Source organism: Rhineura floridana, chromosome 1, assembly GCF_030035675.1.
Source record: "Rhineura floridana isolate rRhiFlo1 chromosome 1, rRhiFlo1.hap2, whole genome shotgun sequence".
In the NCBI taxonomy this organism is placed as follows: domain Eukaryota; kingdom Metazoa; phylum Chordata; class Lepidosauria; order Squamata; family Rhineuridae; genus Rhineura; species Rhineura floridana.
Window position 1 is genome coordinate 209,630,946 of NC_084480.1, and position 144,179 is coordinate 209,775,124.

The window sequence follows — 144,179 nt, forward strand, 5'->3', positions numbered from 1 at the left end:
TCAAAGAGCACCACAGATTCTCAATGGGATTGAGATCAGGACTTGGACTGGGCCACTGTAGGACATTCACCTTTTTGTTCTTGAGCCACTCCAGTGTTGCTTTGGCCTTGTGCTTGGGATCATTGTCCTGCTGAAAAGTGAATTTCCTCTCAAGCTTGTTTAGTGGACTGAAGCAGGTTCTCTTGCAGGATTTCCCTGTATTTTGCTCCATTCATTCTTCCTTTAATGTTAACAAGAGGCCCAAACCCTTCTGATGAGAAGCATCCCCACAGCATGATTCTGCCACCACCATACTCCACTGTAGGGATGGTGCGTCTTGAGGCATGGGCAGTGTTAGGTTTGAGCCACACATAGTACTTTGAGTTTTGGCCAAAAAGCTCTATCTTGGTCTCATCTGACCACAAAACCTTTCCCACATTGCAGCTGGGGCACTCTCTCTCTTTCTGGCACTCCAAATGTGCTTTCAGATGGTACTGTTTGAGTAATGGCTTCTTTCTTGCCCCCTCCCATACAGGCCAGTGTTATGCAGAGCTCTTTATATGGTTGACTGATGCACCATTACTCCACTCCCAGCCACTAAACTCTGTAGCTCCTTTAAAGTGATTGATGGCCTGTCTGTGGCTTGTCACGAGTCTCTTTATTGTTCAAGGACTGCGTTTTGAGGGACGGCCTTTTCTTTGCAGTCCCTGGGTGGTGTGATGCAGCTTCCACTTCCTGATTATTGATCCAACTGTGCTCACTGGGACATCCAAACACTTGGATATTCTTTGGTACCCTTTTCCTAATCTATGCATTTGTATTACATTATCTCTCACTTCTGTAGAATGCTCTTTGGTCTTCACGTTCCTTCAGATCCACAGCCTGACCAATGATCCTTCAACAGTGGGGTTTTTATCCTGACAATGTAACAACATTAATGGTTCACAGGTGGAGGCCAATGGTAAGGTAATTGTACTTCGATAGGGCAGTTTCTTTCATCTGTGTAAACTGGGAGTTTCCACAGCACAGAGGTTGCCTACTTATGCAAGTAACACGTTTCAGTTTTTTATGTTTCTTACAAACATTTCCCAACATAAAACCAATGTCACCTTATAATAACTGATTTTGAGTTTAAGTGTTTCAAAATAAAATATCATACAGAACAAAATTACAATGTACCAATTGTAATTCAGTAACATGACAGCATTGGTCAGGGGTCTGATACTTTTGCAAGGCAATGTAGCTGCATGCAACATCAAGCAAGTGTAGTACCCAGAAATGTGAGCCAAAAAGTCTTTAAGCAGGAAGTCACTAGGAAGCCTTGAACTTCTACATCTACAGGACTACTGCTGACCTGCTTTACAGGATTGTTTTCAAGATAACTGGGTAAGTCTACATGAATCTTTAAACACATCAATGGCAATGGATCCCGACTTATGGCGACCCTGTGAATAGGAATTTCATGGTAAGCGGTATTCAGAGGGGGTTTACCATGGCCTCCCTCTGAGGCTAGTCCTCCCCAGCTGGCTAGGGCCTGCTCAGCTTGCCACAGCTGCACAAGCCAGCCCCTTTCTTGTCCGCAACTGCCAGCTGGGGGTCAACTGGGCTTCTTGGGACTATGCAGCTTGCCCACGGCTGCACAGGTGGCAGGGCACGTAACCCCTGAGCCACTCACTGTGGGGATGATCTTTAGCTGGCCTTTGACACCTAGGAGACATGAGCGGGGATTTGAACTCACAGACTCTGGACTCCCAGCCAGGCTCTCCTCCCCACTGTGCTATACCAACCGTGTTTAAACACATCAAGCATCCTAAAAAAAAAAAAATTCTAAGCCTCTACTTTATTAAAACTTACATGGACCAGATATTTTCCCAGTAAGATCTGTAGAAATCAAAATAAAAAACTCTGTTGGCAAACAGAAAAGCAATGGATTCCAGAGGCATAGCTGTTAGGCTACAATCCAATACATACTTACCTGGGAGTAAGTCCCACTGAACCCAATGGAGTTTACTTCTGAGTAGACAAGTATTGGATTGCAGCCTCCCTCTGTTCTAACAGAGGTGATAGACCTGTGGTTCATTAAAACCAGTTGTACCCTGAACTCTTGGAGACAAAACTCTGCACCTCCAGCAATTAAAAGAAATAGTTACAGGCCAAGTATATAGAACTATCACAGAAAAGCTGCTTTCAGCAGTAACAATCCAAATTTCAATTATTCTGGGGGTTAAACACTACTCTTGTATAGTATTTTTCTAACATAGCATATAAACATGTCACAATTTCACTTACTGTGCATATAAGCTTTTCCTATACCACTTTGGGTAGCCTTTTGAGTGGCCTTGCTCAGTTTGCATTATTTCATAGAATCATAGAATAGTAGAGTTGGAAGGGGCCTACAAGGCCATGGAGTCCAAGCCCCTGCTCAGTGCAGGAATCCAAATCAAAGCATTCCTGACAGGTGGCTGTCCAGATCTTCTGCATCTCCAAGTGGGGGTGGGAGAAACCCCAGGCTGAAACCCCAGAAAGTCACCGCCAGTAAGTGTAGACAATACTGAACTAGATGGACTGATAATCTGACTTGCTATAAGGCATCTACCTGTATTCCTATTTTTTTTTAGAAAAACCAAAACTGGAGATACTAGGGACTGCACCTGGGACCTGTTTGGTATTTTAAAAATATAAATTCATCTGAGTTCAAGTTCTTTATTTATGAAGTTTTACTGGAGTATAAAAGGGTTTCTATCACTGACTATGACTTCAGAAGCTACTTTTAATATAAGAAACTATCCTACAAATATTTTTTAAAGGAGCAAGGTAAAGATGCTGAATTGCTCCTCTTCCTCAAGTGCAGTTATGTATTTATCGCAATGCCTAGCTGAGAGGTTAGCTTTATATGCAATAGTTTTCATCTTCAACAATTTAAAGGTTAAGTTTATGAAATCAAGGTTGTACTCTTTCACCGCAACCTAAATGTAACCAGTATAGTAACAGAACATTCCAATTCTACACCAATACGTTATTGGAAAAAATTCAGCTACACCAAGTTAACAGGCATGATTTTCACAGCAATGCTGAACAGGATAAAGATGTAGATATGCTTCAGTTGCAGCAGAAATCAAGTCATCACATATTCCGACAACTAATTACAGCACCTTTTGCCTGGATAGGTACGATTGCTGAAGTTCCAAAAATGAGTTTTGCACTTCTGCCAAGAAATCCCATTCCGGTGTTTCTCAACTGGTGTGCCTCCAGATGTTGTTGGTCCACAATTCCCATCTTTCCTGACCATTGGCAATGCTGGCTGAGGCTCATGGGAGTTGTGGTCCAACAACATCTGGAGGCACACCGGTTGAGAAACACTACATTAACCTATCATTTCAAATTAGATGCTAATGGCAACAGCTAGATGGCAGTTTAACATAGAGGCCCATAGCTGAATAAACTATTAGATTTATATCCCGCCCTTCCTCCCAGTAGGAGCCGAGTGGCAAGTAGGAGCTACAGGAAACTACAAGAAAGGTTGATCTGCCTCATAACACTAAGTTCACAATGTCATTGGCATCAGAATTACTGTAGATAATATATTCTACTCCAGTGTGGTGGCACATCTTTGCCAACCAAAGTGGAATTTTAATTATCAGTACACCAGATTATTGGTTATTTTAATGTAATTTATTATAGCTCCACAGCACTCAGGCCACTAGGACAAAGCATGCTAGATATGCTCTCAAACAGCAGTAAAGTACTTCATATCTGAACTGACAATTTGATGGGGAGTCTGGTAACGTAGCCAGTACAGAAATGAAATATTTTACTGTTTAAACTAATGTCTGAGCACATCAATGTTAACATACCTGTTAGAATAACCACTGAAAACTGCCTATTTGTGAGGTATCAGCCAACATAGTCCCAGCAATTTCTTCTAACTCTGCATATGTTCCTAGTACTCTTAAGCAGGAGGAGCTGTCATCTTCTCCACAAAACTGAAATGCTTAGAGGAATCCAATTCCTTGACCAGTGTTTTGAAAATGTTTGACAATATGTACAAAGACTCCATGTTAGAATGTAGTTGTGGTTTGATCTGCCATACAGATATTAAAATACTAGTTTATTGCTGCTTCCGCATCTGTTAAACATGAGGTTTTAAAAAAAGTGTGAAACAAAATAGGCCAGACTTCATTTTCATTCCTGCAGAAATGTTTTAATAATGTACTTTTGACATGGCTGCAAGTCTCAAGGTATTTCAGCTTGTGTTCCCTCAGAATTTTGTTTTATTCTCTTCAACTCATGCCTTTTCCTTCAAAGAACAGATGAAGTAGACTTTTGCCTGGAGGTATCACTTTATTCAGTGAAGGTTCACAGAGTTCTTCCCCACACCTGAAAAATCCCTATAAATAGAAAACCAGCACATTAAGAAAAAGGTTAGACTAGAACCCTCTCAACTTGCTTTTCTATGTGCACTTTTTTTGGAGCATTCCATCATGTGAGATTCACCAGCTGTCTGAAGTGACATAATCCAGACACTGCTACCACCTTACAGGAATAGAGGAAGCTGCCTTATACTGAGCCAGACCATGGGTCTAAGTTAACTAGTTCAGTATCATCAAACCTGACTGGCAGCAGCACTTGAGGAAGAAGTCTCTCCTGGCCCGACCTGAAGATGCCAGGGATTGAACCCGAGACCTTCTGCATGCAAGACAAATGCTCTACCACTGAGCTATGGCCTTTACCTGTCTGAGAATTACACCTTATTAGCTATAAAATGTTTGGTAGCTACACTCATAAGCTAAAGTAATGTGGAAAGCACTGAAAATTGCAATCCTCATTTTATACTAGGTTCTAGAGAGGAAGGCAGGGGCTATTGTGGCAATCAAATGAGGCAAGTTAGAACCTCAACTGTTAGAAGGTTAAAAAACTATTGCCTTTCAATTCTGTATGACCCAGTTCATAAGTAATGCTAAGGCAGGGAAGGTGACAACTGAATAAGAAAGTGGTAGAACACAGTAACAAGGATTATATATGAGCAGCATCCAAGATCAATATCCAGGGGAAGTAAAAGTGCAGGATTCAAGCTACACAGTAGGGCCCCACTCATATGGCAGGTTATGTTTCAGGCCCCCGCTGAAAGGTGGGGCCCTACTGTATTCCAGCCACCGCGCTCCAGCTGACAGCGATCAGCTGTCACACACAATCTCCCCACGCTCCAGCTGATTGCCCCACTGGCGCCACGGTATTAGCAGAACGCTGAAAAGCGGGGCCCTACTGTAATAGTTTTTGGGCTTTAAATACATGCACACAAGTTTAGGCAAGAGGGCAAATTCTGAGTCAGTAAGAAATTGTACGGTTGTCTAATGTATCTGATCTGCCAGGCAGTGGGATGATTATACTTAAAGGTGTTAACGTGGAAAGAAGTTACTGGCTTTGTGTGTGATGTGTGGCTCATTCACTGAATGGATGGAAACTAACACAAGCAGATCTGAGTAACACAAGGCTTACTTGGACAGAACATAACATCTAAATGTTTTTCAGAGTTCTAACAGCATTCCCATTTGCTGTAGGAGAATAATGTACAAAATGGAAATGAAGCTTCCCAAGGTTTCAATCCTACAGGTGTTATACCACATCAATCTCTTGTGTATGAAGGAAAATGCAGATTAAGTCAAATACTATTTCGAGTGAGACAGTGTAAGTAATAAGCACAATAAGTATGATAAAATATTAGTCATGAGCCCCAAGCTGAGATGCAAAGAAGACTTTAGTGTATAGCTAGTAATCGTCAGCTATTCCTTCACCCTGCTCCACAAGTTCAGAAAGATTAAGCACACCCTAAATGTTAAGTCTTCTCCCAATAACCAGTTTGCTGAATATTGCCAGCATGAATAATCCTAAGTAACAAGAATGCTTACTTCAAATGTTTTAAAATTTTAATAAAACCTTTAAACATATTTGAGCCACGTTAAATGCATATTTGAGTATACCATATGAATTACTAATGTACAGAAATTAAAATATAATGGTTTTCCTGATCAAAACTCCATTTACTAAACTGAGAGTGGAGCAAAATTATACTGTCAAATATAAACACTGAACATTAACAAGCTATCCTTTCCACAAAGACTATTTCACTGACAGGGTATGCTAAAACCTGACAGCACAGGCTTTTTCTTTTTTAAAAAAGTTCTTCAAACTTAAGTGGTAAGATGACTTGCAAATATTCTAATGACTCTGGCTCAGATATGCATCCCAGGAGATCAAGCTATAAATACTTTCTGATGCAAGCAAGGAGAAAAGAAAATGACAGATGAACTTTACATATTTTCTTCAGAGTAGGAAAGCGGCCTTTGAAGGTATAACTAATATATTGTTTCCAGTCTTCCCTTCTGCTTTCAGATGCTGCATTTTAGGCTACCGCAGGTTGTACATTATCAACAATTGCAAGTTAAGTCAAGGAGATCAGCATTAAATAGCATTAAATTATGAAATCAACATACTTTGCTTATTATCAAGTCAAGCCTATTGGATAATAATGGAATTGATCATAGTTGGGATTTACTTTCAAGTGAAATACAGAGCTGAATTCCATATCCAAATAAATAAGACAACAGTAGAGTTCAAAAAGGGAAAAAGGCACCACAACACTAAAAAAAACTTAATTTATGTTTTTACTGTTATTTTAGAACTTATTCTTTTGTATACAATCAAATATGGAAACAGAACACAATTCTGCTGTACAGCTTGTAAGTTGTTGCCCAAAGACACCTGCATGAAAGTCAAACCTTGTATCCAGCTTTATCTAAGAAATTCAATGCATTTTTCTATCCATGACTGGGTTTCAAATAGTGGGAAATTCTACAATTATATTGGCCTGGTTTGCACAACACAGTAATCTAAACTATGTCTTACAGGATTGGGGGAATATGCAGGCTCCCAGAGAGGAGCCCACAGCTGCTATGCTGCGCTAAGTCAAGATCTGACAGCGTACCATCTGCACCTGGGCTCGTGGTTAAGCTCTTTCCTACCTAACTCGAGTTGTAGTCGAGAACAAACTTTGGCTACAGCTTGCAGTTAGTGAGAGTTTAACAACTAGCCTGAGTTCAGACAACATGCTATGCCAAACCTTGGCCTAGCTCAGCAGAGCACTGGAGTAAAAGATCCGAGAGGAGCTTCGCACTGGGAGCCTGCATGTTTCCCTGCAGTCTTGGTAAACCATAGTTTACTGTGACATGTGAATAAGTCTAATGATGAGGTACGGTTTGTAACCAACTGAAGTATCATTTCAAAGTTACCCAAGTGGCTATAATCACCAGATCTGTTGACCAAGTTAAATGACTACAAGTTATACAGATGTACAGTTATATTGCAATCAAAAAGAGAATGATAGATGCCAAAGTGATCACACAATCAATACTTCACAAGTGCAGCTGCTGTAAAAATCCCTTATTTGACACATATGCAAGAACATTTGGGATTTCAGACTCAGTGTGCGCTTTATGTCAAACAGCAGCAGCAATTTTGTAAAAAACACTATACTGCTAAAAGCAGTTACACCTGCTTGTGCCTTTAGAATACTAGCTACACAAAAATGCGACTCAGTGCTTCATGAGAGGTTCAACATGCGTACTAAAAAGGAGCTGCATACATGTAGCAAACAATGAGATCAATGACTCTGGGTAACAGATAGGAAAATGCATAAACACCTTCTTATACGACAGGATACAATCACAATAAGGTAGGAAATGTTATATTTGCATTTCTGACAAAAAAGTCAGAAACAAAAGGTGTGCAGATGACAGATCAGCATAATGAAGAGACTCTAAAGGCACATTTCAGATAGTACAATGATTCTTAATTAAGAGTTTCTTTAAAAGGAATGAGAAGTGCATTTTAGCAATGTTCTCTGAACACAACTAAATGCTTAGTCCAAATGTTTTTCATAGTACTCTCCTCAGTCGATATGGCTTCTCAGCACAACTCCCAATTCAAGCAAAAACAAAAGGGAGGGGTTGGATGGCTGGGTTAGTAAAGGCTGACTGTACTAGCAGCATTTATTCATCAGATCCTACTGATCTCTTCTGTGTCCTCTTGCGTGGCAACCGTCTTGGTGAAGCTTTGTCTGAAGGGAAAAAAAGAAAGTTACTCAATGTGATCAGTTAAGTGAAATCTGGGGGGGGGAGGGGGAAATTATTTTAGTTTACTTACTCAAAGAACTATAATTCAAGAGGCAGATTTGAAAAGCATCTTACATGCTTTCTTCGATTTTGTTCATGCAACTAATAGCCTATTATCTATTATGTTCCTAAAACAATGCAAGATAAAAACATTCAATCTCAGCTCTGTGATGGACAATGGGTGGCTTGAGCAAGGTGTTTTTGCTCAGTTTTAGTTTCCAAATGTAAAATAGCAATCGTGCACTAGCTTACAAAACTGTTCTAAGAATGAAGGAAACGTTATGTCCCATTTTTCCTTTGTGCTCAAAAGCAGCTAAATAAAAAATAATCTTCACATTCACAAGCCTGAGTTTTACTATAAATTGTATTAGTGGAAAGAATGCCAAGTATTAATCCAGTAAAATCCAAAAAAAGGTAGCCGTATCAGTCTTACAGCAAAAAAAAAAAAAAGACACTGGCACCTTAAACTAAGTATATGTTGGCAAAACCCACAACAAATATGTTGATCTTCAGTGATTTTTTAATTGTTTAGATTTCCAGAGCTGTTACAAGTAAATGGTTGATTAGTTGTGGGGGTTGAATTTCACACATCAATTTGAACTACTCGCTGGTCTCGAATGTCCCCTAAAGGTTGTCAATTCACAATGTTGCAGTGACAGAATTTCCCTGTGGGGTCTAACCCTATAACCTAGCACTCTTATGCCTTCTTTCAGCTCCCTAGCTCACAGTACTCGGCTATCCACTGATGTCTGACCCATTTGCACACCCCCTTCTGTATATATGCCCTGTGTTTTGCCCCAGCCCCACTTTCTCCTGGCTTTTTTCTTCAACTCCATGCATCTACCGTCCATTATTTTGTTATGGTTCTGGTTTTTCAGGCCTCTGCCCGTTTTGTACCATTTCCTCAAGCCAGCCTGTTGCTTGGCCACCCCTCCTTCTATCCCCTTCCCTCACCCCCACAGCAGGCAGCCCTTCCTCACCTTTAGTATAATGTTTTTTCAGATCCCCTTGTCCACCTAGCTCCTCCTTGTTTCAACTCCCAGCCTCCTCTATCCTTTTAAGTCCCATTCTCCACAGACTTTGGGTCAAGCTTCTCCTTCTCACTTGGCTACTTACTCTGCAACCTTTCTTCAGCATCTTTGTCTGAGCTCCCTGTCACCTAGCTTCCCTACTTCCTGGGACTTCTTCCCAGTATATAGCTTGTCCCCTGTGACTTTTTATTTTTTATTTCCCATTCATACTTGCAACTTCCCTGGCCCTCATAGAAGCTGGCCTGCTAACTCTTGAGCTTCTGGAGCAACTGAATACTGCAAACCACCACACCAGCCAGTATAAAAGGATTCACTGCCACAAGTACAGTACAAATATATTAGTTGCTATTTGCCCATTTATCAGTGAAAGCACCATGATCACAAAGTCCAAACAAGCAGTGATCTGACTGCATTTAAAAAGTCCTCTGATAGTTCAATCATTATTTTCTAGTCAAACTGTTTTACATCAAAAGTAAGTATCCTCTGCTATGGAACAGATGATGTGACAATTAACATTTTCTATCATGCATTTCAAAAATTGTTATGTCTGATATTCCAAAGAAGCTAGCCAAGAAATTGAGAAATTAGACATGTGAAGCAGATCACATCTCAGATCTTTTGCCTCATCAATAACAAGTGCAGATACCTCTAGGCCAACATCTCTTTGAAATTAAACTCCTGAGTGAATCAATGTATACATACAAGAAGAAAGGACAAGTCTTGCAGCAAGACAGGTATTTCTCTGGGAATACAGGTATTTCTGCCTTAAGGTTCTCATTTGTAGAACTCAAAAATAAGATTGGAGGATAAATAAGTTTACAGACCTAACATCGTGAAATGCAATTAATATTTGTAGCAAAAATGCCAAACGCATGGAACTGAAGGACAGCATCAAGGCACAACTATAACTCATATCTGTTTTTTTCCAGGAGAAGCACGACACCTCCAAGTTCTTGCTGTTTGCCCATTTCCTTTGTCTACACAATTGTTGGCTTAAAAACCAACAAAATCTGGACACATATTTCTGTAAGCCTACTCAGAAGCCCCTTTGAACTCAGTGGGATTTATGCCTGGGTATGTGTGTACAGAGTTGTAGTCAGAGTCAGGCTATTTAAATCTAATGATTGAGACTTAAGCAGCGTACCTATACACAGAGTTTCAGTGAAAGGGAACTTGTAAAGTACGCATCAGGCATCATGTAAGGAATTAATTAGTTAAACATGGTGCTTATTCTTTTGCCGCTTCCATCTACAATCTCAGGCAAAAACAATTATTGCAAGTATAATGAATTTGCTCCTTTCCATACATTTTAATACTGCCAAGTGGGCCTCAGACATTACCCTTCCACTGAGCACTTTGGCTCATAACTGGGCACAAACCTTTCTGCTTCCCTTTGCTCTTCTGAGCCTTTGCTGGTATAGCACAGTGGGGAGGAGAGCCTGGCTGGGAATCCAGAGTCTGAGTTCAAATCCCCGCTCGTGTCTCCTGGGTGTCAAGGGCCAGCTAAAGATCACCCCCACAGTGAGTGGCTCAGGGGTTACGTGCCCTGCCACCTGTGCAGCCGTGGACAAGCTGCATAGTCCCAAGGAGCCCAGTTGTCCCCCAGCTGGCAGTTGCGGACAAGGAAGGGGCTGGCTTGTGCAGCTGTGGCAAGCTGAGCAGGCCCTAGCCAGGTGGGGAGTACTAGCCTTAGATGGTAAACCCCCTCTGAATACCGCTTACCATGAAATCCCTATTCATAGGGTAGCCATAAGTCGGGATCGACTTGAAGGCAGTCCATGTCCATGTTGTCCTTCTGATTTCTTGGTGCTCCCCTGCTCCAATATTTATGACTCTGCCTTAGATCGGATTTCAAATCTTAGGTAAACCAATTAAACCTAACCAGTAATGGATGAATGGGAAGGTAGCAAGCACTTAGTATTTCTGCCTCTCTTCAAAACACAGCCATCTTGCACACAGTACAATGATCAGTCCATACAAATGGCATACTACAATAGATAGAATGGGCTTTGAAGGCTGAACATTTAATAAGGATTTTTAGGTGACTGAGCCATGTTTACAGGACAATTAAGTTTGTCTCTGAACATCAAATTTCCCAAGCTGTGTATCAGCTAATCTATCAAGTGGGATTAAATCTGGCCTTCTCTTACATCGTAGATATAATGGTGAAATCCTCAAAATTTTGCTGTTGTATTACCACCACATGCGGTTATTTGACATGTACCAACCACACAGGAATGGGTTCAGTGTAGAAGAACTAATTAGTGCAGTTATACATTTCAGAATCCTCATCCCAATAAAGTGTCTCACCTCTTCTACTTTGCACTGAAGCCACAGGAAAAGCAAAACAGAAGAGACAGTAAAGATGTTAGAAAAGTCCAGAAGCATTTAAAAGATCTAATGACATATTTAGATTTATGTTTTAAAATCAGAAACCATCAAAACTAAGGACCCTTTTCTAGAGTTCCACAGCTCCCTCAACTCCCAACCCAACAAAAATCCAGTACAGTACACAGACATCCCTTGTCAGAGAATTAGTTTTCTCTTCACCTAATGAAATATGTAGATTCAGCAAGTACACTTTTAATTAGTACAACACTCAAAACACTTCACTGTATCCAACACAACGTTGTATCATCCATCAGTGCAAGGATTTCTGCTTGTGCAATAGGCGTATCCCTGACTGTCTGCCCCAGATCTGTTCCTACGGGTTCCTCCAACCCTCTGGAACAAATCTGGGGAGAGCACAGGATGTGTGCGGGAGAAGGAGAGGGGGGGAAGTCCCATTGCACTAGTGGTAATCTTCACACCGACTGGTGAATAGTGGTAATCTTCTCTCCCACTATTGATTTCTTCAAATTCATATGTTGTCTCTATTTTAGGTGGAGACTCTGTGAAGTTTAAATCAATACATAGTAATAGAAGAACTATCTCTGGAAATAATTTCAAGTGAATCTGGCAGAGTGAAGAGAAACTACCATTAAATCAATCTAGTGACAAATGTTTAGAACGCAAATTTGGAAGAAGATTTTCACATTACAACTTCCCCTTTTCTAAACAGGTAGAGACAGGCATAGCCAACAGGGTGCCCTTTAGAAGTTGTGGACCACAACTCTCATTATCCCTGACCACTAGCCATGCTGACTGAGGCTGATGGGAGTTGGAGTCAAAACATTTGGAGGGTATAATGCTGGCTACCCCTGCTATGAGATATTCATTAATGGACTAACAATCCATGGTAGTCTTGATACTTACTGATTTGATTTAAAGTTTCTTGAGGAATCCAACTCATATCAACATCATTCTGATTTGATGTCCCCATCTCTACTTTCTGAACTGGTCTTTTTCTCTGGAGACATTAGAAACAAGGTTTAATAAGGGAAAGGGGCAATGTTTTCATCATCATCAAGGAACTAACTACCACGAACACCAGAATACTAAATTAGAAACTAATTCCAAGGTAAATAAAACTGATATTATATCCATCCAATGTTCCAAAACATTAACCAAGTATGAACATAGGGCTGTCCTAGCTGAAAATGCAGTTTTATAACAGCTAATTCCTTTAAAATAAATCTTGTCATCTTTTTTTAAAGTGTTACAAATGCTTATAGTAAGAAAAAGTAATTTTTAACTGGTTGCTGCTTTCAAGTTCCTGAATTCAGTTGAAGCCAATCACCTTGTAATATGCTTTTACAATCAAAACAGCATTTAACTTTACACACAAACTTGCTGAATTACCCAAAGCTTTAGCAGTACAGTAGGGCCCCACTCATACAGCGGGTTATGTTCTGGACCCCCGCCAAAAAGCAAAACTCATTGAATAGAATGGTGCGCAATGCCCAAAAACCGCCGTAAAAGAGGAACAAGTGCCGTATGAGTGGGGCTTTAATCTAACTCCATCTAATTGAGACCGCCGCATTAGCGAAGCGCCGTAAAGCGGGGCCCTACTGTAGTTCCAAAACATGGTGGCACAGTGATCAGTAGTTCCTTATATTAGACAATATATCTTAGATTATTTAAAGATAAAAAACCTAACTTGTGATAAATTTCAACACAACACTGACAATTTCAACTTAATTGGTTGCATCAGTATTGTCAAGAATGCCTGATTTCTAAAATGGCTTTGAGGCAAAAGAATTGTGGGGGAAGACATCTTGTCTGAGATGGGGCCTCTGAGAGGCATGGGTTTGCAGTTTTCACAGCTGAAGCTTGTTAATTATGCTGCAAGCAAGAACACTTGCTTATCAGTGGAGACTGGTACATCAAGGCCGCCTGGCCTGGGAATGTTCGGAAGTACGTGAACATTGGGCGCGAAAACTCCAGAAATATTTCATCAGTGGAAAGCCCCAACTGGCTAATTAATTCCTGGCTGCTGCTGGGCATTTCCCCATAAGAATAGGATTCAGACTGTAGCTCTATGTTCCCCACTGTTCCCTATGGTTGCTGGTGCTACCTAGGTGGGGTTCCATCTTCCATCAGCTATCCAGGCTATACATCTCTGGGGAGGTGTGGAGCCATTAAGTTATTTTGCTGTTTACCTCTTTGTAAGTATAGATTAGGCTAGACAGTTTTGTTATTTTGTTTTGTGACTGTAACTCTGTATTTTACTTAGCCTTCAAGGGTGTGGGTTTTAAGGAACCATTGTGCTGCTGTAATTATGCACTTATATTTTATTTAATAAAGCTTCTTATTTACCAGGGTGTGTTCATTGCAGGGGAGATTTGGCTCTGAATCCAGTACCTTGGCCAATTAACCACGGACTACTGTATTTTTGGGTATTTTGCTTAAGGCTCCAAGACAAGGAGTGCACCTTTGGCTCTTGTCTGTTGGAATCCTTGGCAGGTCTATTTCTGGCATTCTGGGTTTCCCCTTGGCCCATAGTGGGTGACCAGATTAAGGGGTGGTGGCAGTCTACTTATCTTGCATGGTTGTGGTTTGTTTACTCAGCCCTGGTAAGGGAGGCACGGGTTGTGCCTTGCCAGGATCAACTGCTCTGGGTTTGGAAATTGAGTCCTGGGACTGAACCGGGAGTGGTTCATGACAAGTATTATGGTGATCCATCATCTTTTCGAGCAGTGTCTGAAGTTATATTCCTGTACTCAGGAGGTAAGCACAGTAGTAGGTTAAGCTAAGCCAAATATGAAAGTCTGAGTCATTTTGAATCAGGTACAGGCCTGACATGCGACTCTTGATGTCCTGCAAGAGTATCACTTGTATCTGAACTTTTCAGTGCAATTAAAAATGCATTTTAGCCTTTTTCACTTTTCACCATTAAGGCTAAGATTTGTTTATGTAGTTTTCTATTACAGTGACTCAACATCTGATTCCATTTTACAACAATGAATTTGTAAGAAAGTGTGCAGATGTGATCCATTGGAGTTACCTGCTAGTTGCAAAGAGAATAATCTTTTTATTAGAGAATGTTTTGATTATAAATCAATGTACAGGCAGTGAAGCAGCATATATATCATTCCTGTACAAGTCTGGTGCATGCAGAAAAAAAGAAAAAGTTTTGACAAGCAATGGCAGGAAGCAACATATAGTAAGGCATACAAGTCCTTTTAGGGAAGGTGGCAAGTCAAGATTAAAGTCTAATAAATGAATACTACTGTATGGAAAATATAAACAGGAAGTGGCCTACTGTCTCCAGTGCAAGTATAAATTACACTTGTATTGCAGTTGTATTGTAATTCTCTTTATGTAAAACTGCTTTGGGTTAAGGCAGGTGTGAGTAACCTTTGACCCTCCAGATGTTGCTGAAATACAACTCCCATCAGCCTTAAAAAGCCTGGCCAATAGCCAGGGATGATGGGAGTTGTAGTTCAGCAACATGAGGGGGGAGGCAGAGGTTCCCCACTCCTGGGTTAAGGCTTGTCTCAAGAAAAGCAGCATGCTAATGTATGACATGACCTTTCCCCCAAGTGTATACAGGTTTCAGGTTTCACAGTCACCAACCCATCCACATACTGGACAGAGCTAGTTTAATACAGAAGTCCTCAGACCACCCTCTGGGACCAGAGTAACATGGAGTGCATCTATAATCAGAAAACAGGCTGTGCAGAAACCATTACTTACCTTCCTGGATTCCAACAGCTGGTGCAGACCAACGACGACAAGCAGGCCAAGTCCACCAAGGAACATATACATAAAGATCCTTATTTAGAAAGAGGAAAAGGTTGTCTAGTAATCTTTTGTTTCTTTAATTAGAAACAAACTAAGAAAATAATCCCCGAAGATCTTTACTAGATTAAATAAACAGTTGGTGTCCCAAAAACAAGCATATAACCATCGCCCAATATTAACATATTTTGTAGCATACTCTGTTAAAGATTGATCCCCCATATAGAAAGAGCCAGATTATCCCAATAGGGGACACTAGTTTCATCTGAATAACTTTGGTGAGATAGCCAAGTGCTCATCTAGATTTAGGTAAGTGAAGAGAGTACAGATTTTACTTAAAGCTCTGCACCATGTAATGGTTCTCCAATGCTAAGAAGCAATGCCCCACTCCTGCAAGTTTTGGTGATAAAAAACACTAAGAACAGTCTAAACTATTGCTAAATCTTAAGTCTTGCTGGTAAAGGTCTGACTAATGAAGCTGTATGGGAAAAACAAAAAATACACCTACCTTTTCATAGCACTGCAAAGCAGCTATGAGATATTACTCTAAAATCAACAAAATTGATCATACTGTATAGACCTGCCCAGGTACTGAGATCTGCAGGGGATGCCCTGGGGGCCATTCTATCACCATGTGAAGTTTGTGGGGTGGTGGTGCTGGGGGGGGGCTTTTCTCACAAACTGTGCCTTGTCCTCTGAAGTGCGTCTGGCCTCATCACTATAGACATTTCAACGTGAGACCACGACACAGCTTTCTGCACAGTTCTTTGGGGGGTGGTAGATGATACATTATATAGTTGTACTGAACTCTAGCTAACCTGCCCTGAAGAACGGGCAGTAAGTGCCTATACAAAAAAAATTAGAAAATTTAAATTAATCTTACGTTTCACCATCTAATCCATCTTCCCTTTCAATAATTGTAACAGTTTGGTTGAAAACAGCATCTTGAAAGAAGTTCCCCTAAAATGAAACATACACTAACATTAAAGGCTGCCAAAGATATCAGATTAATGCCAGCAGGTGGCACTAATGTTAATACAGGCCTGCCTCTCAGCACTCTCCATTCTAGCCTATGATTTCCACTTATCTTGCAGATCACATCTAACAGCATGTTATAGGTCTAGATGTCTTGTAGGTCTCAGGTTGTCAATACCCATTTTGAAAGCTTTACTAGGAGAGAACATGATGTGAACACCAAATAAAAGAAGCAAACGAGTTTAATGAATACTGATTAAGAAAGAACTTTTGCCCTAGACCACTAAAGTGACATTTGGAGATTTATGAAGCTGGGTATGTGTTTGGAGAGAGAGGCAATATCATGAAGAAAAAGTCAACAAAAAAGCCCAATTCTGATTCAAGCAAAAAACGTGTCAGAACATATAAATACTGCAGTGTGGTAGCTATCACTGGGGGAAAGCCTTACAAAAGCAAAGACAGGATTTTAAAATACACTTTTTACAACCAAAATGCACCTTGCCCACAGGGTCACACCCATTCAGATCAGGCTTTAAGACATAAACCCCGGCCTTTAACGTCTCATTCCAAAACCACCTATCACAAACCTTAGAATAGCATCCTAGAATATTATCAATGATTTAGCTGTATCAGAACTTGTAGATACCCTAGGCTTAGGAAGATAAAGACAGCAACTGGATGAACATCGCTTGATGCTCCTAGATAAGACCTTAATTAATGGCTAGTTTAACACTTAAAAAACCCCTCTTAAAACTTGCCAAACCAGACTGTCACTCACATTTTGGTCTTTGTAATTCAGATTGATAACCAGTCCAAAGGGACGACCACCCATAGGCTCTGCAGGAATGAAGGAGTATTCAAATGTGGCCTGTCTTTGTGGTGGAACAACCGTGTTCAGAGGTAAAGCAGTGAAATTCTGTATGAAAAACTGGTAATCTTGAGGATACCGGAATGAAGCATCTAGAGACTCCACAATGAAGTCTTCTGCACCCTTGTTAGTAAAGCCTACTAAAAACTTTACAATGTTGTTTGCTGGGAAATCTGAGGGAAAAATTAGGGAAAAAGTTAAGATGATTTTTTTTGCAAAACTTAAAGTTGCATAGTGTTGTTCTTATAAAATCTGTTCAAATACAAAAAACTAAATTGACAGAAGTGTGCTGGTCTGATGTAAAATACAGCCATGCTTTTACCTTCTCCTTTCACAAACAAGATGGTTGTATCAGCACTAGGTGATGCTTTAGGTTGTCCCGATAGATCTTCTTCCTCTTTCTCTTCTGTCTAATACAAGAGAATGTTTTTGAAAAGCCTATGACAAACAGCAAAGCAATGAATGACCAAACATAAGGTCACTACTGCAAAATCCCACACCGAAACATTTCCATGCAAGAACATTCATTCTCCAACATAGGATTTATTTATTTTTCTTTATTAAAAACAGCACAATCCTTGTGTGCCTATTTGGAAATCCCATTAAGAAAGCAAAAGCCCCACGTGCTACCTCTGTTTAACAGGGCTCCTTTTGGAAGTATGGTTGTTTGCTGGGTGGATTCATGTGTCCCCCTCCTTTGAGAAACCTAAAGAAGCCTAACACTTAGATGAATGCAGCAGGTTTCTCCATCTTTGACCCTGACAACTAACTCCACTGTGTTCACCTGACCCGGTCGCTCACTCTCTCTCTTCTCTCTGTGGCAGACAAAAAATAAATAAAATCAAACTTGCACTCAGTTCACATAACAATGCTATAGTGGTTGCCAAGGTGAAGGCTCAAGTTCCTTCACTCTATCAGACTCAAAATCTTTAGCTTTAAGTCTGGGAGGGAGAAAGCAAACATCCACAATTAGATAGTAGCTGTTTTTCCTGGCTCCTCCTCACAGTTTCTAGGATGTGGGAGGGCAATAGCAGTTCCCCGTGTACTTCAGGTATGGGGAGGGAAGAGGATGGGGAAGAAGCTAAGGGGAATAAATCAGGGGTGAGCAACTTACCACTTCAATTTATAAAAGCTATCAGAAAGCTGATGTTCACACTATCATGTAGCAAAAGGCCACAACATAACCTTGCAGGACAGTTACTTGAACTGCAAGGTTTGACCTTGCAGAATGGGTGCTGTGTTTGTACACCAAACCACAACAAAGAAAAACCAACTGTATAAAATGCAGGAGTGGCTAAATGTGCAAGAGGTAGAAGGCTTAGACACACTAAATGACCAAGCTGTCAAATACACTCAAATGATGACCTAGGTAGAGGTATTGTACATAATCAAACTCGCCTTCTGCTGTGGATGTTCACCAAGACTACTGGCAATTCAGATAGCAGAAAGACTCGCAGTAACGCAGACTGTGGCCACCATACAATTATGTGAAATGTGTCCTTTGACAGGAACCCATCCTTTGAGCTTTTGATACACTAGAGAGCACCATACTGGAGGAGGCAGACCTATGGTGGTGGGCTTAATAGTGAAGCAGTAACGTATCTTACAAAGAGCATCATAAGCCTTATAACGAGTTTTTCAAAGTGTGACTCTTCCCTCAACGGGACTAGGCAGTCATTTCAACTAATCAAAAGATATTCCCTCCCCCCAATATAGCGCTCTGTTTCTGTTTCTATAACATATATTTTCTAGACTGGTGGTGCAGCTGCTTGGGTGTTTCAGCTTGCACAGGAGTTCAAATATTCTGATTTGTGGAAATTCGCTATGACAACTGAGTACACTTGATAATACATATCTGCTGTAAAGATGGTGGTAATGGACAACATCAGTTTGTGGAATTAAAAAATCATTGTAGATGTACCAGTTCTGTGGGTTCATCTTCTTCAACTTCGGCTTCATCATCTTCATCTTCAACTACTGTATCTTCTATTGCTTCCTCATCCTCTGTGGCATCCTGAGCAGCCACCAGCAAGCTAGAACCTAGAGACAAGGTGAATGAAAAATTATTTTCAATGTTGGCAAAGTCCTTATCATCTTGAAATTTGCTTGCAAAAGCTTTAATAACAGTTAGATAGATATGCTAGTTTAGATAAGTTGTGAGATACATTCATGCATCTAGTGGGAAACATCATAGAATCATAGAATAGTAGAGTTGGAAGGGGCCTATAAGGCCATCAAGTCCCCCTGCACAATGCAGGAATCCAAATCAAAGCATTCCTGACAGATGACTGTCCAGCTGCCTCTTGAATGCCTCCAGTGTCGGAGAGCCCACTACCTCTATAGGTAATTGATTCCATTGTCGTATGGCTCTAACAGGAAGTTTTTCCTGATGTCCAGTTGAAATCTGGCTTCCTGCAACTTGAGTCCCATTATTCTGTTTCCTGCACTCTGGGACGATTGAGAAGAGATCCTGGCCCTCCTCTATGTGACAACCTTTCATGAACGTGAAGAGTGCTATCATATCATAGTTCATGCTGATTTTTTTATAAAGCAGTTATCAAGATTATTTTTATATAGCACCTAATATTGCAATGCACCATGCAAAGTAAAAACGCGAAAGCCTATGCTATTGGCTTAAATCCTACCAACCCCCTCCCCCCAAAGGGATAGTAATTAAAATAAAGATTCCCTTACAAAGACCTTTTAGAAATATGTTGACTACACAAAAGCCACCTCAAGGCTAACGACCCTAGATACAATGTGCAAGTCTGCCCATGTTAGTCTTGATGCAAAGCAGCAAGCACTCACAAGTCCACTGCTCCACGAGCTAGAGGGAGCCCCAGCTGACGAAGCGTCAAGGCCCCAGCTCACAAAGCATCAAGGCGAGTTAAGCAGCAGAGCGAAAAGAGGGTAAGTAGCTCCCATTTATTCCATTATTTAATTGAAGTAAAACAGCTCAGAGCAATAAGTAATAAGGGCAGCCCAAGGTCACCCTGAGCTAGGAGCCAAATCCTGAAAGAACCTATATCTTAGGAGACAGATCCTAGGAGAAGGAAGCCCATAGAAAGCTAGTTTTCAACACCACCCTAGCAGGAAAGCTTCAGGGGACACTGTAAACAAGGCTAAATTCCAGTCGGAGAGAAGGGGGAAAAGGAAACTCCACCGACACATACAGGGAGAGAGTCAGCTCAGTCCTTGCTAAAAAGGGCAGCTTCAGCCTTCCTGAAACACAACCACAAGCTCTGTTTCCCTAGGTTAAAGAAAGGTCAGGCTGTTCTAGGTGGGAAAACAACAAACACAAAAGACCTGCCTGGAAGGCGCAGCCCCTTGATTAGATTAAAAGCAGCCAAAAGCTTAAACAGCCCCGCCCCTCGCTCAGGAAGGAAGGAAGCCTGAGAGAATACTAAAGTGTTAAGCCCCAGCTGATAGCCATCAGCCTCAAGTAACACATCATTGGCTGGCAGCAGTAGCTGGGAGGAACCAGCCACACATATAAAGTCAGAGCACCCTAGCGAGGGAGCCTGCTCCACGAGCTAGAGGGAGCCCCAGCTGACGAAGCGTCAAGGCGAGTTAAGCAGCAGAGCGAGTTCGGCAGCAGGGCGAGGAGGCCAGGGCCCCCCACTCTGCCCGTCTGTTCCCTGACCTCAACTAAACCGCAGTCTCCAACCCATTGACGTAATAAACCTTAAACAAAACTATGCAGGTAAGAAGCCAGCAGGGGTGTGGGGGCTTTCCAGTGTTTTGCACTGCCTGCAGCATGTACGACTATCTGCCTGTTGGACAGAAGTCGTGGGTGTGCTCTCAGTGCAATGAGCTCCTGGCTCTCCGGGAACGACTTCATTTCCTTGAGGCCAAGGTGGCGGACCTGGAAAAGCTGAGAGAGGCAGAGAGGTGTGTGGAGGAGGCCTTCAGGGACGTTATAGCTGTGTCCCACTCCAACGATGATAGCTCTCCTGCTATCATGGAGAACGATGGTCTCGGAGAAGGAGAGCATCCAGCTGAGGAAGAGGGAAACAATCCCTTAGAAGGGACCCATTCCTTGGGGGATGAGCAGCTATCCTCTCGTGCCGAGGATATATCTCCAGGGGGTGGAGGGATCCTTGTAGTGGGTGATTCGATCATTAGGAACATAGACAGTGGGGTGTGTGATGGGCGTGTAGACCGCAAGGTGTTTTGCCTGCCTGGTGCGAAGGTTGCGGATATTGCCCGTCGTTTAGATAATTTGGTAGACAGTGCTGGGAAGGAGTCAGTGGTCGTGGTGCACGTTGGCACCAACGACATGGGGAAATGCAGCCGTGAGGTCCTGGAAGCAAAATTTAGGTTGCTAGGTAGGATGCTGAAAGCCAGGACCTCCAAGGTGGCTTTCTCTGAAATGCTACCGGTTCCATGCGCAGGACCAGCCAGACAGGCCCAGCTTCGCAGTCTCAATGCGTGGATGAGACGATGGTGTCGGGTGGAAGGGTTCGGATTTGTTAGGCACGGGGGAACATTTTGGGACAAGCCGGGCCTGTACAAAAGGGACGGGCTCCACTTGAACCAGAATGGAACCAGACTGCTGGCACTTAAAATTAAAAAGGTAGCAGAGCAGCTTTTAAACTGACTGAGGGGGGAAACCCGACAGGAGCTGAGAAAGGTCCGGTTCGGAATAAACCTCCCCCCTGGGATAAAAACCAAAGAAATGATGAAATTTTAAAAGGGGTAGGCCTAGAAGTAGGCATTGTGAGAGCAGGGGCACAGGATATAAATTCAGAAGAGCAAAATTACCACAGGCCTAACCACAAGTGCCAAAGACACTTGAAGAGAGACACTGCTTACAAGTGCCTGTACGCTAATGCTAGGAGCCTCCGAACCAAGATGGGAGAACTGGAGTGCTTGGTCTTAGAGAAGAGCATTGATATAGTGAGCATAATGGAGACCTGGTGGAATGGAGAAAACCAGTGGGATACGGTTATCCCTGGATATAAAATATATCGGAAGGACAGGGAAGGACGTATTGGTGGCGGAGTCGCTCTATACGTGAAAGAAGGCATTGAATCCAGCAAGCTCGAAACCCCAAAAGAGGCAGACTCCTCCACAGAATCGTTGTGGGTGGTGATACCGTGCCCCAGGAGGGACTTAATACTGGGAACGATCTATCGTCCCCCTGATCAAAATGCTCAGGGAGACCTTGAGATAAGATATGAAATTGAGGAAGCATCCAAACTAGGAAATGTGGTAGTAATGGGTGACTTCAACTACCCGGACATAGACTGGCCGCATATGTGTTCCAGTCATGACAAAGAAGCAAAGTTTCTAGATATTCTAAATGACTATTCCCTAGATCAGTTGGTCATGGAACCGACCAGAGGGACGGCAACCCTGGACTTAATCCTCAGTGGGGACCGGGACCTGGTGCGAGATGTAAGTGTTGTTGAACCGATTGGGAGCAGTGACCACAGTGCTATTAAATTAAACATACATGTAACTGGCCAATTGCCAAGAAAATCCAACATGGTCACATTTGACTTCAAAAGAGGAAACTTCACAAAAATGAGGGGATTGGTAAAAAGAAAGCTGAAAAACAAAGTCCAGAGGGTCACATCACTCGAAAATGCTTGGAAGTTGTTTAAAAACACTCTATTAGAAGCTCAACTGGAGTGCATACTGCAGATCAGAAAAGGTACCGCCAGGGCCAAGAAAATGCCAGCATGGTTAACGAGCAAAGTCAAGGAAGCTCTTAGAGGCAAAAAGTCTTCCGTCAGAAAATGGAAGTCTTGTCCGAATGAAGAAAATAAAAAAGAACATGAACTCTGGCAAAAGAAATGCAAGACGACAATAAGGGATGCTAAAAAAGAATTTGAGGAGCACATTGCTAAAAACATAAAAACCAACAACAACAAATTCTATAAATACATTCAAAGCAGGAGACCATCTAGGGAGACGATTGGACCCTTGGATGATAAGGGAGTCAAAGGTGTACTAAAGAACGATAAGGAGATTGCAGAGAAGCTAAATGAATTCTTTGCATCTGTCTTCACAGTGGAAGATATAGGGCAGATCCCTGAACCTGAACTAACATTTGCAGGAAGGGATTCTGAGGAACTAAGACAAATAGTGGTAACGAGAGAGGAAGTTCTAAGCTTAATGGACAATATAAAAACTGACAAATCACCGGGCCCGGATGGCATCCACCCGAGAGTTCTCAAAGAACTCAAAGGTGAAATTGCTGATCTGCTAACTAAAATATGTAACTTGTCCCTCGGGTCCTCCTCCGTGCCTGAGGACTGGAAAGTGGCAAACGTAACACCAATCTTCAAAAAGGGATCCAGAGGGGATCCCGGAAATTACAGGCCAGTTAGCTTAACTTCTGTCCCTGGAAAACTGGTAGAAAGTATGATTAAAGCTAGATTAACCAAGCACACAGAAGAACAAGCCTTGCTGAAGCAGAGCCAGCATGGCTTCTGCAAGGGAAAGTCCTGTCTCAGTAACCTATTAGAATTCTTTGAGAGTGTCAACAAGCATATAGATAGAGGTGATCCAGTGGACATAGTGTACTTAGACTTTCAAAAAGCGTTTGACAAGGTACCTCACCAAAGGCTTCTGAGGAAGCTTAGCAGTCATGGAATAAGAGGAGAGGTCCTCTTGTGGATAAGGAATTGGTTAAGAAGCAGAAAGCAGAGAGTAGGAATAAACGGACAGTTCTCCCAATGGAGGGCTGTAGAAAGTGGAGTCCCTCAAGGATCGGTATTGGGACCTGTACTTTTCAACTTGTTCATTAATGACCTAGAATTAGGAGTGAGCAGTGAAGTGGCCAAGTTTGCTGACGACACTAAATTGTTCAGGGTTGTTAAAACAAAAAGGGATTGCAAAGAGCTCCAAAAAGACCTCTCCAAACTGAGTGATTGGGCAGAAAAATGGCAAATGCAATTCAATATAAACAAGTGTAAAATTATGCATATTGGAGCAAAAAATCTTAATTTCACATATACGCTCATGGGGTCTGAACTGGCGGTGACCGACCAGGAGAGAGACCTCGGGGTTGTAGTGGACAGCACGATGAAAATGTCGACCCAGTGTGCGGCAGCCGTGAAAAAGGCAAATTCCATGCTAGCGATAATTAGGAAAGGTATTGAAAATAAAACAGCCGATATCATAATGCCGTTGTATAAATCTATGGCGGGGCCGCATTTGGAATACTGTGTACAGTTCTGGTCGCCTCATCTCAAAAAGGATATTCTAGAGTTGGAAAAGGTTCAGAAGAGGGCAACCAGAATGATCAAGGGGATGGAGCGACTCCCTTACGAGGAAAGGTTGCAGCATTTGGGGCTTTTTAGTTTAGAGAAAAGGCGGGTCAGAGGAGACATGATAGAAGTGTATAAAATTATGCATGGCATTGAGAAAGTGGATAGAGAAAAGTTCTTCTCCCTCTCTCATAATACTAGAACTCGTGGACATTCAAAGAACCTGAATGTTGGAAGATTCAGGACAGACAAAAGGAAGTACTTCTTTACTCAGCGCATAGTTAAACTATGGAATTTGCTCCCACAAGATGCAGTAATGGCCACCAGCTTGGATGGCTTTAAAAGAAGATTAGACAAATTCATGGAGGACAGGGCTATCAATGGCTACTAGCCATGATGGCTGTGCTCTGCCACCCTAGTCAGAGGCAGCATGCTTCTGAAAACCAGTTGCCGGAAGCCTCAGGAGGGGAGAGTGTTCTTGCACTCGGGTCCTGCTTGCGGGCTTCCCCCAGGCACCTGGTTGGCCACTGTGAGAACAGGATGCTGGACTAGATGGGCCACTGGCCTGATCCAGCAGGCTCTTCTTATGTTCTTATGTTCTTAAGTCCACTTGGCAGGAACAGGTTAAATCACTGACAAGATGCAGAAAGTTTTCTGTCCCACGTCACTAGCAGCACACCACAGTGGGGTATTTGCTGGCAAAAGCTAGAACAGCTGAAATGGCAGCTAAAATGCATCCACATTTCAGATTTGTTGTTGTTGTTGTTGTTATGTGCCTTCAAGTTGATTAAGACTTATGGCGACCCTATGAATCAGTGACCTCCAGGAGTATCTGTCATGAACCATCCTGTTCAGAGCTTGTAAGTTCAGGTCTGTGGCTTCTTTTATGGAATCAATCCATCTCTTGTTTGGTCTTCCTGTTTTTTTATTCCCTTCTGCTTTTCCCAGCATTACTGTCTTTTCTAGTAAATCATGTCTTCTCATTATGTGTCCAAAGTATGATAACCTCAGTTTCATCATTTTAGCTTCTAGTGACAGTTCTGGTTTAATTTGTTCTAATTCTTTTTCGCAGTCCATGGTATGCGCAAAGCCCCCTCGCTGGATCGTCACCTTGTAGTGGTGAGTGGGCTTGTGTGTTCCAGTGAACCCTGAGAGCGATGCCATCAGGAGTCATGTGCTCCCAGCAGGGTCACCCATGGCGGTAAGGTCAAGGGAGAGGAACCAAACAAAGAACAATCCAAGAATGTCCTCAATGGCAGAACAGGTGGAGGATAACAATGTGTACAGTAGGGCCCCGCTTACACGGCGGGTTCTGTTCTGGACCCCCACCGTAAAGCGGAAATCACCGTAAAGCGGAACCCATAGACTATAATGGAGCCGTCGCGCAAAAATGAAGCGAAAACATAGCAAAACAGCAAAAATCGAGTTTAAAATAAAAAAACAAAAGCCGCCGCATTAGCGGAATGCCGGTAAGTGAAGCGCTGGTAAACAGGGCCCTACTGTATGTTACAACAGCTGTGAAGGTGGATGAAGGCTTCAGCAGATAAAAGACTTCCAACTGTCGTGGTACTCATGCCATTGGCTCAAAGTCTTTTTCTGTCAAGACTGCGTGTTGATCGTTGTGCGCCGATTTCCCTACATAAAACAAATTCACGCACAGGCGTCTTCCAACCAAATTATCTTGGAAGACAATCTTACTCGGCCACGAGTGATCACCAACACACATGCACAAAGCTCTCCTCCAAAACCACATTTCAAATGAGTTGATTTGATTATATCAGATTTAATATAAAAGAACTCTGTGGAGTTATGCTTTTTCATGTCAGCACACCCACACCAAGGTACACAATCACAGCACAGAGTACTGTGGATAGAGCTATAACTGGGCATGGCAATGCATGAAAGAGCTGCAGTGAAAGATTTTAGGATACTTTCTCCAAATAAAAGGCAAAAGCAATCCTTTTTTTTTCCTTTGGTGGTGAGGAAGAATCCAAACCAGGTTTCCATTCCCCATAGATTACTAAAGTATAGTCCATCAAGCAATCACAGAGGTTTCAGTACAACTCAGTTCAACTGACCTCAACAGAGCTTAAGATCAACATACAGGTTTAATTAGCTGTCTAGTCTGCAGAGAAGAGTTAGAATAAACGTCTTAAATCACAATAATTGATTTCTGGGTACTTTTGTGTCAAAAATTATTCAACGATTTTCTTAAAGAGGAAAATTCACAACACTAAAAGCAAACAAAGATTCTCAACTATAGCAGCCTGCTCAAATTTTCCCAAGCAGCAGCAGGCTTTCTAGATCTCTCTTATATATTTTAGAAAGAATGATGATGTGGCATTATAGCAGAGGGAGGGAGTGTATTCAACATGTGGTATAGTAGCCAGAAACCACCAGGAATTGAGAAGTGTTATTTTTTAGTTGTCTTCGAATCCCCACATAGCCATGACGCTCACTGGGTGACCCTGGGCCAGTCGCTGCCCCTCAGCCTCAGAGGAAGGCAATGGTAAAACCACCTCTGAATACCGCTTACCATGAAAACCCTATTTGTAGGGTCACCGTAAGTCGGAATCGACTTGAAGACAATCCATCCAAAGAGGTTTTGCTGAACAATAAGTATTATATTACAAACAAGAACTAACATGCAACCTGAGTTTATCTAAATATTTTGGGTGGGTTAACAAATGAGGAAATGCACCAGCATTGTCTGTGGAATCAGCTCTACAATTCTCAATCAGAAAACAATGTTGGGGAAAAGCTGCTAAAAGACACCAAGCACATAGTCCAGCATGTACTGCTGTTGCACATGAGTCCTTAGGTTGTATCCAACGCTGCACAAATGGAGGTCTGCTGACACATGATTTCTCTTTCCACTCCCACCCTGTGTGCCCCCAAAATCTACTCTTGAGGATCCCCCAACCCTCTAGAGCAATTTTGAGGGTGCATGGGGGTGTGGGGAGAGGATAGGGAGGTTCAGTTGCAGAGGTCTGCAGCACGACCAGAACAGCAACATTGGATACCACTCACTGAAATAAAAGTATACATATAATTCATGCAGAAATCCCATCCAAGAAATGAATAAAGGCTACATAGCCATATCATTTGCACTCAGTTTGATCAGATATTTGGTTTTGTTCAACAGAATTGAAACATTGCCCCAATGTTTAGTTTAGAGCCAAGGTAACTGCCATGTAAAATCTGCAGAAGGACTACCAAAACACTGATTAGATCACAAGATAAATATGCCAAGACACGGCTTGGGACTACAATACCTGATGGAATGCCTCTCCCAACATGAACCCACCCGTACACTACGCTCAACATCAAAGGCCCTCCTCCGGGTGCCTACTCCCTCGGAGGATGGCCACAAAGGAGAGGGCTTTCTCAGTGGTGGGCCCCAAATTATGGAACGATCTCCCTGACGAAGTACACCTGGCACCAACAGTGTTATCTTTTTGGCGCCAGGTCAAGACTTTCCTCTTCTCCCAGGCATTTTAGCATGTGTTCTTAATTTTTTTAAGTGTTTTTAAATTTGTATATTTGTTTTTAATTGTTGTAAACCGCCCAGAGAGCTTCGGCTATGGGGTGGTATACAAATGTAATAAATAATAGTAATAAGACACACATGTATCTAATGGTATGACAACATACAAGAACAAACAAATACAAAATCACTACATATCAAATTAATATGGGAAGAGTGCTAGCTGTAATCAGAACCTGATAACAAATCTATGCCAGCAAACCAAAGTGGTATCTATATCGTTACTATCAAAATAATCTCTTCAAAGGGGGTGAATGGGCAATAAAGAGGAAAATACAATTCAAAGTGTAAAGTGATACATATTGGGGCAAAAAAATAATCACAATTTTGCATGGATACTGAGATCTTGGGTTCGTGGTGGATAGCTCAATATGCTGGATAGCTGAGTAGCAGAAGCTCAATTCCATGTGAGGGATCGTTAGGAAAATAAATTAAAATAAAACTGGCAGCACTGTAATGTGGCCTTAAACAAGTCTGATGTAGCTACACTTGGCCTACTGTGAACTATTCTGGTCACCCCATCTCAGAAAGGATATTGTAGAGAGACAACCAAAATGATCAGTAGACTGGAGCATTTTTCCTGCAAAGAAAGGTACAATGTTTGGGGCTTTTTAGTTTAGAAAAAAAGCTGACTAAGGGAGGGTACAGTAGATGTTTATAGAATTATGCTTTACAGGGACTTAGGGTAAGCTCCCCCCCCCCGCCGGCTAATACTAGAACTTGGGCTCAGCTAATGAAACTGGTAGAAGATTCAGGAGGGGCAAAATGAAATACTTCATATTTAATCATTCCCACATGATGTGGTGATGGCTGCTGCTGGATTGTTTGAAAGGGATATCAGACAAATTCATAAAGGCTATCAAAGGCTATAGCTAGGTTCAGAAGCAGGATGCCACCAAATATTGGGGTCTTCATGTAAGTTTTCCAGGGGCATCTGGCCATCACTATGGAAAACAAGAAGCTGGGTCTGATTTGGTCTGATCCACAGATGTTTTTATATCATATCATGTAATATCACAGAAAATGTATGATACAAACATTTACAGCAGAGTTGCTGGTATCTAATGTTGTGTCCCATACATTCTCTCCACAAGAGAACGGGGGCAATCAAAGCTGCCCCTCCCACCAGTTTTTATATGCAACTTCGTGCTGTTAAGTTGGGCAGTAAGGCATGCGCTGGAGTATCTACAGAGTGGTGTTCCATGGAGAATGTAGGGACACACTTCCTTTATGGTATCTGCACATAATGCTAACAAACTTTTTTCACGTTTGAGCTTTAGAATTCCTGTAATATTGCACAAGTACTTGTAAGAATTCAAATATACAAAATTTCTGGATTTATGTTTTAAGTGAAAATAGCTCCAGTCCTCTGCTACAACTAGACCGCACCATTTATTTATTTATTTATTTGTTGTTTGTTTGCTTGTTTGTTGTATACCACCCCATAGCAGAAGCTCTCTGGGCGGTTTACAACAATTAAAGGGAGGTTTGAAGAGGCAAACGTTTGGGAAATACATAATATTTAAAAACTATTTTTAATAATGTATTTTATATTGTTGTGACTTCCCCTGGGATCTACTGGGGAAGGGTGAGCAATAAATTTAACAAATAATGGCAATGCTCACCTACACCACCAGCACCACCTGTGTCATTGCACCCATTGTAATGAACGTTGGACAGTATGTGCAACACTTGCTTAGAGAGCTCTATGAGGTACACCTGCCCCTTAACAATAAGAGCTCTACATAAGATTCCATACTTCTATTCTGCACTAATTTATCCTGAGTCAACTGCCTTCCCCCATTCCATACCCACTCACCAGCATAAACTGAAACCACAAACGCAGCTTGAAAGATTGACAGTAAAACTATGCTTACACTAGCCGGATGGTGTAAAAAGGTGCTCCATGAATAGCTATAAGTTAAATGAACTCATCTGCTAGTCTGAAACGTGAGATCAGATCTACTACGAATAATGCTAGTCCAAACTAATACTGGCAAGTTTTAGGAATAAGGGACAAAAAAATCCTTTCTTGTCCTTGTTCTGTACTGTTGCGGATATATCCAAGAGATTGTAAGCAATCTGTATGACAAAGCAATTCAAATACTGTTACTGTGTTTACCCAGCACATACATGAAGGTCTTAACACTGACAGTTGGCAACCACAGGCATATGCTCTACTACTACTAACTCAACAGAACTGGGGAAATTAGTCCTATTCATGTAGTTCAACAAACTTCTTCTACTAGATCAGATTGTCACATTCACACCTACCATGGATCATATCTGGGGCATCAGCTACATACACAGCAGTATCTAGATTTTAAGATACAACAGTTACATTACTGTTGCTATAGAAGCCAACTTTTGACATAAGTAATCTCCAAGCTCCTCACAACTCTACTGAACACAAAATAACTTCTCAACAGACTCATATAGTTTAAGAGTTTTTTTAATTTGTATAAACCACCGGTTATTACAAAAAACTGCCTAATATATGTGGAAGGAACTGGTTCCAGTTATTAGTTTTAAGGTTCCTTCAAGACAAGTTACTTCCTCCCCCACTCAAGAAAAAAAAAGGATCTCTAGTTGTAGCTGTATTTTATACGAGTGCAACAAGTTGTATTCAATTATCATGGCGATTTGAAATGCTAGGTTTCCGTTACCTACTTGCATTTCAACAAGTCTTTCTCTCTTTTAAAGCAAGCAAGCAGGCGAAACTGGTTTTCTGATGTCTGCAAAGGTTCGCAAGTCTTGAGGCGGGGTCAGAAGGCAAACCTGAACGCTACATTAAATTAAGAGGAACTAAGAGTGATTTGGGGGAAAGAGCAAGAAGTAATCACAGCAGCATCGGCCTCTTGAGCAACATACCACTCGGGTCAAGACCTTTGTGCTCGGGTCCCACTGAAGGGCGACCCAATCGACAGAACAAAAATACAGCCTCCTTCCACAACCCCCGGGTTCTAGCACGTCCCATTTTTAAGTCCTCAAAAGAAGATTGACAGGAAATAAATAAATCTACAAGGCACCATCTGAATAAAAAGGGGTTATCAGAGAACTGAACTGACACGTCAGCCCAGCGAAAAGGGGAAAGGGGAAAAGAGCAGAGCAGAGCAGTCCCCCCTCCATCCCTCCCACCCAAAGAAAAAAAAGACTGACAGGCACCGAAACGAAGCCAGAGCTCCTCCCGCCTTTTCAGAACTCACCAACGGAAACGACACACACACTCACCTCACGCGCTAATTCCACTTTTTAATTAAAAAAAAGTATGCCCCCCCAACTGCCATTTCGTGATTGCACACGAGACTGAGAAAAGATGCCCGATTCGTTCTCCTTCAATCCGTTTGTCTCACCTGGGCCACTACGGGCGCCACCAAGGAGCAAGGCGGCGGGGAAGGCCAGCAGCACGAGCAGCAGCAGTTGGGGCACGGATCTCCTCATGGTAACGGGCCAAATAGCGCCCTCGACAGCAGTTACTACTTTTTCCTACCGCTACGCAATGGCGAAAGGACCTCATCCGGCTGAAGTCCCGCCTACCTTAACCTCACGGCGCCCTTATGTCATCACGCAGGCCCACTAACCCCGCCCCTCTCCTCCCAACCATGCAGAAGACGTGGCTTCTCCTGGAAGAAGGAAGGGGGGCACGTGACCTGAACTCAGACCACTCGCGTCTAACTTCACGTGCTCATATTCAGTGGCTCTCCTGAATCCAGACTTTCACCCGTTCCTTTCGTTGACAGACTTGCGTCTAGAGAGCATGCGCATGTCTTCATCAAGTAGAACTCAATCACAGGTTACCTGAAGCGCATGCACGGAATGGTATCGCTCGTTTCAGACGCGGCTAGAGTTTTTCAGAGTCTCGCAACAAATTGTTTTACTTCCTTGAGCTGACCTTGAGGTATCGTATGTGAGATTCACTGGTGGTGCAATCTTGCTGCCTCTCAGAGGAAAGGCAGGGGGAGAGAACCCGTAACAACAGGCGATCTTTTGGAATGAGACAAGATGACCGTGGGGTTGTCTTCAGGATTCACAGGAATTAAATCAAAACCATTGTTTTTGCGCAACACTTTGATGCGTGATGAGCTCTGATGTGGTACAAATAAGGAACTGGGTGTGTTCACCCCAAAATAAACTTGAGAAGACCCTCAAATCATGCTGTCCAGGATTTCAACCAGGAATCTTTTTCAGCCCCACTTGGAGATGACAAGGATTGAACATGGGATTATGCAGGATTTGCGGCACCTGTCAGACATTTAAATTTCCCTGTTGTGGAAAGAGGACATGTGGGATGACAAACCCCTTTCTGAGAGGAGAGCTTGGGGAGTGACATACTGGAATTACTCCAATGGGTGCCTGGACTAACCCCATATAAACCCCACACTCACTTAATAGTCCCTAGGAATAAAGAAAGTGATTTCTACCACTGGACAACCACTCTTCCTTGTGGACATGAGATCAGTCTTACAAGTCATAGGAGCATCTCAAATTATTATTATTTAAGGCATTTATATACCGCTTTTCAGGAGGACCTCAAAAGCGGTTTACATAAGATTATTACAAGAAGTAATTTTTTTAAAGTTACAATAAAATGGAAAAAACAGCTTGGTTAAGAAGAATCTGTTACTGCTTGATGTCTCCCCTCATGTCAAGATGGCTCTGCTACAGATGCCACTGAGGTGACAGTTGGGGGTACTGCAGAATATGAAGTGAGAACCCTTCAACAGATAGGAGGTCTCATGACCCTGGCTCAATTAGGAATGTCTCATGCCAAAATTTTGTGCCAAGCACAATGCTAGGGTATCTCTGAGATGTAATACTCTCCTGGAAGTGTGCTTACATACACTGAGCATTATTACTATGTGGACACTACATTGTTTTAGTAAACTCATGAAGTGTTGGGAGTGTTGCAGGGTGTTGCCATATCCTTCCACTTAAGTCGTTAGAAATGTTTTGCATATTTAAAGTTCCTTGATTTTTGGAGTGAAAAGTAAACACAGTAAGTATAAGTTTGTTTTGGTTAGGAAAGTTATCTTTGTTTGTGTTCTTTAGAGTTTGTATGGCACCTGAAAGGTGTATGTTTTTCTCAAAAAATCCAGCTGCCATCTCACCTTCCATTGTACCACTGTTGTATTAGGTGCACTGAAAGAGCTCTAGTAACAGATCTGATTTCCCAAAACTCACAGATCTGATTTCCCAAAACACCTTTGCCAAAGTTTTGAACCACAAACCCCATAATTCTGACACCACCTACAAGTGTGCTACAGACATACCCCATGATGACTCCTAGTGAACACACAAAAAACAGCATTGTTATATCTCCTCCAAATCTGTATCACAAAGATCGGATACGGGATGGCATTCCAACAGGTTACATCAGCCTTTCCTAACCAGTGTGCTTCCAGATGTTGTTGGACTACAATTCCCATCTTTCCTGACTATCGGCAATGCTGGCTGAGGCTGATGGGAGTTGTGGTCCAACAACATCTGGAGGCACACTGGTTGGGAAAGGCTGGATTACATGAATAATTACAGCAGCATACTTTTAGCTTTTACATTTATTATCTTTTTTTTTTTTACTGTCAGGGTTTCCCCGCTTCCAAATTGGCCCATTCAAGAAAAGATTACCTCTTCAACATCTCAAAACCAGCATTGACATATGTCATCTGCTTCTGAGATTTGAGTATATTGCAATGGCAGGGGTTCTTGCAGCACTAGTGTGGAGATTTGCATTTCTGAACCTTTGATCTTGGTCTTTCAAACTGTTCCATTTAAAAACCAGCCACCAAAGTCTTGCAAGACCCTACAAATGTATAGCTTACAGCAAAGCAAGACCCTATTTCAAAGGCATTCCTGAACATGTACCGCATACATAGGATACATTTTCATAGGATAAAAATTCAGTAGGACAAATAAATAGAGCTCCCAACCAGCGGTTCCTATAATGCAAGAACAGAATAGTGTGCATACAATTGCAGTTTTAGGGTGCTTACTTGGGAGTGCCCCATATAACTCAGTGGGTCTGACTTCAGAGATTGTAAGCCTGAAGGTGGGGACTGTCATTTTTAACAGTTTGTAAGAGCCCTGGGAGCCTTTTTTTTGCTGAAGAGTGGGATAAAAAATATTTTAAGTAAATAAATAACCATGCATAGTATTGGCTGCAGTTCTTTAATCCTAATTATATTTACTAGGCTGTAAATTCTGGTGAACTCAGTGGGACATTCTTCTTAGTTGATATACAGAGGATCACATTGCAATAATAAAGTGTACTATTTGTTGTCTAACTAGATATACTAATTTGTCATATGTCATCCATTTATATCTCACGCTGGAACTTATTGGGCAACAGGATCTGTGTGGATGTTTTAATACTGCATCTTGGGAAGCAGAAGGCATGACACTTAAAATATATTTAACTAAGCCAAGTAGCAGAAATTCTGGAGTCAAAATTAGGTTAAATATCTCAACCTGAATTATGTGTTAAGAGTGAAAGAGGGCTTGTTCTCTTTAATTCACTTGAGGAAAGAATTCACTGTATTCAAATACACCTCAAAATGGTGTCTCCTAATAATAAGAAAATAAATTTACACTCACAAACCAAGAAAACAATGAACTTTAATATGTCATTTGTAAACCCACTTTCCTGCTATGACAGTGACAATCATACTGAGCATACTTAATGGTCTGTCCTTTAGTAATTAAATGGTTTCCACGCAGTTTTTGAAAATCCTGAAAACAGAAGGGAAAAAAATACAATTCAGATTTTCCTTCAATTTTTTAAAGTTACTAAGAATGATATCTAGCTAAGTTGCACTCAGAATAGACCCTCTGGAATTAATGGAGTTAAGCTGCTTAAGTCGAATGATTTCAGTGGGCCTACTTTGAGTATGACTAATGGATGTTTCCATAACAGTGCAATCCTATACATGTTTACTCAAAAGGAAGTCCCACTGTTTCAAATGGGACTTACTCCTAGGAAAATGTGCACAGGATCACTACCTTAATGTTATCTCTCTCTGTTTACATAATGTTGATATGCAATGCTAAAAAAATCACAACTTGAGATTATAGATATCTTAAGGATCCAAAGGAACTTAAAAGTGCTTGTTGTCTAATACCAGTAACAGAATTAAGCATGTTCTTGACTCTTGGAAATGAAGGGAACTTAAAAGTGCTTAACTGTGGACTGTGTCCATGCACAATGGAGAGACAATAAAAGCACACGTAATGGGCAATCTTTTCTTAAAATAACCAGATAAAATGATAATTCTTTATTTTAAACATTTCCAGTCTGCCTTACATTAAATAAAAATTAAATTATACTAAATTAAAGTAGTTTATAACAATTTGGTTGGGGAAAAGATGGAATTAAATACCTTATCAGCAACCAGATTTATTGGAGGGTCACTGTGTGAACAGGGTGACAGCTTGGCGGATCAGGACTCCAGAGGTCTGTGGCAAGTCCTGTTGCCATACATATAACTCTTTCCACACACTGCTCTTGCCTCTTGGCCTGACAAAGGGGTCAGCACTATCCCTTTATTTTTGTAAGCCACCCTGAATGCCCTATTATAGGGTAGAAGGGCAGGATAGAAATATTTTAAATAAATAAATAAATAAGGAGCAAGATTTGGCCTAGGGGATCCAGTTGCGAATCCATATTTAGAGCAATACATTTTGACTTACCCCCTGAATCCACATTTTTGGAAAAAATGAAGACCAGCCTTTCCTGTGGAAATACAAAGAAAGTACACACAAAGAACTTAATGCTATGACACTCACACACACCCAAAAAAGGCTTCTGGACCACATAGATGTTGTAGTTTGGGAGGGGAGAAGACAGCAGAGACTAACAATCCCTGCCCAAGACTATGGATAAGATCAAGAACCACAACCAGGCAGCTAACAGTACTGAGGGCCAGACTAGATGATACAAGCAAATACAGGTAATGTTATCTCGATCATTCTTTTTTAACTGGAAACACAAGGAAGCAGGAGGTGGAGAAGGCTGAAGTTTCCCTTTCTTCACTTCTCCCAATCCAATTGTCCTTCTAGCAGCATATTTCCAGTTTAAAAAGAGCTGTCAGGGTAATATTTTGTGCATATGTGTGTAACACATAGTTTAGCCCTAAAGTATGTGGCCAATATGGTTTTAAGTGGCCAACTTCACACAACACAATCTTCCAATATGGTAGATACAGCTTCCATGAAATACATGTGTGCCCAGTAACCTATAACAAATATAACCTATAACAGACATGTTACTTTAATTGCATGACAGCTGGAGCCTGAAATGTATTGGGATGTTACTGGCGTAACCAAATAACTTGACAGGTAAATAACCAGCACCTTGAATTGCATTCAGCTGCTACAATAAAAGGGTCATAGCAATTTGTCAGGAAACTGAAGTTTCTGAGTAGTTTTCAAGGGCAGACCCACCTAGAGCATATTACAGTAGTCCAACTGAGATGTAATTAGTGGAATCTAGTGGGCTCCTACTGGGAGAAAGGGCAGGATATAAATCTAATAAATAAATAAATCTAGGACCATAGCCAGGACTGAATGAAGAATAGGTGGAATTGATACACTAGCCAAAGCTGGACAAAAGCTTGATACATGAGTGTCTGTCAGTGCTAGATCCAGAAGTACTCTCAAGCTATAAATGTGATATTTTAAGGGCAGTGCAACTCTGCACAGAAGAGGCTAAGATCTGATCCCTAGACCGACAGGCTGCTTAACTAATAGTACCTCTGTCTTGTCTACTCATCCAGCCCACCACTGATTCCACACACCAATTGAGAGTTTTCCCAGCCTTCCCATGAATCAACAAAAGGGAGATACAGAGCTGAGCATCATCACATACTGAGCTGACTCCCTCCCATAATGCATTTGGCAATCTAGTAAAAAAGGTAAGCCATTGTGAGAAAATTACAGTTTGAAGCAACCCTGAGTTTAGCTGGTTTTCTATTTAGCTTTCCCTCCATACTGGTTCCAGCACCTATTTTTGTAATGCTCATCAACATTGTTTCAGAGTCAGCAGATAGATCAGTCTGTTGTAGCCTTGAGAACCTTGGATTCTCAAGTTACTTATTCATTTTTACTGCATGCTAATGGTAGTAACGCTGCCAAAAAAAGAAAAGTTAAAAACACACACTGTTGTACATATCATATAAATACATGGTAAGAGACATTCCTGCTTATCTGTTTACTTGATAAGGTTCTAAAGAAAGGATGGTACTGGGATTTCCTCCCAAGTACTGAGACCCAAACAATACATTAAGAGGAAGGTGCCTGCCAACTGCCTATGCCCCTTGTCTCCCAAAAAATCAAAGACACATGGTGTGATGACATTGTGTTCAGAGTTTCCTCACCCCACCCCACACTACACACAGCAACCAATGAAATGGAGTGGAAGAAGGAAAACTGACCCCCATGATGTCACATAGCTCATCTTCTTTAAGGCCCCTTCAAACTCACGTTTTTTTTGCTGGTGCATTCTGCCACAGGTAATTGATGCAAGAATAGTGCATTAGTCTAGTGGTGAATTTTCACTGGACAGCCTACGCAGCATTACTTTCATTAGTTGTTCTGACATACTTCCTCAGTGTTACCACATTATTGCTGTCTGGAAGAGAGGCCATTCTATCTCTATAGTGCCACAAAAGTGACCCCCCCTCCGGAACATTCGTGATATGAAAAGTTACAGGATTTCAGCAGTAAGTTCCAGGACATGCACCGATTGGAAAGGAAGCAGTATGTTTGCCCTGAAACTTTTGCAGGCATGAACAGAATTGAAAATGGGATCACATATAACTGCCCCCAAATCATCATGAGCACAAATAGTCATGAATGCACAGTAAAGAGTATAACTGGAGGGAGTTAGGGGCCACATGGCTCTAATAACATATCGTCTGGGCTTCAAATGAGCTCTTTATTGTTTAATACAGCAAAGATGTAAGAAGTTTCTTCACCTGTCTAAAAGTGGGCCCATGTGAGTTATGTGTAAAGGAGGGCATTAGTAGGCTTGACAACAATATGAGCGATTTCAAAACCCTCCTCTTCTTCAATGTGAAATATATATGAAGTTTACCTCAGCTTTCTGGTATTCATTTTGAACTTCTTAATTATATCTTCCAAATCCTGGTTTCTTTTCTCTAAACTGCCAGTAAGAGATAATTTAACTGATTGGTACGTTTGTTTCAGTTATATCCAGTATGTAGTTATAGAATTTATGAAAATATAGGCTGTATACTAAATCACTGTGCTGATGACTGCTAATCCAATCACTGAAACTGGATTAAAGCAATTAGCCACAGATTTGCAACACATTTACTTTTTAAAAGTCCAATTGATATAAATGCAATTCACTTCCAAGGAAAATAAAAATGTGTTGTGACTCAAGATACAAATACACTTTTGAAAATATCCAGGTAGTTTGTAGTATCTGGTTTGTGGATTGGTCTGGACTTTCATTTTTGCAATCTGGCTTGAATTAATCAGTATGTGTCTGAAATTTGTATTTGAAATGCAGTATAATGGCATTGTTATAATTTTGATTTCTTGACCTCCCTTTCCCAAGGGCTCATAGCAACATCAGATTAAAAAAATGGACCGCCTCAATATAAAATACAAATTCTAATACAAACTATGCATACTTCCCCATGCATACTTTGAAAGCCAGCCTAGAAAAAGAAGGCCTTGTAACTTTCCCTGAAAGTCCTTCAGGTTCAAGCTTCAAAAAGTCCCCAAGAGAAGTGAATGTGGGGCAGCCATAAGTTTACCTCTACATGTCCTTGCAGTTTTGATTTAGTGCACAGATGGTACATAAAGATCACTTGTTCACAAGCCACTCGTTTGCTTGTGAGCATTCACAAAATACCTGACTCTTCTACTTTCTTCTGAGGAGAGTCTGATGGACAGATCAAGCAGTCTGGAATAGGGGAAGTGGCCTGCTTAATGCTCCTCCTTCCATTTTACTTTCCCCTGAAACTACCCCCACTTGTTTTTATCCCTGTGGGATTCCAGAACCCTACTGGAGAGGTTAAAAAAGTCCCAGAAAACTGGCAGAGTAAAAAGGAGAAGAAAAGATGGAGGGGCTTCAGGGGAAAATAGGATGATAGGAGAAGTGTTAAGCACTCTCTTCCATCTTCTTTGGTGGAAAGCATCCCCTTCTGAGGTACTTTGAAATGAAGCCATCAGGGCTTTCTTACACACATGGACATAAGGTTATGTGTCATTTGGCACTGAAAACAATGATGGTCAGGTGTGAACCTGGAAGAAACTAAGCCCTGGATTGCATCTGCTGCTTTCAGAACAAACCAGTCCAAGTTAATATCAGCTCAGTATTCAGTACAGTAGTTGCTCATTTGAAATTATAAATGCTGCAGTGCTAAAACTCCTGATTACATGTAGTCCAGCCAAGTAACTGCAGGAAATCAAGTACATAATTTCAGGAGTATAGCCTAATTTTCAAAGTGCAGGAGTTGTCTCTTACTATGTGTTTCTGGAATGCATACAACAGAGCTTCCAGAGAATCCAGCAGCAGTGGTATTCAGCAGCAGTGGTATTACTTCTATCAACACTTGATGAATTATATGTAATGTACCCATAGGACTTTTAAAAAATGGTTATTGAGATAGGTATGACTTTGAAAACATTGCTTGTAAACCACCTAGGTCCCACAAGACAGGGCAAAGTCTAAATAAAATAAAATAATAAGGTGCACAATTCACTTAACCTACTATGATATTTCTGAATTGGCTAGCTCAAGCCTTTGGTCAGCACGTTCAATAATTTCCTCATATGATGTCACCTTTTAAAATAAAAGCAGCAAATTATTAAGGTTAATCTAGAATATAAAACAGCCATGTGATGTCACCATTAAAGCATAATATTTTCATATCTTTTATTTTACATGATATGTTATCGTGAGCTATCTTTATTTATTTGATTTATATCCTGCCCTTCCTCCCAGTAGGAGCCCAGGGCAGCAAACAAAAGCACTAAAAACACTTTAAAACATCATAAAAACAGACTTTAAAATATATTAAAACAAAACATTTTTAAAAACATTTTTAAAAAAGTTTTAAAACATTTTTTAAAAGGTTTAAAAACATCTATTTTGAAAAGGTTTAAAAACATCTTAAAAAGCAATTCCAACACAGATGCAGACTGGGATAAGGTCTCTACTTAAACGGCTTGTTGAAAAAGGAAGGTCTTCAGCAGGTGCCGAAAAGATAACAAAGATTGTGCTTGTCTAATATTTAAGGGAAGTGAATTCCAAAGGGTAGGTGCCACTACATTAAATGTCCGTTTCCTATGTTGTGTGGAATGGACCTCCTGATAAGATGGTATCTGCAGGAGGCCCTCACCTGCAGAGCGCAGTGATTGACTGGATATATAAGGGATAAGACAGTCTTTCAGATATCCTGGTCCCAAGCTGTACAGGGCTTTGTACACCAAAACTAGAACCTTGAACTTAGTCCAGTAGCTAATAGGTAGCCAGTGCAATTCTTCCAGGGGTGACATGTTGGCAATACCCTTCCCCAGTGAGCGGTCTCGCCACTGCATTTTGCACCAGCTGCAGCTTCCGGACCAACCTCAAGGGCAGCCCCACATAGAGTGTATTACAGTAATCCAGCCTGGAGGTTACCAGTGCATGGACAACAGTGGTCATGCTATTGCGGCCCAGAAACGTCTGCAGCTGTCTTACCAGCCAAAGCTGGTAAAAGGCACTCCTAGCCATGGAGGTCACCTGGGCCTCTAGCAACAAAGATGGATCCAGGAGCACCCACAGACTACGGACTTGCTCTTTCAGAGGGAGTATGACTCCATCCAAAGCAGGCAACTGACCAATTATCCAAACTCAGGAACCACCAACTCACAGTGTCTCACTAGGATTCAGACTCAGTTTATTGGCCCTTATCCAGCCCACCACCGAGTCCCGGCAGCAGTCCAGGGCTTGCACGGCCTCTCCTGATTCAGATGTTACAGAGAAATAGAGCTGGTTATTGTCAGTGTACTGCTGAAACCTTGCTCCAAATCTCCTGATGACTGCTCCCAAGGGCTTCATATAGATGTTAAACAGCATGAGGGACAACATGTTACCCTGCGGCACCCCACAGCACAACTGTCAGGGGGCTGAAAGACAATTGCCCAATGCTATTATCTGAAAACGACCTTGGAGATAGGATCGGAACCACTGTAAAACAGTGCCTCTGATACCCATCTCACCAAGACAGCCCAGAAGGATACCATGGTCAATGGTATCAAAAGCTGCTGAGAGATCAAGTAAGAGTAACAGGGTCGCACTCCCCCTGTCCTTCTCCTAATAAAGGTCATCCATCAGAGTGACCAAGGATGATTCAGTCCCATAACCAGACCTGAACCCAGAATGGAATAGGTCAAGACAATCCGTTTCATCCAAGAGTACTTCCAATTGCTGTGCTACAACCCTTTCAATCAGGGAAGGGGGTATGTGCGATTGGTCAGTAATTGTCACAAACCAATGAGTCCAGGGTGGGATTTTTCAGGAGTGGTCAGTTCACCGCCTCTTTCAAGGTGGCTGGAACCACTCCCTCCCGCAATGATGCATTGACCACACCCTGGATCTACTTGGTCAAACTCCTTGGCAAGCTTTAATAAGCCAAGAAGGGCAAGGGTTGAGATGACACATTGCTGGCTGCATCATCACACAGATCTTGTCCATGTTATCAGGCCACATCAACTGAAACCATTCCCAAGAAGTTGCAGCAGACGTTGCACTGGACCCATCACTGGGGACTACAGTAAATGTGGATGGGGCATCAAGATTGCTACAGAGGCAAGCAACTTTACCTTCAAAGTGCCTTGCAAACAATTCAGAGTGGGCCTCTGAAGGGTCTAAAACTCCATTTCCTGGAGTTGATGTCAACAGACCACTGACAATATGGAAAAGCTCCTTGAGGCTACTTGAGGATGTGACGGTGGCAGAGAAGTGGGCCTTCTTCACCACCCTCACCCCCACACAGTAGGCATGGTTATGATGTTTTACTCGGGCCCGATCAGCTTCACAGCACGACTTTTTCCACTTGTGGTCTAGCAGTCATCCAGCTTGTTTCATTGCCGTTAGCACACTGGTGTACCAAGGTGAAAACCAGGGCTCCACAATGCCAGACAGGGCGCTCGGGGGCAACCATGTCAAGAGCCCGATGTGCCTTGCTGTTCCACAGCGTGACAAGGGCTTCAACAGGGTCACCTGTTCTATCTGCTGGGAACTCCCCCAGGGCATTCAGGAATCCTCTGGATTCCATTAGTCTCTGGGGGCAGACCATCTTAATCTGTCCACTACCCCTGCAGGGGAGGATTGGAGCCATAAGTCTAAACTTCACCAGGAAGTGGTCTGACCATGACAACAGGGCAACATCCACCCCGCCATCTCCAGACCACACCTTCCTCCATCTGGAGCAAAAACCAAGTCAAGGGTATGCCCTGCCCTATGCATTGGGCCAGTGACAACTTGAGACAGCCCCATGGTCGTCATGGAGGCCATGAAGTCCCAAGCTGGAATACTAGAGGCAGCCTCAGCACGGACATTGAAATCACCCAGGACTATCATTCTGGGCTCCTCCAAGATTAACTGCAGCCGCTCTCTGGAGACAGTGTCAGGCAGGGGGTCCCAATCCTTGCAGCACTTACCAGGGACTTCAACTGTCTGAAGAGACAGCAACCTAGAGGAGCAAGCAAGGAAGCACCCAGATGCTCAGATAACCCCTCCCAGGGCAGGTCTTCTCCAGTCCCCCAGTGCTGCAGCTGTTCCCCTTTAGTCCACTTATTGTAGAAAGAGAGCATATAAATGATTTTAATATATAAATATCAGTATTATCACTGATATTAGTCTGTGGCACGTCATCCACAAGAACACTGCACACAGAAAGCCATATGTCAGTCATCTTACATAATTTTATACTGGGACTAACTAGTTGAGTTAAATGGGCTGGAGTTGGACCTTACAGGTATGCTTACATTATTGCTTTGCACAATGGCAGGGGTGGGGAACCTGTGGACCTCCAGAAGTTGCTGGACTACAACTCCCACCATCCCTGACCTCTGGCCTTGCTGTCTGGGGATGTTGGGAGTCCAACAATCTTTGGAGGACCACTGGTGTTCCATCCCTGCACTAGGGCTTGCTGCTGGAACTGATCACTGGAAAGTGCCTCTACCATGGTAGTCACACTATCACAGTGGTAGTAAGTTAAATCCAACTTAGCTACCATTGGAAAATTCTGCAATAATACAAGCAAAGATTCTTCTCCTTTAAAAGGACAGCACATATAGTTTACTTTCAAGACAATTATTACTGATGTCCAGAACAAAAATAATTGGCTGGTGCATCCTCAGTCTTCCGTTGCTAACTGAAAGGGCGTATGAGATTACAACCTAATATGAAGAGCAATGTGGAGAGAAACTGGTACTAATGTGGAATGAATTCACACAAGGGTGGGTCTGCACCAACTGTTTTCCTTGAAATGTGACTCAGAGAACATTCGGTATGACTCATTCCGCCCAAATTAGGGTTCCACTTCCAGGCTTTGTTTCAGGGAAGTTAGCAGATCAATAAAGAGCTTCCAGATGCATTGGCCATTGTTGGAAGCAGAATGCTGAATGAGATGGAGCCACATCTGATCTGGCAAGGGAGTTAGCATTGTCAGCTCCAGATTGCAGTGACTATGAGTGGTATCCAACGAAGTCGGACTCAAGAGTATACCTATTGAAATTAATGAATCTAAGTCAGGTCCATTAATTTCAATGGGTTACTCTGAGAATGACTAACATTGGCTAACATTTGAAAGTTATCAGGTTTATCAGCCTTGTCAAAATAATGTCAGCCCATGCTCATACCTTGCATGTCAAGTTACCCAAGTCCTTCTGAAGCTTGCCATTTACTCCAGTGAGCTTCTTGCATACTTCTTCTTTGGATGCCAAATTACCTTCCAATGCTTTAATCTTTAAAAGAAAGGAAGAGGATATTGAACTGGCTGAGTTGTGGTGCACTGTGTTGTGGTGTTTCCACTTCTACTTGGATGGTCGGCTCCAGAAGGTGGTGCTTTGGGGGAAGGGATATTGCTCAGCCCTGTGGGTTCTTGCAGAGATCAATCTTGTCCTGCATGTTATTTAACATCTACATGAAGCACTGCATGTGAGACAGGGGATGTGCTAAACTGGTGGCTGTTTACTATAATGGTCTGGATGAGGACCATTAAACTGAAGCCTAATCCAGACAAGACTGAGGTGGTAAACACACATTGCTAGATCAAAGAGTTTCCATTAGCCACACCTGGAGAGGGAATGGGTTGATCTGCCGATCAGTTGCGAAGTCACTGAAGTAAAAAAACAAAAGCACTCAGGCTGCTCCCACCAGGTTTTACAGTAAAAACGGGCAGGGTTTGAGTAGCATCGTGTGCCCCTGTTTTCAGAAGAGAGAGCTGGAGAAGCACTGGAACTGGCAGAACAGTGAACATGTTTCTATTCTGAGAATAACCTAGCTGTAGACAGGGTCACACATGCTCTGAAACAGCACAACCATAGTTTGGAGGTCCTCTTGGATCTACTGTTGTCACCTGAGGTGATGTGGAATGCCACCCACCAGCTTTGGCTGGTAGTCTAGCTATAACCCTGTCTTGACAGGGATAATCTGACTCCAATAATCTATGCTCCTATAACTTCAAGTCAATTCCTCTGTTGCTGTTGTGGCTAAAAACTGATCCCCTGGGACAACTATGAGGGGGGAGATTTTCCATTATGCATCTATCAGAATCAGGTACAGAATTCCCACCAATGTTTTCTGAAAAGCTTTCAGTGATTCAAGTCTTGCCAACTAGAACATTAATCATATTTTTCTGGTAGTGGAAGCAACATCATACATTGCATTTTATGGACATGATTCCCAAGCCCCCTTTCTCTCATTGTTGATTCTCCTCACCGCACCATGGAGCTCATCACTTTGCTTGTTGTGTTCACCCAGCTTTGATCTCAGAAGATCAGGCAGGTCTGCGCCACTATCAGATTCCTCTTCACCAGCTTCTGTAGCCTGTGAATAAATACCCATTCAGGACAAGATTTTAGCCTTTAATGGTGTAAGCCTAGCATGTTCACTTGGAAGTAAATCCCTGTGAGCTCCATTCCTCTTACTCCCTAGTTAGTCTGTTTAGGAATGCAGCCTATTTTTGCTGCTTTTCTTAGAGTAGTATGCCTTTAATATGTTTATGTAGGTTTGCAGTATTTATCCCATGGCTAAGTCCTTCAGGTAAGTGTACAGGCATATCCCGCTTAAAGTCGCTTCACTTAACGTCACCTCGCTATAAAGTACATGCTCCATACGCCACCATACCCCACTTTAACGTACGCGCTTCGCAATAACGGACACTTAATGGCATGACGCCGCTGCCATCTAGTGGCGATTGCCGTGCAGTACATGCATAGATAATTGCTTCACTTTAAGTACATTTTCACTTTACATACACGCTCCAGTCCCATTGCGTATGTTAAAGCAGGGTATGCCTGTATATAGGAACTATATTAACCAGCAATATTAATACAACTGTTTTAAATTAATGGTCAACACGGAGGATAATGGTATGGAGGATAACGGTATCCAAGGCTACTAGCCATGATGGCTATGCTCTGCCTCCACAGTCAGAGGCAGTATGCTTCTGAATACCAGCTGCTGGAAATCACGGGGGGCGGGGGAAGGGTGCTCAGGTCCCGCTTGCAGGTTTCCCTCAGGAGTCTGGTTAGCCATTATGATAACAGGATACTGGACTAGATGGGCCACTGGCCTGATCCTGCAGGCTCTTCTCATGTTGTTATGTTCTTAAAACACAAACCCCAGTTCTCCCTCTCCCTTTCTTTTAATTTCTGTACTTTTTCATAATATTGAACTCACCATAGTATCATGGTCTTCAGACAACTTCTCGTTAATTATTAATTTCCTCATGGCTGCTATATGCTCCTTGTGTTTCTGCAACTAAATATTTACAGTGATGAATTATACACAAGAGACAGAGAAAGGACAAATAGAATATATTTCACTCAGTTGTGTTTTGCTTCTCACCAGACTTTCTTATAAGCTATAAATATATCCCCAGACAAGACTTATCTATCCAAAAGGCAGTAATTTTTATCCATATCGCCATGCATCCTACGAATGCACGTTTATTGACACCTAATAACTGTCCTTGTACTTACGGCATTCCAAATGCTTGTTTATCATTTATTTTATATGACATATAGTGATTGATAGTTAAAAATTACTGCTTTTGTCTATATGACAATTGATCCTTATGAAGTCAGTTTGCTACTGGTCTGCATTCTCATGATCAATAGACCAATTTCCCATCAAGCATAGCTGCAAGTGGCATCCAACCTGGATTTATAAGGGGAACTTTATGGATTTATATATCTTGTATCATATATGCAGAGATTTTTCCTCATAGTATGCTATCAGTCTTACAGATTAGATTTTTATTAGCTGTTATTTATTGCTTTTAGAATGTGATCTTTTGACTTTTTTGTATAATATGGATGAATATCACCCTCACCAGTATTGGCTACGTATCACATTTCTTGTCACCATAAAATTCCTGGTAGTCACAGAGAGTGTTGTTGCACTCAGGTTCTGCTTGTGGGCTTCCCATAGGCATCTGGGATGGCTACTGTGAGAGCAGCATGATGGACTAGATGAGCCATTGGCCTGATCCAGCAGGCTCTTCTTATTACCTGTGGTAGTGATGGTGAGGATCTAAGAACTACATCTGAGCTCTTTTGAGTAAAAACATGGTATGGTAAATAAATATGAGCAAGAGCTACATGGAGGTTTCTTTCAATTATCTTCATAGCTGATTCTGTCAATAGCAGTTTCTCATGCATATCACATGTCCGTGATACTGCAAACCCACATTTGTTAACAGAAGTTTCCCTCCCAATGCATCTAGAAGTTAGGGGAGATTATTTTCAGGACCACAGCTGTAGGGAACGGTAAAACTTCCCAACTCTGGTGCTCTGATGCCCCTCAGGTTCCCCCATGGGTGGAACAAGACAACAACAAAATAATTGCACATTAATTGTATTCGCATAACTACATCACATCCACTAGGAACAGGTACTTAGCGGAGAGATAGAAAGATAATCTGCCTGATAGATTGCTGCAGTCAAGCAACTTTTGTTGCATAGAGTCAGCCTCCAGGGAGCACATTTTAAAGTGGCCTTTAAAGTGCTGTGTGTGAATTGCTGCCAGTTATTATACAGCCAGGAGAGTGGCTGGATGCTATAGCCAGCGTGGATTTTTCACATTCCGCAATGTTAAATTGAAAATACCCCTCATGCGATTCTGATGCTTCCCATAAGCTCATTTCAAAACAAAACCTTACAAAACTTAATAGCCCTGAACTCAGAAACGCTTGCTTAACAAACCTCTCAATTTTCATGGAGATACACAAAAGTCAGAAAGAATTGAGAGTTCAAAGTCTAAAGAGAGAGAGAAAAAACCCAGACGCCTTTTGGACTTTTTCTCTCTCAAACTTCTCATAATCTGTTGAAATTCATTAAAAATCAGCTATGTTCACAGACTACCTGTAATCCTATTACTGACCTTGCCCCATACTCTGACCATCTTCTGCAGTTTAAAAGTTAAAAAAATGCCTGGCTGATTTTTAATTAATTTAATATATTTTGGCTTGAACTCATTGATAATGTTGGGCATGCTCAGTAAGAACCAACTGTCAGAGTTCTAAAAGCCAGACTCACACCTGCTTGGCTTGCCTAATCACAATTTGGGTTGGTTTTTCCAAAATCTTCCAAGCTACATAGGAAGTGGATTGGACTGTGAAAGACCAACCCAAATTTTGTTTGCATTTTGACAACTTTGTAGGGCAGTCCAATTTCTCAGACAGGAGGTCAGGTCTCCTGCTCCCCTGGTGCATTCACTATAGCTGCCCAATTTCCCTGCTTTTTAAAGTTTGATAGAGGTATCTGTGGGCTATAGGTACATTCTTAAACCGCAAGGTTTTTTGCCTATTGGTGAATTTATGTATTGATAATTAGCTTTATTTGCTGCCTAATACAGAACATCTCTAGGTGACTTACATACACAAATAAAAAGCAACCATCAAGTTTGGCAATAAAACATCCCCACTCAGATGATTTTCTCTCTCTCTCTCTCTCTCTCTCTCTCTCTCTCTCTCTCTCTCTCTCTCTCACTCACTCACTCACTCACTCACACACACACACACACACACACACACGAGAGAGAGAGAGAGCAATAAGCATGATAACCATATCCCTGCAAAAACCTGGGAGAAGGGTATATCTTAACCTGACACTGAAAGGATGTTAATGCCCTCACCAGGTAGGCCTTGCTGGGAAGAGCATTCCATAGATGAGGGGAGGGAGCACAAATGAAAAGGCCCTCTCTCTTATCACCATCCTCCAAACCTCTTTCAGAGGGGGCACCTGGAGAAGGGCCTTAGATGGTGAACACAGGACCCAGATACGTTCAAGTCATTCTGTCAGATATTAGGGTCTTGAACCATATAGGCCTTTCTAGGTTAAAGCCATCACTTTGAATTGGCTTGGAAACATGTAGACACCCAGTGCAGCTGCACCAGAACTGGTATTATATGCTCAGACCACTTTATTCCTGTCAACAGTCTTGAAGTTGTATTCTGCATCTGCTGCAGTTTCCAAGTCGTCTTCAAAGTATAGCACATTTAGAAGATAGTTATTTTGACATGAGAGTTAATGCCAGGAATGCTCTGACACCTGCAACATTCAAGTGGCCCTGAAACCATACAGCAATCAGAATTGGGAGGGAAAACAACTGCCCTTACCTCTTTCTCCAAGCTTTTTTTTTTTAATGACAGGCTCTTCATTTTTCCCTTCAGCTCAATAACAGTTTCACTTTTCGTGGAACATTCAGCAATTGCCTGATTATCTGTGTCCTATCAAACAATAAAATGAACATTGTTTCAACAGATGCCAAATTGTTTCCCAAGACTCAATGCTTTATTTGTAATGAAAGCCGAATCTCTAATCGGCTTATAGAACTGTAATCCCTAAATTGTGTGTTGGGGAGGAAACTGTTGTACCGTGAGAAAATGGTTTGCATGTTTTGAGAAATCAATAAATCCAGGGACGACAGGGAGGAGGAGAAGCTTCTTTCTCACTTTTGCCCCCCCCGCCGCCATTGCTGCTGCTGGAAAGGAAAAGAGGAAACCAGCACTTGCTGCTGGTCCTTCGGAATCACACTGGTTTCCTTCTCTCCCTTCCAGCACCACCTGTAGAAAGGCTTTTCCAAGTCTCCCCCCTCCTATTAAGTTCCCAACAGCAGAGACTTGGAGGGGGAAGGGAGACTTTGAAAAAGCATTGCGAGTCTTCCACTCTCCCCGTTTTAAGTTCCCCACATCATGGACTTGAAGGAGGAGGGAGAAGACTTGCAAAGGCTTTTCCACGTCTCCCCTCCCCTACTTTGTCCCCAATGTCAGGCAAGTAATGGGAGAAGGGGGGAGGCTTTCACAAAGGCTTTAAGATTGCCCTCAATCTCCTGTTTGAGCAAACGGGAGCGCAGGTGCTATCTTAAAGCCTTTGCAAAGGCATCTCCAAAGTAGCTTGCATGCACATGTGAGCTCCTTCAAAAGTTGCAAAAGTGCTTTAATCCCTGCTCAGATTGTGAATCCTGCCACTTTTGCTGTGCAATCTTGTTCTCTACTGGGAACAGGATCACACAACCATGGCAGGATTAAACCCTGTTCTCTCACTCATCAGCTGATGTCACTAATGACATCAGCTGGTAGGCGTGGTTTGGGGAAATGGCCTCAGGGGCCAAATGGGACCTCCGAAAAGGCCATGATTGGCCTGGAACAGAGGCTCCACACCTTTGCTTTATATGAATAACTTGGCAGCTTCACTTATCATATTATAAATATAGAAACAAATAACAATGTAAAGGGTGTTGATTAAAACAGGAAAGATATGTCAAGAGGTCCTTTACATAGCAAGACAATGTATAGTTATATGGTTTTGTTATATTTATTTGCAGTAAACAGTGACAAGCATATAGATACCTTTAGAAATGTAGCAAAATGGACTATCTGTTCCTTAGAAAATTTACCCAACTGTTCAGGGTGGAGTTGTATTTCCCATACACGTTTGCTAGGAAACAGCAATTCAAGGGCAGTAGTGAACATTTCCAGCCCACTCCCACCCACTATTTTCCTCCTTTTACTGAAGCCGTATTCCTCAGCTGGGATTATTTCTAGCATCCCTCCTGCTAAAGGAAAAATGGGAAGGATTGTGGAAGAGAATTGGCAGGAGGAGGAGAGTTAAGGATACCCTCCCACCTGACAAAGCTCCCCTGCAAATGCCCCTTCCCCAAACCCATATCAGTGTTTCACACCAAATTACAGACAGAAGATTAGAAAGATATTTCTGTCAGGGAAAAGGAGTGAGTTGACCCCTCTTTAGAAGCATCAAAACTGTTCTTTTCCCACTGATTTTCAGAGTTGCTCATGGTGTATGACTTCCAGTGAGGCTTCTCTTGTCAAGGCCAAAATCGATTTGAAAACTGCCAAATATTATCCCAGTCTTGGTCCAGAATTCTGACCCCCTAAGTCAGCTTCCCACACTTCCTTAAGAATGTTGATGTGAACCCCCTGTATATCCAGAATCATATTATTATTATTAGTCACTTGATACCTTAAGGTCTCCAAGCAACTTACAATATTAAAAACAAAAATCATAGAATCCTAACGCTAATCCTCTCCTCTGGTCCACACCCTGCAGACCCTCCTGCTCAAACAATGTTGCTGATCAGTGGGTACTAAAACTCATTATTTAATTTTCCGGTCAAGTTAACGACTTGTAGGACATGGAGCCAATACTGTATTGTTCCTTGTTTTGTTGGAGTTTACTTTTTTGGTTTTATTTTGTCTGCTTCCCTTTTCTAGGACTGTATTTCATATTGATAAACAGTTAAAAAAAGAGTTGCTCACTCATCATTTGTTGTTTGTTTAATTAGGGCATTTCCAGACGTCAGAAGATCCAAGTAATGGATGTGCCATATCAGCACACTTGAGACCAGCAATCCATATGGCGATTATGTTGATCCCTATTAGGATTACTGCCAGTCCAAATAAATTAGCAAGATATACATAAGTGGCACAGCAACCATTGTGCATAACCAGCAATGATAACTCTAACCTTATCAGGTTGGAGGGTACTTCTTTGCAGGGGTGCTTTTTCTCTTACTTCCTGTTTAGTGCTACCAGTAGTAGGGGAGGTGGCTGTCTTGAAGCACCCCAAGGAATTACATAGATCCACATAATCCCATGGTAAAGTATTTCCAGTTTTCAGAAGTGATTTACATTCCATGCCCTATGTAACCTCTTCATGTGGCTACTTGAATGAAACAGGATCAGTTCAGCCCCCTTCTGTGTTGCATATATTGTGACTGGAGAGTACAACCACACATCAACCACAATGTATATTTCTTGGAAGGAATCAAGATTAATTGAATGAAGCATGGGACAGTCTAATATGTAAGAAACATTCTCTCCTCTTCTAGTTACACTCATTAGTGGTAAGAAGAAAGAAAAATCCATTAGAAAATGTTACTGAACAACATTGCCCTCCTTTATATGTTAACTATGAATGATTACATTTTGGGCAATTGTGGGCATCATTACAATCTTGTTGAATTAGCAAACTCCACACTAAACATAGAGCTATTCTGCACCAAAAAGGTCTAATGGAATTCAAAATTGTTACTCTGCTTAGAGTAGTGATTCCAGAGTTGGAAAAAAAATGCTACTCAGCTGACTTAGAGCAGTGATCTGATGTTTTCCAGAGTTTTTTTTAAAAAAAATGATGGCAAGATGTTGGGATGCACACTACCATTTGAATCTGTTGCCAAAGGTACTAATACACAACTGATCCTTTGTATTAACAAATCCTTCCTCTTGTTTAGTCCTGCAGGAAATGTGAATGATAAAGACTTTTTCTCACATTTTGCTTTCATGCTCATGCAAATGTAACTTAAGGAGTTATCAATTTAAGCTAGCGCTTGTGAACTAATGCAGGCAAAGGGATATAAAACAGGCTGCAGCGAGCAAGAAAAATTAGCTGCAATTCACAAACCAGTTACCTTGGATGGATATCCAGAGCCATGATTTCTACCCACCTCCATAGGCTACATTCTATCCTCCTAGCTCTTCTTGGGGTGGGGCTACAGCTTATTGGTACAGCACATGCATTGCGTGCCTAAGTTCTCAGAATCAATCTCTCTCATTTCCTGTTAAATGATGTCAGCAGAGAGTGCTGCTGCCAGTCAGAGAAGCAGAAAAAATAACACATGAAACTGCTTTATATTGTCAGATCATTGGTTACTGTAGTAGTGATAGTATAAAGCAGCTTTATGCTTTTTAAAAAACTTCTTTATTCTCCTTTCTGTAGTCAAAACTCTCCTGTACCTTTCCTTTGGGGTGGTCACTTGTTTTGCATAATGACTCTTGCTTTTACATTTGCTACTAAACTGGAAATGGATGCCCTCTGGAGTAAGTGCCCCATTTGTCCTTTGGGTGCAACAGGATGGCCCTAGCAGTAGGATTGCAGACACCAGTGGTGTGATGCCAAACTAAATAGCTCAAGCCATGGGCCATGCAATCCCATTGTTTGTTTATTCTTGAAACAGCTTTGTGTTTTACTGAAGGGAGCCAGGGCTGGCCACCTGAGCTTTATGAAAACAACCATGGAGCTCATAGTGCTCTGGTTGGCCAAAGTGGGCCTACATGCATACCCCTCACCAACCATACACCATAATGTGTGACATGGTATATACATCTGTTCGTGCAATGTCTGCAATTCTTGCCCCTTAAAGAGGATGGGAGGATTGTTGTTCAAGTGGACCCATGTACAGCCCACATCACAGATTACATGACACATGTGTGGGAAGTACCCATACACAGACCAAGTAACCCCACTGCACTTACAAGATTTCTAGTCGTGATTGCCTGAACTGGCCCTATGTCTGCTAAAGTATCTTCATAATAAGGAGGGACAGAACCTTGCATTTATGAAGGGCTAAAAGTCTAGGGGGATAGGATACAATAAAGCTGGGGAAACTAGCCAGAACATGATTAATTAAAACTTGTATACTGTACTACCTTGCTAGTATTTGTTCCAAATGCTAAATGACCCACATGCAGAACAGAAGGGGAGAACAGGGTGTTTCCTATGTGATCCTGTTGATCTGAATTAAGTTTTAATGGGAATTGTGTAATGCGTTCTGACATTTGTAGTATAGCATATACTGTAAGGTATCTGATGTAGGAAATTTTCTGTCTAGTCTGGTAAAAGTTAGCTTAACTGTCGCTTGGGCCTTCACTGACAGCTGTGAGGAAGGTTGGTATTAGAACTGTCAATATGCAAAAGAAGGATCAAAGCTATGCATATTTCAATTGGTGGATGCAGGTTTAGAATTTTCGGTTAGACAGCGTGACTGGCTGGGGCTAGACTAGACGGGGGAGAAGACGTGTACATACATGGTCAGGTACTGGTCAACAGTGAGGTCACTGCTTGGATAGAGGTTGCAGCTGTTGGTGCTTGGTGTCAGCCAGAAGGAGAAGACAATCGAGAAAGAGGACTGGGGAAGAAGGAAGACCCGAGAGGCAGATGGAGTGGCTTGGTGGCTGAAGACTTGCTGGAGAGAGCTGAATCACTTGGCTTAGGCTGAAGAGACCAGGGGAGAACCTCTTTGCAGCACTCAGAGAAGTGAGAAGCAGCTTGGGATGTGAACTGTCAGGGGAACTAGAGGGAAATGTCCAGAACACTATAGCAAGACAGGCCTGGGCTTCAAGAGTTCAGTAAAGGGTTGGAAAACGAGGCTTCCAGCACAGTCCTTAGTTATAGTGCTGGTGATGCTTAAACTGCGGTGGAGAGAATAACAAACATAAATATCTTTGTTAAGTATAATATCTGTATCTGACTGGCTTTGTACCATGCCTCTACCCCAAAGATGTTGGTAAATTAAAGGATTAGAGGGGATAATTGATACTGAATTATGGCAGTGGCACAGGTTTAGGAGAACTATTGGAATGGGAGCTGGGTTTTGTTATTATAGAGTACGTAAAAAATAACTCCCTTCCCTCCACAGATCCATAGGGTGTTCACCTTTTAAAAATTATGAGGCATGTGTAACCCTGTGATCGTGTTGTCTCTGTTGCTCTAAGGGCACATACACCACTAACATTCCATGACTGCTATGGGAAGAAGTTGGAAGTGATCATTTTATCCATTACGTGGCACTTTCTGATGAGTGTTCTATCATAAAGTGACACTATTCGGCACTACAGGGACAGGGGGAAAGTTTGTCAGCATTGTGAGATATCTAGAGAAAATATGCCATTCCCAAGGCTTAAAACAGCCCTAATGGCACCATGCACCCATATTTTAACGCAGTCTTCCTCTGTAGGCATATCCCATTCTGCAAAGACATCACAAGAAAACACAAAATGGCCAACACTGTTTCAAATGTACAGGTGCAGACAAAATCTTAGCTGCCTTGGACAGGTAACCATTGCACAGCACTGTTCTAGGCATTTCCTTTTTGTTGTTATCTTTGCCCCCGCCAAAAAACCAGAAACAAAAACACCAGGCAGAGAATGTTCCGTTTGTTTTATGTCTGATGGCTAATGATGATGTAGAAGCCAGAGAAGTGCAGTTACTTCATAAATGGTAACGTGTGCTCTGCCTATGCACTAAAGAATGAAGAAAACTGAGGGAAGGGACTACAATAAAGACTGATTTGTTTTACTGGCAGAGATGAAAGATCCTTTATTTCAGTCTTGTTGGAAATATACAGTACAGCGTATACTGGGTGATCGGCAGTTCTGGATGGACCACAGAATTCATGTTTTAGCTTATTGAAAAGAGCTGTTTTGTATTACCTGGCAGGTAAGTAATCCTTCTGCAAGGGCCAGAAGACTGCGGATTTTTGACAAGAGGTGAGATGCTTTCTGGACATAGGGAGAGTTGAAATGATCTTCTTCACCGTGGAGGCTTCTGATGGACAAATCTGAATGCATTGATTTCATGTCCTGTTTTGCCAGAGGATACAAAGTTGTATGTTAGATATCAAAAAAGAAACCTGAAAACAAGCTGAATGGAGAACATTGGCCTGTAAACATATTAAAAAACATGTTTTACCCTTCACCTCAGTTTGTTTATTCAAAACAAACACCAGTAGAAGGAAAAGTATATAAAGAGCACATAAAGAATTCTTTTTTTCTAACAACCTACTCCAAAATCAATGCTGTCTTATCCCTAACTGCTGCTAGTATTCATAAATGTATGAACATCTCCGAAGGTACATTTTGCTTAAAGCATACATTCCAGGAGTTCAAAAAGAGATTCCAATTTAAATGCAAGTTTGTGATTTTTTAAAAAAGAAAATCAGTTAAAATCTTGCTTTTTTGTCATACTATTTCAATTTGGAAAACCAAGCGTATTATTTGACAGAAACTTTTGGTTTCATGAACATCTCGCGTCACAGACCCGTTTATTCATCATAGTCCAGGGATTTATTTATAATTTGTGCCATGAAGATCTGACTCTCCCATTACAATTAACTAAAACTGTTTGATCAGCATTCACAGCAACATATTTATTGTGAAAGCAAAGTGCTTGGCCAGAATGCAGCACGAACAGATAGACCAAGAACTCATACTTGCACTCTGTGCTGGATTGTGGACTAAGAATGCAAAATAATATTAATAAAGCCCAGGGGTGTGGCCCTTAATGGCCTAAAACAGAACAGAAAAGTGACCGTACCAAAAGAAACCTTCCTAGAATGTGCATGTTCCACTCAATTATTTCTTCTTTCTTTCTCAACTCTTCCCTCTGTAATCCAAGTTTATGTCTGAGGATCTGGATCATTTGGTACTGCATCTGCTCCTAATAAGAACAGAATATAACATAATCAAGCTTAGGTTCTTTGTGTATATCTTGAAAACATACATGGATCTGTCTTCACAGTGGAAGATATAGGGCAGATCCCTGAACCTGAACTAACATTTGCAGGAAGGGATTCTGAGGAACTGAGACAAATAGTGGTAACGAGAGAGGAAGTTCTAGGCTTAATCGACAATATAAAAACTGACAAATCACCAGGCCCGGATGGCATCCACCCGAGAGTTCTCAAAGAACTCAAATGGGAAATTGCTGATCTGCTAACTAAAATATGTAACTTGTCCCTCAGGTCCTCCTCCGTGCCTGAGGACTGGAAAGTGGCAAATGTAACGCCAATCTTCAAAAAGGGATCCAGAGGGGATCCCGGAAATTACAGGCCAGTTAGCTTAACTTCTGTCCCTGGAAAACTGGTAATTAAAGCTAGATTAACTAAGCACATAGAAGAACAAGCTTTGCTGAAGCAGAGCCAGCATGGCTTCTGCAAGGGAAAGTCCTGTCTCAGTAACCTATTAGAATTCTTTGAGTGTCAACAAGCATATAGATAGAGGTGATCCAGTGGACATAGACTTTCAAAAAGCATTTGACAAGGTACCTCACCAAAGACTTCTGAGGAAGCTTAGCAGTCATGGAATAAGAGGAGAGGTCCTCTTGTGGATAAGGAATTGGTTAACAAACAGAAAGCAGAGAGTAGGAATAAATGGACAGTTCTCCCAATGGAGGGCTGTAGAAAGTGGAGTCCCTCAAGGATCGGTATTGGGACCTGTACTTTCCAACTTGTTCATTAATGACCTAGAATTAGGAGTGAGCAGTGAAGTGGCCAAGTTTGCTGACGACACTAAATTGTTCAGGGTTGTTAAAACAAAAAGGGATTGCGAAGAGCTCCAAAAAGACCTCTCCAAACTGAGTGAATGGGTGGAAAAATGGCAAATGCAATTCAATATAAACAAGTGTAAAATTATGCATATTGGAGCAAAAAATCTTAATTTCACATATACGCTCATGGGGTCTGAACTGGCGGTGACCGACCAGGAGAGAGACCTCGGGGTTGTAGTGGACAGCACGATGAAAATGTCGACCCAGTGTGCGGCAGCCGTGAAAAAGGCAAATTCCATGCTAGGGATAATTAGGAAAGGTATTGAAAATAAAACAGCCGACATCATAATGCCGTTGTATAAATCTATGGTGTGGCCGCATTTGGAATACTGTGTACAGTTCTGGTCGCCTCATCTCAGAAAGGATATTATAGAGTTGGAAAAGGTTCAGAAGAGGGCAACCAGAATGATCAAGGGGATGGAGCGACTCCCTTACGAGGAAAGGTTGCAGCATTTGGGGCTTTTTAGTTTAGAGAAAAGGTGGGTCAGAGGAGATATGATAGAAGTGTATAAAATTATGCATGGCATTGAGAAAGTGGATAGAGAAAAATTCTTCTCCCTGTCTCATAATACTAGAACTCGTGGACGTTCAAAGAAGCTGAATGTTGGAAGATTCAGGACAGACAAAAGGAAGTACTTCTTTACTCAGCGCATAGTTAAACTATGGAATTTGCTCCCACAAGATGCAGTAATGGCCACCAGCTTGGATGGCTTTAAAAGAAGATTAGACAAATTCATGGAGAACAGGGCTATCAATGGCTACTAGCCATGATGGCTGTGCTCTGTCACCCTAGTCAGAGGCAGCATGCTTCTGAAAACCAGTTGCTGGAAGCCTCAGGAAGGGAAAGTGTTCTTGCACTCGGGTCCTGCTTGCGGGCTTCCCCCAGGCACCTGGTTGGCCACTGTGAGAACAGGATGCTGGACTAGATGGGCCACTGGCCTGATCCAGCAGGCTCTTCTTATGTTCTTATAATATCTTTTTATTTGGTGAAGAGCAGCTTGTATGAAAACTTGTATACTGCACTACCTGGCCGAGAAATATATGTCCTCTTTGGGAAATGGTTTGTTTACAGCATTTATCGATCTGAAGTCAGCTTTTGATTCTATCCCTACAGACAAACTGTGGCTCAAATTGCTTCACTCTTCTATTGACAAGAGATTGCTTTATCTTATTAGATGTCTCCACCAACACACTACGCTTCGAGTAAAGTGTGGAGTAGATGGCAACCTAACAAATTCTATCTCCGTTACTAAGGACTGCATACTAGCCCCTTCTCTATTCAATCTCTATTTGAATGACTTAATTGGATATTGCCTAAGTTCTGATTTTCACCCCCCAAAGCTGGTAGAGTCCAAATGCCCTTTACTATTACATGCAGACGATGCCGTGCTTACGTCTCTATCAAAAATAGGACTCAAGCGTTTATTACGTGTCTTCATGGCCTATTGTAAGGACAATTTGCTGACAATTAATTTTAGTAAAACCAAGTTTATGGTTTTCTCTAGGCGACCTCAATCTAATAAGTGGATTATTGGCGGGCAACATATAGATCAAGTCAAGCATTTTAAATACCGGGGTTCTCTTCCACTCTTTCTTGGGCCACCCACAGAAAACACACAGTGCAGGTAGCCCAGAGTACTACCAAGGCAGTTTTTCATTTTTTTTATACAAAGGGGGCCCAATATATTCCAGCAGCCATCCAGGTATTTAAGGCTAAAATCTTGCCTCAGTTACTGTATGGTGTTCCAATTTGGATCCAGGGATTTAATCCAGCTGTGGAAAGTGTCCTTTCAAAATTCGTGAGATCTTTATTTGGAATGCCAAGGTGTGTCACAGCCACGGGCTTACGTCTCAAGGCCGGCCTTGTTTCTATCGAATGTGCTGCATGGTCCTTTGTTTTTAGATATTGGCTGAAGATTGTCTTCAGCGACCCTTCTTTAGGCTATTTAAACCTTCTTTTGAAAGACATTTTCACCAGTTCTTGGTCTAAATTTTTTATTGTTAAACTGCATTCATTAGGTTTTTCTTTTGATTTTATCCTTGCACAAAATTTCAGGACTGCCAAATTTATTTTAGACCAACAAATTAGGGATATCGACTTTCAACTTTCGGTATTAAATGCTTGCAAAATGTGCTCCCCTATCCATCTTGGTCTGAATTTCCTGTTCCCCAACACGCTAAGTATTTGGAGAATCTGACTATTCCTAAGTATCGGCATGTATTCTCCAGAGCCAGGTTTAATTGTCTCCCTTCCGCTCTCTTGGAAGGATGATATCAAGGTACCCCTTATGCAGACCAGCTGTGTCCTTGTGGTGATGAAGTTGAAACATTGGCTCACGTCTTTTTTGTATGTAATTTTTATAAGGAGGATCGCAATAGACTACTCGGCCCAATTATGAGGAACTTTCCTGGCAGGCCATTGGTCTGGTTTTTAAAATACTTCTTAGTCGATTTTAGTAAGTATATAACAGAGTCAGTGGCTAAGTTCCTCTTCTCTGTCTAAACGAGTTGTAAGAGGATTCTTCTCTTTTAACTGCTATTTCTTTCTTTTATGTTGTATTTTTATATTCCTGTATCTTAATTATTCTGATGTTTTACTGACTATTTTATTTGATTGGGTCTGTGACCGTAATAAACAAATACATACAACAGGACTGGATGGGGAATCTTGCCACAGAGGTTGGAGCGACATGGGGAAAGCTTGTTTTCTCCTTTAAAAATGCAAATTTTAAAAGTGCAAGAGCACAGATCCTTAAAAACACACAAAATTTCTTAAAAGTTACTGAAATTTCATGGCTTGCTTTTGAGAAGAGGATAGTATGGTAGCTTTTTTAGGATTACAGGAATACTAATGGTGTTCAGCAGGAAACTAGTAACATTTTTACTCAGAGCTACCAGAAATTGTTTTGTAGAAAATTAAATAAGAACTACACTATCCTGTTTGTCTTTTAAATAATTACCAAAAATGTGCAGATATAAAGGAGGGATTGTGGTGCTTCAGCAATGATATCATGGGCATCAGTCAATAGATGCTAGTGATACTTGTTGGACTAGAGGGACATATGGCCCTTCTAATGTAGCTCTACTTCCTAAAATTCTAATCCTACTCAATGATTTCAGGACGGCCTTGGATACCTTCAATGTTTGTGGCTCTCCAATCTGGTCGTGCTGTTCTTTCCACCTGGCAGACTCCAGCTGCAAGAAGCGAGTTTGCTGTTTGTCCTTTGCCATTTGCTGCTGAAGTCCAGTCTTCTCTGTTCTGAATGCACAGACCTGCTGCTGCATTTTCTCCATCTCAGCCTGTTCATTCTCAAATTCCTCCTGCAGAAGTTTAATCTGAGCAACCAGTTTATTGTACTTGCAGCTCAGCTCTTCCCTTTCTGCCAGTCTCTCATCCTTCTGCCTCTGCAATTCTGCCTGCAAAGACAGGGAATGCTTCTCGGTGTCCTCCCTCTCTTCCTTCAATTTGTGCAGAGCTGATCTCATGCCACTAGCTTCATGCTCCAATTTTTGTATGATGCAATTCAACTCTTGTATCTCTTGCTCTTTCTTGTGGAGAGTGCAGTCCAGCTCTGCACACTTTATCCTATATCTGACTTTCTCTTCTGTCTCTGCCTGGTGCTTTTCTTGAAGGACCCTATAATCAGCATTAAGCTTTTCCAATTGCCACATCAGATCTTTTTTGTCAGACTCAAAGTCCTGCTGATGATCATCTGGGTGGGCTAAAGCATCCTCCATGCTCTTCGGGCACCTCTCTGCCTCATTCTCCTCCTTGACTTTGTTCTTTGCTTCTGTGAGATCAGCAATGTTCTCCTTCAGCTTTCTTATGGTGTCAATAAAGTCATGCTTCTTGAGAAAGTTCTCCTCCAGCTCTTTAATTCTGGTCTCCAAGGAAACATTATCATAGTAAAGGTCCATTATTTGGGTTTGTTGCTTCTTTTGGTCCTGCTCTAGTACCTGGATGGTTTTGTTTAAATCCATATTTCCTTCTTCAAGAAGTACTTTCTCTATTTCTTTAATCTTCTTCTCAAAAAATATATTGCCATGCTGAAGTTCTACAATATGGGACAGTTGCTTCTGTTGGTCCTGTTCTAAGTCCTTAATGACCTTGCTGAAGTCCATGTCGCCTTCTTGAAGCAGCAATTGCTTTGGAATAAATACTGGGGTGTTCCTCTTGCACAGTTTGTGTGATGCTTCATAAGGACTCAAGCAACAGCTCTTGTTAGTATGGGGTTGCAAAAGACCTTTGTCGCCTCTGTCCCCTTGCCTACGTTCTTCTTCCATAAGGAAGGACTTCTCTGAATAGAGAGACGAAGACTCAGCATTATGCTGTCCTTGGGACACTTCAATCTGTATTAAAATAAAAGCTTGGCTCACTAGATAGGCAAAGAATTAAGGCAAACTATCATGGATGGAAAGTAATTTCTATGAGATCTGCTTTCTGTAACAAGTGGACTGACAGCTTCTAAACTGATGTGCGTGACACTTGCCTTTGAATGCTCATTAGTTTCATCTAGTAAGATGTATAAACTGGGCAACATTGTACATCTTGGCATGGGCATGGCATCCTTTTGCACTGGGAATTTTAAATGGGATTAAATCTGGGACCTTTTGAATACAAATCATGTACTCTGCCATTATACTATGTCAATCACAAGTACCTAGATATGTGAAAAGCCATTCTATTTGATGTGATCAATGCTTTTCTTTGGTAAAAAATGAGGTGCAAGTACTCATATCCTGATAAATGTACCATTGAAACCAGCACAAAATGGCTGGCACGGACAGCAAAAAAGAGGTGCTGGTACTCTGTACCAGTGAGTACTATCACAAAAAAAGCCATGGATGTGATAATCTGTACTATTACATCTGCTATTGTTCACTCACACATGCAAGTCATGAAGTGATGAACGTCCATGTAAAAACATACCCTCATTTAAGTTAGACCAAAATGTGAACCATGCTTTTTTTTGCTGAAGTAGCTGCATGTTATACTGATAATGCTGTCACTCCTCATGATCAATCCTACAATATTTAATAGGTTATAAATAAAAGGTATCTTACACCTTCTGGTAGAGAAGTGCTATCAGCCACTTTCTCTTTGCTGATACAATGTGCTATATTGCTCCTGAGACATTCTTTTAAGTGTCTGTTTGACTGCATAAGAGTGCGAATGTAATCCAGGTTTTCATCCAAAGCATCTGGAGAAACTGTGAGCTCTGAGTCCTGGAAATCTTTTGTTGGTTCAGTGTGTTGTCCCATGTCCATCTGTCAATGTGAAAGATCAGAGTTGTTTCACTTGGCCAGGAATGAAAATACACTAGGATCCAACTCAAACAATATATGGATGTCCCATATTTCTCATTACAAAAGACCATAGACAGAGTAGTGGGCGGGACATCTTGGCCAAGGTGAAACCCAACAGCATTCTTTGAATTAAATAACGTAGAAGTTAGGGTAGCTACTTATTTGCTCCAATTCTATTTTCAGCAAAGAAAAGGGACGATTGGAGAGAATTGCATGCTTGTTAAATGAGAGAACTTTGAAAAGAGCACAGTCAGTGTTACTACTGAAAGAATCATAAGATAATTAAACTTTGCAATACCAAGGACCACTATTGACCACTATTCCATGTTCTGTGTAGGTGACATACTTTCACAGCAACTACCTGGGAAACTGCTTTAGAAAAGGGCAACCAAAATAATCAAGGGGATAGAGCAATTCTCCTATAATGAAATGTTACATTTGGGCCTTTTTATTTTAGAGAAAAGGTGAGTAAGAGGAGACATGAAAGAGGTATACAAAATAATGTACGGTGTGGAGAAAATGGACATTTTTTTCCTCCCTCTCCTATAATAGAACTTATGGACATCCAATGAAACTAATTGTTGAAAGGTTCAGGACCAATGAAAGTACTTCTTCACAGTATATGGTGTAATTCATTCCCACATGAGGTAGTGACGGACACTAACTTGGATGGCTTTAAAAAGATTAGACAATTTCATGGAGGTTAAGGCTGTCAGTGGCTACCAGCTACGATGGCTGTCTGCCTCCATAGAGAATACAGGGCTGCTAGGTAATAGATAGGCTTTGGTAGGTTTGCATACACTTTGTATCATTGACGTTTGTCAAGCCATTAACAATGCTTCCTTTTTCTCTTCATCACCCACATTAAGTACAATTGCATTGGAGCAGAAAAATATATGATTTTTAATGTGGTGCTTGTTTGTTCTCGAAAAAACCTTCACCATCTCTCTCTGCCTCTCACTCGTTTTGAGATGCACACAAAAATGCATCAAGTGTTATAGTTTGAGAATCTAATCATATGCTACTGTGGTTCAACATAGGAACCAAGGAAGATCATATTATGTATACGACCTGAGAGACCAGGGTTCGAATCCCCACATAGCCATGAAGCTCACTGGGTGACCTTGGGCCAGTCACTGCCTCTCAGCCTCAGAAGAAGGCAATGGTAAACCCCCTCTGAATACTGCTTACTATGAAAACCCTATTCATAGGGTCACCATAAGTCGGGATTAACTTGAAGGCAATCCATTTCATTTCATTTAAGAATTGTCATCACTGCTCTTCCCATTTCAAGCATAGCTAAAGGAAAGCATACCATATTGCCTTCATGACTTGATGTTTCTTCATTCACATTTGATCCATTCCATTTAACAAGCAAATCTTCATTGGCCACATGCACATTTGCCTTCAATAAAGAGCCTGTGGGCTGAGTGAGAAAACTTGATACGATGGGAGATTCCTTCACAATGCAATCCAATAATGACTCTCCCATAATAGGCACATCTGATAAATCCACCAGGAACTCCTCAACTAGAATATAATTCTCTGTCATGACTTCCTGTGAATGTTTTTGACTTGAGTCTTTTTCCATTCTATACCTTTCCGATGGCCAATCTAGGACTCTGCATTGTTGCTCTGATTCTCCTTGGGACAATAACTCATCATTGGATTCCTTCCTCTCAGTGATAAAATAAGACTCTTTGTTTATAGAGCAAGTTCTTAGAATGTTCAGTGGCGACATTAGTTTTTCTGAAGCATCTTCAAAACCTGCATACATAAAAAAAAAATATTGTCAAATTCATTCATACATTGAGTGAACCGGTGGTACTTTTCAGGTCTGTTGGACTACAGGTAGTTTTCCTCTTCTCTCCAATGCTATTAGGCAGGGCCTAGAGCCCATTAGTGAAACAGCCATTTGAAATCCTCAATCCAGCACCAAAAAAGACTGCAGTCCCTCACACAAGTGATTTGATCCAATATTGCCTCTCATCTTTTTTCAGACCCAATTGTGATATTTTTAAAACTTAAAACACAGTAACAGCGCTAGCCTGTGCAGTGTGCATTACTAATACACTGCTGATGCTTTTTAGTACTGCTGTCTCTTTAATTAGAATTGTATTTTCTTTGCAGCTTCTACAGTTGTAATTGTTTCCTTTTCAGTAAGGATGCAGCATTACTGAATTGCCCTTAACTGCTCTATTCCCATTCCCATTCCCATTCCCTACTGAGAGAGGATAACACACCATTGGTCTCACCTGATGGTTGGTTTTACTGGATGACAGTCCATCAAGGGGGCAAGTTCTGGCTGCGTGCCCATGGAGGAGGAGGAGGAGGAGGAGGATGTGGACAACAAGACCATGGCGATGGCCAAAAGTTGCAGGGGCAAAGTGTTCACCTTCAATCTCATCTTGACACCATTGTGGAGGAAAACCAGAACTTGCCCACTTGATGGACTATCATCCAGGGAAAATTACTGGTTTTCTCTTTGGAGCCAGAGCAATTGCTCATTAAAGTTTTTTATTCTGTTTTTTCATATGCTAAACTCAGTAATTCATAGGCAGTTCAGAGACAGCTGAAGGGGACCTATGCTGAATGGACTTCTGAGAAACATTACAGTAGGATCTTGGCAATGGAAGAGATATTGCAAAGTAAGGCAGAGCTATTAACTGGGTTGCCAACTGCAAGCATTCTTTAGTGCTAACAAGAGCACTATCGCTTTGGGCGAACTTTTTTGAGAAGGGACAGTTTTGCACCATAGTACATATCAAGAGTTTTTACTTGACCAAACCTCACCTCTTTTCTTAGCCATGCTAATAATAACTGCAATGGATAGTAGATATTTCCATAATCAAAGGTGCTCATATACCTGTTACTCAGTGTGGAAGAAGGGTTCAAGCTACTCATTCTAACCTGCAGGAAGGAACAAGAGTTCAAGCTCCTACTGCTTCATATCATGTAGTTAAAAAAGGCAGATACCATATATGAAATCTTCAAACAGTGGCTCAAAATGATGTTTTTCCTTGGAAAGTGTGCAATCAAGTTCACTTTTCCTCACTGAATCCTGCACTTCATTCTGGAATAATAATTTTAAAAAGAGTCTTTAATAGCCTTTTCAAGTCACTCTAGGTTAGGACAATGGGACCTTAATAGCCAAAAAATGAGCTGTCCTTGAAACTTGTTCACAATCTACAAGTAGTTCAAAATGCATTGATCAGTATTTTAACTGGAGTTGGCTGTAAGAACCATACAACCCCGGCCCCCAAAGGTCTGTAGTGGTTACCAGCTGGTTTCAGTAAAATTCCAGATGGTTTTGATCTTTCACTACCTGGGCCCTGTATATCTAAAGGAGCTCCTCATGGCATACATCTCTTATCCATGTTTTGTGATTTTCCAGATCTCTTTTGCAAGTATCCCACGCAAGCTGTGATTCATCACAGGCCATTATATGATCTAGAGCAAGGATAGCTAACATGGTGGCCTCCAGATGTTGCTGGACTACAGTTCCCATCATCCCTTACCACTGGTAATGCTTGCTGGGGATGACGGGAGATGGAGTTCAACAACATCTGGAGAGCATCACACTGGCTTTTCCTAATCCAAAGCCTTCTTGGTGGTGGTGCCCCAGTTGTAGAACTCCCTGCTCCCTCTTTTGTTTGGTTTTCAGAAGGAAGGTGAAAACAGTTTTATCTCAGAGACCTTTTAGCTGAATTACACAATGTTTTAACCTGGAGTATAGCTGAGTTTCAATTTAATTTTGTTTTTTTAAGAAGTCTCTTGTTTTGGAGGAAGTGTTATCATTGTGATGTTTATTCTGGTATTATTGACTGAATATTGTATTCTAAAGTGCCTAGAGATTTCTCTATGGAGCTACATATAAAATAAAGAAACAAATAAAGAAAGGCAGTCTTCCTGCTTTTCGAAGAAGGGATGCTTGTTGTGCCTAGTGCATGTGGGGTGGAACTTGAAGGTGTAGAGGTGGTGTGGCTCTCGCCACCCATCTTCTAGCTCTCCCAGCCTGTTTTGCATCGAGGAGCAGCTTCCCAGTGAGGCGGAGCTGCAACAATAGCTGCCCACCAGCAGTATCACAGCCTGGTCACTGAGATGGGGGGAACAAAGCAGCAGTGAAGTTGGGGCTGCACAGTGCATCTATCCAGTCCTGACCTCGCTGTCGCTTCGCCACTCCCAGTCAGCAGGAGCAATGCTGTTGCTGGGAGCCTATTATTGCAACTCTGCCCCTACCTGATGAGCCACTCCTGGTTGCGTCAATACCAATTGGTCCTTCCCCCTTGCTCAGTCACTGAGGCGGATTGAGGGGCAGGGATGTTCTGGATGGATGGGATGAGAAACTCCTTCCCTCAGACAATCAAAAGAGACCCAAGACCTGACTGTTAGAAATCCAGTCCTAAGTGGTGTTTGTCTATGCTTCACCTTCCTCCCCCTACCCCCAGCTTTCTGCCAATCAAGGTCAATAATGATGGCTATGGCCCAAAAAACTCTGCTCCTAAGCTGTCAGGAGGAAGTACAAATGATATTCCAAAGAGCACATACTTGAGAAATCTCTGAAGCTGTGCTGCAGCTCTCTAGATCTTTATAGATCAGCTCCGGGGAAATGTGGCAGATGGCAAGAGGGTCTGCTACTTCATTCATGATAATTAAAGGCTCCCTGGTGCACAAATCCTCCTCAGATGTGCTGATTCCTAAAGAAAAATAACATTATATTACACATGGTTCAAGTGTCATACGCAGCCTAAACGTTATACATACCTTTTAAAGCATAGAACAAAGTGTCTGAAATAAAAGCATAACTTAATTGTGGACAGGACAACAACCATGCAGGCCATTTTTAAGGTGGGGGGGGCGCATTGGGGGCAATTGCCCTGGGCCTCACTCATGAGGGGCCACTTCAAGATTGGCACTGCTGCAGTGTTGTCAACTCCATAACCCCCATCCCTCGGAATCCCTGAGCTCCATAAATCTACCATGGAGGTGATGGCGTCTTTTTCCCATGATGGGATGAGCAAGTGATGGTTATAGCTATGAACAGCAGCCCACCCCACCCATATTAAGACCTGCCAGGGTATCCTCCAGGCTCCCTTCACCCCTCACTGCCAAATTCTAATTGGCCAGCAAACTCAGAAATCAGGAGGGAAAATACAGTTCTAATTGGGCACTACCAGCAGAGAGGAGAGCAAGGCTGTTCTCTCTTTTCTCTCTACTGGTAGAATCCAATTGGGAAGGAGAAAAAGCACTCTCCAAATTACCCAGGGTCTGCATAGTAAGAACCTCCATTTGGCAGGATTTTTCTTTTCTTTCTTAATGTCCAGCCAGTCCCAAAATTGCCACGCCCTGGGTTCCTTCTGGGAGGAATATTAATTAAACAAACAAACAAAATGTGCTGTTCTAGGGAAAATGTGCAGTTCAAACTTCAAGCCACGCTCAAGTTATGTCATGTTAAATGATGTAAAAAATGACTTGATTACAGCGTGGAAAAGTAAGAGTCATCCAGGTTCTTTTAGAACCCCAGACTCTTTTCAAGCATACTCCTTCCTTTCCCCCCTGCCAAAGATACTTCCAGAGACTCTACTGTTACTCTCCAGAGTGTTAACCAACTTTTCCAAGATGTAAGAAATCTTTCTAGAACACGGGGACACCTTTTCTGACATGTCATGTGAAGCTGTCAATGTTTTGGTAAGTTTGGTGAAGCCAGAAAATATCCAATGTGATATTCGTAAGAGACTGGTGTGCTGTGTTTATGCATTTGTTCTCCCTTCCCTTGTTCTTTATGTGGGTGTGCTTGAGTGCATGCATCTATCTACATATATCCTTTACTTCAAATAAAGTTTTGATTGAGTTTGTGATGCCTCTTATGTGAAGCTTGAATATAACACTCTTCTACATTAGTACTGTCAGTTGCCCTGTTCTGAAACTTCTAAATGTCGTGAAATGAGACTCTAAGCTACAAAGCATGTGCACACAGATGGAGGAAAATGCGTAATTGTGCTGTAGTGGCAGACTATGTGTGCAAACAACAAGGTGTCTGTAGAAGTGATTACCAAGCACACAAATTAAAATGCACCCAAACAGAATTTCTTGGGGTTCATCAAGATAAATTTTCTTATCTCTGTATACAGTGCAAGTTAATTCAATATAAATTTTGTTTTTGAATTTTAGAGATATGAAATCTTAACATACTTCTGATGTCAAATATGCATGTGGATTATATACTGTACATATTTAGTGTTTTTTCAAGCTAATGGGAAAAAAATGACACAACACAGACAGTGCAGTGAGATGGAGGCACTTCGAATGAATATTTGCCCTGGGTCTTTCAGTCTCGAAAAGGGCCTGCAGTCTTTGGTAGTTTTACTAGGTTTCATTTTTGGCCCCAAATTATGACAGCTTCTACGTTGAAAAGATAAATGAGCAATTGCTTTCTTTAATTTTGAACTCAAAACAGTTGTTAGCATTCCATAATAAGAGAATATTCAAAATGTTTTAATGGGGCAGCTTGTATTTCATTTAATTGTTCTTTTACATACAGTTCCTTACATTTGCTCTTTTCCCCCCGATTTTGATGTGTATAAAATGCGTGCAAAAAATTCTCTAGGTTTTTTATGTTTGATGAAATTAACTTTACATCCATTTATCGATGAACTATTACTATCTAAAGCTGGTTAGAGCTTTCTGCCTTTTTAATAGCTATGATGACTTACTATAAATCATGATGATTAATAAATAATAATCTTACCAGCAGCTACATTGAATAAATTTTGGATGGTATTCTGAGAGTATATTTATACTAGAAACATATATAAGTTTTACAGCAGTTTAACTGTCATGATTTCCTCAATGAACTGTAGTTTGGTACTACAATATTGATCTAGTGAAGTTATTTCCTTTTGTAACTAGATCTCCTGATTACTAAAGCCCTGACTATCACTTATCAGAGTGAAAACAATGCTAACTGCTCATAGGAGACAATGTAGAAATCCATGCCTTCATCATTGCAAGTGATTTGACAGCATTGTAACCTGCCCCTCCCCCCAAATATAAGTAAGGTGAGAAGTTTGTGTTCTTGAAAACTCAGGTCTTTTTACATGAGGGAAATGTCATTTGTTTATTTATATTATGTTGGAAATCCTTCCTGTGCTTTAAGGCCTGCCCAATATTAGTTCCACATTGTTGGTTAAGAGTGCAGACTGTGTGAATATGACTTAACAACAAATCTGCACTGTGCTTTGGTGTAATTATCTCTCTCATTACAAATCTGGGAGGTGGGGTAGGGGAGGCAGAATGCCTTATACCTGCCCTAATCTGGGTCTCTTTTTACTGTTGGCCATTTGGGAGTTTCAACAAAAACAATTTCCCACACAACTCATACCTCAGGTTTCAGCAAATCTAGTTGGAACTGTTACCGACGCCTCCCTCAATTCCACCTCCGTTATATTTTTCTTCAGAAGCATTAGAATATGTTCTACTAACAATGCCCTTATTTATCAACAAAGAAAAATGCATGGCTTTCCATCACTTTTGCTCATCTTTATTTGGGGGGCAGTGCCAATGCCAAAATGCTCACAGTTTTATGGATCCATGGAGATCGCCCTAGGTTTCCCCGAGAGGAGCTTGCCACTTACTTCTCTGATGACCCGATCTCCTCTGAAGCGGCTGTTCAATCGTTTCGTTTGTAAAACCGCAAGGTACCAAAACCGCGGTGACGTCACAAAGAATCTCCGCCACCACAGCCAATCCGTTGTACGGGGGAGGGGAGAGCCTCCCTTTTAATAATAAACGCTGCATTTCTTCGCCCAGCAGATGCACGCAGTAAAACTCGATTCTTTACGTTTGCAGTTAAGTCACGCTGAGCTTCCAACCACGGAAATGCGAATAAAAGAACAGCCCGAGGCAAACCTATGCAGACCGACTTGTAAGCCCTATTGAACTCAGGCTTACATCTGAGTAAACATGCAAAGGATCAGGCTGTCCGTTTCTGAAAAATAAAGCATGGCATCCCTTACCCTGAATGCAACAATCTTTTGTCCCCCCAGCTCAGAATTAGCCATTTAAGATCCACACAGTATTTTGACAGTAGCGGCACCAGAAAAAAAAAATCGGTATGTGTGTGTGTGTACAAAAGGAGCAAAGCATCTTCTAGGGGGGAGCTTCTCGTTTGGGGGGCGCTTGCCTCCCCGACACACACCCTATACCTTAGGGACCCAGAAAGTCTCCAAGTCAAGTTCCCCTGCATCTCTAGTTAGCAGGGCTTGGCCAGACTTCTGCCTGCGGCCTTAGGGAGCACCCGCCTACCAGGGTACAAACTAGGATAAGTGGACCAATAGTCTGAGGGTGCAATCTTAATCCTACTTACCTGGCAGTAAGTCCCACTGAATTCAACAGGACTGGTTTAGACATAGTTAGGGTGATGATGAACCTTCTTGCGTTCAGAAAAGAAAAAGAGTGAGAGTTCACCCAGAGTAAAGCCGCTCCTTCAGGAGGACTGGGGGTTCATCAGAGTGCCCGTCTTCCTAAACGATACTTTCTGGGAGGAAGGGCGGGATATAAATTTAATAAACAATAAAAATGCTTCTTTACGGCACATCTTTGCACGCTTGCGTTGAAAATAATTCAACTGCCAGGCGTGCTTTCACTCCCCGCACCCCCATTCCACCATATGAGGCTTCCTCCGATGCCTCAGGCTGAGCTGCGCTTGGCTCAGACGTCAACATCTGCACCCGCCTCCCCTCTTTCCTGATTGGGCAGAGGCCAGCAGCGACGGGCGCTTGGATTGGCTGGGGCGCGAGCGAGAGGAGAGGAGAGGAGGAGGAGGTGGAAGAGTTAGAGCTAGAGCTAGCTGAGCCGTGCTAAGCCTGGCAGCGTGTCGGTGGAAAGAAAGGTAGGCCTGGGCAGAAAGGAAATGGGCGAGAGGATGGGACAAACGGTAGCCTGAACGGAGAGGCCTGGGTAAAGGAGGGACGCAAAACTGGAATGGGGTTGGAATGTCCCTTTATCTCAAAGCAGCGCTGTCACAACGGGCCTGTGCGGCGAATGTGCTTTCCATTTCTTCCCTCGCTTTTATATAGTGGCGTAGCGTGACTCCAAGAGTAGACACTACGGGGTTAAATGGACAAATACTCTGACCTGGTCAAAGGCAGGCCGCTTCCTATCACTTGCGCTACGTACTGAGTTCATGGCAGAGGTGAAGATGTTGTACATCTTTGTCCATAGTTCTTAACCTCTATACTAGTTATAGGATATTGCTATATAGAGAAGTATAACTTCCATATTCTGTGCAAGTCTACATGCAGGGCGTTACAGTAAAGGATGCTGTGTGAAATAGTCTCGACAAGTTGTTGTACTCCTGGTTCTGTGCCCCATAATTTTGAGGATTCAGATCTTCATCCTACCTAGCCCTAGAGATGGGCATTGACCAGTTAAGAAATATTTGGTCAGTTGATAAGACTTTAATAAATAATGGTCAAGTTCATTAATGTCTCCTCCAGACAACCTCTTTATTTAGCATTCTTCCTGATTTGTTTGCATAAAAGCTTAGGTGGAGGTTGAATTATATGTCATCTTTATTGAGTTTGCAGGGATGTTGTATAACAATGATACATTCATCCTAATTTGCTTGCGGGTTGTTTTTGTGTCTCCCCATTAATCAGTTGCTCATCCTATACTTTTCAGTGCATTTCCTCATTGCTTTCATACCTCAAAAAGTCTGGGTTTTTGTAAAAAAAAGTTGATTTGTTGCTCTAGGAAGACAGGGAGCTTCAATGCACTTGACTGTGCAATCCTAAATTTCTAGTAAACGACTGAATTTTTCCTGCAGAATAGTGGTAGTCTGATTGCACTCTAACTTTATTAGAGCAGTTGTTTGTGTGTATTTATTTCATCATTCTTATAAGCACTCCTTCCTTCCATAGAACACACAGGACAGCTTACAATAAAACCAATCAAATAACATTTTGAAAATGGTAATAAAGCAGCCCTTAAGACAGTAGTTGGGTAACAATCAGTTATGGAATATTGTGATGGATCTGTAACCAAGTACAGCATACATGTGTATAGAATATAATATGCTGTCCTATTATAGCATATATATTTTACAGGAAACACAACAGTACAGGTTGTACGCATTGGAGATCTTCTACAAGCAGTAATGAATTACAGAATGGAAATTATGAACCACATAGTTCCAGGACAATTTGATGATGCAGAATCTTCAGACAGGTAATGCAGAAATAGGACTGCCTGGATGATTTTCAGATTGTATGAAAGAGCAGGGTTGTTTTAGAGTCATTTTTCTGAACAGTGTCGAAGTATTAGAAGAAAAAGGGAGTAATAATGTGTTGACATAAAAGAACAGCAAAGTGGTTTCCCTCTCCCCTTTCTTCTTTTCCTAAAATGTGATAGACTATGGCCACTTTCCTTGTATAGTATTATTAAGAGTCCAAAGGCTTGGTTTTGTCAAGAGTATATTCAATTGTAGGGAGTTACTGTACTGGCTTTAAATATAGGCAGTTTTACACAAGCTGCTGTATTATACAGCCACAAGAGTGGCTATAGTCAGCATGGATTTTTTGCATTCCGCAGTGTTAAATTGAAAATATCCCCATGCCATTCTGATGCTTCCCATAAGCTCATTTCAAAACAAAACCTTACAAAACTTACATAAGCAATCCAGCAAGAGAAACTGGGAGCCAAAGTATATAAGCACCTTTGATTATCAGGCCTTCAATACTGTAACAGATTCACTAATTGGCAAAAAAAAACTTTGCGGTTTAATAATGCACCTATAGCCCACAGATATTTCTATCAAACTTTAACAAGCAGGGAAATTGGGCAGCTATAGAGAATGCACCAGGGGAGCAAGAGACCTGACCTCCTCTCTTGAGATATTGTACAGCCCTACAAATTTGTCAAAATGCAAACACAATTTGGGTTGGTCTTTCACAGTCCAATCCACTTCCTGTGTAGCTTGGAAGAATTTGGTAACATGTACTGCTGAGCATATGTTGAGTGGTGGCAACACTGGCCATCTCCAAAGATGGAGAATTACATTTTTGTATGTTTGTTGGTGTTCTTACTTTGCTTCTTTCTTGTGTTACTACTGTTTCTACAGAGAATCTAACTTGGGATATTACATTCCTCTCATCCATCCTACAAATCTGTGTCAAATTTATTTATTTTAATTGCAAAGCCTTTTTATTGGTTAACGTCATATGATGGTGAAGACAGCCTTTTGTGTTTCAAACTGGAGGTTATGTTCTACTTCTATTTTGAGCACATTAACATTTGAATCTGAAACTGCAGTTTGATGTAAAATCAGACGGATTACAATATGTTGCTACTTAAGCAATGACTCTAGCTGTTGGAAAAAACAAACTTGGCCTGCCCAAGATGCATGTTTTCAGCCTGTTATGCTTAAACCACTCCACTTAAGGAAAGGAGGGCACGGTCAATCAAAAACATAGAGCAAACCGAGAATTTTGCTAGAATATATTTCACCTCCCACTGTTTTATCTTGTGCAAACTGAGACACTCCTCATGTCCATTGGAAACTATTCTGCAGAATAGTCAGTGCCAATATTCTACAATTGTTTTTGGAGGTTTTCTTTAGTGTTGCAAAGTGTTGCTGTACTTCACATATTCATAGAAACAGAAGCAAAAGAAAATGATTTGCTATAGGAAACTTCACTAACATTGCTAAGTAAATCAAACATACTTAAAGTGACTATCTGAACGATATCAACTGTTTTAATATAGTTGCTTCCCTGCTAAAACAAGATCAGCACAGCACTTGTCTTGTTTCTGTTATTTGGGCTGATTTCAGGTGTTGCCACCACTCACCATATGCTCAGAGGCACATGTTACCAAATTCTTCCAAGCTACACAGGAAGTGGATTGGACTGTGAAAGACCAACCCAAATAGTGTTTGCATTTTGACAAATTTGTAGGGCAGTACACTTATCTCAGAGAGGAGGTCAGGTCTCCTGCTACCCTGTTACAGTCACTATAGCTGCCTAATTTCCCTGCTTTTTAATGTTTGATAGAAAATCTGCTGGCTATAGGTACGTTCTTAAACCGCAAGGGTTTTTTTGCCTATTAGTGAATTATTCTTACTGTTTACAGAGAAGATCTCTATGACCCAATAAATTAGCTGGAAGTATTATAAAGAGCGTTATCAGTGATGAAGCTGCTCAGAAATTTGGGCTGGCATGGGTGACCAACCACAATGTGCAGTCACCACCAACACTGTCCTTGTAAAAGGCCAGGTGTAGTCTTGCCTGTGATGTCATAGGAACATAGGACTCTGCTTTATACTGAGTCAGACCACTGGTCTATCTAGCTCAGCAATGTTTATACTGACTGGCAGCAGCTCTCCAGGATTTCTGACATGGGACATTTGCAGTCTTACCTGGAGATGCTGGGGACCGAACCTTTGATCTTCTGTATGCAAAGCAGATGCTCTGCCACTGAGCTACACTCCTTACAGTCATTGCAGACGCAATTCTCGACAGTCATCCTATAGTGCTGGGGAACAGAGTTTACTAAGCATGGAAAGGCCTGCAAAAAGACGAACTATCTTGCTATTGTGCAAACCTTATGTTGCAAGTCACTGAGATTCTTGCTACCCTTCTTGTTTGGAAAACAGGTGAGGGGAATCTCCCAGATATTACACTAAGCCTCAGAGAAGCTTGGAAGGTAGTTGGTTAGTGTACCTGGGATGTTTAGCAGAAAAGCTGCAAGAATTTGTGCTGCGAGGTACTATTTCAGTGCAATAAAAATAAAGAGAGGAGAGAGCCAACTGGCTTTATGGATAATACTGTATAATAAGTTCATCAAGATTTTACTAAATATGTGTTTTTTTTAAAAAAAATATAGTGAACACACACAGGTTATGAAAGTAGCTCAAGAGGAGAAGGTGATCATTAAAATGGAACAGTTACATTCATGTGAGGAAGCAGATGCAGATGAATTTGATGAAAGTGGTGAGGATGAGGAGGATGATTGGGACTGGGATGATACCATGGGAAAACTCACAAAGCGAAATCCAGTATCTGGAGGAAGAAACCCTCAGGTATGTTGTTGAAGGAATGTGTGGCTTGAATGCCAGCTCATTGTTGCTTTTAAGTGAATGTTTAGGCAGTTAGATCCTAGCTGCATTTACATGGGAGTTTTAATTTCACAAGGAGGCAGGCAGCCGTAGTTCACTGGCAAAGCACACGCTTTGCATGCATAAGGGCTCCATTTTGTTTAGAGCAGCAGGATAGAGCTGTACCACTTTGGAGTAACTGGATTACAGTAATATCTCAGTTAACCAATCCTCCAGGTACAAAGCTTTTAATGAAGGCTTTTTTAAAGGTGAAACTATTGCTATGGCTAAACATTCAAGCCTATGCCTTTGCTTTAAGGTGAAACTGATAAGCCTGTGCCTTTGCTTTGCTAGGGTGAAACTGAGAAGCCTGTGTGTTTGTTTTGCATTAAAGAGAACACTTGTCTTCTCCCAGGGTTGGGGAAGGAAGGATCCAATATGATTCAGAGGGGAGGGTGAAGCTGTGGGAGGGGGTGGGTGCTGGGTAGGCATCTTTTAAAGCCCCTGTTGAAGCTCCCCCCACCATCTATGAGCAAGTGTAGGAACCTATCCCTATTTTTTCCATGTTATTCCTATCTCTGGTTCCAAAGTTTCTGTTAAAGAAGTAATGTCCAGGAACTCATCTACTTTGTTAACCGAGGTATTACTGTATTCTCTTACAAGCTTTTATAGGAGTAATTCATGTTTAATGCTCCATAAAATTATTATATCTATGGCTAATACAGACATTAGAACAGGGGTAGCCTACCTGGTGCCCTCCAGTTATTGTGGTCTACAACTCACTTCAGCCCAGCCAGCATGGCCAGTGGTGATGGGAGTTGTAGTCCAAAACAGCTGGAGAGCACCACATTAACGGCTCCACCTAGGGTATCTGTTTTTACTGTTACCTTTGCAGTTCATTTTGTGCACTGGATGAAGCAAGGTGTTTCCTCTATGACAGGGATGGAGAACCTGTGGGCCTCCAGATGCTTAGGCCTACAGTGCATCAGCCCCAGCCATCAGAGATGATGGGAGTTGTAGTCCATCAGGAACTGAAGGGACACAGTTTCCATTTCCCTTTTCCATGTGCTGATGCAGATGGAATGCTGGGCCAAAACCAACAAGATGCAACCCAGCAGAGATAAATTTAAAATCCTGAATTTAGGTACCACAAATCAAATGCAGAAGCACAGGATGGGAGAGACCTGACTTGGCAGCAATGTATGTGAAGGGGATCTGCATTTCTTGTTGATCATAACTGAATGTGAGCCAGCAATGCAATGCGGCTGTTAAAAAGCTAATACTGTATTAGGCCGTGTTAACAGGAGCATAGTGCCCAGATCATGAAAAGGGATAGATCTGCTCTAGAATAGAATAGCTTCAGTTTTGGGCACCACCATTTTAAGGAGGAGATTGACCACCTGAGCATGTCCAGAGGAGGGTAACCATGCTGTAAGGAAACCAAGTACTTCGAAGAGTGGTTGAAAGAATTGGGTGTGTTTAGCATGGTAGTGTTCTTCAGAAGGACTGAGAAGATTGAACAGAGAAGGCAAGGCTAGAACCAGTGAATGGCAATTTCAGGGAAGTGGCTATCTCCTAAATATTAAGAAAAACTTCCTAGCAGTAAGAGGTATTTCACAGTGGAACAGGCTGCCTCAGAAGGTGGTGGTCTTCTACTTCACAGGAGGCATTTGAGCAGAGGCTGAACACTAACTGTCAGTTGCATCCTGGATTGGAGATTCTGTACTGAGCAGGGGCGGTGGGCTAGATCAGGGATAGGGAATCTTGTGGCCCTTCAGATGTTGGATTTCAACTCCTATCGCCCTCAGCCAGCATGGTCAATGGGCAAGAATTAAGGGAATTATAGCCCAGTAACATCTGGTTCCCCATCCCTGGACTGGATGACCTCCAAGGTCCCTTTCAGTTTTATTGTATGTGATGTTTGCAGGCTTTTAATTCTGTGCGATTTAGAGTTGGTTGCTGTATTGTGCGCTTTCTTCTCCCATGCAAATTCCACCTTCCCGGCATAACAGTGGTTAAAGTTTACATCAGAGCATGACATAATGCTACAGTAGGGCCCCGCTAATACGGCGGGTTAGGGACCAGGCCCCCGCTGTAAAGTGGGGCCCCATAGACTATAATGGGCCGCGTCGTGAAAAAATGATGCCAAAACGTCGCCAAATGGCAAAATCGGCTTTAAAACGGGGAATTTCCCCTGCTTGAAAGCTGCCGCATCAGCGGAACGCTGTAATGTGGAACGCCATAATGCAGGGCCCTACTGTACTACTAGGGTATTGTACGATGGTTGCAGAAGCATGCTGTCCAGATTGTTTAGCTACGGTTATGAGATCAGGATCATAATGTATGACAATTGTTTTTGTTTCAGGCAAATAAACAGATTCCCAGCTGCAATGCAGCCAAAATGTCTACTCCTACAGATAAAGCCCTAAGAAAGTTTGAGCATAAAATCAATCTAGGTAAGAATAATCCTTTTCATCTTCTATAAATTGGAATTTACAAAGGCCCTGTTCATATAACCATTTTTAATGGCTTGAAGTCTGTGGATTTGTGTGTGTTGTGGTCCCAAAAGCATGAGTTGATTTGCCACATCATTTGCTGTTCCTCTCCCACAGCGCACACTCTCTGCACACTTATCTCTCAGTCATCTCTGGGGCAAGTCTAGGGACCCTTTGGCCACAGCAAGAAGGAAGGGGGTCTGTTCATACCAGATTCATTCTCCTCATGCTCCCAGTATGTTGTGTTCATGCCTATGTGAAAACATTGTTAACAGGGTTCTCTTTCCTACATGCCATTGTATAAAAGCTAGGAGAGAGTTGGATGAGTCCACTAGAATTTGGCCCAACTCTCCATATTGTTGCTGACTCCCTGCCTGAATAGCAGGCCTGAAACCCCTTGTGATTAAATGGATTCAGGACTAAAAAGAAGTTGAATGAAATACTAACCTATGTCAGGGATAATGGCTCTGTTTTACAAATGCAGCATGCACATTTTTCTTGATGCATCTTGGCTAAGGAATGTTACACATTTTCTAGCTGCGAAGTTGGAAGCCAGCTGTAAATTTAGAGATGTGGGTGGTGAAAGAGGAATCTCTTGATACTCATTTCTCTGTGTTTCACCCCTTCCCCCCAAGACAAGCTACACTTTGCTGACTCCGTTATCAATAAAGTTACTGAGAAGTCCAGGCAAAGGGATGCAGAAATGTAAGTAATGAGGACATTCTGTTGTTCGTGTTTTAGGGATTAAATTTTGAGACATTACTGTAAAAATATTAAAAAGTATTTTAATGTTTTGATTGGCCTGCAATGTTTCCCTTTAAATTTGTCTTAACTTTTTCAAAATGTTAACAGTATAAATGCCAAATAAAACAGATTTTTACACTCTGAGAGAGATTTCAAGTCTGAGCAAAATTCTCCTGATGATGCTGTTGTGTTATGTGCCTTCAAGTCAAATATGACTTATGGCGACCCTATGAATCAGTGACCTCCAAGAGCATCTGTTATGAACCACCCTCTTCAGAGCTTGTAAGTTCAGGTCTGTTGCTTCCTTTATGGAATCAATCCATCTCTTGTTTGGTCTTCCTCTTTTTCTACTCCCTTCTGTTTTTCCCAGCATTATTGTCTTTTCTAGTGAATCATGTCTTCTCATGATGTGCCCAAAGTATGATTACCTCAGTTTCATCATTTTAGCTTCTAGTGACAGTTCTGGTGTAACTTGTTCTAACACCCATTTGTTTTTTTTGCAGTCCATGGTATCTGCAAAGCTCTCCTCCAACACCACATTTCAAATGAGTTAATTTTTCTCTTATCCACTTTTTTCACTGTCCAACTTTCACATCCATACATAGAGATCGGAAATACCATGGTCTGAATGATCCTGACTTTAGTGTTCAGTGATACATCTTTGCATTTGAGGACCTTTTCTAGTTCTCTCATAGCTGCCCTCCCCAGTCCTAGCCTTCTTCTGATTTCTTAACTATTGTCTCCATTTTGGTTAATGACTGTGCTGGGGTATTGGTAATCTTTGATAAGTTCAATGTCCTCATTGTCAACTTTAAAGGTACATAAATCTTGTGTTGTCATTACTTTAGTCTTCTTGATGTTCAGCTGTAGTCCTGCTTTTGTGCTTTCCTCTTTAACTTTCATCAGCATTTGTTTCAAATCATTACTGGTTTCTGCTAGTAGTATGGTATTGTCTGCATATCTTAAATTATTGATATTTCTCCCTCCAGTTTTCACACCTCCTTCATCTTGGTCCAGTCCTGCTTTCCGTATGATATGTTCTGCATATAGATGCTATTTAACATCTATATAAAGCCGCTGGGGGTTATCATCAGGAGATTTGGGCTGCAGTGTCACCAATATGCGGATGACACACAGTTCTGTCTCTCATTTAAATCTTCACTGAGGTTGGCTGTAGAAACCCTGTCCAAGTGCCTGGAGTCGGTGAGTGCCTGGATGGGAAGGAATAAGCTGAAACTGAACCCTGACAAAACCGAGGTATTGTTTGTGGGAGACAAGGGAAGGTTAGGGGATTTGGACCTGGTGCTCAATGGGGTACAACTGCCCTTAAAAGACCAGGTCCGCAGCCTTGTGGTCATTCTTGACTCCAAACTGTCCATGGAAGCTCAAGTTTCGGCTGTGAGCCGGGCAGCACTGTATCAACTCCATCTGATACTGAGGCTACGCCCCTACCTTCCCAATCATCTGCTTCTGTTGGTGGTACATGCCCTGGTCTCCTCTTGCCTTGACTACTGCAATGCGCTCTACATGGGGTTACCCTTGAAAACGGTCCGGAAGCTGCAACTGGTTCAGAACGCGGCAGCACGCCTGATTAAAGGCAGCCACCGGCGAGATCACATAACTCCAGTCCTCAAAGAGTTGCACTGGTTACCAGTTGCCTTTGGGCCCAATTCAAGGTGTTGGTTTTGACCTTTAAATCCCTACACGGTTTTGGCCTAGTCTATCTGAAGGAGCGCCTCCAGCATCATCAGCTATGCTGCCTAACAAGATAGGCCTCAAAAGACCTTCTCTCTATCCCACCAGTCAAAACAGCTAGAGTGGTGAGGACCAGAGAGAGGGCTTTTTCAATTGTGGCCCCCATCCTATGGAACTCCCTTCCAAATGATCTCCGCCAGGCCCCCTCTACAATGTGTTTCCGCTGGGCCGTGAAGACCTGGCTCTTCAGGTAGGCCTTTGGGGTGGGCTAGATTTTATCATTATCGCTTTTAGATTTTAATGTTATTGTATTGGTGTGTCATTTTGTGTTATTTTGTTCATTTTGTACGTCGCCCAGAGTGGCTGGATGGCCAGCCAGATGGGCGACTAAGAAATCCAATAAAATAAATAAATAAGATTAAACAAATAGGGTGATAAGATACACCCCTGTCTCACACCCTTTCTAATGGGGAACCAATCGGTTTCTCCATGTTCTTTCCTTACAGTAGCCTCTTGTCCAGAGTATAGGTTGCGCATCAGGATAATCGGATGCTGTGGCACCCCCATTTCTTTGAAAGCATTCCATAGTTTTTCATGATCTACACAGTCAAAGGCTTTGCTGTAATCCATAAAGCACAGGGTGATTTTATTCTGAAATTCCTTGGTCTGTTCCATTATCCAATGTATGTTCGCAGTATGATCTCTGGTGCCTCTTCCCTTTCTAAATCCAGCTTGGACATCTGGCATTTCTCGCTCCATATATGGTAAGAGCCTTTGTTGTAGAATCTTGAGCATTACTTTACTTGCATGAGATATTAAGGCAATAGTTTGATAATTACTGCATCCCTGGGATCCCCTTTCTCTGGAATTGGGATGTATATGGAACGCTTCCAGTCTGTGGACCATTGTTTAGTTTTCTGTATTTCTTGACAAATTTTTGTCAAAATTTGGACAGATTCAGTCCCAGTAGCTTGCAGCAACTCTATTGGTTTGTCATCTGTTCCTGGTGATTTGTTTCTTCCAAGTATTTTAAGAGCAGCTTTCACCTCACATTCTAAAATGTCTGGTTCTTCATGACACGGTTCTTCCATGAATGAATCTGTTATCCTGGCATCTCTTTTATAGCGTTCTTCAGTGTATTGCTTCCATCTTCCTTTTATTTCATCTCAGTCAGTCAAGGTGTTCCCCTGTTGATTATTCAACATCCCTACTCTTGGTTTAAATTTCCCTTTCATTTCTCTAATCTTTTGGAATAGGGCTCTTGTTCTTTCCTTTTTGTTGTCCTCTTCTATTTCTATACAATAACTATTGTAGTTTTCTTTGTCCCTACATACTAGTCGCTGTATTGTTTCATTTAGGGTTCTGACTGTGTTTCTATCTCCTTTTGCTTTTGCTTTCTTTCTCTCTTTAACCCTTTTAAGAGTTTCTTCAGTCATCCATTGAGGTCTTTCTTTTTAACTAGAGGTATTGTCTTTTTGCATTCTTCCTTGATAATGTCTCTGACTTCAGTCCATAGTTTTTCTGGTTCAGATTTTATTCAGATGAAATACCTACTTTTTAAGTGTGGGATTTTGAGTTTTTTTCTTGATGTTTTCATTTATAAGTTTTTAAAGAACACTTCCCTTTTTTGAAGAGCATTAATACTTTGGTTGTGGATGCATTTTATCTAAATTCTAAATTAGTGGTTCCAAAATGCTAGTTTTGTCTTGCTGTGACAGAGGTGAATGTTTTAAAAACGTCAGAATTTTGTTCTTTATTTTTAAGTTTGATCTGATTTATGTGTTGCATTTCCATAGTGGACAGTACCCAAAGCGGATCACAATACATATCAAATATCAAAATACAAAACTATAAAATGGTATTTTTAAAACAAAACTATAAAGTATTTTTAACAAAATGTAACTGACTTAAAATCAACAAGTCATATTCAATATTATAATAAAACGATACAGCCAAATACAAAAGCAGGTTCAAAATTAACAGTAAAAAATAAATAGCCAGTAATAAATAAAAATAATAAAAAATAAATAGCCAATAAATATCCAACACGTATGTGTAAATTTATCCCATAAGTGTCTCACTTTCTTTATTCTTCGGGAGCTACTGTGCTTCCCAAGAGAGACTCAAGCATAAATGTTCCTAGTCCGACTTCAGATTTTGCAACAACCATTTTCAGATTTTACAATAATAAAGCAACTTGCAATACAATACAGAAATAAGCCCTTTGAGTTCAGAGTAACTTTGTCTAGGGTGCAACTTTCGGTGTTGGGGACAAAGAAGGATCACTTGTGCATTTGGCTAACACCACTCCTTATAAAAGCCTCCTTAATAGTTATTTTTGTCAGCAAAAGCTCTTCTCCTGAGCCCCACTGCCTCCTGATGTCAGGTGTGTGGTGACTCCCCACATATGAAATGCCTTTCTAAAGGCAGCTGGTCTAGAACCAAGAATGATGTCTTTTCAAGCCAGACTTTCCAGCTGGTTTTTAATCTAGTAATTTATTTATTCTTTGTTGGTTCTATTATTTTGTGCTTCTGCCCAGCTGTGCCATCTTACATTATTGTTTCTATTTTGATTTTGCTGGTGAAGTTTGCCAGGGCTTGGAACCAGAAGTGGTTCTGCAGAGCTCATAATGTTCACCTTGATCAAGTTATTTCTGATGTTTGTTTTGAAATAAATTAATTTAGTTCGGAATCAATCTGAGGCAAGTGTGGACAAGCTCACCCATCTCTAATTTTCATATTGTGTTATGGTCTTGTAAGCCACCCTGAAAGTTTGGAATGTGAACTGCAATACTGAGATTGGTTGCTTTAACCGGGGGGGAACACTTGGGTTTTTTTGTTCTGCATTTTTTATTAAAAAAATACCTATGTTACCAACTTTTACTTAGTAAGTCTTAAAGCATTTGTATTTTAGTACTATCTAAACAAAGCATAATGGGTCACAGACTTCTTTTGTTCCCACTAGGTACCGGGTGAAAGACAAATCGGATAGAGCAACGGTAGAACAAGTAAGTCATGCAAATTATCAAAGATAATTACAAAAATCATAACTTTTACCAAAATCAGGAGTTCTCATCTTTTAAAAAGCAAACTGAGAAACAAAACAATCCTCTTAACCATATTTACTCAGAAATAAGTCTCCAGGAATTCAATAGTGAGTGTCCTTAGCATTGCAGCTTTAATATGGACCTTGCCCTTTTGCATCATCAACTTTTGCTTAAATCTAGGTGTTTATTTATTCCATCTTAAGTCAAACATTTCTACTGTGACTGATTTCTTGTTTTAATTCTTGGCTTGGAAAACATACAGATGCTTGTGGCACTGTACCTGTTTTTATTATTTTTATATAATGTCTCATACAGAAGAATATAGATGGCTAACAAATGCAAGAGGAAAGTTTCTGAATTAGAATTCATTCACAAAGTTGATACTTCCCAGGCCACTTCATTTATTTGCCAATGTGGGTTCCAGTCAATAAACACTTTTGCCACAGTAAATGTGTTTGATTTTGTTCTTATGCAGGAACGGAGGTCAGACTTCAGTGAAACCTTGCACAGCTGTAGGACAGAGATGGGCAACCTGTGGTCCTCCAGATGTAGTTGAGCTGCAACTCCCATAATTGCTGATCATTGATCATTCTGGCTGGGACTGATGGGAGTTGGGAGTCATGCAACATTTGAAGTCCACAGGTTATCCACCTCTGCCTTAGGACTTTGAGCTGAATTACAAATGATTGCCAGCAGGCAGAGCATTGCCTACAAAGTAAAGGTTAGCAGAGGACTTGATTAATGAAATGGTGCAAATGTTCCAAAAGAAAATGTAGGTTCTTCTTGCCCATTCCTTTGGGTTTTAAGCTTTGAAATGACTTTTCTAGCATTTCTAAGTAATGTAATTTCATCGGGATGTTTTGTTATCTTCCTGAGGTTCTGGATCCAAGAACTCGAATGATTCTGTTCAAGATGCTAACCAGAGGTGTCATATCGGAGATCAATGGTTGCATCAGCACAGGGAAAGAGGTTGGTTTCAATGGAATAATTAATTGATTATAGTGATCCATTTAAAATCATTTCGCTAAAAAGATGCTCCGGATTAATCACATTTTTTTAAAAAAAATAAAAATGAAATTATTTTAAACAAGTTATTATACAAACTGCATCATCTTGGAAAAAAACATTCCCTGTTCTTTCTCACGCAAAGAGAATGGTGAGGTTGTACACAATGCTAAACAATGTTTTAGTGATTTATGAGTAAGAGCTGCAGTGAGCATCAGGCTTGTATGCTTTCTTCCCCCCTGTCCCCCAAGCAAGGCCATGGGGGAGGAGATCAGAAGCTGAATCCTGACAATTGTAACACAGAACATAATGTGATCAGGTCTGTGTGAATTCTGAGCTTTAAAATAATTGCCTTTTGGGGTCAAATCCAGCTTGCAAATTGCCAGTTAGAAGTCCCATGCTAGATGACCAAAGTAGGAGATCTTGATATGTGCAACAGAATAGCTTACAAAATTAATGAATAAGAGTGTGATTGAGATATTCATGTAAAAGATATTCATGTTGTATGGCCAGGTATTGTGTTCACAGTTTTATACTACTGCTTTGTGCCAAACTGTGGCCACAATCCAGAGAATTTTTGGGTTTTGCAGAAACAGGCTTACAAATTCATAGGGGCTGTTCCTTCCCTCCATACACAAGATATTTCCTTTCATGAGCATAATAAAGATGCATGCAGAGATTCCTCTGCATGTTTCACACAATTAATTGTGCACATAATTGGTGCAATAGTTTGCACATGCATCTGGTAATATGCAGGTCTCTCCCCACCACTCTTATTTGTTCATGGACCAAGTATTAGGGGACTGAAAATGTAAACAGAAATGTGGTTGTACAAAAGTGTCCTCTGGTACAGGCCCACACAGCTAGTGATACACTAGCTATGTATTTTGGCTCACTAATTCTTAATAGCTTCTCTGTTTTGCAGGTCAGACAGGCAGTAAAACCAAGTGCTTTCTCGGGCTGCCTTTGGATTATGTAGATGTATGTAGTATAGGACCTTTTTGGATTGTAACCTTAAAACCATTGTTTTTAGAAATCTTGTTCTATTCCTTATATAAAAATCAGTTAATATGTACCTTGATATATTCTTGTTTTCCTCATTTGTTATTTGCTAGGCTAATGTATATCATGCCAACACAGCAAATGGAGAAAACAGAGCAATAAAGATTTATAAAACCTCTATACTGATGTTTAAAGATCGGGATAAGTATGTGAGTGGGGAATTCAGGTGAGTTTGAGGATTTTTTTTAAACAGCCACCTGCAGTTGCATGCTTACATGTGCAAGCTTACTTGAAGTTTTCCATAAAAATGATTTCCGTGCTTGGTTTTTATAATTATATTTGTTGTTGTGTTCTCAAGGTTTCGCCATGGATACTGTAAAGGAAACCCAAGAAAAATGGTTAAGACGTGGGCAGAAAAAGAAATGAGGAATTTAACAAGGTGATCTTTTTCTTCCATTTTGGCCCAGGCTCTGTCCCTGTGTGCCAGCCTTCATCAGCCTGGTGCCCTCTAGATGCTTTGGACTACAACTTCCATAAACTCCAGGGAGTTGTAGTGCAAAACATCTGGAGGACACCAGATTGACAAAGGCTGCCATACTTCATTTTATAGTGGACCAAATGAACATTTTATTAGCTACTTTTGGAAATTCAGATCTTGGCATCATAAGGTTTGAAAAAGACCAGAATTTCACTAATGCCAATCCCTTCTCTCACGCATGAGCACTGCCATTTCCCCACAATTCACACTTACCTTTACGACAGGTAAAAGGGACCTTTTATTATGCTATGACAATTCATAGTTACTTTTTTTACACTCCTTAACCCTTACAAAAAATATTCAAACACAAAGGGAAAAATTAAGTCACTTGAAAGCAGAACTTTTTTTTTGCTTCTTTATACAGACACAAATATTCCACATTCTTAACAGTTATTAACTGTAACCTAAGTAAACTATAGGCTCTATTTTATAAAATTTCCTTACCCTCTTTCTGTGCCTTACAATTGCACAGACCAATCAGGTTGTGGGGTAGTGACCTTCAGCTAAAATCCAGAAAGGAGTAAGTGGCTGTCTCTTCAAGTGAGTCAAGCCATTTGTTACAAAGAAAGAGTTCACCAGGGTTGCTAGCCAATGTGACGTGTATATGTACGCCTGAGTAGCTGTGTTTACCACAAGTCCCTAGATCAATTCACTTAAATGTTTTACTGGTGCACGAGTCTCCTGATGGTCTCTTACAGGGAACAGGCTCCTCTTCTGGGATTTTTTTGGGGAAGGAAAATTCCCCACTAAGGCTGCAATCCAGTACACACTTTCCTGGGAGTATGGCCCATTGAACTCAGTAGAGCTTACTTCTGAGTAGACATGTATTGGATTGCAGTTGATTTCAGCTGAGGAAGATGAATCAGGATTGAGTATAAAATTGTAAAAAATCTATGAGTGTTTATAGTAGAGCAGGAACTGAGACTACTGTAGGTTTGTCTTTTTTACTGTACAGTAAATATTAACAGATTAAAGACACTTCTTAAAGGGGAAAACCCCAGTGAAAATGACAGAAATTCTTCAGTAGTTTCTCAGACTTTATTTTTGACATGTAGATTATCTGCTCTCTCTCTCTCTCTCTCCCTCCCTCCCTCCCTCCCTCCCTCCCCCCCCCAGGTTACATACAACCCAGATTCCATGCCCGGAACCTATTATGCTAAGAAGTCATGTTCTTGTTATGGGCTTCATTGGCAAAAATGACATGTGAGTATACTTGGAAACCTCATGTGTTTCAATTTCACTTTGTTAGCAGCACAATTCTATATAACTTTACTCAGAAGTAAGTCCTATTAAAGGAATGAGGGAAGTGGGTATGACATAGCAACCTAAATTTGTTATTGAGTTTTCAAACCTTACAATTCCTTGGCTGGTTTCATCATGCATCAAAAAGTTCTCTCCCAGTTCTTGAAACACGTGGTTGATGAGCATTTGATGAGCAGAAGAAGTAAAGACCATTTCTCCTGTGACACTTCTGCCATGTCAGTGGGGATGTACAGAGCTTTAAGCATAAAGCCTGCCCCATCTTCTTCCTAAAAGGAGGAGTTTTTAAGTTACATGTAGTGAAGTAGCTGGAAAGGTGCACATGTTTATAACATGTGAGTCAGACATGTCTGTGTGTGAGAGTCAGTAAATGTAAATGTACTGCCTTCAAGTCAATTCCGACTTACGGCGACCCTATGAATAGGGTTTTCATGAGGCTGAGAGGCAATGACTGGCCCAAGGTCACCCAGTGAGCTTCATGGCTATGTGGGGATTTGAACCCTGGTCTCCCAGGTTGTAGTCCAACACCTTAACCACTACACCATCACCAAGGAAATGTATTGAACTTAAAAAAATAAATAAAACCTCTGTGCCATTCTCTATACTAAACCAATGACTACCAGACATGATAGCTGTGTTCTACCTCCATTGCTGGAGACAGTAAGCTTCTGAATACCAGTTGCTGGAAACCGCAGGAGGGGAGAACACTCTTGCACTTCAGTCTTGCTTGCAGGCTTCCCATAGGCATCTGGTTAGCCACTATGAGAATTAGATGTTGGACTAGGTGGGCCATTGGCCTGATCTAGTAAGGCTTCTCTTAGGTTAACTAGAGTAGGTATAGCATTGAAAGAGGATAGCTGGGATTATATGAGAGCATTTTATTTTGTTTTTTTCTTCTTTTGATCCAAGGCCTGCTCCATTGTTGAAAAATGCCCAGTTAACGGAATCCAAAGCTCGGGAGTTGTATCTGCAAGTCATACAATATATGAGAAGAATGTACCAGGATGCCAAGCTTGTTCATGCAGATCTCAGCGAATTTAATATGCTGTACGTTTTCATAATCAATATTTCTTTGCATAATACATATAAGTTATGGTGTACAACTCTGTCCTCAAGTGAGGATGTTGTCCTCCTGGCTACATAGCTAATGAATTTCCAAGACAATTTGTGCCATTGTTACCTGAGATCTCTTCTAAAATTGATGCAATTAAAAAAAACAAGGAAGAGCTGCATTTATCCTACAAAATGTGTCAATTGCAAATTAGATTCTATTGCCCTTTTTTAAAAAAACCATTTTGGGTATTCAGTGAAGGTTAGCTAACTTTCTGCAATTTGAAAATAGAAATGTACAGCAGGAGATAGAATTAGAGTTGTTGATCAAACATCCTTTGCCATCTGGAGATGGATTATGTTGGTGCATTCTAGGTGTTCAGAATGCTCCACGAACATAATATTAGCAATCCTTAGAGCAGTCCCTGTAAGGTTGGCAGGATGGGTCTTGGCTCAGACTAGAGAACAGTGCTTTGCACATAGGGCCTCACATTTTAAGCAATGGTTTAGGTGAGATTTCACAGCTTTACTCTTAACTATGCTAGAGCAGCTTTCACATGAGGAAGTGAACTATTGCTGTGAACCAACATATGATAAGACATTCTTAAGCTGACTGGTCCAAATTCTTAGAAGGGCTGCCAGAATCACAGACTCTCAGTTACCAAGGTTTCCTAAAGTTAAATCCTTGATCAGGAATCATTTGCAAGTCCATACCTAGTTGCTCAAAGTCGCCAGCTCCTCTGGCAACTGCACTCCCATTCTCCTCCCCTCACCCCATTTTCTTGTTCTGCAGAGCAGATTCATTGTGAGAGTGCCAAAAGAATAAGAGACGGAAGAAAGAGCTGAAATCCAGTGATAACTCTTATGTCTTCTGATCTGCCCCCTCTGCTTTCAGATGGATTTAATAGGTGCAATGGCATTCTTTCACAGAAATTTACAATAATTAAAGTTCTGAGGTCCTCGCTCTTCCACATTTCCCTCTAAATGGTAGTGTCTATTCTAACAAGCCCCTCGTAAATTTTGAGCCCTTTAGGAACAATAATACTAACAATAACGTCTGGTAGTGTTCAAAAAACTTGTCCCATCAGTGCAAGGACTACCCTTAGTACAACAGAACTTCACTCCCCCAGTGTGTGCCTAGCAACCCCCCCCCAAAAAAATCTGCTCTGGAGAATTAGGGGAATCCCTAGAACAGATTTAGGGGGCACTTGGGGGGAGGGGGGAGTTCTGTTGCACTAACTATAATCTTTGCACTGATCAAACCCTGACTTAGTGCTCCACTGGATACAACCCATTATGTTGCTTTGCCCTCCCGTTCTCCAGGTATCACAGTGGGGAGGTATATATCATAGATGTGTCCCAGTCTGTGGAACATGACCACCCACATGCTTTAGAATTCTTGAGGAAAGACTGTTCCAACATCAATGGTAAGTAGGAGGTAATATGGGCCAGCCCTAAGCCACATGGTTTTCCAGCCAAGGAATGTCAGTGGTGCCCCTTCCATTTGATCACCTGTTGAATACCTTGGGGGTTTGTGCATGATTTGAACCCCTGTCATATGATAAATTTGCATGCATGGATCTGATCCAGATGGTTCATACACAGTTTTGAATAAGTACTGATGTAAATTTTCCTGCAACTTTTTTTTAAACGACCATTAATACAACACTGGCCACAAAGTTCAGTGAAAGTTATATGTTTCAATTATTTCCTGAGAGCCCGTGTTTGGAGCCCCACTCCAAAATCTGATACCGCAGGCGATCATATGGGTTGTTTTTCTGCCCCTAAATATGGTCCTGGAGACATTTGTGTCTTGGTTTCTTGATAACTTGTTCTGATACCTGTTAGGTTCTGTTTTGACCACTAATATGGTATGTACCTAGTGGTTGGGTATGGATTAGAAAGGATGCCAAGATAGGTTTCTCCAGGTAACTGCTTGTGGAAGTATGCTGGGCACTTAAAGCTGCATATTGTGTCTTCTGTGCCACTGGTCAGTTTTGTTCTATTTTGATAGGAGAGATGCCACAAAATTTGGCTTTTGATATGAAATATGGATTGTTGGCAGCAAATGGATTTTATTTATTTATTTATATACCGCCCCATAGCCGAAGCTCTCTGGGCAGTTTACAATAACTAAAAACATTAAAAACAAATATACAAATTTAAAACGCATCTTTTAAAAACAATTTAAAACACATGCCAGTTGTTTTCCATTTTGTCTCATCTCTGTATAACGTATCTATCAACTAGAGCTGGCCAAATTAAAGAATTTGAACATTGAAAATTAAACATAATCTGAGTTATTTCAAATGATATTTCAAGTCTTCGCTTGGAAGATTGGTTGCTTGAAAGTGGACTGTCTTGGGAACTCTTGAGAATTCTATCCTGAGCATCACCAAATACATAGTGTGTGTATATCTTCTAGTATTTTTTTGGTATTTTGTATTTTTTACAAGAGTTCAGGTACCACACACTATTTGGTTTATGTACGTGGCAATAATGATCTAGTATCTTATGTCTTCATCTTCGGTCCTTCCTGGCAGATTTTTTTCGGAAATACAATGTTGCAGTGATGACGGTGAGAGAGCTCTTTGAGTTTGTGACAGATCCATCTATTACACAGGAGAATATGGATGCTTATCTTGAAAAGGTAAGTTTTAGAGACCAGTGGTCAGGGGTGAGGGAGTTGTAGTTGAATATCTGGAGGGTCCCAGGTTCCTAAGACTGAACATAAATGTCTTGCATTCTGATGTCTTGCATTATATTATGTAGGCAATGGAAATATCATGTGAGAGAACAGAAGAAGAGAGGTCCAATCAAGATAATGTGGATGAAGAGGTAAGCCAGTGGCTGGATGCTGGATTCCTCACACACACCCTCCACACACATACTCGCACAATGTCTTCTGTATCCATCATGTCTCTTCTGTCAGAGCACCTAAAAATGTTCCTCAGTACTTTGATAACACTTAGTAGTGTCTTTATAATTAATTTTTTTACAGTGTCTAAATGTCTGTGGTATGACTGTTCTTGCATTCACTTTCCTTCTACACCTGAGTGTTTCCATCTGTTCCGAAGTACACCCTTATGCAGACTACATATTGGCATTCAAACACCATGCCAAACCATGGTTTGTCATGTTGTTATATGTGTAACAAACTGGTTAATAGTATGGTTGATTTAAAAAAATACAACTTTAGCCACGGGTATGGCATTGGCTTGTCAAAGTTAACCATAGTTAGTGTTAAGCGCAAATCTGGGTCCAGATGACTCTACAAACTCATTAACTAGAAGTAGAAGCTTCTGAACTTCTCCAAAAGGATGAAAGAGAAGGGGTGTGTGTACAGCGATTACTAGAAGCCAAAATGGATTTGTCAAGAACAAATCCTGCCATACTAATCTTGCCTCATTGTTTGATAGGGTAGACTGTGGGAATGCTGTGGGCATAATATATCTCAGGCTATGGTCTGAAGGCACATGAGGCCACCACCGTACTGAAGCTAAGCAGGTCTGGGTCTGGTCAGTGCCTGGATGGGAGACAGCCTGGGAACCACATGTATTCTGCTTTGGGTTCCATGATGAAAGAAAGGCTGGGTATAAATGTAACAAATAAATAAATAAATAAATAATAAAATAATAAATAATAATATCTAGATTTCAGCAAAGCTTTGACAAAGTGCCCCATGATATTCTGACTAGCAAGCTAGCTAAATGTAGGCTGGATGGAAAAACCATCAGGTGGATCCACAGTTCGCTACAGAATCGTAAAAGAGTGCTTATCAATGGTTCTTTCTCAGACTGAGGGGAGGTAACTGGCCCCAGCTCTCTTCAACATTTTTATTAATGACTTGGATGAGGAGGTGCAGGGAATGCTTATCAAATTTGCAAATGATACAAAATTGGGAGGGATAACTAATATCTTAGAGGACAGAAAAAAATTCAGAGTGATCTTGATTGGCTAGAGGATTGGGCTGAAAACAACAGAATGAAGTTTAACAGGGATAAGTGCAAAGTTCTACATCTAGGAAAAAGAAACCAAGTGCATAGTTATAAGATGGGGGATACTTTGCTCAGCAGTGCTACATGTGAGAAGAATCTTGGAATTGTTTTTCACAAGCTGAATATGAGTCAACAGTGCAATGTGGTACAAAAAGGCAAATGCTATTTTAGGCTGCATTAACAGAAGTATAGTTTCCAAATTGCGTGAAGTACTAGTTCCACTCGGCACTGGTTAGGCCTCATCTTAAGTACTGTGTCCAGTTCTGGACACCACAATTTAAGAAGGATGCAGACAAACTGGAACAGGTTCAGAGAGGGGAAATAAGGATGATCAGGGGACTGGAAACAAAGCCCTATGAGGAGACACTGAAAGAACTGAGCATGTTTAGCTTTGAGAAGAGAAGACTGAGGGAAGATATAACAGCTGTCTTCAAGTAATTGAAAGGTTGTCATGCAGAGGAGGGCTAAGATCTCTTCTTGATCATCCCTGAGTGCAGAGTACGAAATAATGGGCTCAAGTTACAGGAAGCCAGTTTTTGACTGAACATCAGAAAAAACTTCCTGTTAGAACAGTACAACAGTGGAGCCAATTACCTAGGGAGATGGTGGGCTCTCTAACACTGGAGGCATTCAAGAGGCAGGTGAATAGGCACCTTTCGAATATGCTTTAAGTTGGATTCCTGCATTGAGCAGAGGGTTGGACTCAATGGCCTTATAGGCTCCTTCCAACTCTACTATTCAATGTTTCTGTGCCCTTAAGATTTGTTATGACTTATAGTATAGCATGTGTGAATATGACTTGTGTATGAACACAGTGATCCCAATAAAGTCAGCAACAATTCCTGTACGCATGACAGCTGCAAAAATGTGTTGATATGATCACGTCAATTGCTAGTGGCTAAATCTAGGCTGTCTGATTCACAGGCTAATCAAATGTGTATCTGATTAGACAGTGTCAGAGGTCCATGATCTATCCTGTCCTAGTCATTGATAAAGAAGCTAAAGAGAATTGTGATTAAGACATTACTATTGTTTATGATTATTTAACTTTGTTAGGTGTTCAAGAAAGCATATATCCCAAGAACTCTGACTGAAGTTAAGAACTATGAGAGGGATGTGGACATAATGATGAAGCTGAAGGAAGAAGACACAGCCTTAAATGTGCAGCAAGATAATGTAAGTATCTTTGGATTATGTGGACACTCAAGGCACTACTTTAATTTGAGTTTTCTAACTCTGACTGGAACGTTACACAATATACTATTTACAGTGATGGTGGCAAGCTTATAATAAAGCAGTCTTTCTAAAGGAAACTTCTTGGTCTTGTCTGCCTATGTTTAAAATACCACAATTATGGTCAGAATTTGTCTCAGAAGTTGGAGATTCTTGATATAAAAGTGATGATTGTGATGTAAATACTGGGAACAGGCTACCTAAGGCATTCTTTCACCCCATGTATCCCTACCTGGCAACACCACTCCTCATATAAGCACTGCTGAGAGTATTGCATGCCCCAGAGTGTTGTGCTTAGTTTGTACTAGAAGCTGGGTGTTTAGTGTTGCAGCTGCAGCCCTCTCAATGAATTACCAACTGAAATTAGATAGGCACCTAGTGTTTTCTGTTTAGGTGGCTACTGAAGACATTAAGGTTTTCCCTGAAGCGTGACCCAGTAATGTACAAAGAATATTCCGATAGAATCTGTGGAGATGGTTTTATTGCTTTTAGAGGGTCTCTTGCCTTCTTCATTTTATCTCATTTTATCTTGTTGAACACCCCTTCAATGGCTTCAGGCTATGAAGCAGTTTATAAATATGTAAAGTAAAATATGTAAAGTAAAGCATGAACCAGGGAAAGTTAGAAATTGTCAAGCAAGAAATGGAGCATATCAACATTACAATACTTGGCGTGAGTGAATTAAAATGGACAGGAATGGGACATTTTCAATCAGGCAACTACAAAATATTTTATACAGGAAATGAGAAATCAAGAAGAAACGGGGTTGCTTTACTAGTGAGAAGTGATGTAACAAAAGCAATTAGGAGCTACAATGCAAGGTCTGAGTGAGTGATATCAATGAGATTAAATGGGAAACCTATTAACATAACCATCATCTAAGACTGCGCTCCAACGTCAAACGCAGAAGAAGAAGAATTGGAGAGATTTTATGCAGAAGTACAGGAAAAAATTGATCACACACCAAAACAAGATATGATGATAATCATGGGGGACTGGAATGCAACAGTAGGGAACAGAGAAGAACTAGGAATTGTGGGGAAATGGGGCTTAGGAGAAAGAAATGAAGCAGGAGAGAGACTTATTGAATTCTGTGAAGCCAATAATTTGTTTCTTGCAAACACATTGTTTGAGCAACCGAAAAGACGAATGTACACGTGGACATCACCAGATGGTCAATATAGGAATCAAATTGATTATATAATTGGAAACAGATGATGGAGAAGTTCCATACTGTCTGCAAAAACAAGACCAGGAGCAGACTGCAGTACAGATCATGAACTGGTCGTATTGAAAATCAGCGTAAAGCAAAAGAACAACAACAAAGCAATCATAATGCCAAAATACAATATAAATAACATCCCACAAGAATATCAAGATCAAATAAGGAACAGATTTGAGGCTTTAAACTTAGTTGACAGAAAACCAGAAGAACTATGGACTGAAGTCAGAGACATTGTCAGGGAAGAATGCAAAAAGACAATACCTCTAGTTAAAAAGAAAGACCTCAATGGATGACTGAAGAAAATCTTTAAATGGTTAAAGAGAGAAGGAAAGCAAAAGCAAAAGGAGATAGAAACACAGTCAGAACCCTAAATGGAACTATAAAACGAGTAGTACGTAGGGACAAAGAAAACTATTACAGTAGTTATTGTATAGAAATAGAAAAGGACAACAAAATGGGAAGAACAAGAGCCCTATTCCAAAAGATTAGAGAAATGAAAGGGAAGTTTAAACCAAGAGTTGGGATGTTGAAAAATCAACGGGGGAACACACTGACTGACCGAGATGAAATAAAAGGAAGATGGAAGCAATACACTGAAGAACTCTATAAAAGAGATGCAAGGATGACAGATTCATTAACGGAGGAACCATATGATGAAGAACCAGAAATTTTAGAATGTGAAGTGAAAGCCGCTCTTAAAATATTTGGAAGAAACAAATCACCAGGAACAGATGGCATACCAATACAGTTGCAACAAGCTACTGGGACTGAATCTGTCCAAGTTTTGTCAAAAATTTGTCAAGAAATATGTAAAACTAAACAATGGCCCACAGACTGGAAGAGTTCAATATATATCCCAATTCCAAAGAAAGGGGATCCCAGAGAATGAAGTAATTATTGAACTATTGCCTTTACATCCCATGCAAGTGAAGTAATGCTCAAGATTCTACAACAAAGGCTGTTACCATATATGGAGCAAGAAATGACAGACGTCCAAGCTGGATTTAGAAAGGGAAGAGGCACCAGAGGCACCAGAGATCATATCGCCAACGGAGCAAGGAATTTCAGAAGAAAATCACCCTGTGCTACAACAAAGCCTTTGACTGTGTAGATCATGAAAAACTATGGAATGCTTTAAAAGAAATGGGGATGCCACAGCATCTGATTGTCCTGATGCGCAACCTATACTCTGCACAAGAGGCTACTGTAAGGACAGAATATGGAGAAAGTGATTGGTTCCGCATAGAAAAGGGTGCGACACAGGGGTGTATTTTATCACCCTATTTGTTTAATCTGTACACAGAACATATACAGAAAGCGGGATTGGACCAAGATGAAGGAGGTGTGAAAATTAGAGGGAGAAACATCAATAATTTAAGATATGGAGACTATACCATTCTCTTAGCAGAAACCGGTAATGATTTGAAACAAATGCTGATGAAAGTTAAAGAGGAAAGCAGAAATGCAGGACTACAGCTGAATGTCAAGAAGACTAAAGTAATGACAACAGAAGATTTATGTAATGATGTATTACTAAACACCAGAGTCAGGATCATTCAGACCATGGTATTCCCGATCTCTATGTATGGATGTGAAAGTTGGACAGTGAAAAAAGCGGATAAGAGAACAATCAACTCATTTGAAATGTGGTGCTGAAGGAGAGCTTTGCGCATACCATGGACTGCGAAAAAGACAAATAATTGAGTGTTAGAACAAATTAAACCAGAATTGTCACTAGAAGCTAAAATGATGAAACTGAGGTTATCATACTTTGGACACATAATGAGAAGACATGACTCACTAGAAAAGACAATAATGCTGGGAAAAACAGAAGGCAGTAGAAAAATCCAAATAAGAGATGGACTGATTCCATAAAGGAAACCACAGACCTGAACTTACAAGATCTGAACAGGTCACTGATTCATAGGGTCGCCATTAGTCATAATCGACTTGAAGGCACATAACAACAAAACAATTCCCAGAACAGTTTTGTCTGTTAATGGGAACATGGAGCACTTGACACAGTGATCAGTGTTTTCTGTGTCAGCTGAGCAATGTAACTTAGTGGGTAAACTCTTGGAGATAGACTAGAGACACTTAAGTTCATATTGCTGCTTACTTATGAGGGTCATTGAGAATGATTACTGAGATAATGTATGAAACCCTTTGAACGTCTGAAATGTGCTTTACAAATGTAAATGTTTATTTTAGATTTCTTTTATGTTTGTTTTTCATACAGATTCTCTACCAGACTGTAACTGGGTTAAAGAAGGATTTATCAGGTGTTCAGAAGGTAAAATAGTGATGTCTCTGGCACTGTATTCTTCAATAATATTAATAATGTTTAGGTAACTTGTGTTCAGGAGAGCCAGTGTGGTGTAGTGGTTAAGGTGTTGGACTACGACCTGGGAGATTAGGGTTCGAATCCCCACATAGCCATGAAGCTCACTGGGTGACCTTGGGCCAGTCACTGCCTCTCAGCCTCATGAAAACCCTATTCATAGGGTCGCCGTAAGTTGGAATTTACTTGAAGGCTTAAAAGTACACTTACTTTTAAAAAGTACACTTACTTTAAGTACACTTACTTTAAGTGTACTTTAAAAGTACACTTACTTTTAACTTGTGTTCAGATTGCATAGTCTGAAACTTCTCACAATTGAATTTGCGTTGAATTATATTGCGTAAATATAATCTGTTTCCATTAGTTTGATTATCCTATCCTGTGGATTCATAAAACTCATAGCAAATATCACACCAAACCATGGTTTGAGCTTTCAAATATAAAACTGGCAAATGATGGCTTAGATCTGTTTGTCTGCCTTCATTCTCCATTTTTTCAGCCCTCTGCTTCATAAATCCATGCTCTTTTTATTTCCATGGTGTAGCAACCTCTGCGGTAGAACAGTGGCTCTAGCTATAATTTTTCAAATCAGAAGTAACACCAACCCATAGCTAGTAATGGTTTGCAAACCCATTTCAAACCATAATTTGTAAATTCATACCTAATTCCAAACCATAGTTAAACTTCCTTAAGCATGATTTTGTATGCTGTTGTAGACAACATCTTGTTGCTCATCTAGCCTAGCCTTTCACAAAAGCAGGATTCCCTAGACTTAAGCCATAACTGACAGTTGCATATTTGATCTGTTCTTCCAAATCCCTAGCTTCCCTGAGCAATTTGTGCCATTGCCCAGTTGTTGTTAGAGTTTAGAAATTGTTTCCCTAGGACCCAGCCTAAGGCTGCTTTGCTGTTGCTCTAATCAAATTGCTTCTTGTCTTTCAATGCTCCTTTAGTTACTAGAAAACAGCTCTCCTTTCCCTCATTTTTCCCCTAACCTAAACCTGTCTGTTTTTTCTGTCCTCCCTCATTCAGGTTTGGAACACATGATATTTTGGTGATAAAATGCTTAGTTTGCTCATGCACATTGATTACTTGATTAGTCTATGCTTGATGACACAACTGACTTCACAGAAAAGTGTGTTTGAGGCATTGTGAGCTGATATAAACACTTTGGCTGTGAGGTTAGTTTTGATAGTTCATTCAGATAATCCATTGATGCTCCATGTGTTGAGCTGGCTCTGAAGGCAGAGATGAGGAGCCATGCCAGCTGAGGCTGATGTAGTCCAACAGCCTCTGGAGGGTCACAGGTGCCCCAAACCTGTGTTAAGGGTTAGCATAGAGCCCCCTTCCCCAATCCAATGCTCTTTAGATGTTTTGGACTGCAACTCCCATCAGCTCCAGTCAAAATGGCCAGCGGCCAGGGATCATGGGAGTTGCAGTCCAAAATATCTGGAGGGCACCAGGTTGAGAAAGGCTGGCTTCGTCTATTATTCTCTAAGTTAAGGGGAAAGAACAGCAAATATATAAATAGGTGTTTAAAAAAAAGAGAGCTCAATTATGTATGCTAACTCCTGCAGGAGATAACAAAAGCAATTAGATTCAAGTGGGAACAAAGAAGGATTCTGTAGAACCATAGTGTGTGCAGCAAGAGATATATGCTTAGTTAAGGTCTTGTTATCTATGGAGCTTTTTTTGGCACTTTGAAGTTGAGAAGTAGAACAAAATGATTCCATTGTCTGTCTTTAGGTGCCTGCTCTCCTTGAAAACAAAGAGGAAGCAGAGTCTGATTCTGAGGATGATGGCAGTTCTGATCATTCAGAACTGGATTGCAAAGAGAAGGGAGAAGAGTCTGTGCATCCTAAAGATCGCCCTGCTGAAACTGACGTGAATAAAAAGGTTAGTTGTTCAATGGTAGAAAGTATGCTTTGCATGCAAAAGGTCCCAGATTCGATCCTTAGGATGTCTAAGTAGGGCTGGGGGAAAACTGTCTGAGTGCCTGGAGAACCACGGCCAGTAGTTGTAGAGATTGAGCTGGATGGCACTGGTGGGTCTGACTTGGTATAGAAGGCAGCTTCCTAGGCTCCTTTTGCCATATAGATCAATAGTTTTTGTAATTCCCTAGTTGTGTCCCAAGGATTCAAAGAACTTTACATACATTATCTCATAACCCTTACAACCTATATTATGGAGTGACTAATATTTTCAGTTAATTATTTTATTAAAACAATAGTGCCCTCCAGATGCTTTGGACTATAATAGTTTAAGTTATTTATTATTGCATTACTAAAAATAATTTATTTACAAAACCAGTAAGAAAGGCCAGTGTTACCTCAGGTATACAGCTTAGGAGCTGAGCCTGTGAGAATGGCTTGCCTAAGGGCACCAAGTGAGTTTGTGTTCAAGCTGAGATTCTAACTCTGCACTTTATCCTCCTGGCCCATAGTATAACGTTTCATTTTAGGAAAAAAATCTGCTTTTGTTTGGTATAAGCAGCTGTCCACAACAAACATGCCTGGTGGAAGTGAAACCTAGGAAGTTACCTGAAGCTGAGTTGGTCCACTGGTCCACCTAGCTCAGTATTGTCTACATGGACCTGCAGCAGCTCTGCAGAGTTTCAGCAGGGAACATTCCCAGCCTTACCTGCAGCTAGTGGGCATTGAATCTGGGACCTTTGGCATGCAAAGTAAGCTCTACCACTGAGCTACGGCCCTTTCTTTTTTTATTCTTTTTTTGTTAATGTTTATTTATTTATTTGTTGCATTTATATACCTCCTCATAGCCTGGGCAGTTTACAACAATTAAAAACATGTATACAGATTTAAAACCATACCAAATTAAAACACATAAAAAATGATAGGCAAGTTAAAAACGTGCTATTTATATGCTGTTAAAAAATGCCTGGGAGAAGAGGAAAGTCTTGACCTGGGGCCGAAAAGATAACAAAACTTCATAAACAAAGTCCTTTCTGTTTTCAAGAAAGCAGAAGAGTCCCAGTACTGCTGTACTTAAATGGCAGGTCAAAATAACATATGTACTGCGAGCTGTTACCTGTCATTTTTAGTGTTGTTAACCTGTAAAGCACCATGTTCATTGGTGACATTATTCAAATAAAATACAATTTACTGAAATGATTCTTGCTGCTGTTCTGTAACAGAGCAATCCAAATCATGGGGGGCCGGCGGGAGGGGGGGCTGGTGGAGGAGGAGCTGGTGGAAAGCACGGCACCCACTCCCTGTTCAGGAGCCACTGAGCCAGCTGAACACCGGCTTAGTTGGGAGCCACGTGCGGGGCCCGGAAAAGCAAAAGCGGGCTCCTGCAAATACCCCTACTGGGAAATAAGCACTCCCCATTGACCACCATGGAAATTATTTTATTCTACCAGCCTGTTGGCTGGCAGAAATTTTACCTGGTTCGGGACCTGTGGGAGCATGCCAAACACAGGAGGATGACGCACAAGTCCCCTCCCCCTGGCTCCTTCTCCACCACAGTCCCAGAACGCCATGTATCTCTCCATCCAACCAGGCTGGGCTTCCCCAGGGGACCACCAGCTGAGCTGGCTGGGTCCTGGCAGCACCACAGCTGAACCAGGACAAGGTTCTGCTGGTGGAGCCCAGCGGTGCCAGGATCCTACCACATCCAACTCTTCCCCAGCCCAGCATTGCACCTCAAGTCTCTTAGATTAACATTATTTGCAATATATGTGCCACTTAATGCCAACTTCTAAGAAGTTTACAAGTATAAAAACTTACACAAGTTTTAAAATATAAATACCCATAATTAAAATAGGCAGTATTTGTTCAGTTTGTCAGGCATATTATTCACAATACTTTTTCTTCTCTTTTCCAGGAAAGAAAGAAGATGACCAAAGAGGCTCAGAGAGAGAAGAGAAAAAACAAGATCCCAAAGCACGTGAAAAAAAGAAAAGAGAAGACTGCAAAGATGAAAAAGGGCAAATAAATCATGATTGCTGTTTTAAGGGCAGCATCTGCCGCTCATGATTTAATTGGTAGCAAAGCGTACTCCATAGACCGTTCATCATGGTGGCTACCAAAGAACACTGTGACGGGGGCACACGGCTACCAGTAGCAAAGACTGACATGTGTACCCATGCATATAGCTCATACCAGGAATGTATTCTTGGTGCAGAAATAAAAACAAATGGAAATTCTATAATGCACTTGGCCAGTCCAGACAAATTTATAAAAGTTGTATTTTACAGTTTAGTAGTGTGAACATCCAGAGCGATGCCATATTGTGCACAAATTATTTTCGCTTTCATGCTCAAAAGGTACACATGGCAGATCCACATACGTATATAAATAATATGTATAGGGAGGAATTTACATGTATTTAGACTATCCACTACTTTGGAAATGCTGCAGTGTCATGTGCACATGTTTTTACAAGACTTTTTTTAAAACTGCAGATGGTCATGGAAATGAAAATGTTTCTTTTCAGGTGTCTACCCATCCATCATTATCCCCAGCATCGATGGTGTGCCAGGAGGGGACAGGGAGGGAAATAGCCAGGCTTGGAAAGTTGATCATCATCCTCGCTATCAGCTAAGAATGGATTGGTGCTGATCTAGAGTGAGACGGGCCGTGAGGAAGAGCAGCAGCACTTCACGCATTACCTCGTTTCTGTTATTTGCTAGCTAGTGAAGGATTAGAGTGGGATCCAGTCAGACTCCAGCTTCTTCCCACCTGATGGGAGAAAAGCCTGGACAGCTAAATTACATCCTTGCCTTCTCTCTTGGAAATCTGACATTTATTTATCCATCGGTTTGTGACCCTCTATTCAGTGGTCTCATTCGGACCCAATGTTAAGTCAGTTAATTGCTTAGCATGAACAAGAGAGTCTGCTGTTGTGCAGTGAGACAATCACGACACCTACACTCCTCTCTGCTGCTGTTTACAGCAGCAGCAGGGGAGGACAAAGCAGCTGCCATTTTCTTATTGTACACCAACACACTTGCTCATTCATGCGAAGCCATGATTTGGCTTAGCATTATGTGCAAACTAGGCCAGTGACGCTTCTATAATGAATTCTTCTGTGACATTTCCAGTATTTTTGTTCCTTCTGCTTCCTCATTGTCAAAAGTACTTGTTTAAATGGTGATGAAATCTGGAAGAGCAGCTTCTTCCATTGTGAGAATGAATGCCTGCAGTCTGAAGATCTGGTATGTAACAGCAATAATCTGGATCTCTTTGTGCAAGTGTTACAATTTGTTTTCCAAATAGTTGAAATTGAAGTTCAGAGACCAAGCATTGCTATCTTGTTTGGCACATAATTTTGCACATCTGTGTTGCTCAGATGCTAGTCTGTGGTGTTTGGGCCAAGCAAATGCAATACAATGGTACATTTATTTAGTTTGGCCTTTTAAGGAGCAGTAGTGTTCTAACAGCTGTGCATAGTAATATTTTATATACCTTAGCAATGGCGCCCTTCTTTTTAAAAATAAAATTGAATACATTCTCTGTGTGAATACTGAGTGTATAATTAGAGGAGTTCATTATTACTATTTTTGGCCAGTTTCTATAATGTTGTTAAATATAAGTTTAAGCATTCAAGGTTATTCAGAATTTCATAACTAACCATTGGGCTGTGGATTCCAGGAGCTGGAACTGAATCCCAAGAGGTTTTGATTTTTGAAAAACAAGTTTGTAACCCTCTAGGTTGTACTGTAAAACCAAAATGACGCTGTTGTTAATTACATCAAAGGAGCACTAGTGCAAAATTTTCTTCTGAGGTAAGGGCTGAGCCTAATAACATTGAGCGTTTAAAATAAAAATTAACTGAAGAAGAAATGGCCTAAAAACTTTGAAATAATGCCAGTATAACCCAGTTATAAGTCATGGACTACACTGTCCACTTCAGAACAGTTGTAATATATTTAATGAGATTGTTCTGAAGTAAAATGCACTGTCTACCTTTTCTACCCTTTTATTTGCTGTGACGTTTGAATGGGTACCAAAAATACGCTTGTGAAGTCATTACATAATAGTTGTTTTTAGTTATTGTAAACCGCCCAGAGAGCTTCGGCTATGGGGCGGTATACAAGTTTAATACATAAGTTAACAAGGACAGGCATCTTTTATTTATTTAACATTCCTTGATTAAAAAATATTGCATTAGAAAGATGCCACTTGCCTTCATATCAAAGCTAGTTTTGCTGGCTAAGATCTTGTGAGCAAGACTTTCAGGCTTATTTGGAAGCATGGTGTCACACATGTAGTACTGCTCTTAAATCAGTAATTCCCAGACTGGTCTGGGAGCACATTGGTGTGCCTCAGGAGAACTATTTAGTGTGCTGTGAAACAAAATAAAAGCCCCTGTAGCTTCACTGGCATGTGATTGCTTTGGGCTCATCTCTCTGCATTATTGAGCAACTGTTTTGCCCTACCTCAATCAGGCTCTGCTGCTAATGAATAATTCTGCATTGGGTACGATTGCCTCTTGGAGAAATTGCCCACCCTTCTGAGAAGGTTGCCTGTTGCATCTGTACATGATTTGCTGTTTTAGGCTTCCCTCTTTCGTATCAGGAACAATGGCTAGCAAAGAAACACAAGGGATAGGCTCACCTGAAATGAATTCTTAGGTGCCCTAGAAGTGAGGTTTTTGGCCTGAAGGAGTGAAGTGTACCTCCCTGTTTTAATTCAGAAAAAGGTATGTTTAAGCTATCAGCAGTTCGAGAAATGCTATTTTTAAAATGCTATTGTTTTTCACATTTTCATTAGAAATGTGTCATACTAAAGTCTTCAGCATGCTGAGCCATTTCAGAAAAATGTGCCTCTTTATGATGTATAGCTGACACTTTGTATGCAATTCACCTGTCATCAGGAATTTTCCTTCTGAGGCAGTAACAGATGGTGACAGGATTGTTCAAAGATCAGACTCTGAGAAAAGGTACTATGAATTGCAGAGTGTGGAGATACAATTTTCAGATGCGTATCGCAGTAGGCTTTTTTGACTACTCACAGATCCCTCAGAATAATATGTAATGGAATAAAACAAAACTCAGACCATGTTTCTGGAACCTGCCAATTCCACTAATGTGTATGTTGTGTAGTGCCATTGATCCAGTATACTTCCACATCTATAAGCCCCACTTCAGTGAATGAGATATGTGTGCTTAGTCATGAATTGCAGCCAGTTTACATAATTTGAACATTCACCCCCCCCCATAATTAAGCATTACATTTCCTCTGTCCCTGTCCCCTCTGCCTCCCCCCAGCAGTTGTGTCTTTAACAATACGCTTCATTGCTATAATACCATACAGGGGAGTGCATGGAATTTCCTCTAAGTAGGTGAGTTGGCTGATGGAGGAGGACTAGATCTCTGTCCCTCAGTCAACCTGCCTGATTTGTATGCTGGCCATAGAGGAAGTAAAGCTCCTTCCACCCGAGCCAGCATGGAAATATTGTGGGCTGGCAGAGAAGGGATGCATGAATTGCTCTGTTCTGCCAGTCTGCTGTGCTAGCAGAGGAGGAAATAAAGCCCCTTCTTCAACAGCCAGCACAGAAACCAAGTGAGCTGCTAATGGAAGAGAGACAGAGTGACCCTTTCCTCTGCTGTAGCCAGCACAGAAATGAAATGGGCTAGCAAATGATGGAAGTAGTGACCCATCATTGTACCAGCCTCCTTGATGGCAAGCATTTTAACTTTCAGCTATAATTTTTGCAGCCTCTAGAGGGAGCCACAACTTTGTCCTCATAGTACATAACCAACAAAAGGACCTGAAATGCAGTTTTCGATAGCATTTTTTAAAAAAAACTTGTGAAAGTTACCAAATTTATTAGATTGTGTATTTTTTTTTTAAAAAATCTGAAAGTTACTAAATAAGTAGGACATAAATGATAGCACTTTAATATAAATGACTTTTGAAATGCTTCATTCTTTGTGGAAACATAAGAAAAAGAATGTAATAAAATGCCCCCACCATGTTCAATAGTGCTTACTCCCTAGTGCGTGTGTTTAGGATTTCCTCCTTAGTGTTTTATTTCTGGGGAAAAAAAGGTTTTGACTTTCTACCTAAACAATAAGATGAATTCATATTTATATGCTTCTGTGATACAAAATGGCTGCTTTCTGTCCTATACTTGGTCACCAGAACATCTTCCCAAGCTACAACCTGTGCTGGGATACCCTGGTTCCTGCTTTGAGCCACTGTTATGAAGTCTCCATAGCAATGTTTAATGAGACCTTCAATTGCCTTGCCAACAACTGGCTTATTATGAAAGTATTTGATACTGATCTAAAGATAGGATACAATAGATATATTTGGCCAAAGTTGGTGCCTCTACTGACAAGAGCTGAAGCATCAGGGCAAGATGCAGCTGTTTTGCCTCATGCTCTGTATTTTTACTCATTCCCTTGCCTACATTTCTTTCCTGATTTGGCTCACATGGCTCCTAATTTTTCCTACAAAGCACATGAGCGGGGGGGAGGAGGGAAACTAGTGGAGGAATGTAGCAGGAGTCCCAGTATATGCGTGCTGCCTTTGATAATTTAAGCAATAGGCACCATTTTCCCCAGGGAGGGCTTCACTCCAGGCAGCACAAACAACAGTTATTAATATTGTTTATTTGTTATTACATTTATTAGTTGCTTTCCATCATAAAATTAACCAAAGCAGTATTCAATAAACATGTTAAAACCAATATAAAACTAACACAAAGTTTTGTTTTTTAAAAGTACATGGATAAGATGATAGAACAACCCACCCTCTAAAAGAGGCTACAACGTGAAAAGTCCTCCAAAAAATTAAAGAGTCGAATGGTTGGGAGAAGAATGTTTTTGCCTGGTGCCTAAAGATAGATAATGATGGTGTCAGGTGTCCCTCTCTGGGGAGAGCATTTCATAAGCAGGGGCCACCACTGAGAAAGAGATGAAGGGAATTATAGTCCAGCAACATCTGGAGGGCCACATCCCTGTGTTAGAAGCTTGTCTCATAAATGCAACACACATACTGGCTAATATTAAGAAATAAGTAACCATTTATCCCATGATTTGATGGAAATGCTTAGCATACTGAAATTTTCAATATAGTCTCATAGTATTAAATTGTCTTGGTTGTCAAAAACAGACATAGTACAATGACATATGTGCACTGGGGTCCCACATAGAGGCATACACATCCCTCTGTCCTCCAGCTAGCCAAGCATTTTCATATACTGTAGTTCAAGGACACATTCCAGCCAAGCAAAAAACCTCAGGACATGCATAAGCAGGGCCACTGAGAGGTGTGGCCTGCAGGAGGTGTAGCCTGAGTAGAGTCCAGAGGGGCATGGACATCCACATTCTTCCTTCTTCCCACTCTGGGCCTGAGGTTCTCCACCCCTGCCTTAGGTGAATAAAACTTTTTGTGTTCACCTAGACTTGGCAGGGAGGGTGTTGCTTGGCTGGAATGCTCCCGCTGCATGATCCACACCAGCATCAAGTCATGGGGCACGTGTTCCAGGACCCTATGCCAGTGCAGATTGCAGAACGGGAGCTACACCTGCCCAGGCCCAGCAGCAGGGCCCCCTCTCAGCATTAGGGCCCCCTCTCAGCATTAGGGGCCCCTCTCAGCATTAGGGGCCCCTCTCAGCATTAGGGGCCCCTCTCAGCATTAGGGGCCCCTCTCAGCATTAGGGGCCCCTCTCAGCATTAGGGGCCCCTCTCAGCATTAGGGGCCCCTCTCAGCATTAGGGGCCCCTCTCAGCATTAGGGGCCCCTCTCAGCATCAGGTGCCCTTGCCAGTGCCCAACCTGGCCATCTGCTGGTGCCAAGCCTGAAAGATACTGGGTTTTCCCCTAGGCTCTGTCACCAGATTTACTCTGAGCTCTACCCCCAAACCACACAGAGGTAACAAGATTTTTATTATTATTTCAGAACTTGGCAGCGCTACCTGTTATTTCTTTTCTGGGTATCTAGGACACTTGTCAGTACTCCCTCCAAGCTAGCATCCATGAGGAGTCTTACTCCATATTGTTTACTGGGCAGACCGGACTTGAAATTATTAAAAATCTCAACACCTTATCTCCAGTATTAGGGACAATTATCCTCTATGTACAAGATAGCAAGTTCTGAAATTGTACAAGATGACTGAAAAACTAATTGCATGCTTGTTCAAATTTGCTTCTCCACAAATGTATAGGGCAAGGATTGCCAACACAACACCTGCGGGCAACAGTGTACCCACTAGTATCTACTATGGTGCCCACAAATGTTCTCAATAAATATCCCCTCAATAATTCACAATGCGTGAGAGACTGTTCGCTTTTTCTGCTCATTTCCTGTTTGCGCTGGCTCAGCTTTCTTACATTGAACACCCCCCCTTAAACATGCCCACATTTCATTGGATGCTGCCAGGTTTGGGCACCTGCCCTCCCTTCTATTCTGAATAGAGAGATGCAAAGAGTTTCACAGAGAGTGTCAGTAGCTAATATAGATGCCTTGTCCCTATTGACTGAGGGAAGGAAATTGATGGAGGGAGATACCTGAACCATTTCATGACGTGGGCCACATTCACACCATACATTTATTACACTATTAATCCAGTCATGGCTTTCCCCCAAAGACTCATGGGAAGTATAGTTTGCGAAGGGTGCTGAGAGCTGTTAGGAGACTCCTGTTCTCACAGAGCTACAATTCTCAGAGTGGTTTAACAGTCAGCCCCTCTTCCCAGAGAACTCTGAGAACTGTAGCTCTATAAGAAGAATAGAGGTCTCCTAAAAACTCTCAGAATCTTTCATAAATGATACTTCTCAGGATTCTTTGGGGGCAGCCATGACTGTTTAAAGTGGAATAATAGTGGTGTGAATGTGGCCCCTGTCTCTTTTTCTGCTCTTCTAGATGTGGCAGCCATTTTGTATTACAGCATGTTCGTCATGGTAGCCACTTTGAGTTATAGCATACCCTCACAGCACCCATTTTGTGACTGGTGTCCACAGCACTTTCTTAAAATTCCAGATGTGCCCACTGCCCCAAAAACATTGGTGACCCCTCGACATTGTAAGCCAATTATATTACCATTTTTAATGAACTGTATTTATATGTGCTGCTTGAAATTAGTTAACTGATTTCTGATTCCACAATCTAATACCCATAGGCTTTAGTGATCACCTTTTAGGAAGCAGAGTGCTTTGAGATACTCCAGTTGGATATTTCAAATCAAGTGTGTATTTTCCTGTTACTTTTGTTTAGCTTTAAACATTGCAAGGCTCACACAATCCAATGTGATCTGACAACTAAGTGCCGAGATTGTGAAAATGGGGCAACTGATGTTGGACAAAAAGTAACCTATCTGTTGGCATAAGAATATGCTGTTGGCTCAGGGCTGTGATAGCATGTGGTTTGTACTTGTATGCATCAGTTACTTTTTCCATTGATCTGTGCAGAGCTTGAAAGATTACTTTAAAAAAGGAATAAATTACAATTACCATTGCGTGGCCCCAAAAAGAAGTAAATTACCATTACAGTTAGAATTGTTCTGAAAGGAATTAATTAGAATCATAGAATAGCAGAGTTGGAAGGGGCCCATAAGGCCATCGAGTCCAACCCCCTGCTCGATGCAGGAATTACTTTACCGTTACTCAAAAGTAATCACTGCAATTACACTTAAGTTACTTTAAAAAAACCTACAGAGCCTACAAGGTGCTGGTCTTGGCTGCTGCACATCTAAGTAGCTTAAAACAACATTAAAAATAAACACACAGAGAGAGAAGTAGAAAAATAATTCTTTTTATCCATAAGATAGCAATGGTAGTCTCTCCACTGGTAAGGGAGGAGGGGAGGCAAGCAGAGGCCACTACTCAGAACTTGGCATGTCAAGTCAAGTGCAATCCTCCCCATTCAACCAGCAAGTATAATTTCTCTCACTTAACCATCTCCCAGACCCTGCCCTGCCACCAACCAAGGGACACCCACCCAAGCAAACATTTTCCCCTGAGATGCAAAGAAGTTAAAACACTGCAGATGCAACAAAGTAGCCGGGGAGTGTGGTGGAGGCCGCTTTGCATGCCAGGTGTAAACACACACACACACACTAGGGTTGCCAGATCTCTGGTTTTCAGCTGGAGTCTTCGGCAAAAGGGGGCCGTCTCCGGTCTCCAGCCATATTCTCCTTAAACACGTGGATCTCTGGTTTTCCAGCGGCCCCCCCAGCCATGCATGCGTGATTCATGCATGCATACGCCAAAGGCTCTGACCGACCACCCTTTCCCAGTCAGCCATCCTCTGCTTGCTGCTCGCTGCCTCCCCTCCCTCCTTCCTTCCTGCCCAGGCAATGGCAAGGAGCAGCACCACCACCCAATGGCATCCCAAGGGGATGGCGGGTGGTGGTGGCCCACCCCAGGTGTAGTCAATAAAGGGGTGCAATAAGGGGGTGTAAGATGGTGTAGGGTTACCAAGTGTCCGATTTTCAGTGGGAGTTTCTGGTTTTGGGGGGTCCCCTCTGGGTCTCCGGCTAACGTACCTTAATCTCTGGACTCTCTGCTTCAATTAAAAAAAAATTAAGCTTCTAGGTGGTCTGGTTCCCGAGATATACACCAAAACGTCAGCTGCCCCCTGCAACTGTTTAATCTGTTTATTAATGGATCTGTATAGCAGCTCTTAGCAGAGCTTGGAAAATTTACTTTTTTAAAGTACAACTCCCATCAGCCCCAGCCAGCATGGCCACTGGATTGGGCTGATGGGAGTTGTAGTTCAAAAAAAATAACTTTCCCAAGCTGGGGCTCTAACCCCGCCCTTTCAGGATTGTAGCCAATAAGGGAAGCCAGGGTTGTGATTTGTTGACCCAGGCAGTGCTTAAGCTTCATTGCAACGTCAAAAAATGGTGGTTTTCAGATCTTCGGTTTCAGTAATAAGTAAGAATATGGCTTAAAGTTTTTTCTCTTTTGTGTGCCCCAGGCTGATCCTGGTCTGTTGGAGAGGGCAGTGCTTTGAAAACCTTGGCAATATGAAAGTATTTAATCCAATACTTGCTTTTAATGCTAATCCCATGTACCTGGAGTAAACCCCATTGAATTCATTAGGATTTACGTTTGAGTAGACATGGTTAGGATTGTGCTGTAAATTAATGGGACTTCTGAGTAAACATAACAAAGAATTGTGTTTGTGTTGTTAATCTTTCCCTTTCTCTCCAATCCAATTTTTAAAGCAATTAGGCAGGGTTTATCTAGGTATCACATTTTTTATTATGTAGGAAACTAATACTGATCTTTTAAAAAAATGTTCTGCAATGACCAACTGGTTTGACAATAAACTATTATATGGGGTGTATTTTTACAAGTGTGTGTGTGTATGGAGTCTTTCCAACAATCCTGTGAGGTAGGGTTGGTGATTGGAAACCAAGGCAGCTCACAATAAGAAATAAATCCCTTTAAAAACCACTAACCATAAAACAAGTATAAACAGTTGCAAAACAGCTTAAAGTGGCATGATTCTGAATTTTGGGTTGGGTGAATGAAGTTTATTTATTTATTTTGCCAGGGTGTCAAACAAAAGCACTAAAACACTTTAAAAATCATAAAAACAGACTTTAAAATATATTAAAACAAAACTTATTTAAAAACATTTTTAAAAGCTGTGACTCCAAAAATTATTTATGTATTTTATTTACAACAGTTATATACTGCTTTATTGTAAAAAATCTCAAAGCGGTTTACAGAAAGAATTAAAACAATAAAATTATTGGCAAAAACAAAGACATATATTGAAAAACATTCAAATTAATAAAACCAACAATGAGTTAAAAACAGATTTAAAAACACAATAGCTTTTACATGCGTGGATAGGCTTGCCTAAAGAAAAATGATTTTAGCAGGTGCTGAAAAGGAGCGTTTGCCTAATGTCAATAGGCAAGGAGTTCCAAAGCGTAGGTTTTGCCACTTCGTTGTTGTTGTTATGTGCCTTCAAGTCAATTTTGACTTATGGCGACCCTATGAATCAGTGACCTCCAATAGCATCTGTCATGAACCACCCTGTTCAGATCTTGTAAGTTCAGGTCTGTGGCTTCTTTTATGGAATCAATCCATCTCTTTTTTGGTCTTCCTCTTTTTCTACTCTCTTCTGTTTTTCTGTATTGTCTTTTCTAATGAATCATGTCTTCTCATTATGTGTCCAAAGTATGATATGTGTCCAAAGTCAGAGGAAGGCAATGGTAAACCACCTGTGAATACCTCTTACCACGAAAACCCTATGAACAGAGTATCCAAAATGCTGCCACTTTACAGGACTGATTTCTTACAAGAGCAGAACAAGTGCTATGTGACACCCATAACATGGAAAGCACAGCTTGAACTTGGCCTGGTAGCAAATCAGCAACCAATGCAGATTTCAGAGCAGAGGTATTATGTGCTGATAGGGTCTCACTCATGTCAGCAATCGTGATTGATTGATTGATTGATTGATTGATTGCATTTGTATACCGCCCCATAGCCAAAGCTCTCTGGGCAGTTTACAACAATTAAAAACATTAAAAACAAATATACAAATTTAAAAACACATTTTTAAAAAGCAATTTAAAAACACATGCTAAAATGCCTGGGGGAAGAGGAAAGTCTTGACCTGGCGCTGAAAAGATAACAGTGTTGGCACCAGGCACACCTCATCAAACAGTTCATTCCATAATTTGGGGGGCACCACTGAGAAGGCCCTTTCCCTTGTTGCCAGACTCCCAGCTTCCCTCGGAGTAGGCACCCGCAGGAGGGCCTTGGATGTTGAGCGTAGTGTACGGGTGGGTTCGTGTCGCAAGAGGCGTTCCATCAGGTATTGTGGTCCTAAGCCATGTAAGGCTTTATAGGTTAAAACCAGCACCTTGAATCGAGCTCGGAAACATACAGGCAGCCAATGCAAGCGGGCCAGAAATCGATTTATATGTTCGAACCGTCTGGTCCCTGTTACCAATCTGGCCGCTGCATTTTGCACAAGCTGCAGTTTCTGAACCTTCTTCATTATCCCTCCTGCAGGCTACTTTTACATCCCACCTTATTTCCTTACCTTACCCAGTCCTTTGTGGAAACCCCCCGGTTATTCACATCTTGCAGATTAGGAAACAAAACTTGAAGAGTGACTTGCTCAGGACCTGCCCAGGAGCCCCTGGGTGGAGTTGGGATTTGAACCCAAATCCATGTTGCAGTACCAGAGACCAATAATCTTGTTCACCCCTCCATGGCAAGCGGCAAACAAAGCTCTGGCAAGTGAGATGGTGATTCTCAACCTGGAGCTATAGGCCTGGAGTGGTGAACCTTTTTAAGCCCAAGGGCCACATTGCATTCTGGGCAACCTTCTCAGAATCATATGCCAGTGGTGGGCAGGTCCAGAGTCAAAAGGGGGCAGAGCAAAAATGTTTTCTCTTTCTCCATAGGGTAGTTTTTACATAAGCTCACACAACCCTCTCTATTCTTCACTCAGACAAGGAAGAGGCATCATCAGAGTTCAACTGGCTGCCAGGATTTTTTTAGTTTGGTTTTCAGTTAGGAATCCTGACTGGTTGTGGGATGCTAAGTTGTCTGCCTTACGCATAGGAATCTTGTTGTGGTTGGTATGGTATTGCATTTAGGAAAGCATCACTGTCTTTTGTTTTTCATTTTCTGTTTGCATTTCATTTACTTTTAACCTCACTCCCTTACATCCATAGAAGCAACAGCAGTGGTTGAATGTGCTCAGCTCAATCCCCTAAAACCCACTGATGATGCACCTTGTCAGTTGCATAGCAGTTTGTTTCTTGCCCAATAGTGGTAAAAGAGAATTCACATATTTGAAAGTGTGGCTGCAGTTGTTGTTTCCAAGCTGCTGCCTGTTTTCTCTCTGTCAATTATTACTCACTGCAATTGGGTTGGCTGTCAAAGTAAGTTTATAGCAGCCCACAGGGTAGACAGAAAGGGTAAGAATCTTCTTACTCTCACTCATTTCTCAGACCTCTTTCTGAAGTGAAGGGTCAAATCTGTAAAGAAGTTTGGAGCAGCCACATTAAAAGATAAGGGCAGGGCATTCCAGGCAGGGGGTTGCCAACCCTGCTTGGATATGGATATCTTTGCAGAGGATCCCTAGTCAAGCTTTACCAACAGCACAATCCAAACTATATCTACTCAGAAGTAAGTCCTGTTGAGTTCTTATGGGGGCTTAGTCCATTAGTACGTGTGTTTAGAATTGCAGCCTTCAGGGGCATCCATCTTTATTCCCAAATGGTCCCATCTAACATCTCCAAAGCACTAGGTTCCTTTCTTCCTACAGCAGCCTTCTGGTGACTGGCCTGGCCTGAAGGCACTTAAACCTTTCTTGCCAAAAGCAAGTAAGCTAGATTAAATGTTCCCTAAAGGCGTTGAACTGTAACCTGGCAGACCAGGGTTCGAATCCTCACACAGCCATGAAGCTCACTGGGTGACCTTGGGCCAGTCACTGCCTCTCAGACTCAGAGGAAGGCAATAGTAAACCACCTCTGAATACCGCTTACCATGAAGACCCTATTCGGGATCAACTTGAAGGCAGTCTGTGACACCCTTCCCTGGCTCTCCCTGTCAGGTTCCTACCTGCTCGTGGTTACTGCCTGTCACTAGGCACCACCAGGGACTCCACCAGTCCGTCATTTTTTATGGTTTCTCTCCCCGCTCTAGCATAGACCTCACCAGATCCCCCTGCTAGGCAGCACCACCAGTCACGTCCTATAATCCGTATTCCCAGAGACTCTGCCTGAGTCTCTCTATCAGGTTACCTCTGTGACTGCGTGCTTAAGCTGTCCCAATCCCTTTGTATCAATGCAGATAATCCTGGTTTGCTCTGAATACTTGTGGTGTTATTCTCTTCACCGCTACCACCATTTGTTACCCTTCAGCCTTGGTATTTACCTTACCCTCCCTTCTGGTCTGTGGAACCCCAGTCAAGGATCAGGCCTTTGGTAAACCAAATATATTTATTAAATAACAGAGATAACAAGATTACTTTATAAAGGCACTTAAGCATATGGTTTCATCTATTCCTGAGGTACTGGTTTTAGTATTAATCCGAACTCCACGCTCTCCTCACATCCACCAACTCTCCACCCAATCTCCTCTCAAAAACCCACCAAAACAACCCACTCACGTTCACCGTCCCCCCAGATTTTACTGTCATCCTTCCATTTATACCCTCAGCCATTCTAAACACTCAGCCAATCATCCAGCATTCTACTGCCCATTCACTCCCCCCTCCTCTTTCATTCCACTTACCATGTATCTCCTATACAAACAGCACTTACCATATATACACTAATACATGAACATCACATTTCCCCCCCCTTAAAATAACGGCAGAGTATTATTCCTGTTCCAGGATTCATACACCGTGTTAACAAATAAAACAAGTCTCTCTGGGGAAAATGACTTTCTTTGTTCCTCCGTCTGGTCACGTCACTGCAGTCCCAGCCACCTGCCTTGACAGTCCATCGGCCAATACATTGTCCTTGCCTTTGATGAACTGGAAGTCCACTTGATAGTCTTGTAGGGCCCAGGACCACCTCTGCAGCATAGTATTATGGTTTTTCATAGTCTGTAACCATAACAAGGCCCGATGATCCGTTGTTACCATGAATCTTCGTCCCCACACGTATGGGCGCAACTTATTCAGTCCCCACACGACCGCTAGGCACTCCTTTTGGACCGACGAATAGTTTTTCTCCCTCTGCGTCAGCTTGCGACTCAGATACGCCACTGGATGTCTGGTGCCTTCTCTCTCCTGCGGCAAGACGACTCCCAGCACGAGGTCTGACGCATCTGTAGCCACGATGAATGGTTGCTCATAGTCTGATGCTATTAATATGGGTCCTTGGCACAAGGCTTGCTTCAGCAGATCAAAAGCCTTCTGACATTCATCCGTCCATACCACATGCTCAGAACACTTTTTCTTTGTCAATTCATGCAAGGGGGTTGCGATTTCCCCAAAATTTTGCACAAACTTCCTATAAAAACCAGCCACACCTAGAAATGCCCTAACTTGCTTTTTGGTTAAGGGGATAGGCCACGCTTGTATTGCCTCCACCTTGCTCCATAAGGGGGTGATTTTCCCACTCCCCACCTTATGTCCTAAATAGACCACCTCCTTCAACCCAAACTGGCATTTCTTCGCTTTTATTGTGAGGCCTGCCTTTCTTAATGCCTCTAATACTGTTGTCAGGTGTTGGACATGCTCAGGCACCGACTTGCTAAAAATGGCCACGTCATCGATATAGGCCACTGCAAAATCTGCCATGCCTCGCAACACAGTATTGATTAGCCTCTGAAACGAACTTGGTGAGTTCCTTAGTCCCATGGGTAAGGTCACAAACTCATATAACCCATCTGGTGTACTGAAGGCAGTTTTGGCTCTGGATTGCTCGTCTAGTTCCATTTGCCAAAATCCTTTACAGAGGTCTAACGTAGAGATAATGGTTGCTGCCCCCAATAACTCTAACATTGCGTCTACCCTGGGCATAGGATACGCATCTGGGACCGTAATTTTATTGATTAGCCGATAATCAATGCAAAATCTTGTCGTTCCATCTTTTTTCGGAACCAGGACAATACTTGAGGCCCAGGGACTGATAGATTCCCTGATCACTCCTAGTTCCAGCATATCTTCGACCTCCTTTTTGATCTCAGTCAAAACTTTCCCATTCACATGGTATGGCATAGATCTGATTGGGGCATGATCTCCAGTATCAATGGAATGTTTGGCTATACTGGTTTGGCCAGGTTTATTGCTAAAGAGATCCCCATAGTTTTTCAACACTCTCAGAATCTCTTCTCTTACTTCCTCCTGCACCTCCTCTGACCATTCCAATTGATCTACCCCTCCTTTGTCTTTGCTTTCCTGTACCAAATCTGGAAGTTCAGGCCCACTTCCCTCAGGGAATAAGGTAACTTGCAACACCTTTGCATCCCTGGTATGGTAAGGCTTTAACATATTTACATGAACCACTTTGCTTTTGTTTAATTGGTCTGTGGTGATTACACATGTCACTGTGTCAAGCCTTTCTCTGATGGTATATGGTCCTTCCCAGCTAGCCTGTAATTTGTCATGTTTCCTGGGTATGAACGCCATAACCATATCTCCCACATCATACACACGTTCCCTGGCTGTTCTGTCATACCAGTAACTTTGCTTCTCCTGTGCTTGACTCAAATTCTCTTTCACTACCTCCATCATTGATGTTAATTTATTGCGGAATTCCAATACAAAATCTACTACAGATGTTTTGTACTCTCACAGGGTTCCTTCCCATGAATTTTTTAACAGTTCCAAAGGTCCCCTCACTTTTCTAGTGAACATCAGTTCAAAGGGTGAGAAGACTGTTGACTCTTGAGGGACTTCTCTGTATGCAAATAAGAAGCATCCCAAACGTTCATCCCAGTCTTGTGGGTGATCTTGAACATAGCTTCTTATCATGCCCTTCAGAACCCCATTGAATCTGGTTCTGTATTTGCTAGGTACTATCAGTTGCTTCACTGGTTCACATTCACTCTCTCTCTCAGCAGGCATCCACAGTCTATATAAAATCCCATTCTCACACACAACTTGATTCCTCCATTTGTCAGTGAAAGGAATCTGTTGGGTCAGGGCTTGCTCCTTTATTTGCTTCAAACTGGTATCCTTATCCAGTTCTTCTCTGAAATGCTCTGTCTCTTCCCCAGAGGCCATTTGATACAGTTTGTCTCCTTCAGCAGGCCTGCCAAGGGTTGCTATGGTGACCTGAGGCTCGCAAACAGATTCCACCCTGTTTCCTTCAGCCCCTTTTAACATGGCTTCTGTTTCTCTGCCAAGTTGCTGTCTGGTCACCACATATATTTTCCCTTGTGCCCCCATAACATCTCTTCCCAGTATCACTGGTTCTTGTTGTTGGGCATTAATACCTACTTTATATTTGCCCTCTCGGCCTCTCCACTGCATTTTCACTAGGGCCATTGGTAAACTTTCTGGTTGACCCCTCACTCTTTGGATAGTCACCGTTTCCTGAGGTAATATTTCCTCAGATTTTATTAAATCTGGCCTCAGTAACATCTGAGCAGCACCAGTATCAAGCAATGCCCAATAATTTGCCCCTTGTACACACACTTCTTCTCTTAGACTCGAATCCAAGTCTTTTACTTCTGTCCAGTTTATCTGGCAGAACTGAACCTTTTTTGTTTCCAGCTCTTTTGGTTCTGTTTTTACTGCCCTTCCCTGAGCAGGATTACTAATGGGGTTGGCAACCCCACATTGAAAACGTAGGTGCCCCGGTCTACCACATTTATAGCATAATTTCTCCTCTGTTTTAGGGTACACAGATCCACTCTGGGGTGTCCTGTGCCCTTCAGATTTTACTGGAGGGCTCACTCGCTGTGGTACCACATCCTTTCTGCTGCCACTATATGGTCTGGGTTTAAAATCTCTTGATGTTTTCCCCACCCAGCCAGTTTTATTGGAGGCAAAGTGATCCGCCATCTCTGCGGCCTCCTGCACCGATGTAGGGGAACGGTCTTTGACCAGGAGCCTTATTTCTGGTGGTAACTGATGGTATAATTGATCCAGTATCATGAGGCTTTTCACCTCTTCCACTGACTGAGCTTTGGCACTACTCATCCACTTTCCAAATATATCCATCAGCTTTGCTCCCAGTTCAACAAAAGACCTCTCTGCTTGGATCTGACAGTTTCGGAATAACTTTCTAAAATAGTCAGGTCCCAGTCTGAATCTTTTGTAGACTGCCTCTTTAAACTCAGCATAGGTGACGGGCCTGTCTGAGGGGAAATATTGGTATACCTCTGCAAATTCCCCTTTAATCAGGTTTGATAAATACTGCATGTATTTATCTTCAGGTAGCCCCCACAACTGAGCTGCCTTTTCAAAGGTTGTGAGATAAATTTGAGGATCTTGACCAGGCTCATAGACAGCAAAGTCCTTTGGAGTAATTTTTATTTTTGCTCCATCTCTGTCTTTCCTTGTCTCCTCAGAGTGAAATTTCTCTCTATCCAATTTTAATCTTTCCCTTTGTATCTCAGCATCCACTCTCATTCTCTCAGTTTCCATCCTCAATCTCTCAGTTTCCATCCTCAACTTCTCAGTTTCTAACTCTCACTGTTTATCTTTCCCATCAGCTTCCATCCTCAATCTCTCAGTTTCCATCCTCAACTTCTCAGTTTCTAACTCTCGCTGTTTGTCTTTTTCCTCAGCCTCCCATCTTAACTTCTCTCTCAAATACTCTATATAAGTGGGATTGCTTAAGTATCCTTCTGGGGTCTCTTCCCTGACAGGTTGTTTTTGCTGGGCAGTTGCAAATCCTATAAGTGCTACCCTCAATTCATCTACCCCTTTACCCTTGTGAGGTAAATTGAATGTTATGCACTTCTCCACCAGCTCCTCTCTTTTCATTTTTATATATTCAGCCATGGTGTTTGAGTTCACTCACTCTTTGCCACACACTCTTTGCCAGTCACTCTCACAAATAATCTTGTTTTGTTATTTCTGTCTGCCACACCACTGTTAGGGATTCTCTAGTATTCGTACCACTGCTACAGCCAACACCTGTGATGTAGTCTCCTTTGTTCGTATCCCACTGCTACTGCCACCACATGTGACGCCCTTCCCTGGCTCTCTCTGTCAGGTTCCTACCTGCTCGTGGTTACTGCCTGTCACTAGGCACCACCAGGGACTCCACCAGTCCGGACTGTCCTTTTTTATGGTTTCTCTCCCCGCTCTAGCATAGACCTCACCAGATCCCCCTGCTAGGCAGCACCACCAGTCACGTCCTATAACCCGTATTCCCAGAGACTCTGCCTGAGTCTCTCTATCAGGTTACCTCTGTGACTGCATGCTTAAGCTGTCCCAATCCCTTTGTATCAATGCAGATAATCCTGGTTTGCTCTGAATACTTGTGGTGTTATTCTCTTCACCGCTGCCACCATTTGTTACCCTTCAGCCTTGGTATTTACCTTACCCTCCCTTCTGGTCTGTGGAACCCCAGCCAAGGATCAGGCCTTTGGTAAACCAAATATATTTATTAAATAACAGAGATAACAAGATTACTTTATAAAGGCACTTAAGCATATGGTTTCATCTATTCCTGAGGTACTGGTCTTAGTATTAATCCGAACTCCACACTCTCCTCACATCCACCAACTCTCCACCCAATCTCCTCTCAAAAACCCACCAAAACAACCCACTCACGTTCACCGTCCCCCCAGATTTTACTGTCATCCTTCCATTTATACCCTCAGCCATTCTAAACACTCAGCCAATCATCCAGCATTCTACTGCCCATTCACTCCCCCCTCCTCTTTCATTCCACTTACCATGTATCTCCTATACAAACAGCACTTACCATATATACACTAATACATGAACATCACACAGTCCATTTCAATTTTGCATCCATGCTCCCTAAGCTTGTCAGAAGGAACAACCTTGTCACTTCAGATGGACCTGGGAACGCCCTATTTTAGGTAAGATTTCTATTTTAATTTCCAATCAGAGAATTTTCTTTTGAATGGTATGCTCCAAGCAACTGTGGTTGATACTTAATGTATCATGCTTAATGACATAATTAGGGCCCACCCTGTGATGTCACTAGGGCCCACCCTGTGATGTCACTAGTGCCCGCCCCCATTTTCTAAGGTTTTTGGATGGTTCCGACCTGGCAACCCTAACACACACACAGAGAGAGAGAGAGACAGAGAGAGAGAGTTTATCTCCATTCTGCTGCTGCATCCTTTATCTATGTTCTTGTCCTCCGGCTCCTTTCTCCCTCCACTCCATTGTTCACCACCACCATCCATTTTTTAAAACAATTGTTTTCTCCACTCCATCCCGTCTCACTCTCCACCTCCTCCCTCATCACCTCCTACCTACCCACAGAACACAAGGGAAGAGAGATGCTGCACAGAAGCCCAGTTTGAGGCACATGATTTTCATCCACAAATCAGAGGAACAGAAGACGTCCCCTGCTCCCCCCCCAGTAATGCCCAAAAATAATGCTGGAAACATTACAATTACTCATCAAAAGTAATAAAATTACTCCTCATTACTATCAAAATGTAAAGGAATTACCCACTTGTTCCTCATAAAAGTAATAGATTACAAGTAATTCATTTTTTGTAACTAATTACTTCCAAGCTCTGGATTTATGCATATGCGATGAACAGCTGTTTGCTCTACTAATTTTCTCTCTCAGGTCTTCTGTCCGGTTTCTTTCAGGTAGCCTTAAGACTACCTGGTATTTGCAGTTTAAAATAGAAATAAAGGAAAAGAAAAGAACTGTATATAAATCAATGTCAGGATAGGTTAATCTTTCCTGAGGATGCCACTCCCTATGTAGGAAGAGAATAAAGATGACAGTGTGGCCAGATCAATGCTTCATTTCTAAATTTAGAAGTGCTGGAGTAATTAGAGAAGCTGCATCCTCTGAGCTAGATGCTCCTCTCCCAAATCTGTGATACATGAGGAAAGGGAGCCATATTATTTTCCCTGGCATGTTTCTTATGCCTTTAACAGTTGTATAGCAGGCAGAACTTCAGCAGGTGGACTTATCCCATCACTATAGCTCTATGACAGGAAAAGCTTTACCTGCTTAGGATGAAAACTGAATAATTTCTCCTGCCACGAGAGCCTCAACTGCTTACTTTTTGTCTGTTTTGCACAGGAGCCTTGCCAGCAAACGGTGGTAACTCTCACCACAGAATATTGTTATGAGTTTGGGGGTGGTGGTGGAATGGATTATCCCTGTGAGTCCCCTTTTCCAGCCTCTGAGTTGAGATCATATGCTATCAAATGAGGAACTCACTCTGCTGGTCAGATGAGTCTCCCCTTTGTTAAGCTAATAGAGTGGCCAGGTAAGATAATGGGCCTATCAGTTGCCCAGCAACTGTGAATGGGCCAGGAAGACCTTTTATCATTGGAACTCTTCAGGAGAGGATCCCCCCCCCCTCCTGGAGCCCAGTTTGTAGTTTTAGTGGGTCTGAGGAATGTTTGGAGAGTGGAGGCAGGCAGAGAGGCTGGCTCTCTGCATCATGGCTATAGGATGCCTCCTGTAACACTGATGGAAAAACTGGATATTGGACTGCTGATGCCTTGAACCCCTCCATCCTTGAGCTCAGGTTGGAATGTGTGTAAATAAATAAACCATATTTCATAAAGACACCGCAGTCTCCACTGACCTTCTTCCCAAAGGAAACCAAACCCTGGATGAGAGCAGGGACCCCAGAAATCTCACAGCTCAGAGATTGGGGAGGTGCGCAGCAATATATACCTTTACAACGTCTTTTCTTCATTTAACTCTTGCCAAGCACAATACAAAGTCCACATTTTGTGGATTGGAGATAAGGCCACACTATTTATTTGTCATATTTTTCTTTACTGCTCCTGCACCTTTAATAGCAGCCAGGCATACAAAAACATAGCAGGTGATGCCTCCACATTTCTTTTTTTACCTGCTGTTAAACCCCCAGAAGCAGAGGTGGTACAAAAGGTGGCAGCCCTCACCAAAGAGTGAAAATGGATCCAGATTGCAGTCCTTTACTAGAGTTGCCATATTTCCCGGTTAGCTGTGTTTTACCTGGATTTGAGCCATGCTACCCAGTGCCCGCTTACCCACTTAGGTGGCCTGGATTCCCAGCTTTATTTATTTTTTTAAAAAGCAAGTCTATCGCTCTTGTGGAGCCAGAGATATAAGGCAAAATGTGGACAGGGCCAGTCCCAAAGGGTGAACAGGTCGGGCCCTGGCTGAGGGCATCTCAATAGGATGGGGAGGAGTAGCTCTCCTTTTCTGTGATTCACGGCTCTGCTGCAGATTGCAAAGAGGGAGCTTCTTCCGCCCGCCCATCTCTCCTATTTTTTGAGACTGTGTGGGCTGCGCGTGCAGGACTTATTGACCATTGAACCGCACTGTCACTGAGTTTGTTTTCCATCAAGTCTGAAAAACTGTAACTAGGGGGAGTTATGTCTTTGCCCAGTCTGGGAACGGACTGCCAAGGCCGTTGCTATGGTAGCCATCGCGATAAACTGGGAAACGTTCTAGCAGCTATCTGTGTTAAGCTGTGTCTTCTGTGTATTGCCTCTGAACTGAGAGGTTCTCTTCTGTGTTTACCTTTGAAGAGAGAGGTACCAGAAGGGGGGTGACTGAAGAAACTCTACATGTATTTACTCTTAAGCCTTTGGCCATAATGTCTTAATAAAGACTCTTAACATGCTTTAATGCTCTGAAGATGTTTCTTGCTCAACTTAACTCCAACGTAATGTATGCTGTTTCATGCAACAACGCACACATGTCAACAGGACTGCCATTAACCAAGATGGCAGCCAAGGTTTCCCTAAGGGGCTGAAGCCTCTGGTGCCGTCTTGATTGATGGCAGTGGTGTGCATGCATAGCAGCCGCACAGCCGCAAAAGACAGGAGAGATGGAGCCAGTACATGGGCGGGCGGAAGAAGCTCCCTCCCACCAAGAGACAGGTAGGTGCTTGTGTGAGTGTGGGTGCGTGTGTGTGAGCGTGTGCTCACACCAGGGCCCGGGGCAAGCTGGTACCCAAGAGCCCCAACATGTCGGAGCTGGCCTTGAATGTGAAGGCAGTTTTCTGCCCATTTTGTGAGAAATCAGCCTGTTCCTGCCTTCCATTGTTCTTAGCCAATGAGGAATACCACGGTTGTCCTGGGAAAATCAAGAATTTTAGCATGCCTGCCTACTGCATATGCAGAATCTAGCAGTTTAGAAAACTGCACATGGTCACTTGATCAGTACATGCAGCTCCACCCCTTATCCATAGACTTTCTGGCTGAGTTAGTAAGGAGAAGCAGCCTTCATTTCAATTGCCTCGGTGTCTCAGGGTATGCGCCTTAAATGGTGAATACAATGGGAGGGTCTGCCTTCTATCATGAGGATGGAATAAAGGGTTATGATGAATCCACCAAACACTCCCTCCCCTAACAAATGCAAGATATAAAAGCAAAGGCTATAGTATTAGCATTTGCATTTTTTGGCCTTGCTGCCACCCTGTTAAATACTGCTTACTCCCAAGTAAAGGTGCATTGGAATGCAGCCTCAGTCACCCTGTTGCCTGGCAGAGCCTCTGTTCAGCATTTCAGAAAAGGCTAAAAAGTATTTTTTGATAGATATCCTTCTTCAAAATGACTGACAGGCATCTCCCCATCAAATATCACCTCAGGGATGGATGGGTGTGTATGTTGGTGTGTATACATATATATATGTTGGAAGTGGGGGAAGAGCAACTCCTGTTTTGTTCTTTTGTTTATGCTCCAGAAGGGAGATAGAGCTAGGGTCCTCCAGATGGATAGGCTTGTTTACCTTTACCTGTGATGCTCTGACTGACTACCTTCTGTTGTTACGTCTTTAGGGAAGCTTATCTGCCCCTCCTCCTTCCGTCCTTTCACCTCCTTTGTCTTCTGACTGTCCGGGAGAGAGGAGACATCCCTTTGTCTCTGCTCTCTCCAAGCCATGGGGCTAACCCCTACACCTGGGCGTTATGCCTCCAACTTAGTTAGTTAGTTAGAACTAGGTTTGCTTTTCTATCTGCTATGTATTTCTATAAATAAAATAGCTTTTCTTATTTTAATAAGTCTCAAGTCTCAGTGATGCTGATGCAGGGTAAAAGCCTGCTTGCTTAGGTAAACGCACGCACACGCTGGCACACTCGCATTTCAACATCTGCTGTTACTCTGCTGCTGTTGTGCTGCTTTAAACAAAATTAAGCACACAAACACACACAGCGCAACAATACACACACACATGTACGTATATATGTATAGATATATAGATTCAAGGCAGTGGGGATGTAACCTTTTCTCCCCTTAAGACCAATAGGAATGGAACAGCTGCCCTGTCTAATGCTAGCACAACTTGCCAGGTCTCTAGAGTTCACTGCATTTTTTATCTTTTTTTGTTAAAAAAAGAGGTGCCAGCACTCAAGTCTCCATCAAATTCTAGCCTTTATCATAGAAGGCTAAGTTTGCCCTCTCGCTGATCTGGTATGTGAGAATCAGTGTACTAAAGACATTTCTCATATTCTCAGAGACTACTCTCTTTAGATAACATGATTGACTGAACTAATAATATTGAAATCTTTATTTTTATCTGTTACAAGTTGTAGTGGTGTGTTAATTTCACATTTCCTAATTGTTGGTACAAACAGCCTCTCTGTCACAATATTACTTTTAATCGATGTTTTGCTGGCTTTTTGTTTTATGTTGGATTTTTATACTGCTGCATTGACTTGTATGTTTGTTTCTGTTTTGTGTTTTATTATGTTTTTGTATTGATTGTGTATTTTATTGTTTTTATTATATTTGTAAGCTGCCCTGTGCTCTGTTTTTAACAGGGCAAGGTAGAAATCCTCTTAATATCCTACAGTGCTGGAAACTAGAGTCTAGGCATTTAAGGCTGAAAATGAAAGTTATGGTTTTTTTAAAGATTCCTATATCCTCTCCCCGTTTTTGGTGGGAATTACTAAGTACAAAAAAAGAGCAACTGCAGAATGCAAGTATCAATATGCTTAATTTGCATAATCAGCAGATTTGCATAATATGAAAATTAGCCTGCCCAGATTTGTGGAACTGGAATATGTCAACCCTATCCTTTACCCATTTCACCTGGGAGTAATGCCCATTAAATTAAATGGGGCTTACAAGCAGACAAATATAGGATTGCACTGTTGAGCTGAAATCCTATACACCATGGGTGGGGAATCTGTTTTAGCCTAAGGGCTGCATTCCTTTTTGGACAATGTTCCAAGAGCCACATGCCATGGATGGGTGGGCCCAGAGGCCAAAGGTGGCAGAGCAACAAATGTAAATGTTACCTTTGTACAGTATACTAGTTTCTACATCAAGGTTAGCCAATGTGATGCCCTCCAGATGTTTTGGACTGCAATCCCATCATCCACAGTCATTGGCCATCCTGGCTGGGGCTGATGGGAGTTGTAGTCCACAAATCTAGAGGACACATGTTGGTTACCCTTCTTCTATACACACTCATACATCTTCTCTGTCCTCCATCCAGAAAAACAAGAGGCATTATCAGGGTTCAAGGACACATCCCAGCCAGGCAAGAACACAAATTCTAGCCAGTGCAAAGCAGGCCAGTAAAGTGTGTGGCCTGGAAATAGTCCTGAGAGTCAGACAGAAAGGCCTGAACCCTTACTGTACACCTTACCTAAACAAAAGACCCATTGAATTCAGTGGAACTTACTTCTGAATCGATATGCATAGGATTGTGTGGGTGTGTCTGTGTTCTTGTTAAGCTGTTCACTTTTATTTCTCATTATATTCCTTTCAAAGGAATATTCTGGGAAAACCAGTGATTGTCTAATCCACTGCTCCTTCCACGTGAGAAACTAAAGAATCATCACATTCCTTTCATTATAGGCAACAGAGGAAGCTGGATCTGAATCAGAGGAATTACCTCTCTTGTCTGAACTAGCAGGCGCATCTGCAGAGACAGTAAGATTATATGTTCCTCCCTCATCTTGTTTCACATGGAGCTGGCTCTGTCCTCAAGAGAGGTGGAAAAGTGGGATTGTAAAAAGAGAGAGAACTTCATCTTAACTTTGTCACACTCCTTCATGACAGAAGCACAAACCTTTATGATTGCAAGACTGAAAAAACAAACATCCAGCTATATTTTGTTTGGGATGTGTGTATGAAACATCATCTTTGTTCATCTCCATTCTGGAAGTTAGAAAGCCACAGTGTTTGTCTATTTAGCTGTCAAAGCATATTTAGGATTTCTGAATAGTTACCAGTGGAGACTGGTCCACATGGGGAAATGAGGCAGTGCCCCAACAACCACAGCCTACCTTTAGCAGCCCCCACAAGCCTGCCGTCTTACTTAAATTCAGCCTAGGAGGTAGCACTGGCTGCCAGCTTTCTCCTCCTCAGTTTCAGTGTTGCCATTATCAAACTCAGTAGGGACAAGGATGGGGACAAAGCTAGAATTAGTTGGCTCTGCTTGTCATTGACTTTGGCTCCACCTGCACTTGGCCTCCCCCTCTAGGATGCACACCATAACATCATGAGGGGGTTTGAGAGTGCTGAAGAAGCTGAGGGCATCAGGAGTCTAGACCAAGAGGCTGGACTCCTAGCAAGGGCACCCAAGGCGGAATGGTCAAAGCTGAGACACCAGACGGAGATGCATCCAGACTCAGGGGAAGGCAGTGGTCAACTGCCTCTGAATACCCCTTACCACTCAAACCCTGTGAACAGAGTATCTAAAATGCAACATGAGATAGTGCTGGAAGATGAGACCCCCAAGTCAGAAGGCACTCACTGAGCTACTGGGGAAGAACAAAGGACAAGTACGAGTAGCGCTGTGACTAATGACGCAGCTGGGTCAAAGCCGAAAGGAAGCCCAGAGGCTGATGCTCACAGATGCGAAAGGAGAGTCTGGAGTTGTATGACTCACACAACAGGAACGTGGAACGTGAGAAGCATGAACCAGGGAAAGTTAGAAATTGTCAAGAAAGAAATGGAACGTATCAACATTACAATACTTGGTGTGAGTGAATTAAAATGGGCAGGAATGGAACATTTTCAATCAGGCAACTACAAAATACTTTATGCAGGAAATGAGAAATTAAGAAGAAATGGGGTTGCTTTAATAGTGAGAAGTGATGTAGCAAAAGCAATTAGGAGCTACAACACAAGGTCTGAGCGAGTGATACCAATGAGATTAAACGGGAAACCTATCAACACAACCATCATCCAAGTCTACGCTCCAACGGCAAATGCAGAAGGAGAGGAATTGCAGAGATTTTACGCAGAAGTACAGGAAGAAATTGATCACACACCAAAACAAGATGTTCTGATAATCATGGGGGACTGGAATGCAAAAGTAGGGAACTTTTGGATGATAAGGGAGTCAAAGGTGTCCTAAAGAACGATAAGGAGATTGCAGAGAAGCTAAATGAATTCTTTGCATCTGTCTTCACAGTGGAAGATATAGGGCAGATCCCTGAACCTGAACTAACATTTGCAGGAAGGGATTCTGAGGAACTAAGACAAATAGTGGTAACGAGAGAGGAAGTTCTAAGCTTAATGGACAATATAAAAACTGACAAATCACCGGGCCCGGATGGCATCCACCCGAGAGTTCTCAAAGAACTCAAAGGTGAAATTGCTGATCTGCTAACTAAAATATGTAACTTGTCCCTCGGGTCCTCCTCCGTGCCTGAGGACTGGAAAGTGGCAAATGTAACGCCAATCTTCAAAAAGGGATCCAGAGGGGATCCCGGAAATTACAGGCCAGTTAGCTTAACTTCTGTCCCTGGAAAACTGGTAGAAAGTATGATTAAAGCTAGATTAACTAAGCACATAGAAGAACAAGCCTTGCTGAAGCAGAGCCAGCATGGCTTCTGCAAGGGAAAGTCCTGTCTCAGTAACCTATTAGAATTCTTTGAGAGTGTAAACAAGCATATAGATAGAGGTGATCCAGTGGACATAGTGTACTTAGACTTTCAAAAAGCGTTTGACAAGGTACCTCACCAAAGGCTTCTGAGGAAGCTTAGCAGTCATGGAATAAGAGGAGAGGTCCTCTTGTGGATAAGGAATTGGTTAAGAAGCAGAAAGCAGAGAGTAGGAATAAACGGACAGTTCTCCCAATGGAGGGCTGTAGAAAGTGGAGTCCCTCAAGGATCGGTATTGGGACCTGTACTTTTCAACTTGTTCATTAATGACCTAGAATTAGGAGTGAGCAGTGAAGTGGCCAAGTTTGCTGACGACACTAAATTGTTCAGGGTTGTTAAAACAAAAAGGGATTGCGAAGAGCTCCAAAAAGACCTCTCCAAACTGAGTGAATGGGCGGAAAAATGGCAAATGCAATTCAATATAAACAAGTGTAAAATTATGCATATTGGAGCAAAAAATCTGAATTTCACATATACGCTCATGGGGTCTGAACTGGCGGTGACCGACCAGGAGAGAGACCTCGGGGTTGTAGTGGACAGCACGATGAAAATGTCGACCCAGTGTGCGGCAGCTGTGAAAAAGGCAAATTCCATGCTAGCAATAATTAGGAAAGGTATTGAAAATAAAACAGCCGATATCATAATGCCATTGTATAAATCTATGGTGTGGCCGCATTTGGAATACTGTGTACAGTTCTGGTCGCCTCATCTCAAAAAGGATATTATAGAGTTGGAAAAGGTTCAGAAGAGGGCAACCAGAATGATCAAGGGGATGGAGCGACTCCCTTATGAGGAAAGGTTGCAGCATTTGGGGCTTTTTAGTTTAGAGAAAAGGTGGGTCAGAGGAGACATGATAGAAGTGTATAAAATTATGCATGGCATTGAGAAAGTGGATAGAGAAAAGTTCTTCTCCCTCTCTCATAATACTAGAACTCGTGGACATTCAAAGAAGCTGAATGTTGGAAGATTCAGGACAGACAAAAGGAAGTACTTCTTTACTCAGCGCATAGTTAAACTATGGAATTTGCTCCCACAAGATGCAGTAATGGCCACCAGCTTGGATGGCTTTAAAAGAAGATTAGACAAATTCATGGAGGACAGGGCTATCAATGGCTACTAGCCGTGATGGCTGTGCTCTGCCACCCTAGTCAGAGGCAGCATGCTTCTGAAAACCAGTTGCCGGAAGCCTCAGGAGGGGAGAGTGTTCTTGCAGTCGGGTCCTGCTTGCGGGCTTCCCCCAGGCACCTGGTTGGCCACTGTGAGAACAGGATGCTGGACTAGATGGGCCACTGGCCTGATCCAGCAGGCTCTTCTTATGTTCTTATGTTCTTAGAGAAGAATTAGGAATTGTGGGGAAATGGGGCTTAGGAGACAGAAATGAAGCAGGAGAGAGACTTATTGAATTCTGTGAAGCCAGTAATTTGTTTCTTGCGAACACATATTTTGAGCAACCAAAAAGACAACTGTACACGTGGACATCACCAAATGGTCAATATAGGAATCAAACTGATTATATAATTGGTAGCAGAAGATGGAGAAGTTCCATACTTTCTGCAAAAACAAGACCAGGAGCAGACTGCGGTATAAATCATGAACTGGTCGTATTGAAAATCAGAGTAAAGCTAAAGAAGAAGAACAAAACCATCATAATGCCAAAATACAATTTAAATAACATCCCAGAAGAATATCAAGATCAAATAAGGAACAGATTTGAGGCTTTAAACTTAGTTGACAGAGAACCAGAAGAACTATGGAGTGAAGTCAGAGACATTATCAGGGAAGAATGCAAAAAGACAATACCTCTAATTTATGTCAAAGACTTGTCCCCCTGGGGTCCCTTGTCCTTAGTTCTCCAAGGGGGGGTCTTTGCTTCTGACAACAGTCCCACTCCTTTGGGCCGCTGCTTCTCAGGCAAACTCTCCCTCTTAAGGAGTAATTACTTCCATAGTAACTGCCACCAACCTTCTGACTAGGTTTCTTTCTCTGAGGGAAGGGACCTCAGAGCCCAATGTGAATTCCAAGGGATTAACCCTCATCAATTAACAGTAACCGTAGCTTTCAGCAGTCAAAGGACTAGATTTAGAATCCTCAGTTCCAATCCAATACACACCGTTTATAAAAGAGAATTTATTTAAACGTAAATGAGTTGGTATTTATAAAAGAGAGCAGCAGTTTGTTTCCTTAAAGATATTCACCCATAGATGGGTTACACGAGGCACCTTGGCATGACAAAAGGGGAGAGGTTCAATACAGACAAAGAGTTAAAATAAAGAGCTTACTAAGCTAGGTCCTATACTTACATAGATCCCTGGTTCCTGCAAAAGGCTTTTTCTGTCTCATTTCAGGCAGGATGAGTAGATGGAAAATAGGGAACTCTTTTGGAAGTTTATCCTTCCTTTTTTATGGAGTTTAACAGTCACCAAAGAGGGGGGAAAGCAAACAGTCTTCTCCCACCTCTGCATGGTCTACTCCTTCGAAGCCTTTGTAGATACGGGAACCGTCTGGTCCCACCCAGGGGTTCTGATCTACACCCCCTTCTTCCTGGCTTCTAATCCCAGGAAGCTGATAAGGAACAATAGTTAGGGATCAGATACATCCCCCTGCCCAGGTTGTAAATTGCTTGTCTAACCCTGAGCTGCGGATCTCCCCCAGTATGGAGTCCTGTGTAATCATGGGCTCCCAGAATCCTCTCTGGTGGCCCATTTCAGCTTGACCAAAGTTAGCTATTCTTGACAGTTTAAAAAGAGAGAAAGACCTCAGTGGATGACTAAAGAAACTCTTAAAATGGTTCAAGAGAGAAGGAAAGCAAAAGCAAAAGGAGATAGAAACATGGTCAGAACCCTAAATGCAACAATACAGCGACTAGTACGTAGGGGCAAAGAGAACTATTACAATAGTTATTGTGTAAAAATAGAAGAGGACAACAAAAGGGGAAGAACAAGTGCCCTATTCCAAAAGATTAGAGAAATGAAAGGGAAATTTAAACCAAGAGTAGGGATGTTGAATAATCAACAGGGGAACACACTGACTGACCGAGATGAAATAAAAGGAAGATGGAAGCAATACACTGAAGAACTCTATAAAAGAGATGCAAGGATGACAGATTCATTCATGGAGGAACCATATGATGAAGAACCAGAAATTTTAGAATGGGAGGTGAAAGCTGCTCTTAAAATACTTGGAAGAAACAAATCACCAGGAACAGATGGCATACCAATACAGTTGCTACAAGCTACTGAGACTGAATCTGTCCAAATTTTTACAAAAATCTGTCAAGAAATATGTAAAACTAAACAATGGCCCACAGACTGGAAGTGTTAAATATACATCCCAATTCCAAAGAAAGGGGATCGCAGGGAATGCAGTAATTATCAAACTATTGCCTTAATACCTCATGCAAGTAAAGTAATGCTCAAGATTCTACAACAAAGGCTCTTCAAGAAATGACAGATGTCCAAGCTGGATTTAGAAAGGGAAGAGGCACCAGAGATCATATCGCAAACATACATTGGATAATGGAATGGAGCAAGGAATTTCAGAAGAAAATCTGTGCTGTATAGATTACAGCAAAGCCTTAGACTGTGTAGATCATGAAAAACTATGGAATGCTTTCAAAGAAATGGGGGTGCCACAGCATTTTATTGTCCTGATGTGCAACCTATACTCTGGACAAGACGCTACTGTATGGACAGAATATGGAGAAACCAATTGGTTCCCCATCGGAAGGGGAGTGAGATGGGTGTATTTTGTCACCCTATTTGTTTAATCTATATGCAGAACATATCATACGGAAAGTGGGACTGGAGCAAGGTGAACGAGATGTGAAAATTGGAGGGAGAAATATCAACAATTTAAAATATGCAGATGATACCATACTACTAGCAGAAACCAGTAATGATTTGAAATTAATGCTGATGAAAGTTAAAGAGGAAAGCACAAAAGCAGGACTACAGCTGAATGTCAAGAAGACTAAAGTAATGACAACAGAAGATTTATGTAACTTTAAAGTTGACAATGAGGACATTGAACTTATCAAGGATTACCAATACCTCGGCACAGTCATCAACCAAAATGGAGACAATAGTTAAGAAATTAGAAGAAGGCTAGGACTGGGGCAGCTATGAGAGAACTAGAAATGGTCCTCAAATGCAAAGATGTATCACTGAACACCAGAGTCAGGATCATTCAGACCATGGTATTCCCGATCTCTATGTATGGATGTGAAAGTTGGACAGTGAAAAAAGCGGATAAGAGAAAAATCAATTCATTTGAAATGTGGTGTTGGAGGAGAGCTTTGCACATACCATGGACTGCGAAAAAGACAAATAATTGGGTGTTATAACAGATTAAACCAGAACTGTCATTAGAAGCTAAAATGATGAAACTCATACTTTGGACACATAATGAGAAGACATGATTCACTAGAAAAAACAATAATGCTGGGGAAAAAGAAGGGAGTAGAAAAAGAGGAAGACCAAACAAGAGATAGATTGATTCCATAAAGGAAGCCACAGACCTGAATTTACAAGCTCTGAACAGGGTGGTTTATAACAGATGCTGTTGGAGGTCACTGATTCATAGGGTCGCCATAAGTCGTAATCAACTTGAAGGCACATGACAACAATGACAACTACAGTTGGCCTCTCTACTAGTCTCAGTAAGCACCAACCACCACTGATAGCTAAAACATAATTAATTGGGTTTTGGGGCTAAGTAGTCCTGAGTATGAACTCTTCTTTAAGAACATAAGTGCCTTGTAGGGTCCAGCATTGCTCTACAATCAGCTCAGCAACCAGTAGTCTAAGCAATAGATGGTCTACTGGAACAGGCAAGTGGTCACTGACGGGTACATGGTATTCTTGAAGATTTTCTGACTTCCCCAAATCTGGGTGTGAGTTAGGCTCTTGGATTGCTTTCCAGATCCTAATGATTCCAGCAAGTTGCTGGTTTCTTCAGACAGGCACGGGCAAATCTGAGGGAGGAAAGAATATTAGTATATAAAGTGAAACTTATTTTTCCATCAACCCTTTGCTGTAGCTTTGTGCATGGGCCATATGAATTGAACACTAGACAAAGAGCACAGGCATGCATTTGGGGTCCAGATCTCCAGTGTTTTCAGATTTGAAGACAGGTCTGTTCCACAAAGTGTGTGTGTGTGTGTGTGTGTGTGTGTGTGTGTGTGTGTGTGTGTGAATATATAGGGTAGCAAGGGTTCCTAATATAATTTTTTTTGTATGCTATTTCCATGAATATATGCATTTTTATGCATACTTTCCCCTAATATATACATTATTGTAAATATTGGTTGGAGAATGACAGCACAACTTTTGGAGAAGTGTGGTTTTTGAAGGACAACAGTGTTTTAGTTTGCATATTGGTTTGAGAAGTGCAAATTACATAGTTTCTCACTAAAATGCAAACAAAATAAATTTTCTCCCCCATCCGTATCTACATTCTTATTTTTAGGAAGTTAGGGCGTAATCCAACTCATATTTATGCCAGGCTGAGGGGAGTTGGATATGGCAGACCCCCTGCTTAGCCGGCAGGGTCTTGGCTCTACTGGGCTGTGCTGGCAGAAGCCCCTCCCCCATGGCAGAGCTGGGACCCTGCCGGCTCAGCTGGGAGTCCATTGGGGAAGCCCAGCCTGGCGGAAGGGGTGCCGAGTTGACGTAAGGCCTGAAAAAGGGGCATTCCAGGATCATGTGGCAGGATGACCCTGCGGGGGGGACTTATACAACATCCAACTCCCATTTGGAGCACTCCTGAAGATCCCAATCAGTGCCAAAGTTAGGAAGACAAAAGGTCAGTCCAAGAAAATAATTCTAATGGAAGTCAATGGCAAGCTCTTACTCGCAAGCAGAGGTATTCAGGAAAGCCAGCTTTTTCTTTTCATTTGTGCCCACAGCTTCCAGTGGCACCAATGTTCTGCCGACCCGGTGGCTCCCAAATGGGAAATGGATGCTGCAGAGCTTCCCACCAGCTCCTCCTCTGCCAACCAGGGCTGTGGAGTCGGAGTCGTGGAGTCGGAGTCGGAAGCAATTTTGGGTGGAGTCGGAGTCGGTAGAAATGTACCGACTCCAACTCTGGCTTCAAAATAAATTTTGAATGACAAATTTTTTAAAATATAAATTCAAAATGTCAAAGAAGCTTCCCATGAAGTCAGCTGTAGTTGAGCATTTCACCATAACTCAAGATGGAAAACATTTTGTGTGTCAGTGTATGACACAGGACCCAGATGAAGACAAACACTGTGATGCCAAGATCAGCGCATATTCAGACAGCGATAAAAATGCTCCTATGAAAGCTTCCAATTTAAAAAGACATTTACAGCCCTTTCCAGGGCTGTGGAGTTGGAAGCAATTTTGGGTGGAGTCGGAGTCGAACAATAGAAAAATAGAGGAGTCGGAGTCAAAGGTTTGGCGTACCGACTCCACAGCCCTGCTGCCAACACCCCATCCACCAGCTTCCCATGAATTGGATTGCTCTGCCCATTATCAACCTGCCAAGGATCCATTTCAAAACATGAAATACATGATTAGAAAGTTGAATACCACGTGTAGAAATCCTGACAGACTTGTAAAAACATTGTTGTGTGTCTATGGCTGCAAGCCCAACTGAGTTCAATAGGACTTACTTCTGAGTGGACATGGTTAGGATTGCACTGTTAGATACCTTTGAAGTCTATGGAAACTGAAGAAAATGCACAGGATGCCTGAGGAAGACTTTAATGTATTAATTAAAACATTTCCTAGCCACCTTTCCATAGCTCAAGGTAGCTTAAAATAATTATTAAAACAAATAATATAATTAATAGTGTCATCCTATGCATGTTCACTCAGAAGTAAGATCCACTGAGTTAAATGAGACTCACTCCCCAGCAAATGTGTATAGGATTGCAGTCGAAAACATAAAGAGTGAACAAGAGCTTTGTATTGCTGCCCTGGGCTCCTACTGGGAGGAAGGGCGGGATATAAATCAAACAATAAATAAATATTGTAAACATGTAATTGAGATCTCATTTTTCTGTTCTCTTACCCCCTTTTTAATATTTTAAACTTTTATTATAAGAAATAAACAACATATACAGCATAAACATTTCTAAACAGCCTAGCCATATATAACAATGCATGATAACATCAAATCCCAGGAACAGATGAGAATAATTTCCATGATGAATTATATTTTTGTGTTTCTCTGACATTTAGGTCATCATGGGGCCTATCTCTAAAAGAAGCATCTCTGAATTCCAGACTCCAGTTTGAATGAACTGAAATCTGATTTTTCTGAGTTTGCAACTGGCATGTTATTTTTCACACATTCAGTGTTTTTTCATTTATGGATGTTTATTTCTATTCCACTCTTTGTCACCCACACCAATGAGTGGAGATTGATGGAATATACCCAGACTGTTTGGTTTTGGTTTTTCTTCCTTCCCTCAGTCAATCATCCCTTACCTTCTTCCATCCTGGGCATACACACAGACACTTTGGTACCTGTCCACATGCATTTTTTTTTAATGCACTGGAAGTGTGCAAGATCACAAGAGCAAGCATTACTCTTGCTTTTTATCATTCTTCACAATAGGCAAAATGTAGTCTTGTGGGGTTTTTCCATTTTGTTTTTATATTTCTAATACTGAGGCCTAGCACAAAATTGATGTTCACCTGCATCGACCTGCTATTTGATTTTACAGGGTCAGGTGGCAATACCTCCCCCCCAAATAGGAATGCCCCGTGGATCCTTGCACCCATTAACAACACACCATATATTCCCTCTAAGGATGTAAGAAGGCATTGTTTTCCAGTGGCTGCTCGGGCCAAATTTAAGCTCCTGGCTTTAACCTTTAAAGGCCTATCTGAAGCTGGCCCACTCTACCTAAAGGGACGCCTTCACTGTCACCGAGGGCGCCGGCTAACAAGGTCATGGTCTACTCCTCATTCCCCCCATAAAAGCAGCTAGATTGATGAGGACCAGGTCAAGAGCTTTCTCAGTCATAGCCCCCTCACTTTGGAACTCCTTGCCAACTGACCTCCGCCAGGCCCCCTCCCTGCTGTGTTTTTGACGGCCCTTGAAGACCTGGCTCTTTAACCAGGCATGGGAGGGGGGTTAGGCTGTCAGAGTGCAATTCTTTTTAATCTTTTAATGTTGTCTTTTAACTTTTTAATCTTTTAATGTTTTCTGTCTTTTATATGGATTGTATTTGTGTTTTTGTTGTACATCACCCAGAGTGGCAGACTAATCTCTGCCAGATGGGCGACTAACAAATCTAATTAATAATAATAATAATAATAATAATAACAGTGAATACTGATCATATTAGCCAGATTGATTTCTGTTCAAGACATGGGATGAATAAGTAAACATTGGGAGTTTCTGCTGCCATTTCTGTTTTCATTAGAATAACTCTGACATCCCACCCAGCCCATGGCCCTGAGAAAACATAGCAGCTATGAAATATGCAAAATTATGATAAAGCGGCCTTGTGCAATATCTCTGCATTAATTGAAGGGGAAGGTGTGTGGAACGTTCTGTGTATATCAAGTGTGGAGAACCTTTGGCTCTCCAGATGTTCTGGACTCCCCCTTCCTGCCGCTATGGCCAATGATGGGGGACAATAGGAGCTGTAGTTCAGCAACATCTGAAAGGCCACAGGTTCTTCATCCCTGCCTTATAGTCACCACCACTTCACCCTATAGAGGTGGTTTCATACTCCTGAGGTGCAAAAGCCACTGTACTGAGAGCTGCACGCAGATCATTTTAGTAAAAGGTTCCCCCTCTGCAATGTTTTATCCACCACACTCTCATCAGTGTAACAAAAAACACTGCAGAGTGCCAGGCATAGGCGTGCCCCAAGCTATGTTAATTACTGAAATGAAAGTTGCCACCTAAGTGCTTTTGGGGAGCACTGGATGAGCTGGTACAGCAGCTCTAGAGAGCTTGAGAGTCTATAATAGGTGTGTCCTGCTGGCACCACATTCATTTTGTGGCTTGTGAAGACTTTGATTTATGAAAAGTACTCAAATGCACCAAGGCTGAACAGGGAAGACTTTGTAAACCATCAGGTACCATTAGCCACACCTGGAGGGGAACGGCTTGATCTGCCCATCAGTTGCAAAAATCTCTTTGAAGCTGAATTTTAAAAAAAATACACTCGAGCTGATGCCACCAGGTTTTACAGTAAAAAGGGGTGGGGTTTGAGTAGCATCATGTGATCCTGTTTTCAGAACAGAGAGGTGGAGATGCACAGGAACCGGCAGAACAGTGAGTGTGTTTCTTCCCATAGATTAAACAAGTATTAGATTTAAAATTAATAGTTTAGAAGGTCTGGGAAAATATAAACGTCTTTACATGGTGCTCCAAAGACTGCAAGATAGATGCCAGATGAGCCTCCAGCTACGTGAGGTGCCACCACCAGGGGTGTAGTCGGGCAGGGTCTCAAGGGGTCTTAGACCCCTCACATTTTTAGGAGCAAGGTCCCAGCAGGGTCTCTATGTCTCCAGCATCCTGTGAGCCAATGGGCATGAAAGGGGAGAATGTTAGCCACTGAGAAGAGTATTCTAACATGCTACCTTATCCTTTCCTGCTCTTTGGAGCCAATTAGAGTAAAAGGAGGTGAGTCAGTAGAAGACTTTTCTCACTAGCTAACATGCTCCTCTTTCATGCTCATTGGCTCCAAGGAACATCTGTTGTGGTGGGTGAAGGCATTAACAAGGATCTCTCATTCTCAACCCAGCAGCAAAAAAGGAGGGGGAAGGGAGGAGGCGTGACTCTGACTGTCATGAAGGGATCCAGCACTTCTGAATTTGCCACTACACTACTTGCCACTACCAAAAAGGCTTTTTCTGCACCTTAGACACTAGGAAGCTAGACAATAACTTTGTTGCCTCTTAAACAAGACTGAACAGCAACAGGAGAAACCTCTGAATCCACTCAAGTACAACTAATTCCAGTGCCACCTAGTGACTTAAATATATAATGATACTATCCATGCAAACCCTATTCCATTTGTAAGTAATGGTATATTTAAAGTTTTGTGTTTCTGAGATACAGAGAAAAGGGAACATATAAACAGAAAGCTAACCCACTGGTGACAACACAAAGGTCGATGCAAGAAGTCCTTTTCTCTTCAAGAGAGGGCAGCAATTCTACAGTGATAGAAAGCTAGCAAGTAAAAATGAATTTAAAATAGAAAAAGAAAGAAATCAGTAGTTGCAGCTTGGTGCACATGCAATGCAATTTTATGCTAACTTTGTAAAAACATAGTAAAGAAATGAGTTATTAAGCAATTTATACATCCTCCATGTGTTCATAATGCAGATTTCCCATTTGATTATGTCACCTCCAACAATAGCTGTTTGTTTTTCTTATGATTTTTTACATTTCATGATTTAAAAGTACAAAACTGTAAAAACTGTTAATGAAAACAAAGTTTGTTTTAAAAAATAAACTATTTTACATGTTTCCGAAAAAGTGCAGCAAACCTGCTTCCACCCATGTTTCTAAGAAGTGCACTTGCCATAATGTAAGCTGGGTTGGGCTTCATTTTGTAACATGTGAAGTGGTCTTAGGAGAGGGATTGGAAAGTGTGGGCTTTCTTCAAGCAGCCACCATTCTTGACAGTTGCTACATAAATGTGTTATCTTCATAAATAAAGTTTATAGTTCTCCAAAAGAAGTAAATGAGCCTGTTATAGCAGGAAAGCTGCACATTAATGTAAGCCTTATTTCAAATCTAAATGTTTGCTGGTTCATTTCTTGGGAGTGGAGCAAAACGACAACAAAGGCTGCTTTCTTGAGTCTGTAGCGCCAGCTAGCTTTTGTGTACTTGTTTGTACTGGGACTGAAGCAGACACAGTAAGACATTAATCTGTGCTGAGAAAAGTTGGGAACTACAGCAAATATTGGCATGTGGGATGCCACTCCCCATCAACAATCCAGCCAATAAGCAAATGAGGCAGGCATAGCAAACAGCACCAAGGTCTTTTTCAAAACCAAATGCCCAAGGGATGCAGAATGTGTATAAAAGAAAAAAGCATTATTTGTGAAGATTTAAGTGTGGGTACGTAATCAATGTTTGGTCATAGTTGTTCTAAAATCATTGGAGTAAATGTGTAACTCAATTCTGTGCAAGTGATGTTATGGTAAGCAGATGGCAGCAACCCATTTTGTCAAAAGTTTTTAAAAATAGAATAAATAAATCTAGGGCCCACATCATGTGAAGCACCATAGATGAAATAGATCAATTCTGCTTCGTGTAGTTTTTCATTTTACGATGCCTATCTGGGGTCACATCTAAATCATACATTTAAAGCACTCTTATACTACTTTAACAGTCATGGCTTCCCCCAAAGAATTCTAGGAACTGTAGTTTGTTAAGGGTGCTGACAGAGCTACAATTCCCAGCACCTTTAAACTACAGTTCCCAGGATTTGGGGGGGATCGAGGCATGCCTGTTAAAGTGGTATAAGAGTGATTTAAATGTAGGATATGAATGAACCCTAGATGAGGGCAAATTTCTTCAATAAAGATTAATAATACCAACATTTATCCCATGAAGATATGATGGTTTAATAATAGGGGGGAAGTCAGCAAGCAAACAAGGATAGAGAATGCTTGTGCAAGCGGCAGTGAAGACTACAAGTGCTCAGAGCACAGGCAGAGTGGCAGACAATCTGCTGCCCTCCAAACGTTCTAGACTGAACATGCTGGCTGGTAGTGCTGATGGGAGTGGTAGTCTGGAACATCTGGAGGGCACCAGATTGCTTATTCCCAGCTTAGAGAAGAGGTTAGGAAAAACAAAAAGCAAATAGTGAAAGGGTATCTTGTGTCACCTTAAAAACAAACAGAATTGCAATGCAATTCTTTATAAGCCTATTCAGAAGTAAGCCCCATTGACTTCATTGGGATTTACTGCCAGGTGAATTAGATGAAGGGGACAGCAGTTCTGCACAAGTGCCATAAGACTCCTGTTTTATCAAGATATGTATTGGAATAGCTCATTTCTCCTTTTAGTGTGCAGGTAAACTACTTCTAAATCCAGTCATGTTCTATTTCCCCAACCCCCACTTTTCATTTCAACAATGAACTTGAGACCATCGCCCTACACTTGAGATTTCTGAGTATGCACTTTTAACCAGAATGTGCTGTTCTTTTAATCTCATTCTCTGCCTTTTCTGTGTTTATGTTAAAAGGTCACAGAGAGTGGGCAGCGCTGGGACAAAAGAGATTAAGCAGACTATTTAATGGGTGAATCAAAGGAATCCCCTACACAGCTTTTTATTTGCAGTCTGACATATATATTACTCATTTGGATTACTGCTACTCCCACTAATGACTGAAGAAAGCCTTTTTTTACAACAAATGTTTTCAGACAAACTAATTATAAACACTTCATAATTTAAAATAGTAGTCCTTGGTACAATTATGCATTCTGGTCAGTATACCCGTGCCCAAGTGATTTCCACTTGGGTCCTTCTGTGTGAGCCAAAAATATTAGGAAATTGGTGGTCTTGTAAATACTTACATAGATTTCTATTCACATAGATATTGATAATGGGATATATTTATTTAATTTAAGATGCTTGTATGCTCTTCAGTTTTAAAAACAAAATTCCCAGGCCACCTCACATATGATGATAAAGCAGCAACAAATACCACAGAACACAATGTTGAAAGCAACAGAGCAGAGGTGGGGAAGGGAACTGGCTGTGGACCATAGCCTTACTTCTTCTACCCTCTGTGGGCCAGGATTGACCCATCTGTCAATCATTTGATGTCACAGTGATGTCAGGTGACCTGCTTTTCTTTGCCTGCACAGGTTGAAGGCACAGCCCTTTGAAAACCCTGATGATCTGCTGATACGTGGTACCTGCAAATCCCACTTTCAGCACAGGACAAGACACCCCTTTACCTGCCTCACACTTAGGCCTCATCTGCACTATACATTTAAAGCTGTATCATACCATTTTAAACAGTTGCGGCTTCCCCAAAGAATTCTGGGAATTGCAATTTGTTAAGGATGTTGAGAGTTCATAGGAGACCCCATTCCCTTACAGAACTACAGTACTCAGAGTGGTTGAACAATCCTTCTTCCCAAGGAACTCTGGGGATTGTAGCTGTGTGAGGGATATAGGAGTCTTCTAACAACTCTCAGCACCTTTAACAAACTACCGTTCCCAGGTTTCTCTAGGAGACGCCATGACTGTTTAAAGTGGTATAATATGGCTTTAAATGTGTAGCACACATGGGCCTTGATGATATATGTAACATCAAGGGTGAAGCAGGTGGACTTGGTTTGGCCATAATGGCCCCAGAAAAAAACATTGGTTTCCACAGTATGAGGTATTGCCACTGAAAAGTCCTGTCTCCAGTCACCACCTGTCTAGCTTCAGAGAACGTGGAGACTTGGAGGAGGGACTTGGATGGTGATCACCGAGTTTGGATAGGCAGACGAAGGCTGATGGTAGAGATGGTACAATGGGGATCACCATCCATTTTGAACCAGGAGGCACATGTTGAATTTTGAGAGAATGCTAGTGGCTCTAGTCACAAAATGACTGCCATGAGGGGCATGGCATAACACAAAATTAGAGAGAGTACAGTCATGGTGAAGCTTTCCCCATATTTTATATCCTTTAAATGTGAACTGAATCAAATTTCTCCCCCATGCCTAATAACAGGTATGTCCTCAACCTCTGCTTGAATTACTAAAATCACTGGTGAAGAAAGGAGAGGGGAACTCGGGTCTGTAATCCTGGCTGTTACACATAGCTAGGCAGTTTGCAATTAAATAATAATAAAAAAAGAGGAAGAAATTAAATTGCCTCAGGTTAATTGTGATCTGGATAAATGTCGACTTTTGTTATAGGCAGATCACTCTAAATAGCCTTGTGAAATTAACAGTCAGCATTCTTGGCATGTATGACTATCTACCAGTTGCTTTCAAGCAAACAACCTGTGGGAGAAGAACAAGCAGACACACGTGCGTGCCGGAGGTGGACCGCGACTGGTGCAAAGGATTGTATGCTTTTAATTTTAAGAGGGAGGGTGAAAGTCGCCTGCTCGCCTCTCAGCCTCTCCACACCCACTGCTAAACTGTGAGAAAGGCAAAGCTGAGCAGCAGCTGAAAGTGATGCAACAGAGAGAAGGGAGAGAGCTGCTTGGTCCTCCTCCTCCTCCAGAATGAAGCTGCGGCCCCAGGAGGACTCTGCTGTCTGTGGCAGCATGTGGGAAGACGTGTGGGTGGAGGCTACTCCACTAGGGCGAATGAGGCACTGCTCCACCAACTTCAGCCTGCCTTCAATCCAGCTCCCACCGGCCTGCCATCTTACTTACAACCAGTCAGGTGGTGGCTCTGCCTGTCATTGGCCATGGCTGCGCCTACTGCTGGTCTCCCTGCCTTCTCCCCTATCAGTCCCAGTGGGCACCAGCCGCTAGATCACTTGCCTGGGAGGAATTTCAGATCTACCCTACATATGTGTCATCATGTATGATCTTCACCGTCAGGGGTCCCTACATTAAATCCTGTGAGTGTGAGTTGGTTACCAGATCCTCACCTCACCAGCCTGAAATGCCAACTGCCTGAGCCAAGTGCTTGGGAAGATTTCATTCTAAAGATGATACATGATAGCATCAGCAAGCAGGCATCCACTGGCACCACATTTAACCAATGTTTTACTAGCATTTGCTGATGCTGAACAGACAAGTGACACTATAGGGGTTGCAGTTTCCTCCATTGGCCTTGCCCTTTGACTTTTAGCAGCAGCCTGCCTGACACATGCACATTTAGCAAGTAAAACTTTCCCTACCACTTATCTCCATGCTACAAAAAGCTTTGCTCGTTCAGTCTGTGCATGCTGGGCTCCTGTTAAAGGCAGAAGCAAAGGGTTAGAACCTAGGTATTTGCTGGACTGCCACCCCCAGTTTCCTTATACATCAGGTTGCTCTTTGAGATTATGTGGAGACACCCTCTTTACAGTGCTGCACTTACTGATGGTGGGATATGTGATGACATATGACAAGCTGTTCTCTACAGTGGCATCCTCATTGTGGAATGCCTACCCCCCACAGATTCGATAGACACCAACCCTGTTGGATTTTCAGTGTTACATTGTTATTTACTCAGGCATTTAGTTAAGTTGCCTGGATGAGATGCTTTGTTCTCATTATGCTGTGATGTATTTTTTAACAAAATTGGTTCATCTTACTATATATTATATATTTTACATTGTACTCTGCTCTAGAATTGATTTTGATAAAGAGTGGGTTATAAATCAAATAACATGTTATAACTTTATTTATTGGACAGACAAAAACAGGACAGGGAGGGATAGTTGGGACTGCGGATGGGCAGAGGAAAGGGGACAATGCTCTACATGTAACAGCCAGGAAGCATTGAAGCAAGTGAGGGAGGGACCATGGTAGAGCATGTTTTCCATACAAAATGTCCCAGATTCTATCCAGGCATGTCTTGTTAAAAGGATCAGATAGGAGAGGTGGTGTGAAAAAAATCATTGGCCTGAAACCCTGGAGAGCTGCTGCTAGTCAGAGTAGGCAACACTGGGCCAGACTGACCAACAGAGTAATTCAAACTTCTGATCTGTCATGTCAGAAGAGATTTGGATGGAGTGGAAGTGTCCCTCTGCTCAGCCCCACCAGCCCCAGCTGGCAGGAGAGCTCTGCTCTTGGTGGGAAAGCATCACCATCAAAGAGCACCCCAATGTGCCTGCTCAAACGGTAGGCAAAAGCTACCACCAGCAATTTCCCCACCGGTGGAAGCTAGCAGGGTTGGGCTGTCACAGATTTGCTAGATCCTGCACAGACCCTGGTGCTGTGATATGACACCAATGGGCCTGTTCCAAGTCTCTCTGCTGTGCCAGCCTGGTGCAGCAATGGGGCATTGTTTCCTGCCCCCCACTTTCTGCCCTGGCCATTATAAGAACTGGAGCAGTAGGTGCATCACTAGCTGCACCATTTCATCAAGCCCTGCCACTGTCAGCCGAGGGATAGGATTGCATGCTAATAACCCAACCTGATGGAAGGCAGGTTCCTATGATGTAAGTCTGATGTGGGAAACCTTTGGCCCTCCAGCTGCTGTTGAACTACAACTTCCATCATTCCTGGCCATTAGCCATGCTGTCTGGGGCTGATGGGAGTTGTAGTTCAGCAACAGACGGAGGGCCAAAAGTCCCTCACCCATGACGTAAGATGAGACTAGGATGTTTTCAGAGGAGTACAGATGAGGATTGCCACCTTTCTACTGGGACTGCTTTGTGTGCCTGTGAGGATAACTGTGTTGTTGTATCCCACCTTTCTACAAGGTATTTCATGTGGCTCATAAAAATAAAACAGCAGTTCATATAACCAGTGAATAGATTAAAAACAATTTCTAAAACAAAAAAAATACATTACAAATTCAAATAGCAGAGAAAAACATCAAAAACAAAAACAGCAGCAATAATTATTGTTATGAGCATGGGGGTTGAGATGGATGATTCCCGTGGATCCCCTTTCCAGCCTCTGATTTGGAATCCTATGCCCTGGGAGCTGGCTCTGCTAGCCAGATGAATCTCCTTTATTAATCAAATGGAGTGGCCAGGTAAGATAGTGGGCTTTATCAGTTGCCCAGCAATGGAGAATGGGCCAGGAAGACCCCTTTTGTCATTTAAACTCTGTAGGAGAGCCTCCCCCCCACTCCTGGCAGCTAGCAGAAGTTGTGCTTGTAGTTTTAGTGCGGAGAGAGAATTGCTGGGAACTGGAAGGCAGGCAGAGAGACTGGCTCTCTGCTCCATGGCCTTTAGGGTGCCTCCTGCAACCCAGATGAAAAAGCTGGATATTGGACTGCTGATGCATTGAACCCCTCCATCCTTGAGCTCAGGTTGGAATGTGTGTAAATAAATAAACCATATTTCATAAAGACACTGCAGTCTCCGTTGACCTTCTTCCCCAAAGGAAACCAAACCCTGGAGAAGTGCAGGGACCCCTGAAATCCCA

The 144,179-nt window shown here is 41.8% G+C and overlaps 3 protein-coding genes and 1 long non-coding RNA gene across 12 annotated transcripts; 2 read left to right on the forward strand and 2 right to left on the reverse strand.

Annotated features, from left to right (window-relative positions):
• Nucleotides 1–6,623: 6,623 nt before the first annotated feature.
• On the reverse strand, nucleotides 6,624–31,452 carry SSR1 (signal sequence receptor subunit 1). The gene is made up of 8 exons (XM_061591539.1): nucleotides 31,265–31,452; nucleotides 19,066–19,184; nucleotides 17,467–17,554; nucleotides 17,055–17,317; nucleotides 16,185–16,261; nucleotides 15,257–15,335; nucleotides 12,434–12,527; nucleotides 6,624–8,092 (listed from the first exon to the last, which is right to left on the reverse strand). Exons 1-8 carry the CDS (start codon nucleotides 31,350–31,352, stop codon nucleotides 8,025–8,027), a joined length of 876 nt encoding a protein of 291 aa, XP_061447523.1. The 5' UTR covers nucleotides 31,353–31,452; the 3' UTR covers nucleotides 6,624–8,024.
• LOC133367444 (uncharacterized) lies at nucleotides 31,404–51,687 on the forward strand. The gene is made up of 3 exons (XR_009758568.1): nucleotides 31,404–32,907; nucleotides 36,680–36,817; nucleotides 50,959–51,687. It is a non-coding gene; the product is annotated as an uncharacterized LOC133367444 (long non-coding RNA).
• On the reverse strand, nucleotides 34,513–70,800 carry CAGE1 (cancer antigen 1). Of its 9 annotated transcripts, XM_061591460.1 has the most exons (17): nucleotides 70,450–70,800; nucleotides 69,719–70,071; nucleotides 66,633–66,781; nucleotides 65,061–65,157; nucleotides 63,400–63,851; nucleotides 61,842–62,045; nucleotides 59,913–61,127; nucleotides 55,767–55,889; nucleotides 54,884–55,033; nucleotides 48,773–48,883; nucleotides 45,832–45,912; nucleotides 44,869–44,976; nucleotides 43,788–43,892; nucleotides 39,650–39,720; nucleotides 37,999–38,067; nucleotides 35,595–35,637; nucleotides 34,513–34,637 (listed from the first exon to the last, which is right to left on the reverse strand). In XM_061591460.1, the coding sequence occupies exons 2-17, from the start codon at nucleotides 69,879–69,881 to the stop codon at nucleotides 34,524–34,526; spliced, it is 3,255 nt and encodes a 1,084-aa protein (XP_061447444.1). In that variant the 5' UTR covers nucleotides 69,882–70,071; nucleotides 70,450–70,800; the 3' UTR covers nucleotides 34,513–34,523. The 9 variants fall into 9 exon arrangements, with proteins under 9 accessions (XP_061447444.1, XP_061447466.1, XP_061447458.1 ...); XM_061591482.1 differs by lacking the exon at nucleotides 61,842–62,045; XM_061591474.1 differs by lacking the exon at nucleotides 55,767–55,889.
• A 68-nt stretch (nucleotides 70,801–70,868) lies between these two features.
• Nucleotides 70,869–102,295, forward strand: RIOK1 (RIO kinase 1). Its single transcript, XM_061591530.1, has 18 exons — nucleotides 70,869–70,974; nucleotides 72,191–72,311; nucleotides 74,967–75,162; nucleotides 77,543–77,633; nucleotides 78,308–78,377; nucleotides 83,077–83,119; nucleotides 84,035–84,127; nucleotides 85,279–85,391; nucleotides 85,524–85,604; nucleotides 86,820–86,906; nucleotides 87,873–88,010; nucleotides 89,337–89,440; nucleotides 90,557–90,663; nucleotides 90,786–90,851; nucleotides 93,068–93,187; nucleotides 96,709–96,762; nucleotides 98,557–98,706; nucleotides 100,657–102,295. The coding sequence occupies exons 2-18, from the start codon at nucleotides 72,241–72,243 to the stop codon at nucleotides 100,765–100,767; spliced, it is 1,695 nt and encodes a 564-aa protein (XP_061447514.1). The 5' UTR covers nucleotides 70,869–70,974; nucleotides 72,191–72,240; the 3' UTR covers nucleotides 100,768–102,295.
• Nucleotides 102,296–144,179: the final 41,884 nt, after the last annotated feature.

Excerpts from the sequence above, each read along its gene's own strand:
- CAGE1 (XM_061591460.1), bottom strand. The coding sequence starts at position 69,881 with ATGCAGCGTTTATTATTAAAAGGGAGGCTCTCCCCTCCCCCGTACAAC. Across the intron at positions 66,782-69,718 it reads GAGATCGGGTCATCAGAGAA|GAATCAGCACATCTGAGGAG; the intron begins GTAAGTGGCAAG and ends ATTTTTCTTTAG. Across the intron at positions 35,638-37,998 it reads ATGAATACCAGAAAGCTGAG|GAAAGGCTGGTCTTCATTTT; the intron begins GTAAACTTCATA and ends GTATTTCCACAG.
- RIOK1 (XM_061591530.1), top strand. The coding sequence starts at position 72,241 with ATGAATTACAGAATGGAAATTATGAACCACATAGTTCCAGGACAATTT. Across the intron at positions 88,011-89,336 it reads CTCAGCGAATTTAATATGCT|GTATCACAGTGGGGAGGTAT; the intron begins GTACGTTTTCAT and ends CCCGTTCTCCAG. Across the intron at positions 96,763-98,556 it reads ATTTATCAGGTGTTCAGAAG|GTGCCTGCTCTCCTTGAAAA; the intron begins GTAAAATAGTGA and ends GTCTGTCTTTAG.
- SSR1 (XM_061591539.1), bottom strand. The coding sequence starts at position 31,352 with ATGAGGAGATCCGTGCCCCAACTGCTGCTGCTCGTGCTGCTGGCCTTC. Across the intron at positions 19,185-31,264 it reads TGGCGCCCGTAGTGGCCCAG|GTTCTAGCTTGCTGGTGGCT; the intron begins GTGAGACAAACG and ends CCTTGTCTCTAG. Across the intron at positions 17,555-19,065 it reads AAGATGAACCCACAGAACTG|ACAGAAGAGAAAGAGGAAGA; the intron begins GTACATCTACAA and ends CTCTTGTATTAG.